The 144,179-nt window shown below is 34.6% G+C and overlaps 2 protein-coding genes and 2 pseudogenes across 2 annotated transcripts; 2 read left to right on the plus strand and 2 right to left on the minus strand.

Annotated features, from left to right (window-relative positions):
* Window positions 1–2,842: 2,842 nt before the first annotated feature.
* On the minus strand, window positions 2,843–54,214 carry LOC129903700 (DNA-directed RNA polymerase III subunit 1-like; annotated as a pseudogene).
* Window positions 54,215–92,115: 37,901 nt separating this feature from the next.
* LOC129904274 (WUSCHEL-related homeobox 3-like) lies at window positions 92,116–94,561 on the plus strand. The gene is made up of 2 exons (XM_055979814.1): window positions 92,116–92,508; window positions 94,218–94,561. Exons 1-2 carry the CDS (start codon window positions 92,146–92,148, stop codon window positions 94,443–94,445), a joined length of 591 nt encoding a protein of 196 aa, XP_055835789.1. The 5' UTR covers window positions 92,116–92,145; the 3' UTR covers window positions 94,446–94,561.
* A 14,142-nt stretch (window positions 94,562–108,703) lies between these two features.
* On the minus strand, window positions 108,704–117,659 carry LOC129903702 (uncharacterized; annotated as a pseudogene).
* A 9,659-nt stretch (window positions 117,660–127,318) lies between these two features.
* On the plus strand, window positions 127,319–129,133 carry LOC129903919 (WUSCHEL-related homeobox 3-like). Its single transcript, XM_055979438.1, has 3 exons — window positions 127,319–127,724; window positions 128,175–128,699; window positions 128,806–129,133. The coding sequence occupies exons 1-2, from the start codon at window positions 127,323–127,325 to the stop codon at window positions 128,436–128,438; spliced, it is 666 nt and encodes a 221-aa protein (XP_055835413.1). The 5' UTR covers window positions 127,319–127,322; the 3' UTR covers window positions 128,439–128,699; window positions 128,806–129,133.
* The last annotated feature ends 15,046 nt before the right edge of the window (window positions 129,134–144,179 follow it).

Below are 144,179 nucleotides of genomic sequence, written 5' to 3' on the forward strand. Positions count from 1 at the left end.
GCTCGAGGTATAATTTTGAGCGACCCTTTTACTGACTTTAGGCTACACTTTGCTTCATTTGATAAGCTCGAGGTGTGGATCCCGAACGGCTCATGATATATATTCCGGGTTATTATTTCGATGTTGATGAGCTCAAGGCATGATTCCGAGCAACCCTTTTATTGATGAGCTCGAGGGTTATTCCGAGCGTTTCATGATACTTTTGGAGTATCTAACCTCTTTTTATGTTTTTATTGAGCTGAGGATCTCTCAAAAACAGTCATCCTACCTTGGTAGGAGTAAGGTCTACGTACGATTTACCCTCTCCAGACCCCACGTTGTGGGATTTCACTGAGTTGTTGTTGTTGTTATTGTTCATGATACTTCTGGAGGATATTGAGCCGTAACTACGAGTTTACATTTGTGCATTCTTTTAGTATTTTATGAGTTGAGACTTTCTATGTGATGACATGATTTGTGGGACTTACTTGATTATTGTATGATCTTCCCGTATACCTTTTTCCTAAGATCATAGTTTTATGCTTATTCACTTTTATTATTAATATTATCGTGCTACTTATTATATATTTATTCTTCTCAGAGCTCGGTCGGCCTATGATGCCTTCTGAGTACCTTGTATTTTGGTACTCATACTGCACTTCTGCATCTTTTTGTTGTAGCTCCTAGTTTGAGCCACTCTTAGCACGCCTCTGATCATCTGTACCTGTGCCAGATCCGGATTGTAGTGAGCTCATGGCATTGAGAGACTTGCTATATTCCCTCTTACTCTGACTTATATTTTGTATTTTGGACAGTCAGTTCTGCGTTGTATATTTGTATATATTATCAGCATTTGTACTTAGTAGCTCCTGTATAGGCGACACCAGGTTCGAGGTTTGGTCTAGTGTCAATTCATCATTTTTGGTCACCATCGGGCCTTTTGTATATTTTGAATCGTATTTACTTACATATCTATACCCTGACCTGACTTTTCTTTGGTTATATTCTCTTTGCTTCCACCTTTTTAGTTTGCTGAAACCAATCTTTCAGGTGTTGGTAAGACTTTTGTCTCCTTCAAAGACTTCTTTTTAAATTCACCTGACGTTGAATGGTCAATGATAGGATCTGCAAACCACGCCACAAGAAGAAATATTGCAAGTTGCCTTACCCGTAAAATCGGTCCCAAAGGCGAAAAAGGTAAGATGGTAAAATCAAGAAAGGTTGCCCTTAATGACTATTCCAATGAAATCTGATAATGCTTCGACTCCGACAATTCATTCCTCCCTCAAGCCCAAGAGGATGGGTGTCCCATTTAAAATAGAAGGAAAACAATAAGCACAAAGAAAAATAGGGAGAAGTGGATAACTATCCATTGAAGCTGAAACTAAAATTTTGATGATCAGTAACGAGATTGGGAACTAAAAGAAGATGTTTTGATGCGTAATATGCAAAGGGAACAGAAAACAAGCAGCAGCATCAAAATGTCATGTCACAGAAATAGAGTGTTTATTCTCCTCGTATTAAATTCGTTACCTTTGCTATCATCCTTCCATCAGAATCCAACAGTGCCTCAAGTATAAATTTGCAGAACCAGAAAATTCATTTAGAATACCTAGGATATCATAGGTTCTGATTGATAATTCAGCTGAACCTGCTCAACACTGGCATAAAAGAAGGAGAAGAGGAAACACCGGGAAATAAGGAATTAGTTATCTTGGAAGGTAAGAAGCACGTCAAACTTTAAAAGACATTCACAAGAATGACAAGAAAAAAGAGCAGGAATGAATGGATATAATATGATTATTTGACGGATCAAAGTAACCAAACTATTCTATGTATTATCCTCCCTGTGCAGAAGTTTGGGTTTCATTAGATTTGAGAGTTTCACCACACCTAGAAAGTACACTTTAATATGCAGCAAGGATTCACAAGCTACCACAATAACTGTAAGTGATTGGAATAGAAGTAGCTAACTTCTTAGATTACAAATCTGACCCTTTCTTAGTTATTGTACTAGATAACCACTTTAACTTAACGTTGACAAGTTTACGAGGACTTCTCCAATATACACAACATATACTCGCTAAAAGAAACTTTAATAAAATATGAGATGTGGACATCACATAAATAACCTATGATTTAGCAAACAATTCACAATATTTTCCATTTAACTGGTGATCCATTTTATGCTCACATACAATGCATAATGACATACATATCCCTTTCTAAGCATCTGAAACCTCCCACTCTACATGACCTACTTCTCTAACATTCTTGTATTGCTGTCTGTGGCTTGGAATGACTTATGGGTCTAAAATTGTCAAATTACCAATGTATTTTACGCCGTTCTTCTCAATCCTATTTATGAAGTAAATTTTTTTAAAAAAGAACATTGATCACAATATATACGGTATATTCCAAAAAGTACAACACCCAGGCGAAATATGATCCACCGCAAAGAACCACCCCAATTGTCTATCGACATCTATTAGGTGCTCCAAAATGTTAAAAGAATATAGAGATTCATGAACTGTTTCGACTCCTTTAAACAACAGGTTCTCTCTCCATATGGTCATAATGAGTGCCAAATGAACCACCTCCTACACTCTATTTCTCCACCTGTTAGTTAAAGATGTTATCTTTTAGCTTGAGATAAGATCTTACCTATTAGGTTGAGGTATTTAATATTTTACAAAGGTATGGAGTTCTAATAGTCTTAAGAGTTTTTACTTGTTTAGAAATTCCTACCAGAATAAGGCTTTATTTATTTATTTATTTTGTTTCATTAACTCGAAAAAAGAATGACTTAACAAATAGGTTTTGGTGATATCTCTGTGTTCCTATTTTATTCTTCTCTCATTCTCCTACTTCTCTAATTTACTCCCATTCCACCTCCCTTCTCATCCTGCATCAGCCGGATGCAAAGATATGCCAATATTTGATTGTTCTAACGAAAAGAAACCATTCTCAGAATACTGATTCCCTGATCTAGCAATAAGACCTTAAAAGTTCCGTAGACTAATCAGTTTTCCTTTCTGTAGCTCCAATGTGTTAGCTTATTCAAATAATTAAGACGCACATAGAGGATATTATTAAGGTTAAAGAATAAAATGTCATGCTAAGAGTCAAACTGCCGAAGGTTAAACATCCCAGTGCCTATCGTCATTGGTATGCCCATGATGATACATTCGGCTACTCCTTCTATCTTATCACCCCTTCCATTTACAGATGCATTAAACAGGTGGTCGGTTGTCTTCTCAAATGAAGCTAGAATCAGTACGCTATCTTTCATTTTCTGGACACCATGTCTAGTTATTCCCAGGACTTCACCCTATGATAGTGACAAAGAATGTCAATTAAGCTCGATATTTGGATATTAAAGGCATCCAACATGTTTTTGGATGAGGAATATTCCAGGAGAAGTACCTTATATGTCATCAGATCTGCAAGAAGCATCATGTGCCGCAAGTCTATTGTCATTCCATGACTTGACATGGTATAATTAATTTCATCAATTATAGAGACCCTTGATGCTTCAATGCCTAGAGTTTGCTGCACCTCCATTATATGATTGCTCTTTGTATTACGTCCATCAACTCCTTCAATGCCCATTACGGCAAGGAGACCGTTCCTACAGAAAGGAAAGAGCAGGTAAGATGTAGAAGTTCTATTTTATAGCAACAACTCATTGGAGCATTAAATTCCAGAGATGAAAACCAAAAGCCCAACTTGCTGACAATTGAAAACCAACACCATAGAGTAGGATTGTAATTCTCTTGTACATTTCTTCACAGCGTCCTAGAAGCTATATGAGACAACATTATTTTGACAATATCATTTTGATTATATGAGTCGCTAGTCTACCAATTAAACTCTCAATGAGACCATAAAATACAGATTTTCTGCACATTTTTAAAATCCTTTTAATTTTTTTGATGATCTAACCGCAACAAACCGGTCTTAAAAGCTCCAACTCATGTTCTTGTGTGTAAAATTGTTCCATTTCTGAAAAAAAATTGTTCCATTAATACCTTGCTTTCCGATTAAAAAGATGATTTCGAAGTTGTTCTTTATTTGATTGTCAAAAAGTTACAGATCTAAATTGATATATAAATATTTTACACTTTTCTCCCTTTCTAACAACTAAAACATCTAGATAGGGTAGGTGACAGCCATATGATGCAAGCATAGACATAAAATACGGCCTGTATTGTAAACAATTCGTTGATTCACCCTGAGATGAGAGGGAAGGTCAACTTGACTCATCTTTTCATATAATTATACATCATAATTGCATTTAATATTTCAATTAGTTTGATGTATTATTATGCTATTGAGCTTACGTCTAAAATCATTAATAAGCACACATAGGATGCAATTGTAGTTCGCAAAGAAAAAAAAATAACAAACAAAACAGCTTTACTAGATTTGATGTGTTTGTAGCCATTGACTAGTTATATAGATTATTTTTGCAAATGAATACCAATTTATTTTGGTACATACAAGATTAGACAAATATTTAATGTTACAGTTATAAATAATTATTCTATTGAGAAATATAGATACAAATAATTGAAGATAATCAAATTTGGGTGGGGGTGGGGTGGGGGATCATTTTCGATCTGAGTCTATCCTTGCCCAAGTAGGACGTGTTTAAACTTGACCTCATGCTCATGGACAGACCTTGACCGTACATGGTCTTGGACCACCAATGAGAATATGAACCCACATCCGAGCATGAATGTCATCGTTCCGTAAACAATTTGTCCGAGAAGGAGGTTACAAGGACTAAGATTTGACCAAGTTCCATTCTACTTCACTTTTAAGAAACTGTTTGAAAAAGGGGTGTTGAATTCTCTAGATCAGTGCAATGCTTTCGATAACTTAATTAGCCCTCTTAAGTTATATTTTGTAACATAAAAAATACAGAATAAGGCATGTGAAAGTGAGATAACTTTTGAATCTCTACCATAAAAGACAAATAAGTTATGAGCTATTAAATTCATATAGGAATAATGTAGAAAATTACATGCTTGCTACACCAAACTGAGCACAACCTAATGATATAGAATGTGGAAGAAGGTGTACATAAAACTTACCTTTCAACAAGCAACTCATATGTTTCCCCTTTGACATCATTTTTACTATCTTTTTGTTGTTCTTTGTTCACCACAGCCCTTTGAACTGTAGTAATACCCTGACATCCCAAGAAGATTTACAAATGTACGTCAACAGAGTAGTTCAGATAAAACAGATTAATCAATTCTGAACTGAAAACCCACAGATTTAATTAAAATTAAATCTTGATGCTGGTCATACCTTCACAACAACAGCAGGCAGCATATTTTTCAGCCGGTGCAGTTCAAAATGCAGTTTATCTTTATCAGCCTGAGGAAAAACTTCCAGCTTCCTGGGATTCAGAACTTTTACTTGCTGCAGAAAATAGAAGTTTCACTCAACAAGATGTCATTGATTGATAAGAAGCAGAAACAGAAACACAACTTATCTCACATGTTCCTTCAATTTTATTTTTGATGTCCGCAAAATTGATTGCTTGACAGTATAAGCATCAATACACAGTTGTGACACCTGAATTGTCTCCATATCAAGTGAAATAGCAAGTGATGCCAATCGAGATGCCAACACAATCTTTATACTCTTAGCCACCTGCATAGGAAATAAATGTTGTATTCACAATGAACTTAGTTCAATGCCATTATGAGAGCTTTGTAAATTTCGTAAATACAAGCAATTTACCTGCCCCAAAAGAGTTTTTTCAATACGGGCTTTAATCATCCTTGCTGCAGTTAAATTAGCAGCAGACAGAAGTTTTGCAGTAATAATAGGAGTAGTGATCTTTTTTGCTGCATTTATGATTTCTTTTATTCGAGGAACTCCAAGTGTAACATCTACCAAAGAGTTAAAGAAACAGGATAATATGATAAAAGGTCAGTTAGACTAGCCAAAAACCATTTTGATGACGTAAACTTAAGCTCCAAATAAACAAGGATACTCATGCTTGCAACTCCAGCAAAGTGAAAGGTTTGCAGTGTCATCTGTGTCCCAGGTTCCCCAATACCCTGAGCTCCAATTGCACCAATTGCAGTTCCAGCTTCTAGTCTTTTCAGGTGATACCGAGAGATGCACGTGTTGAGGAACACCTACAAACAAGCAAGGAATATTAAAAATCCACAGATATGCACAATGCTATTAGTAACTTTATGATTCTGGAGAAAATTAAACATTATCTTTTTCTTTTAATATAAGTAGAAAATGTTATCCCTTATTTTCTTTTTTTCCTACTTTCCCATTGAAATTATTTCCTCAATGAAGTACTACTAGTAATTCTCGTACCATACAGATTTCATGTCTACTTTACATACTATAGCTTTATTTAGTCATACTACTGGGGATAACATAGAATCCCTGTGTTTCCAATTTAAATGACTTTGATTAGCACAACAGTTCATATAGGAAAACCTTCTCGGGTTATTACATGAAGGGAGCTAGGATATTAAAATACTGACGAAACAGGTGCAATGTAAGATAGTTTGAAGCAAATGTGGCACATCAAAATCAATGAAATAATCTCTTTGCTCAAATTTACACGTCACTCTTTCTATTCTTGGACTTCCCTAAATATTTGACACACTTCAACTAAACAGGTTGTGGTATATAACTTTCAAATTTGAAGAATTCATATTCATGTTCCACAAGGTACTTGCTACCTCCCACCAACACAAGTATTAGGTAACTTTGTCCACTAAGGTTTGAACAAATGGGAACAAATCACCTAGTATTTTTGCCTCCGCTAGGATTTGAAACGAAACCTCATGATTCTCAATCCCACTTCATTGGCCACTAGGCCACACCCTTGGGTGCAATTTATATTCATTTTCCTAATAAATTTGAACTTTGATTTTATTTTTTTCAATTGCAGAACTTACTTCTTTTCAAAATTGAAACCAAAATACAAATTCATTAAAAAGAGGAACATTTTCTGAAATAGAAAACAAATAAGATCTAATTGTTTAGGATTACATATCATCAAATAATTACTCCCATGATCCAGCTAATCTTGAATTTCAGCATTCACGATTAAGCAAGATAGCTTGTTACATACTTCTAACCAATAAATTTGCTAAACTTTTGATTGAAAATAAGTTACTTTCTTTGTCTCATTTGGTGCTATGCGCAATTCTTCTCGATAATCAAAATTGTCTCTCCTTTACAATGTCTGTATTTTAATGTGTAGAACTTTCATATTCCATTGCACATACTACATTTTTCATCATTCATGAGCACATAAAACTTCTAAAAAAAAAGATTTTGAACCTATAGTTTAAGGGGTCATTTAGTAGGGTGTATAAGAATAATGTTAAATAGAGTGTATTAATTATGCTTGTATTAGTTATGCTTGTATTAATTATGAAGAGATATTCTTATGCATTGTTTGGCTTGGTGTATTAAAAATAACATGTATTGCATAATTTTTTTAAAATTTATTTACAAAGATACCCTCCACAAACATGGTGGAAAAGATGTAAAAAAAATTGAGGGGCAATTGGGTCTTTAACATGCTAATGCATGCATTAAGTTCCCTTGCATTACTAATACTTAGAAATCCATGGTATTAGTAATACACACCTTAATACACAATAGAGTGCTTGCATTAGTTATACATAGCATGAAAAAGTATAATAAACAAGATATTATTAATACACCAAGTCAATGCATGCATTATTTTTGTCAATACACTCTACCAAACGACCCCTAAGAGAATAAATAAGCCTTTTGAATCTGGTGGTCTTACTAAAGCTATGTAGAATGTCTTAAAATGTCCTTCAATCTTGTGGTCTTAAACATGTCATGTGGAAAGTTGAAATTAAGAGTTGCCAAAAAAGGAAAGAGGCATTCTCTTTGAAACGGACTAAAAAGAAAAGTCAAACAAACAAATTGAAATGGAGGGAGATTTTTATCATTCAAGTGGGATGCAAATAAAAATTCACTGCCACATATAGTGTATAGATCGAACTATATGAAGTTTCCACTAAGGAGCAACAAAGATTTAAATCTTGCTTGTCCTTGCTATTTAATTATATTTTTATTTTGTCAAACGGAAAACATCTATGCAGTAATATAGTACCAATAAGAATTTAGCAGTAATAGAAAACATGTCATATTGAACTCCCATCAAAATAATAAGTCACTTCTGAATAACTAATTTGCATGATCCTCAATGACAACATATTATAACAGAACTTCATATCTTGAAGCATAACCAATAAAAATTGAAGGAAAAGTAAATCAAGTAGCAACTTAATTGTTGTATGCAGTTTTGTCAGTAAACCACTTAATAGTTGGAGCAAGCAATTAACCAGAAAATCCTCTGCACAAGCAAAAAGGAACTTCTGAAGCTATTTACCTGTAGTTGCTTCTTAGTAATACCAGATATGTTTAACGCAATGTTTTCAAGATATCCATGGTCATCCCCTGCATGCTTCTCTTCACCCAATAATAGGGATTCCCGTAAATTTTTCAAGGTTTTAGCTAAATTTTTAATCAAAAAATCAGACAGCGAAGCACGGAATGCCTCTGAGCACCCCCCTTCAGGACTCATATCATGATATGAGAGCCTTTCATTGACTATTTCGCAGATTTCTGAGTAAGACAAACTCTTCGCACCTCCAGGAGGACATGTTGCCTATAAATAGAAAATAATTATCAAAATTTTCTAACCTTCATCACAAGACTGTTGAAAATTGATTTTTTATTAGGTTCTATTAAAATTGAAGTTCATACCTTAACCTTCATAAATAATCTGCTAAAATTTAGAGGATGTCCTTTTTTCTCTTCCATCTGAGAAGGATCCATGCCATCATCGCCATAAATGAACTGAACTATACATGCGCTAGCATTTAGTACAGTGATGTCATAATAAACAGCAAGGGCCTCTAAAGCTTTCATAAGACGACGAGACATGTATCCAGTGTCGGCAGTTTTAACCTGTAGGGATCAAAATGGATGAACATCCAACACCGACAAAACTTTAGCCTTATACTTCAAAGAAAGATATCAACAAGAATCTATAGAATCCTATGTTACATGCACTTTCATATTTGATACGGGTGTGTTAAGTATACGATACGGGACGGGTATAAGCAGTTTGTCTGTCAATTTTTGGTGTATCTCAAAGAACCTACACGAAGTACCCCACACTCATATCCTACCTGTTAGATAGAAGTAGTCAAGCAGACAAATGAAGAATTCAGGTACACATATATTATGTCCGAACGAGAAATAAATAATACCACCAACAAATAAGCCGAAAGAGGAGATCCGTACCGCCGTATCAACAAGGCCTTCTCTTCCTCCCATTGTGTGAAAAAAGAACTCAGTTGCTGACAAACCGTCAAAAAAGGAATGAGCTACAAATCCTTTAGCCTGGATCACAAACAAAACTGTACTCAGCACTCCATAAGGGTAAATACATGCATTTTCTAAAATTGAGCGCATAAGTCACTGCAATAATTACTTTAAGCATCTCTTCTTTAAGAGCCTGTTTGGATTGGCTTTAAGTTGGTCAAAACCAACTTAAAGCCCCTTTTTAGCTTTTGGACGTGTTTGTCTAATGCTGACTTTAAGCCATAAAGTTCTTAAAGTCAGTCAAAAATGAAAAGTTAGGATTCCTAACTTTTTTTTCCAAAGTGCTTAAAGTCATTTTCTTTGACCATGGAAATTACTTTTATATCCCTTATATTTTAACTAAATTCTCAAACTACCTTTTTTTATTCTTTTAACCCTAAAATTTACATCATAAGCACTTTTATCCAAACACTCAACTGCTTATTTATAAAAATAACTTTCAGCACTTCAAAGTTCTAAAAGCACTTCATACATAAAAGTTACTTTTTTTAAGCCCATCCAAACGGGCTCTAAGAAAGGAAATAACTGCAATTGATGAATCTGAATGAACCATTTTAGAAGGTAAAACCAACTTACACAAAACAGAATCAAACTAAGATTTTAGTTTTGGTTGGGGTGTAAGAGGTTGGAAGAGTGGACATAATGTTATTTTAATCCCACAAAATTTGACGGAAATAAAGAAATGGAACTTTTGAGTCTTTTGAAACCTAACAAACAATTTGAAATAATATACTAAAATGTTTTAAGGGCTAGAAATTAAAGTTTAGAAAATTTAAAGTGCTCCAAAAGTATGTACATCAGTAGCCAGATTCCCACAAATTGAAGTTGTATCCCCCATCCCATTCTTGTAGGGCATCTATAAGACATTATTACTGATTCAATATCATTTAACTATCCTCGTTTACAACAAAATGAAAATCCTAACTTATAGCTTTTGGCTTATTTTTGTTATAATTTGGCTTAAAACAAGTGCTTTAAGGGATTCTTATGAAACTGTACAGGTGACAAAAAGTTTTTTCAACAAAAATGATCGCATTATATGCAATGTATATGTAACGTACCGATATTTTGTGTGTGTGTGTGTGTGTGTATATATATATATATATATATGATGTATAACTTTGTATCATAGATGTATATACATCCATATACGTTGTTCATACAATATTTACACACACATCTGTGGGGTGGTGATGTTCGGGCAAAAATGCATATATTTGGTCATTATTTTCCTCACTTTTAATACTTTTAATCGTCTTTTGAGTATTGATTATATTACTTTGTGCTTAATATTATATTTTACTGTGTAGGAATAAAGTGATATGAAGATGAAGATATTTGGAACAAACAACAACAATAACATACCCATTGAAATCCCACAAGTGGGGTATGGGGAACAAAGTTGAATAAAAAATGAGAAGAAAAGAAAGGAAAAAAGAAAGAACCCCATGGGCAGATCTTTCTTCCTCTCGCAATAAAATTCCATCAATATCCTTAGCAAAAATAAAGCCTTTGTTGTAGATCTACCAAGCATAAATCCAAATTGGTTCTTTGTCACTCTTGTAGAGTCCCTAAGTATATACGCTCTATCATTCGCTCCTAGAGTTTCATTGAGTATTTATCAAAGGCTCCATTTAAGGCGCGCTTCACCTAGATTAAGTTGAGCTTTAGTGTAGACAAGGACCTAAGGTGTGTGCCTCATTGCCCATGAGTTTTATCTGAGCCGAGCGGTACTAAATAACAAATATAATTGGCAAATAAGTGTACTAATTGTTGAGGGAAACATTATGAATGAATTTATTATTTTTTCTTGAATTGCATATATATTTTTATTGTTTCCTTCATTGCACTTCCTTTACTAAGGCTCACACTTCAACTCTGCTTTGAGCTTAAAGCACCAATAGACCTCGAGCACATTTTAGAGCTTTCACTTTTGACAAACATTGATTACATTGTATGAATCATAAGTTCACCACCACGACAGTTTGCACAACTTTTAGTGTCTCCTTTGGTTTTATAAATTGAAACAATGGTAACTCTTACTCCACTCACCCATCATCCTACCACTTCTCAACATAGCATTATATTAGCTTGGTAAGTCATCCCACTCCAACCTGACCAAGACGCTTCCAACCCTCTATGGTGATACCATCTGGACCACAAGCTTTTCTTATCCTCATATTTTTCATGGCATCCCTTACCTGTTGCATCTCTTGTAATTATTGCCTGGACCATCTAAAGCTTTGTGATGTGGTCGACACAACCCTAAAAGAACCTTCCTACTCATTGCCTTGCATAACAAAGTATTTTCCCTTCTCTAGTTACCACTATAAAGAAAAAAAAGTATTTTCCCTTCTCTCAGCCCACTCATACCAAGCTTCTGTGTCATTAATGTTCTATGTAATGTCATATAATCTATTCCAACCAATGAAGTAGATTCTTCTCTCCATTATATCTCACTTTTTAACCGATCACTTAATTAAATGATTGAATAAAAATAAGGAAAGATCAAATCTGAAAAGGAATGTCTTACAGGAAAACTACAAAGAAGTTAGAAGTCTTGGTCTGACAACAATAAATAGGTGTCTTACATTCATAAATCAATCAAAACCATCAAAGTATCTGCTGCTTCTCTCTATTTTAACATCATCAATACTTAACCTAAGTAAGCCAACCATTTCTCAAGTTGTCCCCTTCCCCAAAAAAACTGGAACCAAACGTGTGCACCGCAATACCAATCAAACCTACATGCAGTGGCTTATCAAAAGACATAATCTGGAATCTCATTGTAGAAACAGCTGTAACATGGAGATCCCATCTACTCCAACTGCAGAACACTATAAATGTGCCTAGTCCCTAGGATGTCTCCGCCTCCAAGGAAATGATGTTCACCCCACAACAGATGGCAACCATCACAGAAGAGGTTCCTTTGTCAAATTTCAGAATCAACATTATGCGTTCAAAAGCATCACATTTATCCACTTTTACAGGTTACCAGTTCATTACGTTTTTCTTCAGACAATTCAAAGTTACTACAATATACAAGAAGCATGCAGGAATGAATGAATAGATAGACCAATAGTAAATGAGTGGGCAGTTGTGAAATTGCACTGGTGGAATAGACAGACAAATGGTCACTACCACTATCTGCAAAATGCATATCTCACCTAAGGCATTCAGGCAATCATTTAATAGTACAAATACAACCATCAATGAGAATGAGAAACACCTGTAACGTGCGGTCCGCTGGAATAACTATAGATGAAGGTGCATTACTGAAGATTTAGATACGGAACCATCATAACTGTATGGCAACAATTCATTGATGCAGCTAAATTAATTTAATTGAGAAGATTAATACAAAGAAGAAAGTAAAGAAGGTTTACACAGTTAGGGCAGGAAAAGGAGGATGCTCTCGGAGACCCCACCTACTACTAATACAGGTTGGGTAGGTGTATAAGGAAAGACCTTGAGCTCTTGTCAAAGAGCAAATGACTAACAATCCAGTGCATAACAAAAAAAACTAAAATGTAGCATTATGTACTCACAGCTGGAAACTTTGATTTGAAGGGAAAATGCGGAAGACTTCGATCTATGAATCCATCAGGAGCACGACGTCCGCCAACAGACTGCTGACCAACACATGCAATCATCTGGCTTATGTTAATTGGGGATCCTTTTGAACCACACTGTGACATGATTAGAGGACTATTCCTCCAGTCTAGTGCTTTCATACAAATCTGTCAAAAAATTGATATTCAGGCAAATTTGTTCCACCTTCCCGAATCAAAATGTGATTTGAAAATAAATTCTTAAACATCACAAAACCTATACTTCTGGGAGAAAGGTTCAAGAGCAAAGAAAGAGACTTCAAAGAAGCATGTCTTCTAACTCTCAGAATTAGATGCCAAATGACCACTCAGTTTATTTTTTCCAAAGAATGATGGGACCATAAAACAACAACTTGCTTTAGAGAAGATTCTCATTACAAGTTGTCACTGTCACTGGCTGGGCTCTCTTTTCTCCAGGTGAAGGAGAAGAATATAATGTAAGAATACACATAGAATTGGCCAATTTAAAGATATCTTAAAATGGTTTACGCTATTTGGCAAGGATTTGCTCCAATGGCCCCCAACCCCAAATTCAAATAAGCACAAAGCAGATATTTTCTAAAATGAGCTTGAATGCACCAAACTCTCCATCATATTCTATAAATCGAGGTTTCATGGCTTCAATATTCCTCAGATTGAGCAGAAGAAACTTGAACAAAAAAATGACAACTTGGATAGGGAATTTCCTTTTACTTATCGAGAGGGGACTTGGCAATGTCAGGGAGATCAGGATTTAACTAGAAGATTTAGACTGGTTATGAGAACAATTAAAGAGAATTCAGCCAATGCACAATGAAGATGGAAAATGAAAAGAAAGGGCTACTAAGACTATAATCAACAGTTGAAAACAATCTGTAATTGAACTTTAGAAGCTGGAAAAGGGCTATTCTTCCATAACTGGCCATCAAAGATTATAGAGGGAAGCGTCCTACAAGTGCAAATAATACAAAGTTAAGGGAAAATGAGTATCTGAACCTGAATAGCATAAGATGTTAGGGAAAGATGGAAGTCCCTTGGTAGCCAGATGAGGTTAAGAATCTAATGCAGTGAATCGACAACAATATGAAAGAAGACTGTGGCAAAGAGGTGCAAATAAACAAGGGAAACATAAGCTCTTAGGACAGTAGATTTATAAGAGGCTGCTCTTGAGAATTATGTTTAAACTGGGCCCCTGGGTTTTGACGGCTTTGGTGCATACAGGTTCCCTTACACTTTACAACTCTTAGGTAACTGATGAATTGAACTGTAACATCATCAGGTATGGTTTATGCAAATTTGCTTCTTGTGTTCCATTCGAGTTGCTATTACATGATCAGCAATTCCGTCAGCAGCCAAGAGTGTCTCTTTTCCTTCTATGATTACTGTTCTAAGTTCACAAGTTTAGCACTTAACCTTGAAGTGTTAAATTTTTGAAGATTGTGTCTAAGCTCACATTATCCATGTTTTCCTTCCTTATATCTGTCAGGGGAGATAGGAAGAGATCGGAGATAGGAAGGTTCTACTAGCACAAAAGAGTTTACAAGCAATAAACCTGTCTTGGATAGATACAAGCCCTACAGGTGAAGATTTTTAGAGAAACTAGCAGTAAATGAAAAGATACATAGTTCTTACTTTTCCTATGTCGTCACAAACTTTATTCAACGACATAGTCACTTCAGCCTCCAGAGTCTGCGCAGCATCACAGCCGGGTTGCACAGCAAGCTTTCCTTCATTGAATTGTTTAATACAATCTTCACATTTCTTGTAATATCGATGAATCTCTCCTTATTTTTGCTTAACTAAGTTTTCCCCAGGTGTGACATCATCAATCCCTATGGAAAATCCATGATTTCCAATCCACCGAGCACTAGCAAGATATGAAAAGTGAAAAGTCATTGTTTTTGAAAAAATGAAAAGCGCAACAAAACAACAAGGTCCATGGTGCTTGAAGCGAAAAGAGAGAACTGAAAGTGTGTGCTTCTTTGAAGTGTGCACACAATCTGAAAATTCAAAAATACCAATTGGCAATTGCATATGAACTTAGTGCTAGAATAGTCAATTTGCAATCAGAATAACTATGGCATCCAATATCAGAGGAAAAGACTTTAGAAAGCTTAAATAGTCAAAAATCACTTAAGGGGAGGAAATTTTCCTTCGCCTACTGTAACCAAATGGCAACAAGAAAAAAAAATCAACTCCAAGCAGAACCATCTCCAAGTAATAAGGACATAAAGTGTGTGGCATTTGAACCGAGTCCATGAAAAATTGAAAGCCACTAATCATTTATTTCATCCAAATGTCTTAAGGAAGTATACTCCTTTAATGACAGCTTAAAAAAGAACCTTCAGTTGACAACAAATGCAGAAGTAAATGGCTGATCTGAATCTAACTAACGCACCTCAACTTTGCAAGCCGATTCATGCATGTTACAGCAGCATGGGACTTGTAGTCTCTCAACAGAACAGAGTAGAGACCATCCTTATTTCCATTTCCCGTGGTCATCTCTCACAAATAACAAGTACTGTTATCTCATTGTTTCTTACGGTCTTAAAATCCAAAAAGAACAGACCATAAGTCAAAAGGACCAATACACATGAGAACTTCCAATATAATCAATCAAAGAGCCCAAGAAAAGATTAAGGATGTGCTGTGCTACCTCTAACATTAGTACATAAGGTGTCCTTTTACATTCTTCTCATATCAAAACAAAATATGGAGAAGGGCCTAAGATACCCTTGAACTATTGAAATGGTACAAACGTATCCTCCATCCATCTATTAGCTCTCAAATACCCCCGACGTTTACCTTTAGGTCCCATATTACCCTTATATTACCCTTAGTTTTAACGGTCTCCCGTTTAAACACAATTGATAAATTCATTAATGACATGGCAATCATCTATTGGTCATCTTATAATTAACCTAAATTAATTTAGAAACCCACCCATTCCCAAATCAGACGCGCCCCAAATTCATTTAACCCATCCGCCCAAAACAAAACCTTTCCTTCCCGACATTTGACTTCATCTTCAAACCCTTCCATTTCAACATTTCGGCCACAATCTCAGAAAACGCTACCTTACACTCATCCGTTATGCTAATTTAATGGCACCAAAGGCTGATGCTCAGATGGAACTACAACCGCAGTCTCTACCGGAGCAACATCCATGGAGGCATTAGACTGAAAAATAAACAACGACAGACAATAAACACACAAGACACCTATGTTATTTTAACAATGTTTAATAACGAAACAATTTTGGCAACGCAATTTGTTGTCTGTAGCTAAAGAATATGATTTGTTACTAATAAATCTTGGACTAAGGAGCACTTGGTGATTGCTGCACAAAATAGAATTTACTATATGCATGTACTGGGACAATAAAACTGCAATTTACCGTAATTTATACCGTGCATTATACTTATTATCTGTAGCTACAAAACATAACTTCTCACTAGTAGGTTTTGCATCTTAAGGAGCAATTGATTCTGCAACCAAAAATAAAATGTACCATCATGTATTGGGATATCAGAATTGCAAGTTACTATAATTTAATGTTGCTAGAATAGGAATAGGAACAAGAATAATATATACAATCCTACTTAGAATAGGAATAGGAATAGAAACAGTATATAGAATCCTACTCAGAAAAGGATTGTATTGTAGTGTCCTAGTTGGAAAATGAGTCTAATCTAGTGTCTATAAATAGGGTCTCAATGTAATAATGTAAATACACAATTCAATAATATTTTTCTCCTATATTTCGCACAAATGTACTATCCATGTTTGAGTTTTACCCACAAGCACACTAGAACATGTCATTTTATAATGAAGAAATCCCTCACCAGCTAAAGGAATCGGGAAGAAAATGAAATGTGGCCGGAAACGATGGATTAAAGGGTTTGAAGATGAAGTCAAATGTTGGGAAGGAAAGGTTTTGCTTTGGGCAGATGGATTAAATGAGTTTGGGGCGGGTTTGATTTGAGAATGGGTGGGGAGTTAAATTAGTTTAGGTTTAATTATAAGGTGACAAATAGATGATCGTCACGTCATTAATGAATTTATTAATTGGATTTAAATGGGGGACCGTTAAAAATAGAGATAAGTGTCAAAAACACACCTAAACTATCCCTCTTTTTTGAGTTTCATACCTAAACTATTGGGAGTGTGAGTTTCATACATAAACTATCACTTTTTAGTTTAAGAAACACACCTCTTTTATTCCACTCTCACCATGGTGTGTGGTGTACACTCTCTCTTTCATTTTAAAAAAATTGTCACATCACACTCCGCATAGTCAAAATATTCCACCTAGACAAAAATTAATAAATTCTTAGAATTAGTTAAAATTAAATATTAAAGTATTACTATCCCACCCTCAAAGAAAATATAAAATATTTTTATTACCCCACTCCACCACTTTTTCTCACCATACTCCCCCACCCCCACACACACCCAAATTTTTTTGTTTTATTTTTATTTTCTAAATTTCTTTTATAAAAGTCTTTTTAAAAAAAAATTATTTCATCTTCCCCCTCCCCCTTCAAATGATAATTTAGATATTATTTTTATATATTTTAAAAAAAAAAAATTCTACGCCACCACACCTAATCCTCCGTTTTCAATTTTTTTTCTCGTTTTGTGTTAGATACATACACATGAGTGAAAAAAATAACATTTTTAAAAAAATAATTTCATTTTATTAACAAATAATTTTGTTTTTTAAAAAAAAATAATTTCTTTTTTGGGGGATAGAAATACTTTAGTTTTAACTTTTACCTAATATTAATAGTTATTTAATTTTTATCAATATAGAATATTTTAGCCATGTGACAAAAAAATTCAAAAAATAGAGAGTGTATTACACACACCACTGAGGTATGTTTCTCAAACTGAGAAGTGATAGTTTAGGTAAGAAACTCAAAAAAATGGATAGTTTAGGTGTGTTTTTGACACTTTTCTCTTAAAAATAAGGGTAATATGGGACCTAAAGGTAAATGTTGGGGGTATTTGAGAGCTAATAGGTGGACGGAGGGTAGTTTTGTACCATTTCCAACAGTTCAAGGGTATTTTATGCCCTTTTCCAAACAAAATAAAGAAGTCAATTCAGCATAATCAGATATGAGATGTTGAAAGTTGAAACAACATAAGAAAGACATTTCACGTGCTTACCAGTAATATATGAATGATCTCCTTTTTTATAAGGTAAATTATTTTATTAATGTTTGGGAACCCTCGTATACAAGACGTATAACAAAAAATAGAGAAACCTACACCAACATATGATTCTCTACGAAAGTCGCCCACTCATATGTACAAACAAGAGCCTCATGGGTGCACCAAAAAGGAACTATAGACAAGAGGTTATTCCTTGCATGTACAAAATCACTCTTAACCCCTTCAAATGTTCTCCTATACCTCTCCCTCCACACAACCCACATAAGACCTAATGAGGCTACATCCCATGACTTGGGTCTTCTCTTTTCCCTTTGAATGACCTCTTTCACCTGGGATGCAAAAGAGTTTAAGAGAACGACAGGATGCATGAAAAAGGATGGTAGGTTTGGCCAAGATTGAAGACTAGATAAATGCGGGAGTATACAAATTGCTAATTCGCCATTACGAATGGTCGTTGGCTGTGATCAAACAAAAGGTGTTAAATCCAAAATGCCAAATTCACTTTTTTTAAAGATAAAAAGGCCCTAACCTCCAAGTACTATAATCATACATTGAGGAGTACTAAAGAAGATCGGGCAAGCATGTTCTAGGAAAATAATATGGTGAAAGCAATAAGGAGTTTATAACAAAGAGACAGTCCCCGTATATAAAGATCTTATCCAGTCTAGCCATACACAGGGAGTTTGAATATTTCTTCAAGTACTTTTGCAATCCAATGAAAGCTCTATCAATAAATCAAACTAAAATCACATCTTCAAATTATATCGGGATTACATCCCATAAGATTAGGTCCTAAGAAACCATTCTGATGATGAAATGTTAAAGGGAAAAAGGCAACTAATTTTACCATTTATTGCCCCTATCCCTGATATGGTTTCTCATTCTTCACCATCTCCTGTCCACTCCCCCCAAACCCTCCAACACCATGTCCAATCACCTTTGCATCAGCATCATTTTGGTTATCTCCCTTCCACCCCACGTCCATGATGAGAAGACTTGTCCCTCTTGTGCCTTGCTCCCTCATGACAGAAGAAACCCCCTACTCCGGATTATTTTCATATTTTATCCTTCTTTGACTATTTCTTTAATCCTACTAGTGCTATTTTTCCTCCCAAAGCAGTTGTAGTTACTTTTTTCCTACTTGCCTGATCTTTTCTTACCCTTCATAGATTTTATTCAAAATCGGTTCTTCCTTATATTCTTTATTTTTGGATAAGTAAATAATATTTCATTAATATAATATCAAGATGGTCTAAAAGTAAAGTGCGTAAGTAGCTCAACAATCATATAGAACTACCTAAATTCATCTATACATAAGTAACGAAGACTTATTATACTTCTTACATTATTTCAAACAACCTTATTTTATTGTTCCGGAATATACATAGCGGTATGGTTCTTTCAGCCATCATTCTTCGTAGCCAATTTTCTACAAATATTAAGCATTGAAAATTTCTTAGCTGAACAGTGAACCTGCAACACATTAGAAGGCGAACTGTTTCTTGATTCTTTTTATACTCCTTATGTAAACAACTTTCTTATTTTTTTCAAGTTATTCCTTATGCAGAACAAAAGAAAATGCTGCCTAGGTGTTTCACGCTTTCTTCCAATCTCCAAGTAATTTTTTTTAATTTTAAAGTCTTCATCCCTTTCCCCATCATCTTCATGTCTACCTTTCAATCCCTACCCCTACTGGCCATTCATAAAGCTTATTTAGGAACTCCTTCACCTCCTCCTATTCATAATACCAGAGAGCCCTCTAGTAGTAATCTCCCAAAACGATTCCCCCCTAGCCCTCCATGAAAATTTTCCAATATAATTTCCATGCTAACCACCTACACGAGCGCCTCTTTCAGGGATTTTTTTTCCACTACGAGTCCTGTCAAAAAAGTACTCTTTCACCATCATTAATGGTATATCATATTTGCTCCGAGAACCAATTTCTTCCTTACACAATCCCTTTTGACACACCCACTCCATACAATTCCGTTGCCTCTCCAATAAACCATCTACACTTTGCTCCTCTATAGATAATGATTATCACCCTTCTTCGTTCTTCTCCTCCTGGGTGAATATCTACAACTGCTTCCCTAACAATGTAACATTGAATATAGATATTCTTCATATCTCTAAAACCCCTTCCTTGTAGAAAAAGTTAATATTTACAAGATACTAGAGGAAAATTGTTTTCCCTCCTTTTTTTCAGAAAAAGACTCCCATTATCTTTTATTAAAAGAAGTACCAAGAAGGTACAGAAAGGTACATCAAAGACCAACAACATCTATCGGAACATCCTGTTACATATTTCCTGGAGTTCCCAGAAATTCCAACCTTGTTTTGTTATGAAGAAATAAATTTTTGAAACCTTGAGGCCATTCATTACATGTACGATGATGATAAACTTAAAATGTAGAATCCGGAAAGATACAATTGGAGTTTTTGAGGGTAATCCTGGTGGTTTCTTAAGCCATCTTTGGGATCCCTATAAATTTAGGAGCAATCTTTATCCCGTATGGTGAACTTAATGATGACCGACCCATAGGATACATGTGATGGAAAATGAATGGTAAAGAAAACTTACCTAAAATTTGTTTTTAAATGCAAGTAGGAGCTGAAGTTTAGCCCAAGGCATTAGCAATTGAATATGTTGTAAAACAATTCACATGTCCCCAAAAAAAGATTCATAAAAATAGAATTATCTATAATCTAATCACCCATATAATTTTAAATCTTGGGACAGTGTCTAAGGTACTACCATTCTACCAAGCGACCTATGAGCATTTGATTGGATCAAGAAGAAGAAATGATTTGCAGGTGAAGGCACCAAAAGATCCAATTTCACGAGCAAATATACTGAAATATCATAAATTAGAGATAAGTACAGAGTGGGTTAGGGGAGCTTCCCCACCATGGTCACGCCCACTCCATTGTGGTACTACTATACTAAAATTTTCAACCCAGCTTGTTTCACTTTGTCCACATTTTTCTCCCCAAAGGAAGATTTTTTACCATCTTTTGTCATATTACTAATTTTTTTTCATCTCTTTCCTCACTGCACCGCAAAGTTTCTCCAACATACTTCACCCCAGATGCAATGGAACGAAAAAGAACTTGAAATTGTGTTGTGTATTTCCCATGAAGGCATTTGTTTGAACATTTAAATGAATACTAAGTTCAAACCAATAAAGTTTCTTCCCACGCATGAAATTCCACATGTACCATCAACAGAATCAAATTATTTAGTAAATAAGAAAAAAATCTTGTCAATTTCGACCAGGGGGCACTAAGGTAAACTGACCTAGTCTAGCCTTCCCGAGCTGCCCGCTGATCAGTTCGCTATTACGGAAATAAACAAATCCATCACATGGGCACATTGTCTCCCCTTTCCCACTGGAACTCTTTTCTGTGACTGTTAGATTTACATAGACTCTCATCTTTGAATACGGACGCAGTAGCATATGGAAGAGTTGTTTCCCAGTCCAAAGCTCAACCGGCTGTAAAAGGCCACCTCAGTCAATTGAAGATCCAAAGACAAGACAAGCAGTAAATTCTACTGGCTTCAGCATTTCAAAAAAAGATGGAAACAGAACTCAATAAATACCAACAGCAACATACATTTAATCCCATAAATGGGGTTTGGGGAGGGTGGGATGTACGCAGGCCTTACCCCCACCTTGGGTGAGGTAGAGGTTGTTTCCAATAACACCCTCGGCTCAAGAAAAGTGTTTTCAAACAGGCTTGAAAAATACAAGAGTAAAAAGTTAAGATGAAAAAGAACTCAATAAATACCACCAACTAATAAAAAAAGAAGGGAGTGTGCAATGATTTTAGTTAGTGTTAATATCCATATTCCAGTTCAAATCAAGTATCTAGGAAGAAAGATTACAGACCAAAAGGCTTCTAAGATAAAAAATTCAATCAAATGATACTTTTTCAATTTTAGCAGTATTAACACAAAAAAGGGTCAAATGACACACTAATAAGAAGGGAGTGTGCAATGATTTTAGTTAGTGTTAATATCCATATTCCAGTTCAAATCAAATATCTAGGAAGAAAGATGACAGGCCAAAAGGCTTCTAAGATCAAAAATTCAATCAAATGATACTTTTTCAATTTTAGCAATATTAACACAAAAACGGGTCAAATGACACTAATAGTTTCCTTTATTAGGGAAACAACCCTCTTCACTTACTCTATGTTGCCTAAGAATAAAATAAACAAAAGGATATAAAGAAAATAAGGAAAGAAATTGTTGAAGCAACTTAACTGCCCTCATCCTTTCCGTAGGCACCTCCCTCCAGAACAACATCCCCGATAACCCCTGTTCCCTTTTCTTCCTCTCAATTACACACTTATCTGCGACTTGGCCTAACATTATCTATGTGAGAGAGAGAGCATTAGGAGGAAAGAAAGTATGGTCATATGTGGACTATTTCACCAACAAATTCCGCCACCGACATGCCCTCATGAGACACAGGACCAAAAATAACTAATTCCAGAGTATTCCGTTTTTAACAAAGGCCTCATCTTTACTAACAGATGGAAAGAGGTGCCAACACATACTTGCAAAAGATAAAAAGTGGATATCAGCTTATGGTGTGGGTACAAAAGCTCCATAACCAGCAAATCCCTAAAAGGTTGTTGCCATAATGTAAAAATGCAGGTTCACATATGCTTAACATTTGTGAAATGCACTTTCCCAGAAAGTGATTTATTCTTGATAACCACTGTAGTTCAAATGTTGAATCTGTGCAATTGCTACTTTTGGATTTTTCAAAGTCCTGCCTGATGAGCAAATAAGTGAAAAGGAAGCACGATTATAGAATGTGTCCTTCCTCATAATGAGAAAGGAAGACGTCAGAAAATCCTGGGTCGAAGCAACCAAAATTTCTCCACTCTTCGGAGTGCATAAATTGTTTTGAACCTGCATTTTCATCACAAACACATAAAGGAGAAAACTAACATGGAAACAAATAAAGACAAGTTCGATATTTCTTCATAGCCTATTTTGGCCACAGTTAAGAGGACAGACTGACACAATTTCTGCCACATTTTTGCAACAAGATATCAGTAAAAAGATGGGAGTTTGGAAGATCTGCTTTTCAGGTTTCCTGTTGTAACTTTCAGAAACTTCCAAACCAAAATGTAATATTAGTAAAGCATAGATGAGGAAACCTTGACCTCGCTTGGAAAGCCTTAAGCAAAAATCTCAAATAAGGGAACAGAAGAGAAGATGCACTGGAATAATTAAAAAGCAACCCAAATCCCTCCCATCAATCTTGTAACATATGCCTCTATAGATTCTATTAAATAACTACAGCTAATAAGCAGGTAGGGATTCCGTCATGATTTTAAGAAGACGCCATTCTGATGTGCCAATGGAACTTTCAGACAGACAAACACTATTGACAATGGAAGCAGCAATCTATATTTTATTTCTGACAGGAAAGGAGAGTATTAATCACAAAGAGATCAAGTAGAAAGGGGAAAAAGAAAAGTTTCCTCGCTTTGGAAAAGGGAAAAGGCAAAGCAAACTACATCAAGATATGGAGCCCTTGAGACATCACGGTCATCTTTCAAATAGATGACCTTATATGGAACCCTTGAGACATCACGTCCATCTTTCAAATAGATGACCTTAAGCAGTAGACTCTAAGCTGCATAAATGCAACAGAAAACACCCAAACCGGCATACCCCTCGAATATATTAAGTCATCCCATATTGAATCTGTAATTTTGGCTCTTCCCAGAGTCTATACTACTCTAGTCCAATTTATGTGGCTACCTTACCATTTAGGGAGTCAAAGAGGTTGCTAGCTAAACATGCTTCTCTTAAATGTTTTGAATTATTACTATTATGACTTATAGTATTTTTAATGTAGTTTTCAAATATGCAACTTTAATTCCAAAAATTAATGAATCTATGTTCGAATTAACGCCGAAAATCAATTACTTTGACAATTGTACTCCTAACTTTGCCGCATAAAGTGAAATGGAGGGAGAACTTTATAAAGTATATAAAAAATAATACAATTGAAGACTATACCAACCAAATTGTTTCTTTTAAATTTGATAAAAAGTGAAAATATTAGACAAAATAGATTTTGTATCGATTGGATAGTATTGACCATAGTTCTGTATTAGTCCACCCCAAAGGTTGACAGTTTCCCCAACACATCAAATGTTTACCTCACAATGAACTAGGATGCGGACTTTCTCAACTGGACTTCTCTTTCACACATTACTATAATTTCAAACACTTGTATAGGTAACTCAAAACACTACCATTTTACTTGTTATCCACATATGTCAAGTAAAGATGAGCGGAAAGAGTAAACTTACCCCCATTAACATAAGAGCCTCTGTCTCGCCTCCTCTGTTTGTGGCACATGCATATTCATCTCATCACCATCAAAATCAGCATGATAAGGGTTACATACAGATTCATTAAATCTCAATGTGCGCCATGGCATTATCCTCGCCTGCCAGAAAAAATGAAAAATTATAATTTGAAGACCGAATGATCCAAAGGCTCCAGTACCTGGACATGAGTCAGCAAAATATTCATTCACGCATTTTTTATCAAAATAATAGTCACCCGATGAGACATGATTGACATTCTATGCAGACTTGGCTGTCTGTTAAACAGGATTATATCTCCATCTTCTAGATGTAGATCAACAATATAATCAAATTTCAATTCATCAGCTTGTCGCTTTCTAGAAGAGAACATCAACGATCTGCATTATACAATTAAGATAGACTTTAGAAGATTTAGGCATGTGATTTACAGGAAGGGTTGAAAAAGTACAGGTCTTACATCTCAGTTCCATCAGGATGCCTGATAAACTTCGCACCAGGATACTTGTTTGGTCCATTACGAACACATTGCCTCAACTTCTCTATATTGTGCTGAGAAACTCGCTCAGGATATGTTAAAATTTGAGCCATCAGTATTGGAACAGCAACCTGCATATGTATTTGTGATTCTCCCTTCATAGTGAAATTTAATGATTGATATCGATCAAACACTAGTTCCGTGTCAGACCTCTGTAATTTTCAAATTTGGATCAGGAGATATAACAGTTCGGCCAGTATATTCCACACGCTTTCCTGAGAGATTTCCACGGAATCGTCCCTGCTTTCCTTTAAGACGTTGAGTGAAACCACACTCAACGGTTTAGAAGATTGCATATTATGTAGTGGCACTCCACGAACATCACTGTTTATATATTGTGCGACTTCCATTTGCAGACTAGTCCAAAGATTCTATATCAATGTTGTAACATCGAGTAAGATAAAATAGAGGTCTGAAGTAGCATTAATAGACAGAAAATATCTGGTCAACATGCATCAGCAAATTGACAATAATTGATGCACAAGACGTAAATTTCAAATTCCCTGATGTTTGGAGAAACCCTGCCTTTTACACACCTTGAGTGTGGCCTAAATAGACACTTGCTGACATATATCTCTCACAAGAAAAGCTCGCACTAAACATTCAGTAATTATGTCAAACCAATATCAAAAAGTTCAAGATCATTTTCCAGTGTTTCACCAGGGAACACACAGTTTAGTGGGATTGATATCTAGACTCAAGTGATGGTCGTCGTGTTCAATAAGATCGTGAAGAGAAACAAGCACATATTGCAAAAAGAGATAAATGAATGATGTAGTGCTGAGATTTAGCAGAACTAACAGAACTGCTAGACAAATTGAGTCAAATCGCTATCACAGTAGTTAGATTCAAAATCCACCCTACACTATCCTAGCAATTCAATCTTGAAGAGACAGTAATTTGCAATGGTGTGTCTGCAAATACCAAGATTTAACAGTAGCACAAGCTTTTTTTCCATTTCAACAGTTAAAAAACTATTTGATAAATATTTTACCTAACATAGGTTAAAAATTTACTGTAGTAGCTCTCTCCACAGGTATAATATGGATAAATTCTCCAATTCATATTAAGGAGGTAAGGAGATCAATTTGGATGGGAGAATGTAATCCTTTTTTTATACATAAAAATGGAAGTATGTATTCCTAGTATTAGTACAAAAGGACTAGAATTTTATCTGCTAAACCAGAGAGTACAAAAGGACTAACCCAAAGGTGCAGAAGCACACAATATATGAAAGAATTCCCATCAGTTGTAATGTGCATGCTATTGCATCATGTATCTTAAAGAACGTGTCTAAATTGGAAATAAAGTTATCAACTGGTTCGTTTCTACCGTGGGCAAAAGCTGATGTCAGAAAATAAAACACCGCAATTACAACCTGATAATGAGTTGACAGAAATGGCAAGGCAAAAATGAGGTGACCAGAAGCAGAAACAGAAATTTGCAACCCGCAACTAACAACCTCTGCCACTTGGATGTCCAATACACGAATAAACTTCCCAATTTCTACGCTCTCAAGATTGCATCTTTCTCACTACCTTCCTCTACAACCCCATACCTTGAGATGATCTCCCAGTTACTCCACTATGAGTTACTAAGCAGAGGTATTCTACTGTTCTGATTGTGGTACACCCCCCGGGGCAGCTTTATGCAGTTCAAACATAAACAATAATGCATGTTCCATCAACTTTTTGAAGAGCGTGAATTGCTTCATCTAGTTTGCTAAAGGAGGAATAATTAAACTATTTAGGTAGCCCTGTAACACACCACAAAACATGTGGGTCTAATTCTTTTTCTTGGACCTTGACATGATGTGCTGCTAGCATATGTGTAACACCCCTCAAAATTCTTCCCTAGGATTCGGACCCTTCTTTTTTTCGTGCGGGGTCGAACCCAATTATTTAGAAGTGTGTGCTTGAGTTAAGATGAGTCCCCGAGTAATTGAGGAGTGTTGGAGGTGATGTGGGGTCACAGAGGACCCCTAGGACCGAGCTAAGACCAAAAAGATTCGTCGTGGCTAAGCTTGAGGAGGAGTTCGCATGAGGGGTTGACTTCTAACGACCCTATCTTTTGATATATGACGATCTGGGTGGCCTACGACCTATTAAATTAATGGTCGTCGAGTCTTCTTTCCAACGCCACCAAGAATGTACATTTTGGAGTTTGGAGTCAAAAGATATGACGATCCTAAGATGAATTAGCCCAGCAGAGATTTTCAGGCCTGGGTTGCAATTGATGGAAAACTGGGCTTGGCGCCGCAGTGGCGCGACGCGCCACTATCGCGCCAGAAACATGCCTCAGTAGTTTGGTCTCTAGCGCGGCGCGCCACAAAAAGGTGTGTAGGGTTTTTCAAGCCAATTTCCAGAACCCAGAAAATATTGGCCTTGGCGCTGTAAGGGCGCGACACGCCACTATCGCGCCAAGAATGTGCCTCAGTAGTTTGGTCCTTGGCGCGGCGCGCCACTACGAGGTGTGCAGGTTTTAGGCGTAATCAGCCTGGCGCTGCAATGGCGCGATGCGCCACTATCGCGCTAGGTGCATTTTTGCCTATTTTTCAGAACTTTTGAGAAGGGGCAATTTGGGAATTTACCCAAATTATATATGTATCACCCTAGACTATTTTGAGATCATATTTTCAGCCTCCTCTCTCTCTCTAAAAAGCCCTAGGAGTTCCTCTCTCTCTCTTGTTCTTCCTCTCCAAATCCTCCTCCCACAAGAAGAGTTCCAAGAGCTTCAAGGTTTGAGTTCTCCATTGAAGACCCAACCACAAGGTTTTCTTCAAGTCTTCACTAAGGTATGTAAGGCTATCCAAAACATGGGTTGAGTCCACCCATGTGCCTTACTCTTGCTTTGAGGTTAGATGTTCATGAAAAATGGAGCTTTCTCGGTATGGTTATGTTTGTATGAGCTTTGTCCCCTATTTATTTGACTCTATATGTGTTGATGTTGTTGAGCTAAAAAGTTCTTAAAATGGGCCTTTATGTGAGTATGAGTTGATGAAGACGAGTTGTTAAATATATTTTATTGATCTTCTTAATTATGTAGATTATGATAATAGATGCTAGCTTCTTAAGAATGTTGCCTATTATAAAGTGTCGATTTAAAGTCTTGAAGTTGTGATGAGTCTCAAAGATTTCTCAATGGATGGAGGAAATGATTGGTTATGTCTATATGTTGCTATAAACGTGCATTTAAATTTCTTTGAAAGATATAATTGAGATTGATCGGATAGTATGATTGAGAGAGATTTGATCATGATAGAGTTGATGAGTTGACAAGGTTGAAATGAGACTTGTCGATGTGATTTGATTGAGTTGATTGGATGGAGTTTTATGAGCATTGAGTCTTGGGAGGAGTATCGAGCACCGAATTGGGCAAGAGTATAGTCCATACTCGAACCCAATAACTACGTCGCCAAACGTAGGGGGGATTGAACCGTTAAAGTCGAATGTTTCCCCGAGATGTTTGTCCTGACATTATAGGACTTGGTTGGATTGGATCCATGATTGGTTGATTCGTTCATACCCTGGCAAAGTATGAACGGACGCGGCAACAACGTCGGTTTGTTGTACTTTCACTGGCTCATAAGTGATGGTTGTCGGGTAAGAGAAACTCCCAAATAGGTCTTGATAGTACTCTAAGTCAGATTGAGTTGAGTTGTATGTGATTGGTCCCATCTAAATCATATCCTTGTTTAGACTTAGGACATTTGATTGAGTTGTTATCCCTTTTGAGTTGAGATTCCGAGTTGATTGATTCTTCCTTGATGTTCGTTGCATTCGGCCATTTTACATACTCGTACATTTCATGTACTGACGCCATTTGGCCTGCATCGTTTTAATGATGCAGAGGCAGGTACTAAAGATCATCAACCAGCTCTCCGTTGAAGATCCACATACACTCCCAGCTAGTTGGTGAGTCCTCCTAGTTTCCGGAGGATGTTGAGCTTTCTTGTATAGTATGTTGTCGTTTCCTTTAGTTTGATTATTGGTAGCCATGGACTTGTCATTGACACCTCTTAGACTTTGATAGAGGCTTCATAGACTGGAGTGTGGGGAGGTTGAACTGTTATTTTGAGGAGTCTTATTATATTGTTTTGTTGGGTTGAAAATGCTTGGCCTTCGGCCCCCATATATATATGAACAGTATTTCATTATTTGAGTTTTCCGCTAAGAGAATATGATTGAATGAATGTGTGACTGGACCAGGTGGTTCGCTCGGAGGTCAGAAATGGCCTTCAAGTGCCGGCCACGCCTAGGGTACCCTCCCGGGGCGTGATAATATGACCCCAAGTATTAAGGGTGAAAGAACCGGTACATCCAACCTAAAACCTTAAATCAGGTGAAGTCAACCTAAGACCTATAAAGCCATTTTGGATGCACTTATTTATCAGATGTGAGGCTCTACATACCTCACACAACTCGGTTTTTGAGGTTCACAAGTGGACTTGAATGTGGACCTACAAATGAGAGACATGAATAATGTTAGAGCGTCAACACTAGGTGAGAGAATGTGTCATTGTCTTCATATGATTTTGGACAATTCTCACCTTTGGGGTTGAATCATGCCCAAGCTCCATTTTATTCCCTTGGTATAAAGGTCAGTCCCATCCCTGTGGATGGGTTTCCAATGTTGGGCCCCACATTATTTTATAAACGGCTCAAATGTCCAATCCTGGGCATGCCAGGGGGAGAGGGTGTTAGAGTGCTACACATTTGTAAGAAAAATCGTTGTTTGTCTTCATATATGTGGCATGTACAATCTTCGTTGGATGAATTAGTTTTGGGGGGTTGAACTAGATCCAAGATCAATTTTCTTCACGACCAACAAAGACGGGCTCAGATACCACATTGAAGACCTAAGCATTAACTGAAACCTTCATGCAGAGGGTTAAGTGGCTCATAATCTTCCTCCAGATGTTCTTATACCTAACGCGGCATTTTATACAACTCCAAAACATCAATATGAACTGTGACTAATTGAGATTTCTGTTAACACTCTAAACAATACTAGTTGCAAGAAAAACCAAACACACATAGCCACCCACAATTATGGAAAGGGAGTTACAATTCTCAGTCAACAGAGTCTACAAAAGGGGCCTTCTAGAGATGACAGGAAGAGATAGAGTACCTTGGAAAGCTACTTGGAGAAGCATGGCACCTACTAAGGTAAAATGCTTCTTCTGGCTGGTAGTAAGGAAGGCATGTCTCACCCATGAGGCATTACAGAAAAGGAAATTTCATTTAGCTTCCATATGCCCTCTTTGTATGGAAGCCAATGAAACAAACAACCACCTCTTCCTCCATTGCTAGGTAACTTCCCAAGTCTGGTCCCCATTCATTACCTTGGCTGGGGAAAGCTGGACAATGCCAGAGTACACTGCTGATCTATTGAGCTGCTAGATCAGAAGGGGAGGGAGCAAAAGCTAGAAGAGATGGTGGAAAACTATCCCAGCTTGCATATGGTGGGCCATATGGAAGGAAAGGAATGAGAGAATTTTCAAAGGAAGATCAAACTCCATTCAAAAGATCAAAGGGAAATGCATTTCTACTTTATGTTTTTGGTGTAAAGAGCAATGTATAGTAAATGAAATACCGATAGTGGATTTCCTAGGCTTTTTGTAATTAGCAATCTATGTAAGCACACTTTTGGAGGTGGCCAGCATACCCTTAATGCTGAAGAATACATGTTACCAGTTTTTAAAAAAACTTATATTAGGCTCCTCATCATCACTTTTAAGGAAAATAGACTCCAGATATCAAAATATGCTTAATACTTCTCATCAAGTACACAATTCAACTATAACATAAAAGAAATGCAACACATATTGACTATGAAGTCGAGGAGAAATACGGTAAAAATTCCATCTAATTAACAACAAAAAAAGTTACAAAAAGGTGATAACTGAGAACACTGAATATCATTGACTTTCAAAAAGAGCAGAAAGTTAACCAAAAATTACCAGACTCTTAACAGGAGTGCTATCAGACATCTCTTGATGAAGACTGGCATTTGCTTGAATAATGAACTTAAGCCTCTCCGTGATGTCATTCTCGTTGCTGCAACAGGCAACTAAACAACTTCAGGAAGTTATCAGGAGTATTTGAATCTTAATGTGAGAGATAATAGCACTGCAAATGACAAAGCCAGGCTTCAAGTGGTAATTGAGCATCTATCAGAATATCAATGCGTCAATCATGTAAAGCTACAAAAGAAGAAGAGTATTGGCGACAATCTCAGGGATTGAAGTTCCATAGAAAAAAAAATAACACTGAAAATTGTTGAGCTACATCAGAATGCAATAAAACTATGTGAAGTGTCCAATTAGAACTTATCTAGCCTATGTTTGGTCAACAATGTAACAGTTTGTCACAAGTAGAAACCATATCCAGATTCCTGCCAAATATCCTCCATGTTTTTCATGCTCTTATATCATAGGGGAAACATATGATCACCCAACAACCTACACCTCAAAAAGTTCACATCCCAAAACAAGTAGCACAGCTACCTATGAACCCAAAATTGACAGAAAAGGGAACTTATAAATAACTAAAATGCTTTTTAAGTGTGGAAAAACATTTGTGCAGTAAAATATCTTCTATTGCCAACAAACATTCTAGATCAAAGTAAAAGTTATTAGACAAAAAAGCTGCATATGACCTCTGTGTTCCGCCATCCACAAATACTGAAGGGCGAATAGCTATTGGTGGCACCAGAATACTTGTAATAAGGAGTTTTTCTGGTCTATCACTAAGGTAGAGTAACTCACAATCCTGCATGCAAAACCATGAGAGAACAATGGTAGAAAAGATAATTAAAAAGTAGGACTAGACAACCAAGTGAATTACTTTAGAAGAAGAACTAAAGAGCGTATGAATTAACAAAACATTAAACAATACCTCATCGGACATATTCTTGAAAAGGGAGTAAACTACTTTGGGGTCAATTTCTGGAGGCACACTAACAGATGCCCTGAGCTCTCTCTTGTCAGAGATAGCTACATTGAGCTCATCCAAGATACGATTTCCTTGTTCATGTATGATTTTTAACTGAACCCTTTTCACCATACCTACAATTAACAAAAATAAAAGAATAAGATAAACAATGAGATTGTGAGGGTACTGTGACCATGCAAAGACCATAGAGTAACGCAGCCTCCCCTAATAATCAAAGTCTCACATAAATCATTCGAACTTGTTGAAGACATAATTAAGCAAAAGGAGAGACATTTATACCCTTAAATATATATGTACTTTTTTGGTAGCTTTTGGTGCATACAGGGAGGCCTCACGATTTTGGGTGTTGCAGAAGTATTACGGTCGAGGAGGTCAAGGGTGTTGTTCGTAGGATGCGTTGGGGAAGAGCAACCGGACCTGACGAGGTTCCTGTGGAATTTTGGAAGAGTGCGAGCTCGGCAGATTTAGAGTGGATGACTAGGTTATTTAATGTCATCTTTAAGACGGCAACGATGCCCGAAGAATGGAGGTCGAGCGTAATGATCCCTCTATACAAAAATAAGAGGGATATCTAGAGTTGTGACAACTATAGAGGTATCAAGCTTCTAAGTCATACTATGAAAGTGTGGGAAAGAGTGGTGGAGATGAGGGTAAGAAGAGACGTGTCTATTTAAGAGAACCAATTCGGATTTATGCCGGGACGCTCAACTACAGAAGTCATCCATCTCATGAGGAGACTGGTTGAGCAGTATAGGGAGAGGAAGAGGGACTTGCATATGGTATTCATCGACCTAGAAAAGGCCTACGATAAAGTGCCACGAGAGATACTATGGAGATGTTTGGAAGCTAAAGGTGTACCTATGGTATACATTAGGGTGATCAAGGACATGTATGAGGGTGCCAAAACCAGGGTAAGGACAGTCGGAGGCGACTCAGAGCACTTTCCAGTTGTGATGGGGTTGCATCAAGGATCAGCTCTTAGTCCGTTTTTATTTGCCTTGGTGATGGATGGATTGATGCGACAAATTCAGGGTGAGGTGCCATGGTGTATGCTTTTCGCGGACGACATAGTCTTGATAGATGAGACTCGTAGCGGAGTTAACACTACGCTGGAGGATTGGAGACAGATCTTGGAGTCTAAAGGGTTTAAGCTGAGTAGAACCAAGATTGAGTACTTAGAGTGCAAGTTCAGTGAGACACCTCAGGAGGTTGGCACGAAAGTTAGGCTGGGTGACCAGGCCATCCAAAAGAAAAGTAGTTTCAAGTATCTTTAGTCTATTATGCAAGGTAGCGGGGAGATTGACGATGATGTCACACATCTTATTGGGGCAGGGTGGATGAAATGAAGGCTCACTTCCGGTGTGCTATGTGAGAAGAAGGTGCCTCCACAACTTAAGGGCAAGTTCTACAAAGTGGTGGTTAGACCGGCTATGTTATACGGGGCGGAATGTTGGCCAGTTAAGGTATCTCACGTTTAGAAGATATTATTAGATAATAACATAAATCAGAGTACAAAAAATCATAGTGCGTTAATACGCCTACGAATAAGGGGGAATAAAGCCACTATGTACTAGCCTTCTACCCTAATGTGTGTCCTCCATACCCTCCTATCTAAGGTCATGTCCTCGGTAAGTCGTAAATGCGTCATGTCCTGTCTGATCACCTCTCCCCAATATTTCTTCGGCCTACCCCTACCTGTTCTGAAACCATCCATGGCCAACCTCTCACATCTTCGCACTGGTGCATCTGGGACTCTCCTCTTCACATGTCCAAACCATCTCAGTCGCGTTTCCCGCATCTTGTCTTCCACCGAGGTCACTCCTACCTTGTCTCGAATAGCCTCATTTCTAATCATGTCGCTCCTGGTATGCCCACACATCCATCTCAACATTCTCATCTCGACAACTTTCATCTTTTGCACGTGGGAGACCTTAACTGGCCAACACTCCTTAAACGTGATTGGCTGTGTTAAAGACATAACTAATTAAATAAAAGTTTGTTCTCACTAAAAACTTAAGCTTTTAGTGAGATAGTCACACTGTTCAACAAAATTATATAAAGTTTGATATATTTTTTACGGTAAATAATTTTATTAATAATGGAAAAATCACCCATACACATTGTCTTTACTTCTTAGTATCATTTATAGTGTGTTTATACAGATGTTATAGGATAGAATTTAGCTTATCATATGTGTCATTTGACTAATCTTTAAAAGGTTGTGATAAAAGTATATCACAATAATGGGCTAGGAGGCGATCCTTGTTATTTGCTATCAGGTCAGAGAGAGACCTGGCCCACAAGTTGGCCCCCTTAAACACCTATTTACTTAATAAGGATCTATAATGCACAATAATATTTAACTAAATGATTTTTTTTAACATTTACAAGTTCAAAAAATATCCGATTATTTTATATTTCTCATTAGGTTATTGATACAAAATTTTCATAAAATATTTTCAAATTAATGCTCTTTATAATCACGTGAAATACATGTGGAACACAAATGCATAATGACTAGTCAACAAAAATGTAGATGGAATCTAGACCGAACAAAGGACTACTTTCACCCAAAATGATGGAGATGGAGATGGAGATAGAGAATAATATCAAACCATTCATGTATCCGCATTTGGAACATGTGGCAGCCTTTTGGGAACTTGTCATGGTATTACACCTTGTCACAACCTTTTTAAGTAGCTCACTCTTCTTCAAAAACTCAATTCTTGAATTTCCCATCTTCTTCAAAATGTCTCGACGCTCCTTGTCATCCAGAAGTATCGAGGAGCAGCACTGATCAAGAAAGCAGTTGCACAAGAAAAATTATTAAAGATACCAAGCTCTTGAGCAAGGCCAGTGTAAGGGGAAAAAAGCCAAAGGAAAATAAACTCTAACAAGGCATCATAAACTTCACTGATATTAGTTTTCTATCTCCAAAACATCATGACAAGGGAAAAACAACAACAAACACAGTGTAATCCCACAAGTGAGGTATGGGGTAACAAGGTGAAATTATCATAATCAAATAAATTATTGTCCTGACATGGAATCTTACTAATTGGCTTTTGAAAACTGTTAGGATTGTTCAATTTCAACTTACTTAATCACTATTCATATTTATTTTTATTATTGACATATGATATATCGCAACTGACTAACTTTTGCAATGACAATTCTCCACCAGATGATACTAACTTTACCTTCCATGGATGTAATACATTGCAAATTTTTTTATTCAAGATACAGGCAATTTCATGTTTGCACATACAGAATACGTTTTAAACCTTCACCATAATTAATCTACCTTACCCAACACCAGGCATTCTATACCTTCCCCCAAAATTAATTCACCTTAAAATTCTATGTATACACCAACCCCATCAGAATCCTCTTTTTCGTTGTTCTAAATTCGTTGTTCTCATTTACTTCTTCTATCATGTTAATATAAAATTACTAGTTTTTTACATATTAATTTAAAATTATTGTGTAATAGCAGTCTTACTCCCTTTAAAGATATGACACTTGGGCCTAACTCTACCTCAAAAGCTAGTTCATGGGGGGGGAGATTGTTCAAGTCCATTCCCTAACCAATGTGAGACTTCTACCCACTCTAACACCCTCTTTCATGCCCAGGCTCAATTGGAGCGTGGATCGGGAGCCCAAACGAGGATGGTCTGGCTCTGATACCATGTGAAGATATGGCACATAGGTCTAACTCAACCTCAAAAGCTAGCTCATGAGGGGAGGATTTCCCGAGTCCATATAAACAAGCCACCGATACATTCCCCAAGCAATGTGGGACTTTTACCCGCTCTAACACTCCCCAAACATCCCATTAACTTCTTCTGTCATGTTAATATAAAGTTACTAGTTTTTACATGTTAATTTCAAATTACTACCTTTTTCCCCATTACCTCAAAATCATTCTCAGCTACTTCTGCTTCTTTCTTTGATTCTTCTGTTGGGTGAAACAATTTCATCAATCAAACACCAAGTCAGTGTCATGATGTGTACGAACCTCTGCTTCTTTATCCCGAATTTGTTTCAAAAATGTTTTGTGCCCCCAAACCAGCTTCTACTTTTCAGTGAATTCCCATAACTAAAAATTTGATACCAAAATGACACTTACATTTTGATTTGTATGAGCATTTCTACTTCTTTTTGTCAACCAGAAACGGAAGTGTTCATATGGACCAGACATGCTTTTTTAACCCCATAAGGCCATAATAGACTTAATTTTTTGAAGAAAAAAATGTTTATAATAAGCAAGCATGCTTAATACTCAACCTCACTCTTCACTATTTATTTTGGACCACGACAGAAAGAACTTTATAGTATGTAACAAGCAAACTGAAAAACAAAGAATTAAGGCTATAAAAATCAAGGTCTCTCACTAAAAGAATTATATCTAAAGGCTTTTCCTCCAGAGTTCATAATCGTTAATTAGAAAAATCAGGTTATGTATTAATTTTTGGAGGACATCTGCTCATACCCATGTTTTCTTATCTTTTTCCGTATTGAGAGTGAGTCTTTGCGACAACTGCAATTATCTGAAATATTTATGTCAGATCAATCGGAAAGGCAATCTAATTCTAATAAATGACCTACTACTCTTGTAGGTTCTAAACTGACTATTCTCACTGTAATTTGGCAATTTGCACAAGTATTGTACCAAAGTATTACATCAATTATATAGAGTGTCGATATACTATTTTTTTTCTCTTGAGGATAGTAGGAAAGTAGGTGTTTTTTTCTCATTATGCTAGTTAACGTCTCTGAATACTTTTCACACTTCTAAACTATAATTTAGCATAAAACTATCACAAAATTTAATCATTTAACAACTTAAAATTAAAGTTACCAATGACTCTTTTTTCAACCGAAGTAATTTCTAACAATTTGGGTACTACTTTTTCCTCACTACTACCAATATGATGTGGAAGAAAAATTATATTTCAGCCACTGTGCCAGTCAAATTGCTTTCTAGAAGTTGTAAAAAGTTGACATACCAAAAAAGATTAACTGAAAACTACGAATAGCATTTTCAATCGTTCAGATTTGCTTTACAGATTTGTATATTCACTTTTAAATTTGTATATGAGCCCAGATTTGTATAATAACAAATTTCATTAAACTATAGTCAATTTGTATAATTAATTAAAACTATACACGTATCGTATAATTATAATAGTAAAATTTGTCAATCCACATAATTTTCCCAATTATAAAATCAATATACTATAGCTAACGATGGTAGATTCAACACTTTCAATCAATTTTGGTACAACACAATAGAAGGTATTTTTATAGATTCTTTATAAAGGTCATGTAAGGTTTTTATAAAAACTCATGTATGGATTCTATATAACGTTCGTCTTTCGGTTTTTGATTATTTGTTTTGTAAGTTTATGTATAAAATCTGTATATAAATTGTATAAAATCTAGTAAAATATGCATAAATTCTGATAAAGTATGTATAAATTTTGTATTAAAATTATATATATAAAATAGGGGAATTTTCAGATATGGAAAATCTTTTAAGCATAATTACTCCATATGGGTATAGTTTCCCTAATTACTTATAATGACAAACATAAAATTTTCCATTATACAAATGTCGTAGCGAATTATACAAAAGCTGTAGCGAATTATATAAATGCTATATCCACAAATTATTTGTCTGTTGAAATATACAAATACTGATATACATATTTATTTGTATATCTTGCAAGTGAGATTGAGAGAGACGAGAAGAGAGGCGAGCGAGATCGAGAGAGGGAGGAGAGAGGTAAAAGAGAGGCGAATTGTATATGTATATCTGTCGAATTGTATATGTATATTTTGTTAAAAAAATGTATATATATAACTGGTATACATATTTATTTGTATATCTAGCAGACGAGATTGAGAGAGAGGGGGAGAGAGGCGAGCGAGATTGAGAGAGGGAGGATAGAGACGAGTGATATCGAGAAAGGGAGGAGAAAGGCGAGCGAGAGGCAAATTGTATATGTATATCTGTCGAATTGTATATGTATACCTGTCAGAAAAATTGTATAATAGTAATTGATATACATATATATTTGCCATACCGTGTAAATAGATAGCTATGTTTGTTGTCAGCCATAATTATTTTTGAATTATACCCTAAACGCGTAATATAGTAGTAAGGTTTGTCATACCGCGTAATTTTCCCTATAAATTATGTATCATACATGTATGTATTATTTATAAAATACATATTTTAATTTATGTATATATATATATATATATATATATAATTTTAATACATAATTTATACATATTTTATCAAAATTCAGAGGAAAGAGGCGAGCGAATGAATGTGGAGAGATAGAGAGAGAGGAGAAAGAAAATAACTATAAAATCCTAACAATAGCTACGGATTATTATTCTTTCAAACTATAATGGTTTATAGTAAATATATCAAATGTTTGTCTTACTACATAATTTTTTCTTTAAATTATCAAAAATCCAAATAAAATTTTGAACAAATTAAACAAGTTATATTTAAACTTATTTTGACAACCTATCACAACGGAAAAGTTTGAATTTCCATAGCCCCATCGGCCATCTCCACTTCTCTACCCTCGCTTCATCTCTGGTAATATTTATCTAAAGTGTGGATATATATCTTTTTCTTAAATGATTTTATTTATTTATATATTGACCATGAAAAAAGTAAATAAGAAATCCAGTTATACTTTACCTTTTTTAAGCTGACGTTGATAGAATTTTTGTGCTTTGACGTATTAACTGTGGATCCTTAATTCGACCCACTCAAATAGAGACACAATAAATTCATGGACAAGAACAGAAGCAGAAATAATGATATTGCTGAAATATTTGAAGTCCAACCATTAAACTATGACAACGTCATTTTTTTGGGGGCATGTCATAAATAGTCATTTATTATTTGTCCTTCTTGTATTTATTTGGTATAACACCATTTATTATACCTTTTATTATTATATTAATAATTAAAATAAATGTTCAATTTTATTTATTTAATTTTAAAAATTAGCGGGGAGGATAAAACATGAAAAGAAAATCTGTATTTTTTTGATATGTTAAAAGTGATAAGTCAAAATAAAAATCTATTTTTAGAATATTGGATAAATAAAAATTACTGGAGAGTAATTTTATCACAATTCCTAATTTACTATTATTATTAACTATAGTAATTTTTAAATATTAAATTTATTATATTTAAAAGGTAATATAATAAAATTATCTATTTATTTATTGTTATTTAGAAAATTTGTCAAGGCACTATTATATTGAACCAATAAAAATAAGCGAAGAAAGTATTATTTTATCTTACTGAGTCGCCAATAAGGGAGTTCCTTTAATAAGTCATGTTATCGAAATATATTTTTTATATATTTGGAGGAAAATATATCAATGTACCTTAAAATTAACTGGACAAATCGTATACACATTCCAATTAATCGGATGAACTATTACTTCCCCTTCCTAATTCTTATTTAAAGTGATATTAATATCTTTCTGGGTGATTCTAGTGAGTTCAAATTCTTAAATAGCGTGTCGTGATTCAGATCGTTATGAATTAACCCATATTAATTCTGTGGAAAAATCAACTACCAACCCAAGAATTAACCCATTATAAGCCGTTTAAAGAAAAAACAATCTCATTAATTTAAATCGATGTTCATTAAAACTTAAGAGAAACATGCTGAAATACCCCTCCCTCCTCTCCCCCCCCCCTCCTAGAATTTGAAAGTCGAGGTACCAAAATTGTCATGACCCGAATCCGAATGTGACGACATTCGTCTCAACACCGAGACAAGTAAGCCCAAAACCCAACTAAAGGCGGAATTAAAGGGGAAACAATCTAAAAAAATAGATAAGTATAAAAATGCGGAAGTCTTAGTCATCTACAATACCCAAAAAAATTAATTGTCACATGTACACACATCTAATATAGTTGAAATGAAAATAAGTATAAGTCTTAGTGCGTTTGTCTCTCAAACAAAACAAAGCATGTAAAGAAACAAGAGAGATCGTCGGCATCGATAGCTACCCTCAAGTATCTTAAAAAGCCACGGATGAAGAAGAAAGGAATTTGTATCATGATTCGAGCTCGAAATATACACAGGTGTAGATAGCAAGGGGTGAGTACCAAACAACACAGTATTCAGAAAGTAATGCAATAAACGCATGTAAAGCTAAATAGAACGAGTACTCCCGACACACCATCCGAACCTCCATAACTACAACCTATAAGTAGAATAGCCCAATATAACAATCTTTATATATGTAGATATAGCCCATGTAACAAGTAAGTCAGGTATGTCTCCACAACTTATATAGATAGTATCAACGTCACATGTATTTTAGTCTCAACTGGTTACATAGTAAGGGCAAATACTCAGATAGTCAAGTCAATGTAATATAATGCAATGCAATGAATGTCCAATGTGATGCTAAAATAACAACCACGACGCGTGACACGTTCTACGTATGCCAAAATATAACAATGACACGTCCCTCGATGTAATAATATAATAACCACGATGTTTGGCACGTCCCTCGAATCCTCTTTGTTTTTCTCTTTCATTATCATATAGCCGGAACTATTTCACATCAACGTAAACATCAATTTGAACCTCAATGATATGTTTCAACCCAAATGCGTATGAGAATGTTCATGCAATTGAAGGAAATGAAATGAAGCCCAATACCATATGTAATTTGTATCACACATATCACAATGTAATCTTCACATCGAGTCGATAAAGTCAAATAGTTCAAATAGCTCGATTCATTGGATTAATTCCATTTTGACAACTCCAAATAATAAATCTTAAGAACTTCCATGATTCGTGATCAACCCACACCAAATTCAATCAATTCACATAGCATGTAATTAGAATACAGGTTCTACAAAGCTTATGAAGGTTTAGAGTTTCACTTGCCTTGATATCGCACCCGACTACTTCAGAACTTGAATCTTTCCCTTTATTCGACTCTTCGAATCATAAGAATATAATCAAATATGAATTTTCAATCAAATTACAGAGCTAACGACACTAAAATCATAATATTTGAAATTCAAGCCGAAATCGACCAAAAAATCCAATTTCAAAAACGAAAGCCGTTTGAATTTTTTACATGAAAATGTTCCTTGAAGTATTAGAAATCCATTGTCGCAACCCATCTTGAAAATAGGGTTGAAATCAGTTCACAAACTCGATTTTTTGTAAAAATCTTGGTTCAAGTACAACCCCCAAGATTGAAGTCCCCAAACCATGAATTCAAGGTTAAAATCACCAGATAATAGTTGGGTATTAAAGAACTAAATTCAAAAACACTTACCTAATGAATTCCCAAGAAAAACTCCTCCCTAAATCGTCTCTACTGAGCTTCAATGTTCAAAATGGTTTAAAATAGCATTTTCTCATCTTTTTGAAAAAGACCACTATTCAGGGACAAAAATGCTCTCTGCGAACGCGGACTATTAACTCTGCAAATGGGGAGCCTAGCCAAAAAATACCCTCCGCGAACGCAGAGAAGAGACAATGGCGCTTCCGCGAATGCAGTCTTGTCTTCGCGAACACGGAGGAGGGATTCCATTACCCTCTGCGATTATGGCCAAGGCTCCACGAATGCAGAGAAGAACCCTTTAGGCACCTAAAAACCAGCAAACACACGACACCAACGTTCCCGAATTAACCCTCAGAATTCATTTGGAATCCCATGCACACAAACCTTATATGCATTCCTACGAAATTCGATGTTGCAGACCCAATAGAATCATTAGAATTCAAATTTTAGGTTTCTTTGAAGCGAAACTCGATAATTTGAAATCAAACTAACTTTAAACCTCAAAACACCAAAATGAGATCGGGATCTCCAAAAATTCAACCAAGACCACTCCTAGACCTAAAATTATCTCCCAAATCCGACGGAGTCGTTAGAATTCAATTTCAAGCGTTGGATCTCTAAATATTGACCAAAGTCAATCCTATGATCAAAATTTCAATAATTACCAACTTAACACCCCAAATCTTCGTTATAACTCTAAATATGATTCAGTCAACTCTCCTATACCAAATTTTATATTTTGGAGCTATTGGAATCGACGAATTCCATTTCGAGATTTGTAGCTGCGATTGGTCCAAATACCACTTTTGAACACTTTAAGCCTTTAAAATTCAAAAACTTCCAAAACTTCATTTTTCCAAAACCAACCCCTAACACAGATTAGAAATGACTTGGAACAACTATCGAGAGGAGTAAAATGGTCATTTTGTAAAAATTCCTGAAAATGACCTTCAAGGTCATTACAAAAACTCTAAATAGTAATGACTGGGTCATTACAAAAACTCTAAACTCCAAAACAAGAAAATAATAGTCTAAGAGTCTAAAATGTCTAAGTCTGAACATATGGACTAAAAAGTAAGAGGAATCCATGTTAGCCCGAAAGAAGTAGCTCACCTTGGATTTAGATAGCGCAGGTTTAAAAGCCGAGGTCATGACGCACCTGCCTGAATATGTCATGTACTCAATAAAAAAAATTAAGTGTAGTATCAGCACACAAAATCAATAGTGTATTGGTAGGATCACTGGTTAGTTCCAAAGATACGAATGTAAGCAAGTAATCGAAACATAGTAACACAAGTCAATACGTACATCAACAAGTCATCAATATTAATAAGACTCTCAGTCACCAAACCTGATTTAATACACAGATAAAACATGTTCACATGATCATAAACAAATCCGATTCACTCTCGAAATCAATAACAGATTTCAAAATTTAAAACACGTACATGGCATGGTACTTTAGCCAACCAATGATATTCCGTATTAGACATCGTATCCGAGCCAATCAATAATAGTACCAAGTGTGGTATTCGAGCCAACTGAGAGATATTCCATACTAGGTATGGTACCCATGTCAATCAATAATATGTACTATGCATGGTACCCAAGCCAATGAATAATCACAAACAACATACACAATTACAATCACAATGAAACAACCACACTTATAAACCACATGTAAATTAAACAGGTTCATTGCATGAGATTGACAATATGAAATCATTTCACATTCACCCTTATATTTTTTCCAACATGCATTGCACAAGTAATACTATAAAATAATTAACATGCACATATTACACAAATTGGAAAACAAACAACTATTACCTACCTCAAATCAAGCCTTGGAAGCTCTATTGAGACCGAACATTCCCCTTATTATGAGCCCATTTGGATGGGCTTAAAAAAAGTAACTTTTATGTATGAAGTGCTTTTAGAACTTTAAAGTGCTGAAAGTTATTTTTATAAATAAGCAGTTGAGTGTTTGGATAAAAGTGCTTAAATGAGGAAAATTATGTGAATTTTAGGGTTAAAAGAATAAAAAGGGTAGTTTGGAATTTAGTTAAAATATAAGGGATATAAAAGTAATTTCCATGGTCAAAGAAAATGACTTTAAGCACTTAGAAAAAAAAAAGTTAGGAATCCTAACTTTTCATTTTTGACTGACTTTAAGAACTTTCTGGCTTAAAGTTAGCATTAGACAAACACGTCCAAAAGCTGAAAAGGGGCTTTAAGTTGGTTTTGACCAACTTAAAGCCAATCCAAACGGGCTCTATGAATCCTAACTTGTTATTGGTCTAGAAATAACATAAAAATACAAAAATCAATAAAGATGGCCTAATTATTCCTGAATTACAATTTAATCCTAACCCAGACTAAATTCATGACATTCCCACTCAATCCAGGGCTTTCCCACCATTAATTCACCTAGACCTACCAATTTCATGGTTAGAATAATGAATTATGGTAAATAAAGCTACAACAAGAATAATCATTCTTAAGAACAACTCAAGGTCTTATATCCCAAAATTCGCATTAATCAGTTTCTCTATCTTAGGATGAACCCAAACTCTCCCCTTGGCCACAATTACTATCTCTAAGGCCTAGAAATCAAAGTAACAGATTAAGAGTGTGATTTGCTTACCTTTATGAGTGATTACAATAAATAACAGGTGAAATTCGCCCTAGGCCGCCTTTGCTTTTATGCAAAATGCAATTGTTGAATAATGAACAGTTTTGGGGGATTTTATGCGTTAATTGCGACTTACCCCGTTATAGTGGTCCGATCCGCTATAGCGACATCGCCATAGCGGAATTACCCGCTATTGCGGCATGTCACCTGCTATAGTGTCTTGCACAGGAAAGAAACTTAGAAATTTTCCAAAAAATCTCTTTTCACAACACACCTTCGAACCTTGATGTTCCAAACCAACCCTTTTACGTCAAGTTCGATATCAGGAGTTCTACTCTCCTGAATTTACTTATGAAAATACCTACAAACTCCTTAACATTTTACCTAATGGAAAAACCCACCTACCTGGGAAATTAACCATAATCCTTTTTCGAAATTCCCTAGACTTCACCTTGCTCACAATTTGACTGAAATTTTTAACTTGCAATCACAAAAATTTTCTAGTACAATTTTTTTCATCATAGGCTCCCCCATAACGATAAGAAGGATCGTTATATAGCGTGTGAGATATAGAAACAGTTAAAATCTGGTTAAATTATTTTGGCGTCAAGTTTTAATTGGGAATCATACAATTAATTAGATTTAAACATTAAAAATCTATTTTCTTTTTTTTTCCTCTCTTATTGGCCTCCTCCCCCACGTTCTCTCTCTTTTCTTCGTTCTACCAGACTCATTACATTTGTATTATCCATAATCTCTATTTTTAGGTTGAGAAGCCATAGAAGTAGCAAGAATCAATTTTATTTCTGTTTTTTGTTTTATCAGTACCTAACAAGTTCCCACCATGACCTCCAATTTTTTGGCTGAACATCTCACAGTTCAGGAAAGTACTAAATTTGAGGAAAAATAAAAGTATTAAAGAGAAAATAATCCATCATTAATTTTTACTATTTTTATGGACTATTCCAATAGGATACACCTCGTTATAATAGTGATTCATCATAACAATATTTTGTTATAATATTTTGAATTTTTCTAGAATCAATTTTTCAGATTATATTTTACTTCTCTATAATATATAACATTCTAGATATCACAACATTGAAATTCATTATAAATGTACACTCTTTTAAAATTATCTCTCTGTAAAAATTATACTTAAATATTATGTAATATTACTATTTTGTAAGAAATATATTATGTATAAAAATAAAATATTAAAACATTATGATATTCATCATTAGTATCATGAACATATTAAGTTTCAAGTATGAATATCTAAAAGAAAAAAAATATATTCAAATAGTGCTCATCAGTTATGGACGGTGTTTGCCTCTTTTTACATTCAAACTTTTTCTATTCCTTTTAGGTTAAATTGGTTAACAAATATATTATTCTCCTTGTTACACAAAATCATTGAATTAATTTTTTGAGTACTTTTGCTTATAATAACTAAATGAAATCTAAATTTCAAATATCACTATCATATATAACGATACCTCACTATAGCAATCATGCATGTTTGACAAGATTTGCCGTAATGCTAAAAGTATGAAGAAAGCATCTATCTCATTGATGCATAAGTAAATATACCAATTAATAATGATTAAATTCCTTCTATGATCCACATGAGAAATCAGTACGAATGTAACCTACATGGCCAATTGAAAACTATGAGCTAAAAGTCTTTTTACTTTTGTTTGGGCCATGATGGCCAAGACTACTAAGATTGCAGAAGCAATGCTGTAGAAAAAGAAAATTTATTTCAATGTAGCTTCATAAGAATCATAAATAGAAACACGTGAAATAGTAGCAAAAATAGAGATTTTAGGCACAATAAAAAGAAATGTTGCATGGGGTGGGTGAACCCTCACAGATATCATATGCCCACATAAATAGAATCAAAAGATATACGAACCCCGAAAAGGTAGAGGATTTTCTTCGAGGCTTGGTAGATGGAATAAATAGTGTAACGACCTGTTCCCGTTGTTATGGATAAGCTGATGGGAAAGGAAACTGGGCCAAAAAACTTTTGAGTAGTAACTTGGAAAATCTGAGCCTAGACCAGACTTGGACAAGATCTGAGTTAGGTGAGGTTTGGGGTGATTTGGTAATGGATGGGGGATGTAATTATCGATTGGATAGTTTAAGTTGATATCCAAGACAGCAAGGAGCCCGTACGGCTTTACGAAATTGAATTTGGGCGAGTAAAACTCTCATAATTGATCTTGAAGTGAAGGGTTGAATTTAAAACATCATGGATTGAGGGCATGTTGCAAAACTGTAGCTTGGGACACAAATCTCAATGTTCTTTTCCTGTGCAACCCGCCACAGAGGGATTATTCCTGCTATGGTAAGGACGCCATGGCGGGATAAGTGGTGCTATGATGGGACAGTCACAAGTTTAAATTGGGAATGGTTCCAAAATCTTGCCATGGCGGGACAATCGCGAGTTTAAATGGGAAAAAGTCCCAAAACTGACTTTATTCTTCCCATTTCATTTTTAAGAGACTAAAAGCAACCTAGGGCAATATTTATTTAGTTTTTCATCAATTTTCATGCTAAATATAAGTTAATCGCTCCCCTAACTTGTATTTTGATTCTTAGAATCTAGAATCTATGGTATATAGCTTAGGGGCGGGTTCTTCGCTTGAATTTAATGGTGGAAAATAGCCCTAGATGGGTGATAGGATCCTAAAAATGGCCAAGTTTAAGATTTTGATATAATCTGGATTTTGTAATCCATTATTTTTTGATTCCTTATAATTATTATTTTTTAGACCAAGAACAAGCTAAGAGACTTCAGAAAGGGAAAGCTCCAACTCTTTAGAGTTTTCAACGCTTGATTTCGATGTAGGTGATGGTTTTACATTCCGGTCTATGCTAAATGTGCTTGTTAGTATAATTGATAGTATTTTCTGCATGTGTGAGTCTAGGAAAGATGAAATGAACTTGGTAAAAGGATTAATGTGATCATTTACATGCGATGAACCTGTTATTTGATTGTGCAGATATGTGAATTATTTGTTATGGACTATGATTTATATATTGGATCGGGTGTTACATTCTGACACATATACATATTAGATCGTGTGTCACGTTCTGACATATATATACATATTGGATCAGGTTTCACATTCTGACACACATATATATATATTGGATCGAGAGTCACATTCCGACACACACACATATTAGATCGAGTGTCCCATTCTGATACAAACTAACAGTTTGAGTATGGGTTCATGAGAGGACTACTGTTGTCTGTAGTATTGAGATTGACACTGCGAACTGGAAAATGCTTATGGGTTGTTAATTGGTAATATTTTTCGTATATGATTGTCTTTACTATATTATAATTATTTGCGTATGTTTCACTAACTAGGTTTGCTGTGTGATTCTATCAGTATACCGTTATTTAGGTGTACTGATACTGCATGTTCTCTTTTCTTGTTGAGTACAGGATATTTTTATGTGGCTACTGATCGACCTTAGCTAGGAGACCACTGACTATTCATGATTAAAGGGTGAGCCAGCTCTTTTAGGCTGCCATGGATTCTTCAAGGCTCTCAGTCCAACCTTTCAGACTTATTTTTATGCTATTGTTTTTGGGGTTGCATCCTTTTAGACTTGTTACTTAGTAGTTTTGGGACAATGACTTTCATGTTTTAGGGGGTTGATTTCCGTATGTCTTATTGACTATTTTATGTGTGTGTTGAAATTAATTCTTGAGTTTATGGAAACTCAGTTTAGACTTATGTAAAGATTGTTTCCTCATCCCTACAGCTATTTTGTTAGGATGTTTGTTGGGGGGTAGTTTGGTTCTCCCATTGGAGAATTAGTGTTGGTGCCACTCACGACCTGGTTTGGATCATGAAAAATAGGCCCCATAAATTTGAAATTCGCTCCTAAAAATTCACACAAAAGGAAATGAGAAATTATCAACGAAAAAAAGTAGTTTCTAAACTTGAACATGAAAGTAGTTTTTAATCTGACGTTGTTTCTGTAATTACTTGTTCTGATTCTATATTTTAATTATTTTATACTAAAAGCAATCTTTTGGGTGGAATATTCACATTATGTACAATATTTTCACTCTCAATAGTTATATATAAGTCTATAGAACATAGAAAATACAGAATACACATGGTGTGTATATGTTGGATGAATCAAATCCTCATTGAATATTATTTTACATTACATTAGGATCACACATGTTTTGCAGTACCCCCATGAATACTCCTCCCATATGAAAAGTTTTTAGTATTAATTGAGTACTTGATTCTCCAATCGATTGACCTGTAATAGTACCTACAACTTTCCTCAATTTAATCAGCTCACAATGAGTAGGATTATGGCCATACTATAATCGACTAATTCAAGATGTACTCCTATAAATAAAAGGAGTTTGAATAAATATTGATTATGCCGGAAAGATTATGAATCGATTTAAAAATCCAACGCCAGTGTCTTGATTTTTAGTAGCAATACATCGCGAACCCATGCATTTATCATATGTGAATACATGACAAGTAATGTTTGATTAAAAGTCCTTTCGACTTCATAAAATTCCGAAGGCTCACGAAAGACCTCGGATGGTGCAAAAGTTCGTTCGACATACAAAAATGTGTTGAACTATTTCAATAAGTTTGCGAGTAAGATATCTAGCGTTTGATGTTCGTAGAACAGTATCCACAACTCTTTTACAGATTCCTTAGCAAGAAATATTGTATTTTGTTAAAGAGAATCCCGCACAAATTTTTTTGAACATGTAAATCAATCATTTAACTTTGAGGATCTGACATTAATCCTCTCATACCTACTAATTAATGTACCCGAGATGCATTTTTTCTAGCTCCCAGAAAAAGCATTATATTAACCGGGCGGATTCATTTCTTGAAATAGTATTCTTTTTCTTTGAAAATTAGGGCTAACATTTCATTGTGGGTCATTCTTCTCGTATAACCAGTTCACATTCACTGCGATTAGTATTCAAATTCGGTGCATCTGTGAGAGTAGTGGCATAAGATGGAGAATTATAAGAGGGTTTGCTTACTAGAAGTTTTTGTCTTTAGTGGTCTATGTTCAAAGTAATATGACATATTATCACAAGAGAGGTTCAACATTTCAAGCATTTTCATTTGAGCTTATAACTATATTTTTCTTTTCTAGTTAATTTTAAAATATTTAATCAAAGTCTAATTCATCGTCCTAAATATATATTTAATATGAAATACCTTTTAGGCATAACTCAACTTCAAAAGGTAGCTATTAGGGCGAGGATAGTCCAAAACAATATAAGGAGACCAATTATATATCCATTCCATTTTTGATGTGGAACTCTTAACACTCTCCCGTATGTTCAAACCTCAATAACTAAAACATAAGCAATATAATATGGAAGCTCAACATCGCTGAATAAGGAATTTGGATTAGTTTGACTCTTAACCTTAGTCCTTGTTCAACCTTAAAAACTAGCTCTTAACATGAACTAACTTGAAAAATTAATTACCAAATAATAATATGGTGATTGTTATAAAATAAACTAACTTAACAAATTAAGATGGAAAAGAGAGTAAGAGAAAGAAAGAGGAGCAGAAGATGAAACGTATCTGTATATACTTTTCATTGCTAGAAACTGGCAATTTATAGCCGGAGTAAGAGGACAACGTATGGGGGACAAAGGGGAGTGGAAAGAAAAGTGGGAGGAAAAGCCAAATTCAATTTGCATTTGTGGGTTCCACTTTATAAAGTGGAACATCCACTTGCTATTTCCTAACACTCCTCTTAGATGTCCACGTATAATGTGTCTCATTAAAAACTTTACAAGAAACAATATACATAGTAGTTATTCTGAACCCTTATAGATGTTGTGCCTCGTTAAAACCTTATTAGGAAAAACCCAGTGGGAAAAAGCCTAATGAAGGAAATAGAGTACACACATCTTATACTCCCCATGATGAAGACATCATCTAATATCTCGAAGATGACACATTCCAATCTTGTATCTCAATTTCTCAAAGGTTGAAGTTGGCAATGCCTTGGTGAATGTCTGCTAAATTATCACTTGAACGAACTTGTTGAACTTCTATTTCACCTTTCTTTTGAAGATCATGGGTAAAGAAGAATTTTGGTGAAATATGTTTCGTTCTGTCTTCTTTGATGTATCCTCCCTTTAATTGAGCTATACATTCAACATTGTCTTCATACAATATTGTTGGATTGTCTCTTATCAAATAAAGTCCACATGTTTTTTGAATGTGTTGAGTTATTAATCTTAACCAAATGCATTCTCGACTTGCTTCATGAATGGATATTATTTCTACATGATTTAAAGAAGTGGCAACCATAGTTTGCTTTGTTTAATGCCATGATATAGTTGTACCCCCACATATAAATAAGTAGCCCATCTGCAATTGACCTTTATGGGGATCAAACAAATATCCTACATCTACATAACTAATCAATTTTGATGTGGATTCATTTGAGTAAAACAATCGCATATCTGTGGTCCCTCGGATGTATCTGAATATATGCTTAATTACATTCTAGTATCTTTGCGTTGGGAAAGAATTAAATCTTGCTAACAAGTTTACTGAGAAAACTATATTTGGTCTAGAATTGTTGGCAAGATACATTAATGCACCAATTGCACTAAGGTATAATATTTCAGCACCAACAAGCTCTTCGTCATTTTCATGAGGTCGAAATGGATCTTTATTAATATCAAGAGATCTACAACCATTGGAGTACTTAGTGGATGTGCTTTCTCCATTTAAAATCTCCTTAAAATATTTTCTTTATATGTTGAATGATGGACAAATATCCCATTTGCAAAATGTTCAATTTGTAGACCAAGATAAATTTTTGTCTTTCCGAGGTCTTTCATTTCGAATTTCTTTTTAGACATTTTACTATTTTGAAAGTTCTTCAGGAGTTCCGATGATATTTAAATCATCAATATATACGGCTATTATGAAAAATTCAGATCCAGACCTTTTCATAAAGATACAACGGCAAATTGGATTATTTTTATATCCTTCTTTTAGCAAATATTCGCTAAGACGATTGTACCACATTCACCCTGATTGTTTCTGTCATATAAAGATTTTTGATATTTTATTGAACAAGTTTACCGGAAATCTTTATATATTTCAGGCATTTTAAATCTTTTAGGAATTTTCATAAGAATATCATTATCCAAAGAACCATATAAATAGGTTGTAACGACATCCATCAGATGCATGCCGAGTTTTTCATGAATTGACAGATTTATAAGATAGCTAAAAATTATTGTGCTACAAGTCGTGCTTTATATCCTACGACTTCATTTTTCTCATTTTTTTTCACACAAAGACCCATTTGTACTCCACTGGTTTTATACCTTCAGGTGTTCGGACTATCGGTTCAAAAACTTTGTATTTTTCAAGCGAAGCTAATTCAACTTGAATTGCATTTTTCCATTTTGGCCAATCATTTGTTTGTCTACATTAATCGACAGATTTTGGTTCAAGATCCCCATTTTATTGCATTATTTCAATAGAAATATCATAAGCAAAACTATTGTCGATAATTACATTATTTCGGTTCTATATATTTTCTGATGAGACATAATTTATTAATTTTTTTTTTATCATTTTCAGGCGCCTTAACCCCTTTCAATGTCTTATCAATTGTTATGTCTCCTCGTTCTTCTTGAACAGATTCTTTCATATCATGACCATCTTAATTGTTTGCTTCTTTTCTTTTTCAAAGATTTTTATCTTTGGAACCGATAAGTCTACCACGTTTTAAATGTGGTTTAGACTCATTTGTATTAATTAATTATTCTACTGGGACATCAACTCGAATTGGAGCATTAACAACTGGAATATGAGATTTAGTAACACTTGATTGGTTAGTGAATGTATCTGACAGTTGATTTGCAATATTTTACAAATGAATTATCTTTTGAACTTTCAGTTCATATTTATTTGTACGAGAATCTAAATGAGATAGTGATAATGATTTTAATCTATTTCTTTTTTCAGCTGCTTATTTTCTCCCCCTAATGTTGGGTATACTGATTCATCAAAATGACAATCAATAAATCTTACAGTAAATATATCTCCAGTCATAGGTTCGAAATATTTTATGATAGAAGGAGGTTCATACAACATATATTGCCAATCTTCTTTGGGGTCCAATTTTTGTGCGTTGTGGTGGAGCAATTGGAACATATACTGCACATCTAAATATTCTAAAATGGGAAATGTTCGGCTCTTGGCCAAAAGCCAATTGTAATGGGGCAAATTTATGATAACTTGTGGATCTAATCCGCACAAGACTTGCTGCATGCAAAATAGTATAACCCCATAATTAAATGGAAGTTTTATTCTCATAAGCATTGGTCTAACAATTAATTGGAGACATTTAATTAATGATTCCGCTAGACTATTTTGAGTATGAAAATGAGCAAGCAGATGCTCAACTGTTATTTCAGTGGACAAATAATAATCATTAAATGCTTGAGATGCGAATTCACTAGCATTATCAAGACAAATTGTCTTTATTGCATAATCTGAAAATTATGCTCTTAACTTGATTATTTGAGCAAGTAATCTCGAAAATGCCATATTACGAGTTGATAATAAGAACACATATAACCATCTTGTAGATGCATCTATTAAAACCATATAATATTTAAATGGTTCACATGATGGGTGAATGGGCCCATATATATTACCCTGTATACGTTCCAAAAATACTGGGGATTTATTTCCCACTTTGATTACTGATGGTCTAGTAATCAATTTGTTTTTTGAACATGCAGTACAAGAGAATTCTTTAAATTGAAGAATCTTTTGATTTTTTAAAGAGTGTCCATGTGAACTCTTAATTATTACCGCATCATATTAGAATCGGGATGACCCAATCGGTCATACCAAATAATAAAATTATTTGAGTTAGTCATGTGTTTCAACCATGCTTATACTTTTGATGTATAAGCCGGATGAAAGAGCGAGTAACTTTTCATGTATTAACTTTTTATCCGACGTCATTGTAGTAATGTAAAGATATTCATTTTTTTCATCATTTGTAGTCTCAATATGATAACCATTTTGAAGAATGTTTTTGAAACTTACTACAATATAATGCTTCATTAATTGTTAAATTTGTTCCTCCAACAAGTACAACTTTAGCCTTTTCGGATCCTTAAATTAATCTTGTACTACCAGATATTGTATTAACATTAGCTTCTTTTATAATCAAATAAGAGAAATATTTCTTATCTCTTAAAATAGTGTGTGTTGTGGCACTATCAATAAGACATTTATCATCATAATTATTTTTGAATCCAACTGATGACTGGAAAATTTCCATATTCTGGTATAGAAGTTAATTTGTCTGAAGAAAATTAGAGTTTCATGCTGATAACGTATTATAAAATAAATTAACTTAATAAATTAAGAAGGAAAAGAGAGTAAGAGAAAGAAAGAGGAGTAGAAGATGAAACGTATCTGTATATATTTTTCATTGTCAGAAGCTGGCAATTTGTAGCCAGAGTAAGAGGACAACGTATGGGGGACAAAAGGGAGAGGAAAGAAAAGTGGGAAGAAAAGCCTAATTCAATTTGCATTTGTGGGTCCCACTTTATAAAGTGGAACATCCACTTGCTATTTTCTAACAGTAATATTAATATAAAGTGATTTGAGTTTTCATACATTCTGCAAAAGTACACTCTCTAGTTCAGATATTTATATCTCTTCTTTAAATTTCTATAGGCCCTAATTTATATATATAATTTAATTCCTTCATCAGATAGCGCCACCATTAGATTATTGGACGATCTTAAGCAGTTGTTATATCTCGAATTTTGCATTAGATGCCTGGAGACATGGGATTTTTTATTCAAGGTGATAAAAAAGTTTCAAAACTAAGAAAGAGTGACATAAATCTTAATTATTGAGTAAATGTGATAATTTTAAGATTAGAGTTAATGACACCAATTTTAAAATTCTCAAGTTTTATTATTTATACAAAAACCCTCCCACTCTCCTTCCCACCCCATCCACCCCTCCCCATCTCTACCATACCCCTCCCCCTCCTCTAACACCAACGCCATTCTTACCCCTACTGCCGTCGCCACCGTTGCCATCACCACTATCATCTCCTCTGCTGCTACCATCACCTCCTCCTTCATCGCCATCACGTTTTTCTCCCTCCTCCACTCTCACTATCACCACTTTTTTCTACTTCTCCCCCTCCTTTACCATAGCCAACACGATCGTCACCTCTTCTTCTATCGCCACCACCACTACTATTGGACTTCTCTTCTTGCATAACCACTATCTTATTCATCAGCTCCTCCTACACTTCATTTTCTATTAAAAAACTAACAATTGACAAAGTTGCTGCAGCAACTATGCAGAAGTTGCTATAATAATTCAATAAATTATTGAAGCAACTCAAATAATTGGTAAAGTTTCTGCAGAAAATCAAGCAACTGTTGTAGCAATTGCGATTGTTGTTGCAACAACTATTATAGCAACTATTGTAATTGTTGTAGCAATTATGATAGTTGTTGCAACAACTAATCTCATTTGCTGCAACAACTATCATAGTTGCTTAATTTTCTACAGATTGTTTTTACCAACTTAAATATTTTTCTTGAAATTCTCAAAATTAAAGCAAAACAATCTGTAAAAGTAAAAAGAAAAAATGTTATAAGAAAATGAACGACGACAACAATGATGGTGGTTATGACACCGGTGACAGCAATGACGAATATAAAAAAAAAGAAAAATAAAAAGAAGAAGAAGAAGATGATGAGGGAAGGGAGAAAGAAAGAACAATAAGATGGAGTGAGAGAGAAAAAAATCTGAAAAGAGAGGGAGAAAGAAAGAAAAGGAGAGAGATTGATAGATAATAAAAAAGGGGGAAATTTCAAATAAGAGGGGAGACTTTTTAAAAATTTGAAATTCTAATATGTATCCCAAAATTTTTAATCACTCTGATCAAGTCCGTATTTTATTTATTCTCATTTGACCAAGTCAATATCACCTTTTTTTAATTGAAATTTTTGTGTCATCTATTGCTATATTATCTCTGGAGACATTTACAAAAAAGAGTTTAAAGTTTATGTACTACGACTATAAAAGGATTAACATAATTAAGTAATTTATAAAGTATTTTTTTCATTTATTTTTTTTACTTATCTAGTATTGACTTGACACGTACACCTTTTAAAGAGCAATAAATAGAATCAATTTTTGTACATTATATTTTAAATATAATAAATTCAATATTTTGGAAAATGCACTAAGAAATGACTATAGTGAATAACAAGGACAAATTAGAAAGTAAGAGATAAATAATCTCTTGATTTCTAAACTGGACATCTATTTAGTGTAGTGAACAAATAAAAGTGGACATCTCTTTATTTTTATTTGTCCAAATTGAAAAATCAAGATATAATTTATTATTATACTTGTTTTATCCTTATTGTTAAATATTATGTGTTTTTTCAAGTCACTTCCCAACATATAATAATTGGAGTACCTGTCATTGATTTACTCCATCCATCTCAAAATACTTGTCGTATTTTTAGTTTACATGCTTCTTACAGAATAGTATTAATTAGGAGGGGTATTTGACTATTTTACCTTTATTTCTGTCTTAAGATACTCCCTCCGTTTAGATTTACTTGTCAAATTTTGATTTGACACACCTATTAATAAAACAATGATTGACATAGTAACTTTACCATTTTACCCCTATTAATTGATATGGTTCCAAGTATATTTACTCACTATATTTTTCAAAGACATTAATTGAATGTAAATAAATTGACGGTATAATAGAAAAAATGGTACTTTCTTGATTAGTCAAAAATGACAAGTAAATGTGAAAATCAAATTATGAAATATTTGACAAGTAAAAATGAACAGAGAGAGTATAATTTTTCTTCATTGAATATCTAGCTCTATTTATGTGCCATAATTGATGAGGTGTTTGTAGTCTTAAAAAATAATTACTACTAAATATAAATGACAAAAATATAAAAATATTTTTTTCTTATTCTTCTAAAATGACATATATTTTGAGAAAATATTTTTAATAAGTACGACAATTTTTTTTTGAGCTAGAAAAAACATAAATCAAGATGAAATTAAATAATTTTCTCTGATTTTACCCTTACTATTAATTGTTCTTCAAAGTAATCAATATTAATCACACAACCTAAGAATTAGTGTAAAATTGAAAAATTCAAACAAAGTGATCATTATTGGTTGATATTATGATTTCAGCTCCCTCTATCTATTTTTTTTATGTAATGATCTATCCTTTTGTTATTAAAAATATTTACGGTAAAGATATACAAATCTCATTTGTCATAATACTAGGATCGATTCCTTGGTATGCGAGTGCATTAGTTGTGAATTAAGGTCGTACAAAGTCCCTATCTCAAAGTTAAGTTGAAAGTGTCTTTTCTATTTAGTTTCGGACTTGAGTTTAAAGTAGGATCAACTTCAAATGACTATAACTATCACCTTATAATGAATTAGGTATCTCACAACCTATCAAATTAAAGTTCTATGAGTCTTCTTTCCAACGCCACCAAGTTTGTCTTATTTGGAGTTCGGAGTAAAAAGTTATGTTCATTTTATTGTGCACTATCAGTGCTGGGCCACTGTGGCAGAAATTAGGCCGCCAGAGCGGGATCTGACGGGACAGAAGCTAAAAAGGGCATATTTTTATTATCTTCTTCTTCCCTTAAGTGCCAAAATAGATGAGGGTTATCCTCGAAACCTCCAAAAAGCAGTTCTAGGCTTGGAAAGAATGGAAGAAGAGATTCCTAGCGCAATGAAGGCTACAACTCACAAATTTCAGGCCCGTCTCCATAGTTTCTCTCTATGGAAGTCAGGTATCGTGCTATAATCCTTTTACAATTTCTTGGTGGCTAGGTAGGCTAGGTTTTCTCAATTGAGTAATTATTAATTCATTCTTATTGCTTAATATAATGCAGATTGATGGGATATTTCAATCCTAGGCCTTCGGGCATGGAGTTTCATAGTCTCTGACTGAAAATGAACTCAGTCTCATAATCTCTAATGAAAATGACCTCGATCCCACAACCTCATCGAAAATGACCTCAGCTATATAAATCCATCAAAAATGACCTCAGCCATATAAATCCATCGAAAATGACCTCGTCCATATAATCTTGCCGGAAATGACCTTGGCAATATCATATCTCTGACCGAAAGTGACCTTGGTCTCACAATCATATGCCTCTCATCATTGTGTTTTTCAGAACCAATGCAAACATCATGTTCACACAAGTAATGAGGAATAATCAATTCAAACAAACCGCAATCATATTAGACTATCAAGTATTTCATCAAATACATATAAATATCGAGATTATGGCATATAACATTCAATTTTTCAATAATACACACATCGTATTTTACTAACCCCATCGATTCTTTTACGCCCTAACACATATACAATGGGATATTCAAGATTCTAAGAGGTTCACGGAGTTCTAAGAGTCCACTTGCCTTAGTCAATATGCGATCAATCAATCCACGTGAGCCTTTCCCTTTCGAATGCACTCCGATTCACCACAATCTATGCAAATTTGAGTCCTTAATCAAAATATGGAACCAACGATACCCAAATCATATTCTTTTGAAAGCCGGGCCGAAATTAACCCAAAATGCTTGAAAAAAAACCGATTTAGAAAACGAGCATAAAATTTCAGAAATTTTACATGAACAACATCCTCAAAGTAATTTGGATTTACTAATGAAAATGGAAGTGAATTCGGACTTAAAACGAGCTCACAATCATCAAAATATTGAAACTATTCATGTTCTTAATAACTCAATTTCTCCAATTCAAAAACCTCACTTTCATGCTAGAAATCTTAAATAATCAAAGGATAATCAAGATTTGAGGTTAGAATCACTTACTCCCAAAGTTTCACCATAAAATTCCTCTATATAATCGCCTCCCCGAGCTCCAAAATCACCAAAAATGGTGAAAACAGACTAAACCCCGACTTAACACTGTTCAGGGGTCATTTGCTCTCCGCGAACGCGGATCACTAACTCTTCGAACGCGGAGGCTAACCAGAAGTCCCTCCGCGAAGGCTGCATAAGCTCCGTGAAAGTAGAAAAGGGACAACTATCCTTCCGTGAATGTAGACAAGCCTCCACGAATGTGGGCAAGTCACCAAAAAACATCTTTACCACCAAATCTCAAAATCTCAAAATCAACCCTCGGGATTCGTTCGGAACCCCGTATAGACAACCCATTTATGCAACTTACTAAACTCAACAATTCGAACTCAACGGAACCATCGAAATTCGATTTCAAGGTCTCCTTGACCTGAAAACTAAAAAGTCGCAACTAAACCAACTTTATGCCTCAAAAGACCAAAATGCTCTTGAATCTTCCCGAAAAATACACATAACCTCTCCCTAGGCCTAAAATCATCCTCTGAATCTAACAGAGTTGTTGAAATTCAATTCTGAGCATTCGATCTCAAATGTTGACCAAAGTCAAACCTATGGCTAAAAATTCATATATTTCTAAAATTCAATACCTTAAATCCATGATATGACCCAAAATACGATTCCGTTAACTCTCCTAGAACAATTTCAATGTTTCAAAATTGATGGAATTGATGGAATTCTGTTTTGAGACTCTAAACTCTGAATGACCTCAAATACTACTTTGAGTCATTCTAAACCTCTAAAACTCAAAAAATTTCAAATAGCTCAACTTTTCAAGAAAATCATGGAATCGACATCAGATATCTACCAAATATGACTCGAAAAAACTATTAGAGGGGGGTATAATGGTCTTTTTATCAAAATTTTCAAAAATGATCTTCAGGGTCATTACATCATCCACTACTAAAAACTATGTTCTTCCTCGAACATAAAGTAAAAGAAAGTACCTAAAGCCTCAAAAAGTTGTGGATATGAGGCCTGCATGTCGTCCTTCAACTCCCAAGTTGCCTCTCCGATTGAGCGATGCCTCCACTATACCTACACTGAAGCTATCTCCTTGGTCCTAAGCTTATGTACCTGTCTATCAAGAATGACTATGGGTTCTTCCTCAAAAGTCAAATCTAGACCCAACTCTACCATTTCTAGGGATAACACATGAGACTCCTCCGACACATACTTCTGAAGCATGGAAAGATGAAACACAGGATGTACTATTGATAAGCTAGGTGGCAAGACAATCTGTAAGTCACCTCTCCCACTCGCCCCAAAATCTCAAATAGGCCAATAAACTGAGGGCTAAACTTGCTCTTCTTTTCGAACTGCATCACGCCCTTCATGGGCGACACTCGGAGCCAAACATGGTCATCCTCCATGAACTCCAATGGTCGAACTCTCCTATTAGCATAGCTCTTTTGCCTACTCTGGGATTTCAAGAGCCTACCTTGGATCATCTGAACCTGCTTTATGGAATCTCTAAGCAAGTCTGTATCTAAAAAGTCCATCTCCACTGAATTAAACCATCCAATAGGAGATCGACATCACCTATGATACAATATCTCAAATTGGGCTATCTGGATGATGGAATTATAACTGTTGTTGTAGGCAAACTCTGCTAAGGGAAAATATTGATCCTACCTAGCACCACAATCAATAACACAAGCTCGGAGTATATCTTCTAATACCTGAACCATCTGCTTGGACTGACCATCAATCTTTGGGTGAAAATTTGTACTCATATCAAGCCTAGTGCCCAGGACCTCCTGTAAAGGCTGTCAAAAGTGCAAAGTAAACACCGAATCCTGATAAAAAATAATAGATATAGGGACTCCATGAAGCTGAACAATATGATTGATATAAAACTAAGCTAGCCTATCAGTCGTGTACTTCACCTTAACTGGAATGAAATGGGAAGACTTGGTAGTCTGTCAACCACTACCCATATATAATCATAACCACCCACGATAGAAGGCAAACCCACAATGAAGTCCATGGTAATTCGCTCCTATTTCCAAGTAGGAATAGGCATCATCTGACTTACACCTCTAGGCCGCTGGTGCTCACACTTTTCCTGTTGACAAGTCAAATACTTGGACACGAACTCTGCTATGTCCCTCTTCATCCTACACCACCAATAGTGCTCACTAAAGTCATGATACATATTTGTTGCACCTGGATGAATATAATATCGAGAATAGTGAGCCTCCTCTAGTATCAATCTAATCAAGTCTCCCACCTTAGGCACACAAATTCGACCCCTAATCCTCAAGACACCCTCAGAATCAAGTCTAGCCTCCTTAGCTTTACCCCTCAACACTTTGTCTCGGATAAGACATAGCCTTTCATCATCAAATTGTCTCTCCTAAATCTGCTCAACTAAGGAAGAGTGAGCCTCGATAGAAGCAATAAATCCTCCACTCTTCTCAGAAATTGGCAATTAAATAAGAAAGCTGGCTAATCTCTAAACATCTCTAGCCAGGGGCCTCCTGTCAACACTAATTGCGGCGAGACTCCCCATACTAGGAGCCTTTCTACCAAAACATCATCCACTATATTGGCCTTCCTCGGGTGGTACAAGATAGTCATATCATAGTCCTTCAGTAGCTCAAGCTATCTATGTTGTCTCAAATTCAGATCCCTCTGACTGAAGATGTACTGAAGACTCCGGTGATCAGTAAATACCTCATAATCACCATAGTTTCAACACAAATACCACCGCTCTAACTATAAATCATGGGTAGGGTAATTTTTCTCATGAGCCTTTAACTATCTAGATGTATAGGCAACCACCTTTTCTTTCTGCATCAAAACTCCACCCAAACCAACACCAAAAGCATCACAATACACGGTGAAGTCTACACCCTTCTCAGGTAAGGTAAAAAAAGGAGCTGAAGTCAACTAGGTCTTGAGCTTTTGAAAGTTCTCCTCACACTTATTGGACCAATGAAAGTTTACCACCTTCTGAGTCAAACCTAAAAAAACTCTGAATCTCGATGGGGGAAGTAAGCCTGGTCCAGCCTCTAACTACCTTAATCTTGGCCGGATCCACCCTATTATCCACAATGGATAACACGTGCCCTAGAAATGCCACAGAATCAAGCTAAAACTCACATTTGGAGAACTTAGCATATACCTTTTGCTCCCTAAATTTCTGAAGCACCAACCTTAAATGACAAACATGATCCTCCTCTAGCTTGGAGTACACCAAGATATTGTCAATGAAAATAATCGCTAAGGAGTCTAGATACAGCCTAAACACCCCATTCATCAACTCTATGAACACTGTTGGGTGTTAGTCAGCACAAAAGACATAATCAGGAAATAGCCATATTGAGTCTGAAAATCTATCTTGGGAATATTAAATTGCCTAATCCTCAGCTGATGGTACCCAGATCTCAAATCGATCTTGAAGAACAAGGTCTCTCTCTGAAGCTGATCAAACAAATCATCAATATGAGGAAGAGGATATTTTTTCTTGAATGTTACCTTGTTCAATTGCCTATAGTAAATGCACATCCTCATAGACACATCCATTTTCTTCACAAATAAAATTGGTGCACCCCACGGTGACACACTAGGGCAAATAAATCCCTTAGTCAACAGATCCTACAATTGGTCCTTCAATTCTTTCAATTCTGCTTGAGCCATGCGATAAGGTGGAGTGGAAATAGGCTTAGTGCCCAGTTTCAAGTCAATAGCAAATTTAATATTTCTATTCAGAGGAACTCCCAGAAGACCAGTAGGAAACACATCGATGAAATCCTTAACCACGGGAATAGACTCAATTGGAGGTGACTCAGTAGTAGTATCCCGAATAAGCCAAATAGGACATACACCCCCAATCAATTAATCTCTGAGCATGCATATAGGACATGACCTTACTAGGATAAGAACCGCTAGTGCCCTTTCACTTGATCCTCAGAACACTCGGTATCGCTAGAGTCCCAATCTTAGTATAACAATCAAGAACAACATGATAAGGAGAAAGTCAATCCATACCCAATATCACACCAAGTCTACTATCCCAAGTATAATCATGTCTACCTAAGTATCATACTCGACTAAAGAAACAAGACAGGATCGATACACTCGATCCACCACTAACCCATGGGTGTAGAGACCTTAACAGGCACGGGCATGCGATTACAAGTCAAATCAAATTCAGATGCAAAATAGGTAGATACATAGAAGAATTTAGATCCAGGATCAAATAACATAGATGCAGGTCGATGGAAAACTGGGATGATACCTATAATAACTGCATCAGAAGCCTCAGCCTCGGGTCTCCACAAAAAAGCATAGCACTGAGCTCCTCTACCACCACCCACCTGAATCGTACCCCTACCTAGAAGAACCAAAGCACCACCACCAGAGGATCTACTACCTCTACCTGTATGAGCTCTACCCCGACCCCTAGTTGGGGATACTGAATCTCTCTCTAGAGCCGCAGAATAAGTGCGTTGGGCCCTAAATGAGTCTATAGTGGGCTTTGATGCATCAAATGACCCAGATCTCCAAAACTAAAATACGACCTCAGAATAAAAGACTACTGCAACAACATTGATGGAATAACATAACCACCTCGGCCTGAACTCTGAGACCCTCGAATTTATTGCCCACTATCGATTGCTGGCATAGAAGCATGAACAGATCTCTAGCGCTGAAACTAATTGCCACCTTTATGTGAACCTCTACCTCTATACAAGGTACCCGATAACTAACCACTAGCACAGGTCCTCTTGGGGTCCCCAATCTTCTCTTTGACCATCAATTCTGCCTCCTTGGGGGTGCTCATAATAGACTGAAAGGAAGCCCCCTCACGGGATGATCTTAACATATAAGATCGAATAAAAAAGGTCAAGCCTTTACGAACCTGCAGAATCTCTCTGCCTTATCTAGGATCAATGTTGTTGCATGCATCTATAGCTGGCAAAAATAGGCCTCATATTTGACAACCGACATGCCACCCTGAGTCAAACTCTCAAATATCAATCTACTCTCTTCCCGTTCGCTCCATGGGATGAAGCAATCTCTAAAAGTATTAGTAAAAACTCCCTACTCAATTGGAGGGTATCCAACTAGTCTGGACCTCATGAATGTCCTTCCACACTCTTTAGCCGACCTACAGAGCTGGAAGGCAACAAATCAAACACCCCGGGCATCAGCCATGCTCACTGCCTCTAATATCTCATGGCACAATAACAAAAACTCATTGGCATCCTCACTCTTACCACCCTGGAACTAGGTGGTTTTATCTTCTGAAATATCTCATAGAACTACTGATCTGCTATAGTCATAACCATAGCTGAAAAATTTTGGTGGCTAGCCCACCTGATCCTAAACCATTGGGATATAATGATGCTCTGGAGTTTGTACATCGATTCTAGTCTGTGAACCTTGTGGCGTGCCTGCAGCATCCTGAGTGAAACTCTCTAATATACGCAGCATCCTCAATAAGGTCTCCTGAAGCAACGGTGGTGCGGTCTCTAAAGAAACCTAGTCCTCAGCAATCTCAACCTGTGGCTCTAGGGAGGCCTCTCTAGCACGACTTTAAGTAGGTGCCGCTCCTTTGGCAAGGCCTCTACAGAGAACAACTCCACGGCCTCGACCTCTTACTCTACCCCTAGCTGGGTATCACGACTCAACCCCGTAGGTCACAACTGGGGTCTGACCTGGACCCCTGTATATTATATATTAGTAGGGTTGGGCATAAAATACCAAAAACTGAATTACCGAACCGAACTGGCTATTTCAGTTCGGTATTCGGTACCAAAATTCATATTTCGGTTCGGTATTCAGTACCAAAATTCATATTTTGGTATTTTGGTTTCGGTATTCAGTATTTATAATTTTACCATTCGGTATTTGGTAAATACCGAATACCGAAGTTTAATGAGTAAATTAGTCTAATTCTGCACTCTGTAGGCTGCAGTCCATTATATTTTGTTGGACTAAAGGAGTGTAGAAAAGGCCCATTGTCAAGAAATGTTTAGGTCCAGCCCAAATGAAATCCCTAAGTAACCCTAAGTTAACTCTTAGTCTCTTATAGTGTTATTCACAATTCACAAATAGAGAGGCAGGTAGCGTCTTCAGTGCTTCACTCCTTCACACTTCATAGAGGTAGCGTCTTCAGTGCTTCAAGTCTTCACTCCTTGGTCTCCTTCACAGCTTTTAGCGTTTTAGTGGTTTACTAGTTCATTCCTTCATAGCTTTAGTGATTTACTCCTTTACTGCTCTATTTCTCTGGTCGGCACTAGTGGGGCATAATTTCCAGTTTTCAAAATAATAAAAAACAAAAAAATCAAGATCGGCACTTTCACTATCTATGCTAAAGTTGAACAAAACTATTCTTCCTCCTCTTCAGGTTTTGTTTTCTGAACTTTTTATGCCATGAAACTGTTAAAATATCACATTTTTTTGATGGGTATTGTTCTTTTTTGTTAGTTTAGTAAGTGTTTGGCTTCTATTGAAGGTGACAGACTCTTCAGGTTTTGTTTTTCTGAATTTTATGCTGTGGAACTGTTAAAAGATCATATTTGTTAGATGGGTATTGTTCTTTTTGTTAGTTTAATACTTTAATATGTATTTGGCTTATATTGAGGTTGAACAAACTCTTCGGGGGTTGTTTTCGGATATTTATGTTGTGGAGTTGTTTAAAGATCAAATTTTGTTAGATGGGTGTTGTTCTTAATAGTTAGTTTAGTAAGTATTTGGCTTATATTGAAGTTGAACAAACTCTTCAGGTTTTGTTTTCTGATTTTTATGCTATGAAACTGTTTAAAGATCACATTTTGGAAGATGGGTATTGTTCTTTTTGTTAGTTTAGTAAGTATTTGGCTTATATTGAAGGCGAACAAAACTCTTCAAGATTTATTTTTTGTTCTACACTTCCAATTTATGTCTTATAATATTTGTAATATCTTTTATGTTTAGATGGAAGATGAAACAAGTCGAACAACTAAAGTCGCACCTCTGGCTCTTACTGAGTCTCTTGGTTCAACACTGGAAGTTGAACAACATTCAGTGACTGTGAAGAGGAAAGCTATAAAATCAAGATCTGCTGTTTGGCCGCATTATGATAAACTCATAGAAGATGGAATTAATAAAGCAAAGTGCAAGCATTGTGGTAAAGTTCTCTTAGCTGATTCAACTAAAAATGGAACAAGTGGACTGAATAAACATTTGAAAACTTGTCCTAAAAATCCAAATAAGGTTTCTTTAGCTGTACATTGGAAGTGATTTCACTTAGGCCTCAATCAGTTCTCTAATTGGTTTGCTGTTTATGTTAGCTGATGGGATATCAGTGAATTCCGAGAGTATAGCCCTGAAACTGATATTCTTGTATTTTATCATGCAAGCGATATCTCTTTTCTTGAATATACTTTTAATCTTTTTTCTCTGTTACTTCCTTTTCCCATTTGCACCTTGTTACTATTTTGCTTTCATAGTGAGGTGAGAAAAGAATGTTTTCTTTTGGACATACTGCTATTTGTTTGAGTATCTTACACCTCTCTTTGCAGATTCTTTTTCGAGTTCATGAATGAGAGGAAGAGGAGGAGGATTAAATCGATTGGTGGAGCAGGGCCTCGCTAAATGCTAACACAGGATACTTTGTGCACCATGCTGGCTGCTGCCCATGGAATTTGTTAGTCATACTTAACTAAGAAACTCCAACTAGTGGAGGTTGAGAAACCTTGGAACTTACTGACACAAACTCAGTTTGTTATTAAAAATCTTTACATCTTTTATTGTTGCTATTGTGAATATGATGTACTAAAATATTTCGTGTGGACTTCGACTTCAATATGGTATTACCGAATACCGTACCGAACCAAACTTTGATTTACCGATTACTGAATTACCAAACCGAAGTTTGAAAGTTTGGTATTTGGTATATACTTTAAATTATCGATTACTGAATTATCGAACTCAAATTTTGAAAATACCGAACCAAATACCAAACGCCCACTCTTATCTATCAGCTGTGGTCAAGTCAAATTGGAACCCAAGTGGGGTATAACATTTTCATACACATATATCTTCTTTTATCATAATATGGAAGGGCACATAAGCCGATAAGGCTGCCATACATATAAGCCTTTACAATATAAACTCCAAATGACTCGCTCAAAACTACGATACCAAAATAGGGTTTTTAACCTTTATTTCATAAAATCTTTAATTGTACGAAACGGAGGGTCGTGTGGCTGCAACCAGAAGCTCCCATGCCCTAATTAAACCATATTCCAACACCTTCACACACCACCACATGACTAGCAGCCACACACTACTAACACAACGCACTATCCGACTTTAATTTAGCTACGCCGACTTTAATTTAGATTGTTTCGAACGTCGGGCATTTCCATGGATTGTTTTATACTTCCAGCCATATATAAGTGTATAAAACACTTCATAACAGCCCCATAAAGTCCAAATTGAAAGGATAAACCTTACCTTACTCGAAATTGGCTAAAACTTGACAAAATTGTGCCTCAGAACTTCTCTAGCGCAATTTAAACGCCGTGGCTGCTTGCTGTCCGATTTGTGCTGCACCAAGCCATGATTTTATACTACTAATACCTCCATATCATCGTGGTATATGCTATATAATTAATTTATGAAATAAAATTAGGACTTACCTTGTTTTCTCCCTAAGCCATCATATTTTTCTCTCTAGGTGAGGGTTTGTTTTCCTTGGCTTTTGCTGAAGTTTAAGGATATGAACTAAAGTATATGTTACATATACATATATATGGGTGGTCCTAGGAGGTTACACATGTCAGCTCCTATTGGGCCACCATATCCATGCACTCAAGGAGAGGCTACCACGTGGCAGTGGGGCCCACCTCCCCCTAAGCAGGTGGGTCACCTACTTGACCCCAAAAAGGTGGGTCACCTGCTTGCTTGAGGTGTTGCCATGTGTCACTCCTTCATTGGCTGCCATGTGTCATCTTTTTCCCTTCCTCATGGGTTTGTAATCTCATCTTATTTTAAGAGCCTATGTGATCCATGCTACGCAAGCTTGGTATATCCTCAAGTAGCTTAAGTAGGTAAGGCTTCTAAGTTAGTAGTTTACGTAGGTAAATCGATTCCTACGACTCATTACTGGGCTCCAACTTTTTTTGGATTCTTATAATTCTATTTCCAACCTTCTCTACCATGGGGTGTCGCCTTATTCTTTTCTTAGGGTTGTTTGATGTGTGTGGATAGGAGAGGTCTCATGGACACTTTCAAGAAGGTTAGGAACACGTTTCAAGGTTAAAAAGTGTTGGGTGTAACATCCTTCCCCCTTTTAGAACATTCATCCTCGAATGTTAACTCGGCTTATAGGGTTTTACGAGGATTTTGGGGGTTCTGTATAATCTTCATCTCCCAATTCAGTTAGGAGGTTAGATTACCTTTGGTATATGGTGAACAAGGGCGGATATTTTCTTTCTACCTCCTTTTTGACTTCTCAGGTCATGTTCTTCCTAGTTTTTGTTTGCCATAATATTTTAACGAAAGTCATGTCTTAATTCACAGTCGTCTAATCTATTGATCCAGGATAGCGATAGGTTGCTCTTCGCAGGATAAATCCTTTATTATGTTGATTTTATCTATGGAGAATATTCTGGATGGGTTCACTTATATAGTTATGGGACATTGACGGGTGGAAGACTAGGGGTACTATTTTTAAATCAGATAGTAGGGTCACTTCATAGGTAACTTTATCTATTCCACACATGGTCTGGTAAAGACCAATGTATCTCGGGCTTAACTTCTTCCTCCCTGCCGAACCTCATTTCTTCTTTCATGGGCGACACCTACAAAGACACCCAATTACTCACTTAAATTTCCAAAGAGCGATGCTGATTGTCTGTATATAGCTTCTGTCGACTTTGAGCGGTTAATAACTTTCCCTGAGTAGGCTTTACCTTTTGTACCGCTTAGTGAACCATGTCTGGGCTTACTAGTCGTGCTTTACTAATATTAAACCAACCAATTAGCGACCTACACTATCTGCCACACAAAGTCTCGTATTGTGGAATCTTCGACCTCGTGTATTAGTTTCTGCCTTCTTTAAATGGCATCAACCGTTACCCTTACCTTTTGGGTTTTTCTTTTTTTGCCCCTCAGAGGTGGTTGCCAAGTGGTGTCAAAATTCCCTTGCCCATTGGCCCATATAGCCGTTCCATGGTTTGCCTATCATTAACTGGTGCTACATTGAAAAACTGTGGCATACAAGTGCATCATCGGTTAGTAATCAGCTAATCCTGCTTGTGTTGCTCAAGCCCTTTTTGCAATTCCCTTAACATAACTTATAATACTCTAGGTACATAATCTCATGTCGTTCCTCTGCCGCTAGTTCAGATTCTTCCATCTCGCGCGATCATACCAGTACTGACGCACTAAGGTTCATCAGAATTTTGAAGTTAAGCATGCTTGGGCGAGAGTAATACTGGAATGGGTGACCTCCTTAGAAAGTCTTCGTGTCATGTTTCATTGCAATCCTTGCAATAATGTGTGAGGCACTCAACTTAGTCCAAGATTTACCTTAGCGTCGTCTCGCTAGTCTTCATGTTTCACCCTTCCCTTTTCCCTGTTATCTTGCAACAGGTATAGGGGTAGATCTTTAGTTCCACCATGACCATGTCCCTTTTTGTTCATTTGATTTAACTTCTCTTATTGTATTCACTCCTTTTCGTATACACCCATTTATTAGCGTCTCTACTAATGGTTTCCCATACGATCTTAAATATCATGGCTTCTATCCATTATGGCTGGCTTTTAGATCTTTCTAGCTCGTCCCAGTATGGGATTCCTTTGAAGTTTTAAGTGTTCACATTAACACGTTGTAGTATCGGTTGGTTTTACCTCATGCTTGTATGTCTCATATCCACTTCCCCCCTTTAAGGTATAGCCATGCCATTATATGTTTACTTTCATCCTTCCAAGTACATATGAATCTTTTCCAACACATTTAATATACTTCACCATACCTATACCTTAGGTTACCTACATACGAGACTTTAACACAATCAGAAGGTGCTTATCATCGTTTCAAATTTCCCCTTATGGGGCACTTATATTCTGATGACACATGTTTCAAACTTGGTCATATTACTATCTTAATCCCAAAGGGATACCATTTATTCTCCTAATAACTTCGCAGTGCAGCGGTTGTTCTACAACCCTACATTCCTTATCCATGAAGGATCTCACTATTCTCTTAGATGGCGTCACATATACACAATCCTTCTTTATGCCTCAAGAGCTTTCACCCTTGTCATGCACCCGATGCTTGACTTCTCAGCAATATATCAAGTTTACCTAACAGTAGGTCCATCCTATCGCCATGTCGTTACACTTATACCTTTAAATTTACAACTATACATTCTTCTCTCGCTCCGCTCTCATATTCAATTACTTATGTTTATCTTGGGTGACTCCGTTAGAATTTCCTTACCATCTCCCCTTCAAGCCAACCCAGGTATGATAACTATCTATTCTCACCTTGCTTTTCTACAATAAAGTCTCCTATTGGTGTTGTTAGCTTAAACAAGTCCATTAATTCGGGTTTCATTCCGGCCCTACCAGCAACAAAAAGAGATGCATATACGATAAAGTGGAATCTAGGTTTATTAATGCACATATATCCTAGAAGAAGATTTGTAATATACCTGTAGCCATATTTGGTGGCACCTCCTGGTCTTGTCTGCTAGCTAAAGCATGAATACGACTCGAAGGACCGCTAAAACTAGAAGGTCCACCACGGTCTCTACCACGGCCTACTGATATATAAGTACCCCGCCCACAGGGCGCGTAGCCACTAAAGAAGAAGAACCCGCATTTATTCCCATAAGAGGAGCTGTGCTACTAAACATACTTCTAAATTGACAAGTTTTCGTGAAATGGCCTTGACGGCCACATGTAAAACAAGCACCTATCCCAAAATAGCATTTCCCAAGATGAGTCCTATTACAATGAGGATACTCAGGAAAAGGTATCCTTGACTGACACAAACTATTACCCATTTGTGGACCTGGCACCCTGGAATTATGACCGACTCCTGGATATCCCATACTATCGAGTCTCCAACCTAGGAACTGAGGGGGTGCACTCCAGGTTGGTTGGGAGGGGTATCCACTATACCGCTGAGGGTGTCTTCCTTGGAATTCCCCCAAATCACCAGCCAACCTAGCTTTCTTATATTGGCCTCCGTTATAACCTCTATCGAGCTGTTGCCCTCTGTATTGCCCCTTTCTCCTTCTCCCATGCCTTCGAGCCTACCTTCCACTAATCTAGTCAGCAATAAAACTGCATCTCTCATCGCCTTATCCTCTGGCCCTGGCTGTGGTGCTAAAGGTTCAAATACTAGGGCCTCAGGCTCTGCGACTACTGCTTTCCTAGCCCTTCTGGAAGTGGCGGCATAATAGAGCTTGCTGACCGGAACACAATTCCCACCATAGACCATGCACGAGTCCTAGTAACCTTTGGGGCCTGACCCATTTCTTCTACTATTGACTTGCCTTTCTAGGCGGTTGTTGCTTTTCTTGGAAACATCGCTGCAAATATAATGGTTTGTTAGGGAGAAATTATCCTAACTGCTATTACCATTAATTCAACAATTCAATCATTTCTCAGTGTCAGCTACACTCGTAGGTTCATCAACTTTTATCGTTACGATGGGCACTACCTTTCAAGGCCTATTTCAATCCTATACCTCCTTCTTCTTTTTATTTCTAAGAAAAAATTGGGCAGAGTTTTTTCTATATTTCTTACTATCCCAATCTGCACGCAGAAAATGCCAACAATGCCATACAGGGCCAACATATATATACATCCGTATCGCATCCACATGGGGTGCCCAATATTAACGGCAATATGAAATGATGGACTTACCTCATATGTCCAACTCGAACTGCTCCGTCTACTTTTCTATGTCAATCGCACTTCAATGTCTTACCTAACACATATCTTTCATGCCTTTACTTATCTGTGTGCTATGTAACTCTCAATATCGTCAATTACTTTCTTTTATAGATGTTGTTCTTCAGCTGAAATCACTGGTTAGTATGAGGAATTTCATTTCCTATGACTCATCTCTATCGCACGATCTTAGATATGAAAGAAAGGAAACATCCTAAATGCCCTGTAGCTTCCTCTCTATAGATGTGGAGCACAACACATCAATACATAAGACTCTACTAGACACGGTCTGTAGACATACCAATGATGAACTGCTCTGATACCACTTCTATCAAGACCCAACCCCATAGGCCGCGACTGGGGTCCGACCTGGGCCTCGTATACATATCTATCAGCTGTGGTCAAGTCAAATTGGAACCCCAATGGGGTATAACATTTTCATACACATATATCTTCTTTCATCATAACATGGAAGGTAACATAATCCAATAAGGCTTCCATACATATAAACCTTTACAACATAAACTCCAAACGACTCGCTCGAAGCTACGATACCAAAATAGGGGTTTTAACCTTTATTTTGTGAAATCTTTAATTGTACGAAATGGAGGGTCGTGTGGCTGCAACCAGAAGCTACCACTCCCTAATTAAACCATATTCCATCACCTTCACAAACCACCACACGACCAGCATCCACACACCACAAACACAACGCACTATCTGACTTCAATTTAGCTACGACAACTTCAATTTAGATTGTTTTGAACGTCGGGCATTTCCCCGGATTCTTTTATACTTACAGCCATGTATAAGGTGTATAATACACTTCATAACAACCCCATAAAGTCCAAATTGAAATGAAAAACCTTACCTTATCCGAAATTGGCTAAAACTTGCCAAAATTGCACCTCGAAACTTCTCTAGCATGATTTAAACGCCGTGGCTTCTTGCTGTCCGATTTTTGCTGCACCAAGCCATGATTTTATACTACTAATACCTCCATATTATCGTGGTATATGCTAGATAATTAATTTATGAAATGAAATTGGGACTTACCTTGTTTTCTCCCTAAGCCGTCATGTTTTTCTCTCTAGGTAAGGGTTTGTTTTCCTTCGCTTTTGCTGAAGTTTAAGGATATGAACTAAAGTATATGTTATATATACATATATATGGGTGGTCCTAGGAGGTGACACATGTCATCACCTAAGGAAGACACATGTCCAGCCCTTATTGGGCCACTGTATCCATGCACTCAAGGAGAGGCTGCCATGTGGCAGTGGAGCCCACCTCCCCCCAAGCAGGTGGGTCACCTACTTGACCCCAAGTAGGTGGGTTACCTGCTTACTTGAGGTACTGCCATGTGTCACTCCTTCATTGGCTGCCATGTGTTATCTTTTCCCCTTCCTCATGGGTTCGTAATCTCGTTTTATTTTAAGAGCCTATGTAATCCGTGCTACGCAAGCTTGGTATATCCTTAAGTAGCTTAAGTAGGTAAGGCTTCTATGTTAGTAGCTTACGTAGGTAAATCGAGTCTTACAACTCATTACTGGGCCTCCAACTCTTTTCAGATTCTTATAACTCTATTTCCAACCTTCTCTACTGTGGGATGTCGCCTTCTTCTTTCCTTAGGGTTGTTTGATGTGTGTGGATAGTAGAGGTCTCATGGACACTTTCAAGAAGGTTAGGAACACGTTTCAAGGTTCAAAAGTGCGGGGTGTAACACTGGGGTTTCAACAGCTACCTTAGGGACTGCCTTCCCTCTACCAATAGACGTAGATCTAGTCCTCGACATCTACCAAAATAACATCGATACTTAGCACTATGATAATGACTTGGAATGATAAAAAGGAATGAATAAAGGAAGTTTTCTAACAGTCTTTGAAGCCTCTCGAAGATAAGTACAGATGTCTCCGTACCGAACCTAGAGACTCTACTTGGTCTTGGCTTATACACGTGAGACCTATGAACCTGGGTTCTGATACTAATTTTTTATGATCCGAATCTGGGTATGATGACACCTATCCTTCCCTACCGAACAAGTCAGCCTAAAACCCAATATTTTGGTAAATAAAGCACAAACAATCTAAATAAGAAAAGAATAACAAAAGCAAAAGTATGTCAACTTAAATACCCCCAAAGATTGGTTGTCACATGTACAAGCCGTTAAAGAAAATAAATCTAAAATTAAATACAGGTCTCAATATGTCTTTAACTCTCTAATAGAGTTAAGCATAAAAGTACAGGAAAATCTTAGAGTACGTTGGATATCAATAGCTACCTCTCCCAAACTCCTCGAAGCCTTGGATGATCAGAAAGGGGCGATGATCAAAGTCCAGGCTCAAAACCTACACAAGTGTGGAAGTAAGGGTGAGTACCAAACAACACAGTACTCAGCAAGACAACTAGAAAAACTAAGTAAATCTAATAAAATTCATGAATTCCTTTCTAACCCAACCGAACCTCCGTAACTACAACCTATACAGAAACCAGCACAACCAAATAGTTCATACTAAAAAGTTCAATAAGGTTCAGATCTCAGCTCAATATCATAAGATATATCGTACAAATAATCATAAGTCACAAATAGACATCAAAACTTTCACACAGAGATATGCAGAATATATATATGCACACTCAATGATCATACACGTGTGCAATTGCCTACAAAAACCTCGGCATAATAAAATCTGACCAAAAATGATCTCGGTCTCATAATCTCTGACCAAAAATGACCTCGTTCTCATGATCTATGATCGAAAATGACCTTGGTCCCACAACCTCATCAAAAATGACCTTGGTCATATAACCCCACTAAAAATGACCTCGATAATATAATCCCTCTGAAAATGACTCGGCAATATAATCCCACCATAAATAACCTCGGTACTATCATATCTCTGATCGAAAGTGACCTCGGTCTCACAATCATATGCCTCTCATCACCATATTTTTCGGAATCATTGCCAACAACTTGCTCATACAAGTAATGAGGAATAATCAATTCAAACAAACCACAATCATATTAGACTATCAAGCATTTTATCAAATACACATAAATATCTAGATTACGACATGTAATATTCAAATTTTCAACAATAACACACATCACATTTTATTAACCCCATTGATTCTTTTAGATAGTTAATTTCACAACAAAACCTGTAACCATATCCCCATATACCCCAACACATATACAATGGAATATTCAGGATTGTAAGAGGTTCACGGAGTTTTAAGAGTATTTGCCTTAGCCAATATGCGATCGATCAATCCAAGTGAGCCTTTCCCTTCTGAATGCACTCTGATTGACCACAATCTATGCAAATTCTAGTCCTTAATCAAAATACAGAACCAATGAGACCCAAATCATATTGTTTTGAAAATCAGATTGAAACTGATTCTAAATGCTCGAAAAAAACCTAATTTCAAAAACGAGTAGAAAATTTCAGAAATTTTTACGTGAACAACATCCTCAAAGTAATTGAGATTTACTAATGGAAACAGAAATGGATTCAGACTTAAAAAAAGCTCACAATCATCAAAACATTGAAACGATTCAAATTCTTGAAAACCCCAATTTCTCCAATTCAAAACCTCAATTTCATGCTAGAAACCTTAAATAATCAATGGGTAATCAAGATTTGAGGTTAGAATCACTTGCCCCTAAAGTTTCCCAGCAAAATTCCTCTGAAATATCGCCTACCTGAGCTCCAAAATCACCAAAAATGGTGAAAATAGGCTAAACCTCGACTTTATGTTGTTTAGGGGTTATTTGCTCTCTGCGAATGCGGATCACTAATTCTTTGAATGTGGAGGCTAACCAGAAGTCCCTTCGCGAATGCGGCATAAGCTCCGTGAATGCGGAGAAGGGACAATTGTCCTTCCACGAACGCGGCCAAGTCTTTGCAAACGCAGAGAAGTACTTTCAGGCACCAGAAACCAGCAACTCCACCAAATCCCAAAATCTCAAAATCAACTATCGAGATTCGTTTAGAAGTCCGTACAGACAATCAATATATGCAACCCCACTAAACTTGATGTTTTGGACTTAACAAAACTATCAGAATTCAATTTCAAGTTCTCATTGATCCAAAAATAAAAAAATCGCAATTAAATTAACTTTATGCCTCAAAAGACTAAAACGCCCTTGAAACTTCCCAAAAAATACACAAGATCTCTCCTCAGGCCTAAAATTACCCTCTGAATCTAACAGAGTTGTCAGAATTCAATTCTAAACATCCGATCTCCAAATATTGGCCAAAGTCAAACCTTCCAACTCAACACCTCAAATTCATGATATGATCCCAAATACGATTCTGTCAACTCTCCTAGACCAATTTCAACGTTCCAAAACTGATGGAATCAACGAAATTCTATTTTGAGACTCGTAACTCTGAATGACCTCAAATACCACTTTTGAGTCATTCTAAACCTCTAAACCTCAAAGTTTACCAAAAATCTTAATTTTTGAAGAAAATCACAGAATCGACATCAGATATCAACCAAATATGACTTGGTAAAACTACTAAGAGGGGTAAAATGGTCTTTTTATAAAAATTTCTAAAAATGACCTTCAGGGTCATTACAGAATGCATGTAGTGGTTCATGATTATTATGTGACTAGTGATAAAGGTCCAATCCTTGAATGTTAATCTTAGTGAAACTATTTAGAAGGCCAATGATTCTTATGAGATTAAGTGTAGATAATTGCTGGGTTATAATGAAATCTTGAGACTTAGGGATTATAGGCTATTGACGTATATAGAGGGATGTGTTTATACAAATAACTATGTGTGTTTATGTCGATTATTCTCTGTGAATTACTTGACTAATGTGAATTATAAAATAAAGGGTGAATGTGAATGACTTAATGTTGATAGATCTCTTGCCATGAACCTATTTGATTACATGTTGCTGTAAGTTATGGTTTAGTTTATATTATAAAGAGACTCTTAATAATGATTGAATAATGTTTTGATGTTTACCAAGCATTTAAGTATTATGGTTGAGTGATTAATATATTGTTGTGATTGGTCTACAATTTTAAGACCATAAAATTTATAATCTTAAATTTGCTTTATTAAAAGTGATGCATTGAATAAAGAAGGTTTGATGAAATATTGTTAATGAAGAAAAAGATAAAATGAAACCAATGAAATGACTATTTGTGAATAATTGCATGCAATGAACCTGTTACTTGATTGTGCAAGCATGTGAACTATTTATTATGTACTGTGATTATGGTTGTGATTGTGATATTGGATTAGGTGTCATATTCTAATATATATATTTAATTGAGTGTCACATTTCGATACATATATTGAATAGGATGTCATAGTATGACATATATATAGGATCGATTGTCACGTTCTGACACATATATTGGATTGGATGTCATATGCTGACACATATATAGTTTGGGTATGGGTTCCATGAGAGAACCATTGTGTGGATATTATCTGTGAATTGATCTTGACTATATATGTGGTGATAGAGAAACTTACCCGAATATAATTAAGCATGTCCATCTTGTATAATAATTGATATAACAGGACCGAAGGTCCAAGTATTACCATGTTGACTGTTGTATTTGAGATTTACCTTGTGAAACTATATAATGCTGTTGAAATGGTAAATTAATAATGTATTCATGTATATGCATGTTTGGATTATGTTATGGGTGCTAGATGCGTCTGCATCATAGGTATGAGGTCATGGATAAACAAGTGGAAAAACATCGATGCGTTGTTAAGTGAGATTAGTGACTTAAAGTCAGGTATTGCTGATGTCCTGTGGACACATGTGTTAAAGGAGAGAGTTGGAGAGAATTCAGAGATTCTGTCTCCGGGCAAGCCGCCCTGGCGTGAAGAATCCCATTGTGGAGAGGCCGTTAAAGTGGGATAGGTCTTGCCATGGTAGGCCAGTATGATCATAAGAGGAGACTTAGTCTACCTAAATATTTTCCTCTTTCAAGTGAGATGTTAATTATTTTAGGTTCAGCTGTTGGTATAAAAGCTAAAGATAATAGATTGGTTAGACAAAGTTAGTAGTGACCCGTAGTTCGGAAACTCCTCTGTATGATAAAAGGGCTAGGCTTTGATCTGATTTAGAGTTGGCAGTGGACCAACTAGAAGGGATGAGAGTTAGACTTGAACTACTTTAATGAGGTTATGGGAATGATGTCGAGTATATTTCCTTAAGAGCATGCTTTCTTCTTGTTGATTTCTTTATATTATGCAGTGGGTATCAGATTGACCGATGATGCCTATCAGTACGTGTTATTTGTACCGATACTATTCTTGTTATGCCATTTGGCATAGTCTGATTGCACGGGTCAGTGATGTTTTTTAGGTGAAGACGAAGATGATTCTCCAAGAGCTTCTACTCTTTCTTCCTTATAGTTGGAGCTATGTCATTACTCTATTTGTACTCTGTATCATTGAAAGCTCTTATACCTATTTAGACTAGTATCCTTGGGGTGTTAGAATGTTTCTCGTAATAAACCTTAACATTTTGATAATTCAATTATAGTGTATTCTTGACTTTTTCAGGCTGTTATTTTGGTATTTATTAGACTTTCGCATGATATTCTGTAAGGATTCTCCTATCTAGGTGTTAGATTAGGTGCTCGCACAGCCCGGTGGGTTGGATTGTGACGATTTATCCAGTTTGAAAAAATTAAGAAATAATTTATTACTTAATTTCTAATTTACTCTTCTTATTAACTATAGTCATTCTCAATGTATTTTCCAAACTATTGAATTTATTGTACCTAAAGTGTGATATATTAGTTTTTTAATTCTAGTTATTACTCTTTAAAATATTTGTTAAGTCAATACTGGACAAGTTAAAATGAATTGAGGGAGTACCAAGAAGAGAAGAGTTCAAACAAGTCATGATTAGTTAATTTTTTGATTTTTCAAATATCAATAAATAAAGGAGTGTGCAGTCGCAAAACATGATAATTAATAAAGAACGAAAGAATAATTTCTTAAACACAGTGCATATTTATTGAAGAGAGAAAAGAATAAACTAATACCCTCATCGTACATTTTTATTTATTCAATATTGTCACGATCTTGACCCATCGTGAGTAGCACCCACACTAATCCTCCGGTGGGAGAATCATTAATAACCCAACTAATAATTCAAAATCACACATTTAAATAAGTGAAAGCAGTTAAAACAAGTAAAAGCTGAGTTCCTATAAACTCAAATAAGTTTATCAAAATATGCAGAATTATACTCTCTAGAACCTAAAAGTTATTGTACCAAGACTCTATCGAAAGTCTAGAATATGGGGATGCAACCCAAAAACAATAAACATAAACTAAAGAATCTAAGATTGTCTGAGTCCGAAAAGAAAGGACTAAGAACCAAGAGAAATTCATGGCATCTTGAAAGAACTGACTTACCCTTGAGTTTGAACGATTAAGTATCTCTCAACTGAAGTTTCTCAATGGTAGTCTGAAGTACAAGGAAAAGACAAGTGCAGTATCAGTACACAACTACAGTTTACTGGTAAGCTCACACGACTAGTTCCAGTAAATTAACATATGAACAAGAAACCACAACTTAGTAAAGTAGATAATACACAATCACATCACAGTTATAACAACACCGGACTTCCACTCCTTACATTCAAATTATTATGCACAATGAGTATGATCAATTATAATACAACAATTAAATTCGGTCTTCTCATGAAACCCATACCCAAACTGTTAATGTACTGGCGTGGTGCCCGTTCTCATAGTTAGTGGAACGGTGTGGTACTCGTTCCAAGTGTACCAGCATGGTACCCGATCCAAATATACCAGCGTAGTTACCTTTTCAAATATATCTGTGTGGTACTCAATCCAACAGAAAATCACATATCGCAATTACAACCATAATGAATAGCAATCACACTTGTACAGCCAATTAACATATTCATTGCATGCAATTTAATCAAAAATATCATTTCAATTCACGTTCTTTCCTTTTTCCTACTCATATATCATGCATGCAATACTAACAAATTACTTAACATGCACATATAACATAAACGAAAAAAACAAAATCATCACCTACCTAGTAATAAGCGTGAATGCTCTAAAGAACCTAAGTTTTTTCCTTTTTAAGTGCCTTGTCTTGTTTTTGTTTAAAACAAACAAAAAATATAGAAAATCAATGAACAATGACCTAAATTATACTCAAATTCTAACCCTTGGCCAATTTCATGATCATGCCACCCAGCTAGGACTTTTTCCACCATTAATTTCAGGTCAAGGGCCCTCCCTTAAGATAATTCACATGGATTCTAAGGTCTAAAAATTAAAATACAAGTTAGGGGTGTAATTAACTTACCTTTAGCTCAAAAATTGGTGGAAAACTGAAGGAAATAGCCACAAGTTGCCTCTTGCTCTTCCAAGAATGAAATTGCAGAAATAATATCATTTTTGGGAGTTTTTCCTAGTAATTCCACGATTGGTCCTCTATAGCGGCAACAATTCCGCTATAGAAAATTTTCACCCGCTATGGCGACTTGCAACCTCGAAATTCTTTCCCCAAGCCCTCATTTAGCAACATAGCTTCAAAAATTGACGTTCGAAAATAACTCTTTCACGCCAAGTTTGATTTCGAAAGTTCTACTCACCCGAATTTATTTTTGAAAAGCCCTACAAATTCCTTAATGTCTTAGCTATCATAAAATCAAATCCAAACTTATAGCCTGTTTGGATTGACTTATTTTTAAGCAGCTTATAAGTTGAAAACTACTTTTTTTTTTACGGGAACAGACCCTACACGAGGCTCCCACCTCTCATGCACAGCCAGGGGTTGAGCCGCACACCCCTAAGCCTTATTATACATAAAACAGAAAAATACACGGAGGGGGACATAAACCTAACCTCCAATCCTATGGTGGTTCATAAGTCGGCCATCCTACTAAGGTCAGCCAACTCATCCCCGATACAAGCACACGAAAAGGAAACCTAGAAACTATGCATCTAAAGAAGAGGACTCCTCTCGATACAAAGAAACTAGAAAAGCATAAATAAGGGAGACTCGCCCTTTACATAAAATAAAGGAAAAATCTAAATAAAACTGGGGATGAATCCTCATAAAAGCTATATACAACAAAATTTTAGCGTCAATGAGGATCATCAAATAACATGGCTAAAAATATAACATGGAGACAAACACTGCAATTGGGCGCTCAATCCAATGCTGCAACACTAGTAGTAGATCATGCAGGCTTCTTAATCCTTTTGGTCTTCCTCCGTCTAAAGCTAGGTAGGCCGGCTCTATCTAGCATGTAGTATCCTCGTGTACCCCGAGGTAGCTGCTGGAGGGTGGTGTAGTGGCCTGGAGTGGTAAGAGTGTGACTGTGCTTGGAGAGAGCATCTGCAGTGAAGTTTGCCTCCCTGTATACATGCCTGCAAGAAAAGAAAACAAGTTGAAAACTACTTATAAGTTTTAAAAAAAGTAGGTGCTGGCCAACTTTTTTTTTTGACTTATAAGCTATTTTCAACTTATAAACTGCTTAAAATAAGTTCATCCAAATAAATTCAATTATTTATTGAGGCTTATTTTAAACACAAAATGACTTTAAGTTGGCCAGTCATACACTCAAAAAAGCTGAAAACAACTTATAAGCAGCTTATAAGTCAATTCAAACAACCTCTTAGTCATTAACCCCAATCCATTCCCAGATCTCCGTACACCTCACCTCACTCAGATTTTGTCTGAGATTTGCCTAGCTTGAAATTTGTAAACTACTATTCAAAAGTTTTTCTGGTCCAAATCTTTCACTATTGGTTTTCTCATAACGATCGGAACGGATCGTTACAAATATTTCAAAAAATAAATTTTTACTTTTACCTACCATTTTTAACATATAATTTTTTTATCCATAATATTAATTATTTATTTTTCAAGATTTAAAATTATAGATCAATTACTATAAAATATTATAATAAAATATTTATAATTTTTAAAGAGTCTCGCCAAATTCCAAATGAACATAACTTAAATTCTTTATGCATACTGGTGATGAATTAAAAAGGTTACTTACGCATGTTGTTCTGCAATGAATGCAAGGTAGTATTGAAATTAATGAAGAGCTTTATCTGTCGGAAAGAGGAGTTACGCGCCGAGATTAACATATAACAACGCACATTATTTAGCCGCCTTAAATTAATCGGCTCATTCCACCTAAAGATTGCGGAATTCGTTGATAATTAGAATAGATTCGTAGATTAGGTGGACGGGCTCCTCTTCGTTGGAGAGAAGAATAGAGAATTATGAAAGGCACTTTAATCAATCGATATTTTGCATACAAAGCAGAGGTGTGAAGCGAAGGTGCGGTCCAGCTGCAGGAAAGACCAATCGCAGAGACGAAAAAAAGGAGGCTGTATGTTTGATTTTTTGTGCAATAACTTATGTAGAAAATTATAATAGGATCTCATTTAATGCAATTAAACCAACTTATTTAGTTGATGAACTAATTTGGCTAACAATAACGGTTTAAGTTTTTTGATCACGACATGATCACATACTTAAATATGATATTAGAGCTAGCTTGCTGATGTTTTGGATAGAATCTCATCGTCATTTATTATAATTTTTTTTTAAAAAAGCCAGATCCACATGTGAGGAAGGTGTATTAAGAATATCATTAACTAATAAATAAAAATATATTTTTTTCACAATTTAAATATTTAGATCAGACAATCACACATTTCAGCACAAAGTTTATAAGGGATTAATTAGAAAATATTTGACATTTGTTGCATATATATATGTAATCTAATGTAAATTTAGTTACTTATGATTTTATTTATGTGTATTAGAGTAACTAAACATGAGATTTAGAAAAACAAAAAAGAATTTTAAATTTTGTAGTTTATATTAAAAATGTATATTGTATCAAAGTGTTACTTGAATCTTATTACTAATAAAAGAGTTACTAAATTCTTAAAACATATTTCTTCTGTCCTTTTTTACTTGTTCACTATACTAAAAATAGATGTCAAATTCTATTTGTCCAGTTTAAAAAATGAAGCGATAATTTACTATTTAATACCTATTTTATCTTTATTATTAAGTAGGGCTAACCCATCGGTGGCCCCTTAAAGTTGACACCAATTTAGACACCTAATGTAAGGGTCTGATGTGTCATTTTGACACTTTTTACACAGCTGGCACCTCGCATGTTTGTCAATTACCTGAGGCGCGTAGAAGCTGTTTTTTTAATTTTTTTTTGTTCTTCTTCTTCATTTAGCTTTGGCTGCAATTTTATTATAGTTGTAATGGTAAATTCAAGCCAAGGTGTAAACAATATCATCCTTAACTCTGATTTTTCGAAGACTTCTCTGCGATTGCTGCCGCCTGATCGAATCTCCTCGCACATCCGTTTCAACTCTATATTTTTAGTTTCTTATTCTTGTTCTTCTTTTCCGGCGACTTCTTTGCGATTTCGGCGACTTCTCCGGCATATTTGTTTGGAGAAGATAGGTTGTTTCTGACGGTTAATATTCTTATAATTGAAAGATTCTTATATGGGAATTTGAAGATATATTTTTTGATTTTTGATTACCATGGCGATGTATTTACTTTAATACTATGGCATTTAAGAAATGAAGGTTCTTAGGCTACTCCAATTGTTAACACTGAAGGTGTGTATATATTAAAAAAAAAAGTTTGTGGCTCTCTAAATATCGTCAGTAAATCATATATGGCGACTTTAGCTTGATTTATTATTGGTTGCACTTAGGTGGGGTGGGGGAGTGGTTGGGGTGGGTGGGGTTGGAGAAGATGATGGCGGGGTGGGTGAGGGGTTGGGGTTGGGGTGGGTGGGGTTGAAGAAGATGACGGCGGGGGTAGGTGGGGGTTAATAATTGTTAATTTTTATTTTTTAAAAAATTATTATTTGGATTTTAAAAATGTCACGTGTCATCAAATTATTGGTCAATAAAAGTTATTATTTGATAATTATTTTTGATATATATATATATATATATATATGCCACGTGTCTTTATTTAATTTGTTGTTTTTGACACGTCAGGCGAGTGCATTACACACACTTAATATATTTTGGTGATTGTCAAAAAAGTGTCAAAATGACACATTCGACCCTTACTTGAGGTGTCTAAAATGAACATCTCCTGGTTTAGGTATCTAAGTGAAAGTTGGTGCCAACTTTAGGGGGCCACCGATGGATTTGGCCTATTAAGTATAAATTATTTTCAATTTATTTTTCAATGAGTGAGATGACTTATAATAATTAGAGGTGATATAGTAAAATTATCAATTTATTATTATTTCTTAAAAAATGTGTTAAGTTAAATATAAAGAAGTAAAATATGAACGGAGGAAATACTAAAAAGAAAAATAAGATATATAAATTAAAACATTTAGATTATTTCTTTGTTAAGTAGATTCTTGTTTAATTTGGTAGAATTATTAACAGAGCACATAATAAATCCGTAGAATTGATTTGGTAGGCGAATTTACATTTTTTTTCCAATTTTATAACTATCTTACAAAAGATCTTTATTCTTTCACATAAAATATTTAATTTTTTTCTATTCAATTCGTAAATAATAAAATAATTTCATTTTCTCAATTATACACGCGCTGTCCTATCATACAAAGGACAATAAATTATTTAATTAAATATGATTATTCCTAGGTACTCTGGGTAGGTGTAAGTATTACTTTCTGATTAATAATTATGGGGAGGGGGGGGGGGGGTATTCAACAGTGACTATGATGGCAAAAACTCAACGCGTAATTAAAGCCTTTTGTGATCAGCTCCAACTAAGGACTTGTGGTCCAATTGAAATTATGATTTGTTTTAATTGAACATATAAATAAAAATATAGTATTTTTATTAGATAATTTGACTCATATATATATATATATATATATATATATATATATATATATATATATATATATATATATATATATATATATATATATATATGTGTGTGTGTGTGATGTAGTTTGCATGTATCTGAAATATCATATATATATATATATATAAGAGAGTGGCAACCGAAATTGTCTACATATGATCCAAATACATGTGAATTCACTTGGATACAGTGTATCTAAAATAAATTACACCTAATTTTACCTCATGTATCTCGATATACATGTATTTTGACAAACCAAAATCTAATAAGATTCGTAATATTGAAAACTAAAATGTATTTAAATAATTAATTTCTAGACTAGTGAATATTTTGTATTATTTAAGCAGTATCTTGACTCAGGTCTTAGTAGTTTCAAACTGACAAATCATATATATATTAGAGGCTTACTTATAAGTATTCTTTAACTTATCTGATAGTATATTTAAAAAAAATATATTATTTGTGTATATAACTTAAAAACTTTTAAAAAAAAAAATAATAAAACTTACCACAATCTGCAGGTCAAGTCTAACGGTGAGTTTTGACGGTATATATGAGTTAGAGCTTAGATGATCTATTGTGAGTAAAAATTCAGGGAGGAATGCAATTTAACTTTCTACTATAGGAAGGTTTTGTCTTAGTTTGAGTACTTCCTCCATTTTATTTTATTTGATTTTTATATAAAAATAAATATTTTATTTAATTCTTTTTGTTCAGTATATTAAAAATAGAATTTTACTATACTTGTTTAGTTTAAAAAATTAAGAAATAATTTATCACTTAATTCATAATTTAGCATTATTATTAATTATCATTATTTTTTAAAAATGTTAAATTTATTATATTCAAAGAGTGATATAGTAAAATTATTATTCTATTTGTTACTCCATAAGGATTGTGTCAAGTATATATATTGTGTACAAGTAAAAAAGGACGGAGGGAGTGCTTGTCCATTTTAGCAAATCAAGGATTTTTTTCCCTCATTTATTCTTAGTTTTTTATAACTACATAAAGTTGTCAAATTTAGCATACCAAAACATCATTCAATAAAATTAATTTAGTAAAATACACCTCTAATTAACGTTTTCTAAAAAAATGTATTTGGTCAACAACCGAAACAATAATACTTTTTTCATTCCTATTTATATGTCATCATTTTAGATTTTACGTCTATTACAAAACTAGATAATTTTACCATTATACTCTTATTTAGTGTTCTCTTGAAGATAGTTTCAATAAAATGAACATAAATTAATTTTTTTAATTAAAAAATTAACCAATAAACATGAATTAATCATTTAATTTTCACATATTGGTTAAATTTATACTTTCAAGGCTTATAATTCTCAAGGATAAAATAGGAATAAGTGTTATTTATGTATTGGTTTTGTGAAATGATAAATATTAATGAACATATATTTTTAATAAGAGCGACATATAAATAAGAATGGAGGAGCATAAAAACGAGGGAGTACTAAAAATTGAGTTGACTGTCTGAGCTCCAAAACCTATTTAACCCTCAAGCATATGTACCAAACAACCAATAATTACTAATCTAAAAGTTCTAAGACTACCTAATTAATTGTAATTTGTTAAGTGGAATGTCCAATACATAATATATTAAAGTGGGGCCCACTAAAAGTGGGCAGCCCACTAATCATCTTCTAACACTAATTTTTCTATATATATTACCATGAATTGGCAATGAAAGAATGTGAAGAATAGAAATACATATACGCAATTCCTCTCTTTCTCTCTTGTGTTCTCTTTCCCTCAATATCTCCCTTTCAATAATTTTACTTAATTTTGCCAAGCTAGTTATTTTTATAACACGTTATCAGCACGAGCCTCCGGCTAATTTTTCAAGGTAACAAAAGTGGTAAGAGTTTTATTTAATTTTATTTTTATAAAATGGCAAATATTTCCAAAATTGAATTTACTGCTCTTGATATTTCTGGAAAAGACTACTACTCATGGGCACTAGATGCCGAAATTCATCTTGAATCGATGGGTCTGGCAGACACCATCAAAGATGATAACCAGGCATCTAGTCAAGACCGTGCAAAAGCTATGATTTTCCTCCGCCACCATCTTGACGAGAGTCTTAAATTACAATATCTTACATTAAAAGATCCCTTGAAATTGTGGAAAAATTTAAAAGAAAGGTATGACCACCTGAAGTTGGTCATGCTTCCACAAGCACGTCATGACTGGTTAAATCTGAGACTAATGGAATTTAAAAATATAACTGAATATAATTCTGCTTTATTTCGAATTATAGCTCAGTTAACTTTATGCGAAGATGAAATCACGGAACAAGATAAACTTGAAAAAACATACTCCACATTTCCACCCGCGAATATGCTCCTGCAGCAGCAATATTGCGAAAAAGGCTTTACAAAATATTCTGAATTATTATCTCACTTACTTATTGCTGAACGCCATAATGAATTATTAATGAAAAATCATGATAGTCGGCCCGTTGGTTCTTTGCCACTCCCTAAAGTGAATCAGGAAAATTCTAACCAACGAGAAAGAGGCCATGGCCCCAGTCGTGGTCGTGGTCGTGGTCGTAGTCAAAGAAGAAATTTTAATCATGATGCTCGACTGACACTGAGAAATAATCAGCAATATAAAAGGCAGGGTAAAAAGCCAGAAGCTTTACCGAAGAATAATTCAAAAACAATATGTCATAGATGTGGAGGTGTGGGGCACTGGTCGCGAATTTGCCGGTCATCAAAGCGCCTTGTTCAACTATATCAGGCATATCTGAAAAGGGCAGAAAATAATCCAGAGACAAATTTTATCTCTGAAGATAATATTGAGCCCATGCATTTGGATGTAACTGATTTCTTTAATTTTCCAGAAGTAAATATGAATGTTGATAAGCCCGATAATATTTAAACAATTCTCTTTGTTGTTGTATGTATTAAATATTATGTTTGTATTTTTCTAGATCCATGTAATAAAATAAAATTTTGTATAATAAATTATGTATTAATTATAATATTTACTTTCTTTCTTTGTGAAGAAAATATGGAAATGCCTCAAATCTTATTTGGATCAATGATAAATCACGAGGATATTTGTGTAATTGATAGTGGAACAACCCATGCTATATTTAAAGATGAGAAATATTTTTCCAATTTACTTAGAAGAAAAGCTAATGTTACTACAATTTCTGGTAATTCAAAAATGATAGAAGGCTCCGGAAGAGCTACTATAATTCTGCCTAAGGAAACAAAAATTGTTATAGAAGATGCACTATTTTCTTCTAAATCCCCAAGAAACTTGTTAAATTTTAAAGATATCCGCAGAAATGGATATCATGTTGATACATTAAATGAAATGAATATTGAATATCTTGGTATAACCAAGAGTGTCTCAGGCCAAAAATATATTTTGGAAAAATTACCAACTCTGTCATCTGGCCTATATTATGCAAAAATTAATGCAATTGAAGCAAATATGATCGTAAACCAGAAGTTTACTGATCCAAATATATTTGTGCTATGGCATGATCGAATAGGTCATCCTGGATCAATAATGATGAGATGAATTCTTGAAAATTCAACTGGACATTCGTTAAAGAACCAGAAGATTCTTACAAATGATGAATTTTCATGTGCTGCTTGTTATCAAGGCAAATTAATTGCCAGACCATCGACCCTGAAGGTTGGCATCGAATCTCCTGGATTTTTAGAGCGTATACATGGAGATATATGTGGACCTATTCATCCACCTAGTGGATTGTTTAGATATTTTATGGTCCTAATAGATGCATCATCTAGATGGTCTCATGTATGCTTGTTATCATCTCGCAACCTGGCATTTGCGAAGTTGTTAGCACAAATAATAAGATTGAGAGCGCAATTTTCAGATTATCCAATTAAGGCCATTCGCCTTGATAATGCTGGAGAATTTACATCCCAAGCATTTAATGATTATTGCTTATCAATTGGGATAAAAATTGAACATCCTGTTGCTCATGTTCATACTCAAAATGGCCTTGCAGAGTCATTTATAAAGTGCCTACAATTGATAGCAAGACCTTTACTAATGAAAATAAAATTGCCAATTACTATTTGGGGTCATGCTATCTTACATGCAGCAGCACTTGTACGTCTCAAACGGACACATTATAATAAATACTCTCCGTCACAATTAATATTTAGTCATGAACCAAATATAGCCCATTTAAGAATTTTTGGTTGTGCGGTATACGTGCCTGTAGCACCACCACAACGTACAAAAATGGGCCCTCAACGAAGATTGGGCATATATGTCGGGTTTGACTAACCTTCCATAATTAGATACCTTGAACCATTGACTGGAGACTTATTTACTGCTCGATTTGCAGATTGTCGGTTTGATGAAACAATTTTCCCACCATTAGGGGGAGAGAAAAAGGAACCCGAAAAAGAAAAAGAAATTGCATGAAAAGTTTCATCACTATCACATTTTGATCCACGTACCCGCACATGTGAACAAGAGGTCCAGAAGATCATCCACTTGTAGAAAATAGCAAATCGAATGCCAGATGTATTTACTGATTTGAAACGGATAACTAAGTCACATATTCCTACAGTGAATGTACCTATCTGGATTGATGTCCCAAAAGGACCATCTACAGGTATCATAGCTTCTGAATCCCAAACACGCCAGAAGCGTGGTAGACCGTTGGGTTCAAAGGATAAAAATCCTAGAAAAAGAAGCGTGAGAAACAATAAAGATGATACTACAATAGAACCTCCTAAAGAAGGTCAAGATTTGAGTAATCCTGATATTTCTGAAGAAATTAGTGAACCCGAGACTCAAGTGAATGAAGAACTTTCAATAAGTTCTTTCGGTGATGAGATAAAATTAGATCGATCTAAAATCACGGTTGATAATATTTTTGCATATAATGTTGCACTTAACCTCATGCAAGATAGTGAAAGTCTTGAGCCTAAATCCATCGAAGAATGTCGACATAGATGTGATTGGCCAGAATGGCAAAAGGCAATTCAATCAGAATTAGACTCACTTGCTAAACGTGAGGTTTTTGGACCAGTAGTCCAAACCCCTGAAGGTATAAAACCAGTTGGCTATAAATGGTTTTTTGTTAGAAAACGAAATGAGAGAAATGAAATTGTAAGATATAAGGCACGCCTTGTTGCACAAGGATTTTCTCAAAGACCCGGAGTCAACTATGAAGAAACATATTCACCAGTTATGGATGGAATAACATTTCGATATCTCATCAGTTTAGTTGTATATAAAAATCTTGAAATACACCTAATGGATGTGGTTACAGCTTACCTTTATGGTTCACTTGATAATGAAATTTACATGAAAATCCCAAAAGGATTAAAATTGCCTGAAGCATGTAAAAAGTCTCGGGAAGTATACTCAATAAAACTCCAAAGATCATTATATGGTCTGAAACAATCAGGGCGCATGTGGTATAATCGCCTAAGTGAGTACTTAATAAATGAAGGCTATATTAATGATGTTATTTGTCCATGTATTTTTATTAAGAAAACAGAATCAGAGTTTGTTATACTCGCCGTCTATGTTGATGACATAAATCTCATTGGAACCCCTGAAGAGGTCCAAAAGGCAATTGAATATCTAAAGAAAGAATTTGAAATGAAAGACCTTGGAAAGACAAAACTTTGTCTAGGTCTGCAAATTGAACATTCAGCAGACGGAGTTTTTGTCCATCAATCTGCCTACACTGAGAAAATCTTAAAAAGATTTTATATGGACAAAGCACATCCATTAAGTACTCCAATGGTTGTTCGATCACTTGAAGTGGAAAAAGATCAATTTCGACCTCCAGGAGAAGATGAAGAAATTCTTGGTCCTGAAGTACCATATCTTAGTGCTATTGGTGCACTTATGTATCTTGCTAACGCAACTAGGCCTGATATAACATTTCTGTTAATTTGCTAGCAAGGTATAGTTCTTCCCCAACGCGAAGGCATTGGAACGGTATCAAACATATTTTGCGATACCTGAAGGGTACGATTGATATGGGTTTGTTTTATACTAACAAAGGTTGCGCAAACCTTATTGGGTTTTATACTAACAAAGGTTGCGCAGACCTTATTGGTTATGCAGATGTAGGTTATTTATCAGACCCATATAAAACTCGATCTCAGACAGGTTATCTGTTTACACACGGAGGGACTGCTATATCATGGCGATCTACAAAATAGTCCATTGTTGCTACTTCTTCAAATCATGCTGAAATAATAGCAATTCATGAAGCAAGTAGAGAATGTGTGTGGTTGAGATCGATGATATAGTTCATCAAAGAAAGATGTGGTCTGGAAAATAATGTTAAAATACCCACAATTATATTCGAAGACAATGCCGCGTGCATAACTCAATTGAAAGGTGGCTTCATAAAAGGAGACAGAACGAAACACATTTCACCAAAATTATTCTTCACACATGATCTTCAGAAGAATGGTGAAATTGATGTACAACAAGTTCGTTCAAGTGATAATCTTGCAGATTTATTCACAAAGGCATTACCAACATCAACTTTTGAGAAGTTAAGGCATAAGGTTGGAATGCGCCGTCTCCAAAATATTAAATGAAGTTTTTATCTGGGGGAGTAAAATACGCGCTGCACTCTTTTTCCCTTAACCACGGTTTTGTCCCACTGAGTTTTCCTGGCAAGGTTTTTAATGAGGCAGCAATCAAGGCGTATTACCAGATTTGTGTACTCTTTTTCCTTCATTAGGCTTTTCCCACTGGGTTTTTTCCTAGTAAGGTTTTAACGAGGCACAACATCAGAATAACTTAGTATATTATTTCTTGAAAAGTGTTTTTATGTAAACACATTACACGTGGACATCCAAGGGGGAGTGTTAAGTGGAATGTCCACATATTAAGTGGAATGTCCACTACATAATATATTAAAGTGGGTCTCACTAAAAGTGGGCAGCCCACTAATCATCTTCTAACACTAATTTTTCTATATATATTGCCATGAATTGGCAATGAAAGAATGTGAAGAATAGAAATACATATACGCAATTCCTCTCTTTCTCTCTTGTGTTCTGTTTTCCTCAATATCTCTCTTTCAATAATTTTACTTAATTTTGCCAAGCTAGTTATTTTTATAACATAATTAACTTTTGAGGAGAAATTATAGTGCTATAATGAGTACCAAGCTAGACGACATTGACCAAAAGTCTACGCAGTCCAAATGCCTTGATTTTAGAGTTTAACTTCTATCCTTAAAAATACTTTTTCCGTCCCATTTTTATTGTCATAATAAAATTTTACACAATTTTAAAAAAAGATTAATTAGAAGTATTATTTGACTAATATAACTTTTATTAATTCTTTGATTTTTATCTATTTATGTGCATCTTAATTCTAGAACAATTAATGTTAAGAATAAAATTAAAAAAATATAATTAATTCTCTTTTGATTATTTAAATTAATAACTATTTTATGAAAATCATTTTTAGTATACATGACAACGAAGTATGATATCATAACATACAAGAATTCAGTGTTTGAATTCTACCGCCAATCATTATTAAAAGTTCAAAAGAATTTAAACGTGTTTGGTATAAAAGTCATAATTGATTCAAAAGTAAGAGTGTGGTTAACAGGTCAATAAAATAGATTAAAAATCATTAAATTTTAAATTTAAATTTTCACAAAGACAAAAATACTAAATAATTTTATATTTTTCATTCAAGTTTGATATCCACCTGTAGAGTAGACTTCACATTAAACACAGGGTACGTACTATTGATCTTAATAAAAAGTAAGATCTTTTTCCTTACTACCATAATTCTCCATTGCTGTATTTTTCCATAATTCACTGTCAGTCGAGTAAATATAGGGACGATGATGACGAAATCAACAACTAACCTAGTAAATGAGCCTTGTTCTAATATCATACTTCCTCTCCCTCCCGACGAATATTTTTTAATCAATCTCAAAAGAAAATTATATTGAGTAATAATTTAATTTTAAAATGTTCACTTTATTCTTAATAAGATGATTCACAGTTGCACAAACATCTACGATATTATTTTACATCATAAGTTTTAAAAATAATAAATTTTTTAATTAAATTTAGTGTCAAGTCAAATAATATAGATAATTGAGATGAATGGATCAAGAATCATTTAATTCATTAAAGTACTTTATATAGCTACATCAGCATGACAACCTCATTATTAAATTTTTTGTCGTCTATTTATACATACCCTTTATAGAAACAAAAAAACACAAATATTACCTAAAAGAAAACAAAACAAAAATTGAAACTTCATCTTGAATATGCCTAGACCAAGATGGAGTCCAACACCACAACAACTTATGATTCTACAAGATTTGTATAGAAAAGGGTTGAGAAATCCAACATCAAGTCAAGTACAAAAGATCACAACTCATCTTTCTTTTTATGGAAAGATTCAATGCAAGAATGTATTTTATTGGTTTCAAAACCACAAAGCTAGGGACAGACAAAAGCTCAGAAAAGAAGTGATGATGCTTCACAAAATGCAGAAAAACTCTAGTGATGATGCTCCTCAATTTCATACCACTCCCACCAACAATAGCAATATTCTTGACTACATGAATTTCCCTCCTAGTACTTTTCATACACTTTACCCTCACTCTCCTCCCATATTGTTTCATCAGGTACATATATATATATATATATATGTATATATATATATTTATCTATGCATTACTTCTAGATAGATAATCCTAGAATATTTTAATTGACTCTTATATTAAAAATAGACGTTTCATTTTATTTGTCGATTTTAGCAAATTAAGAGAGAGTTTTATTACTTTCTTCTCATACTACTCTTTGTACTCCTTTCGTTCAGTTTTACTTATTCACTTTGGACTTTGTACTCCACTTAAGAAAAAATGATTAATATGATTATTTTATCATAACACCTTTATTAATTGATGTTTAGTATTAGGTCTTGAAAAATGATTTGCTAAGAGTCTGTTTGGATTGACTTTTGACTTATAAGCTAAAAGACATAAGTTAGAAATTCTATCTTATGATTTTTGGCTTATATTTTTTTATTTTAGCTTAAAACAAAGTGCTTTTAAACACTTTTTTAATTACTGAAACACTCCAAAAGTACTTAAAAGCACTTAAATAAGCCAATCCAAATGGAAAACATGGAATATGTTAAAAGTGACAAGTAAAAATTAAAATCTATTTGTGAAATAGCGAACAAGTAAAAGTGAACTGATGGATTATTAAATAATTACATAAGTAGTAGTAGTTTTCTTAAGGGGTATGTCAGGTCAATAGAGGCGAAGTTGTATGAAACGGAGGGAGTACTTTCTTTCCATACTATCCTTAGTATTAAATAACAATATAAAATAGTAGTAATCAATTTAGAGTTTCAAAATATTATTAATAAGGTCAGTTTAGTAAAACTAAATACATCTCAAATAAAACTTGCTTAAGGAGTGGACAAGTCAACACGGATTAAGTAATATGAAACGGAGGGAGTACACTATTACTTATCCACTATATTAAAAATACGTCTCCACTTTTACTTATCAATTTTAGCATATCAAGACAAATACATATTTTATTTTCATATTTTACCCTTAACACTAATTACTTATTCCAAAATTATTTTCAAGATCTAAGACTCTACATCAATTAATATGAATAATGTGGTAAAATATTCATATTAATTATTATTTTTAAGGGACATGCAAAATTCAAAGTGGACAAATAAAAGTAAACAAAGGGAGTACTATCTTATCCCTTGTTTGGTTAATAATGATATACGTTATGCCATGATTAGTAACTAATATTGAGATTAGTTATTCTTGCCACTAGAGGATGGAATAACAGTACCGATATTAGTTATCCCGGGGTAATATAATGAAATGACAAAAATATCCATGAGACCCTTTTACTTGACACTTTTCCTTTTTAGTTAGTCCAAAAAAATGATATCTTTTATATTTAGTAATAGATTAATTTTAAAATACCCATTTTATCCTTAATATATCTATGGCTTATGTTAGATCATAATTTTTTTTAAATCCGTGTCTAATCAAACACAGTCACATAAATTAAAACAGATAGAGTATAAAATATACTCTCTCTATTCCAATTTATGTGACACATTTTTCTTTTTAGTCCGATCAAAAAAGAATGTTACTTTTTTATAATTGAAAATAATTTAACTTTATAATTCCTTATTTACTCATGATGAGATGATTTATATCCACACAAATAGTTAAGAGTGCTTTAGACCATAAATTTTGAAAGTCTTCTTTTCTTTATTAGACTTTACGCCAAGTCAAACAATGCCACATAACTGGTACCCTTCCTCATTTCGCTGTATTGTCTCCTTTTGTAGGCTGAAGGAAAAGACACATCATCATCAGCTCATCAAATGATGAACAACATGGGGAATGTGGATTTTCCAAAGCAATGTGCTATAGAGAATGGCATGATAAGAACAAATGTTCAAGGTTGGATCCTGATGATGACAGACATGTGTCCTAATTCTATTCCCTCTTTCAGCAACAAGCCTCTTGAAACCCTAGAACTTTTCCCTATCAAAGCTACAGGCATTAAGGAGTAGGGATCCCAAAATAATATATATTGTTTCTTGCTGAAATGCATGTATAATACCATTGGATGAGGTCACTTCGTTCCTCAACTTAAGTATATCTAAATAAAATTTTAAATTCAAATCAATATGATTCCAAATCGGTGATTATAAATCTGTCATGTCTAAAGTCCAAACACCGTAAATATGCTAAAATCGTGGAAATTATGGCAAAGCAATGCATCCATGCATGTGTGCTTGTCAGATAGTAATAGGTGACAGTGATTTGTGAAGTCATTGTTGAACAACTCAAGTGTCTCTTTCAACGTGCATATGATTGAAGTTCTTCCAAAATTTTGAAGTAATTAGAATATAAAGCAATTAATTTAAGCAACATACATGGAGTGTAAAGAAAAAGGAGTTGAAGTTTGAAATTGAAAATAAAAATTTATTCTGATATTTCTTCTATACAGCCAATTTAATCAACTTTATGGTACTCACAAGCAGGGGCGGAGCTAATTCAGGGTTCATCCGAACCCCCTTCGATGGAGAATTATACTATTTATACATGGTTAAAATTTTTGCTTCTTATATCCAGTGTTGTGGATGCATGTCATGTGTGTTGACATTAATTTAGTCGTGACATAAGTGTTGTGTAATTTTCCTTTTTACCATTTAGCACACCAACATTGCCAAAGAAAAACAAATTAAATACGAGAAAATTAAAAGATGGAAAGGAGATATAAGTACTCAAAAGTGATACAAGATCTTTTGTTGTTACTATTATAATTTTATCACAATTTAAAAGGTGGTTAGATGTGAGCTGTTAATTAGTACTTGACAAATGATAACCATGCAAATTCCTACTTAAATTCTACATAAGTAATACTATATTTGGTTTCTGATTATGAGGTAAATTATTCATATATATAATTAAAATGGTGTTTGATTTGTAATTTAAAAATTCACATAACTAATATATGTATAAGTTATGAGAAAATTCTACGTGTTATTTTATGTAAGATAAAATATAAAATAACTAATATCTAAATAACTACTCTCTGCATAACTAATACATATATAAAATAATACATATATTCGTTCATAACTAATTTTTACATTATTAATACCCATCTGACTCTAATCATCTATCAAATGATCCCAATAAAAACAAGAGGACGCGGCAGAATAATTTGTTGCTCCCTTTTTTGTATCATTCAAATCTTGAATACATGACGAGACAAGGACGGCTTTTCGTGGTTTAAAAAGGAACACATTTCAACGGATAGGTTATCTAGCAATTGTATGAAATAATATGGCAATATAATGTCAGTAGCTTCAACAAGCCCAGTAAATTCAAGAAGTGATAAACTATTAAGTGATGTTGGACATATTTGAAGAAGAGGACATGAGGAAATATTTCAGGTTACTTCAGTCGAGCAATTTGTCTTTTTTTTTAATATTAATTCATACATTTGTAAAAGAAAGTTTAAAATTGATAACTCAACTTTCTTCTAGACTTTCATATTCTTGCATTATTTAAGCATCTCCACTTGTAATATCATCATAGAGTATATTGATGATCATATGATATGTAGTTCACTTTAACTCTTATTTTTTTATGCTTGTTAATTAGTAGAGGTTTGTTACCATATTAGGATTGGTAAGGTAAGATCTAACCCCTTACTTATACTTATCCTATTAATTTTTTTTTATAATAAAATTCGCTAAATACTTTGTCTAGTGATATAAATATATCAAACATAAGAGATTTTGGTTCCAAAACTCACCTGAATTGAACCCCTCAAGACCTAAAATGAGAGTTATAACTTATAATTAAAAGTCGGGTTATTGCAATTACTTTTGAGTCTAACTTTCGTATATTGTCAGAAGGGGTACATATGCCGAAGTCAGGACTAGTGACTGGAGTGAAGTCGTAAAAGGTAGTCGTGTATAAAGTCTTTACACTATCATGTTATATTTAATTATAGCTAGATAAATTTTCATAAAAATCATATATGATAGTCTAAAAAATAAAAATAAAAACCTGTTATGATCAATTCAATTGACCTAATGATGGAAAACTACTTTAGAATGTCAGTTTATATAACATAAATTAGAAAAATTACTTAATTGAATGTGTTTTAAAAAATATTTACCATTTTAAAACATAATTTTATTTTATTACCATTTTTAATAATTACTAACAATACTTTAATTAAATAAGACATTATATACACCTTTTTATTTGGGAAAAAGGAAAAGAACGTCATTATCTCTCTCTTTCTTTTAGGGCTTTTTCTTCATTTTTCTAGCTCTCTCTCTTTCTCTTCTCTTAGGGTTTCTTCATTCTTTCCTTATTCCTTCATCTTTTTATTTATTTCAGACAAAATTCGTAGGTTTTAGGTGCACAATTGTAATGGAAGGTGAGAAATCTCCTAGAAGAAGCCTACGAATTCGAATTGTTGATTCAATCGGTGGTGGTGAAGTGAATGCCGGTCCTACTTTTAGTTTGCGAATTTCTGCAAATCAATCTCCAGAAGAAGTTGGTGGTGAGGTTAATCAAAATTTTCAAGCAATGCATGTGAAGAAAAAAGGGGGTAGAAGTAAGAAAAAAACCACTAAGTTGAGTTCTAAATCTAAATCGAAAAGAAAATGAGTTGATGTTGCATCAACATCTAAGAAAGTTGTTGACAGTGATGATGATTTTGAGGATTTACCTTCTCAATTTCAGTCAAAGAAAGTTAGACTTACTGTTGCTCAGGAGAAGAATCCAAAAACTCGAAATCGATTCTGTAAAAATACGATTCTGCCGGAGAGTCTATATCCGGTATGTCATTCTACCAACACATTATTTAACTGATAGCATTTTCAATTTGTTTATGTGTATTTTCTTAGTTTGTTGTTGTTTCGAACTTATGCGCTAAATGTTAATTTTTTTTTGTGTATTTGATACTTTTATTATAGTCTAAATTTATTTGCTCAACTTTATTATATCAGTGATTGTTGGGAGTTTTGCCAGGAATTGTTAGATCTTTTGTATTGCAATTTGTTTATTTTTTAAAATAAATAAATATAAATGAATTAAACTTTGAACTAAAATGTATTACACATACATTAAAGTTGAATTAAAAGAGAAAATGAAATCTGTTGTTATTTTAAAAAAGTTTTTTCAGTGATCTGTACACCACAAAAATAAATTAAACTTTGAGCTAAAATATGTATTACACACACATTAAAGTTGAATTAGAAGAGAATTAGAGATGAATGAAACCTATAGCTGATGAAAAAAGTCTTCAGTGATCTGTACACCACAAAAATGAATTAAACTTTGAACTAAAATGTGTATTACACACACATTAAAATTGAATTAGAAGAGAATTAGAGACATTGATCTGTAAAGAACAAAAGTGAAATTTTTTGTGTATTTTATACTTTCATTATAGTGTATTTTGTTTTAATTTGTGTATTATACTTATGTAGTCTTGACTGTATAGGCATTTGTTCTGCATTAAATAAATCCTAACTATCTTGCTGTTTTGAAATTAGGTTGCTGTATCTTCCTACATTTTCCTGTGTACCAATTGCTATCTTTTCTATGTTATGATACAATCACTAAATTCTAACAAATATTAAGATAATTTCTGGATAAGCTCTGTCTTATCCTTGATTGATGAATGCTAATATTATCATTTGGTTGTTTACTTGGTGAGATTTGTATGAAGCTGGATAGTAATTACCTGTTTCTCTGGCTGAATGTGCTTAGTTTCTTGGTTAAAGGCAAATTTGTTCTTTATTATCATTTTTTTCCATAAAATGATTGGGTTGAATATTTTCGTTTTGATAGATATATTGGTAGGTTAGATTAGAACCAGATTAGAGGCATGTCCAGGACAGAACTTTATAACATGTCTATACTTTTATTGAACTAATCAAGAAACAATATTCTAAACTTCAGTTAAGAGTGTAAGGAAGAAACCAAGGAAGAGTAAGAAAGATTTAGGGCCAATAGGCCAGTCTAGAATAGATTTCCAGCGATCTTCAAGTCAACAACAGAGGCAAAAATTTGCTCTTCTTCATAGTCATAGTTGGGTAACCTTCAAAGTGAAGACGAAAGACCACATAAATAAATAAATATAGTTATATTAGTTAAAATATCTATGAAAATTATGTTGTCTAAAAACAGTTTATAACTGATGTATTAGTTAGGTTTTGAAGATTGTTTTCAGTAGTATCTTTTTAAAGATGATTTTTGTTTATGTAAAATACACTTTTAATATAGTTTTTTGTTCATGTAAAATATATCTTTTTTTTTTATAATGCAATACATAGCTACGTTAATGTTAACGTGTTTCAGTAGTGTTATCAAACTGAAACCTGCATTATGAATTAAACTTGAATGAAAAATGAATAAAACTTGAATGAAAAATGACTTACATACATATTAAAGTTTATAATGCAATACATAACTATCTTTTTTAAGATGATTTTTGTTCATGTAAAATACATTTTTAATATAATTTTTTGTTCATGAAAAATGAATTAAACTTGAATGTAAAATACACTTTTGTTCATGTAAAATATATCTTTTTTTATTTTATAATGCAATACATAGCTACGTTAATGTTAAAGTATTTCAGTAGTGTTATCAAACTGAAACCTGCATTATGAATTAAACTTGAATGAAAAATAAATTAAACTTGAATGAAAAATGACTTACATACATATTAAAGTTTATAATGCAATACATAACTATCTTTTTTAAGATGATTTTTGTTCATGTAAAATACAATTTTAATATAGTTTTTTATTCATGTAAAATATATCTTTTTCTTTTTTATAATGCAATACATACCTACGTTAATGTTAAAGTATTTCAGTAGTGTTATCAAACTGAAACCTGCATTATGAATTAAACTTGAATGAAAAATGAATTAAATTTGAATGAAAAATGAATTATATACATATTAAAGTTGAATTAGAAGAGAATTTGACATGAATGAAAAGTGTAGCTAATGAAAAAGCCTTCAGTGATTTATAAAAACACAAAATTGAATTAAACTTGAACTAAAAATGAATTACATATACACTAAAGTTGAATTAGAAGAGAATTAGACACGAATGAAAAATGTAGCTATTGAAAAAGCCTCCAGTAATCCATAGAACACAAAAATGAATTAGACTTGAACTAAAAATGAATTACATACACACTAAAATTGAATTAGAAGAGAATTAGCTATTGAAAAAGCCTCCAGTATTCCAAGTGCTTTCATCTGGAGGGGATTCAAGTGAAACTGGTTTGCAATCTAATTCAAATCTTCAAACCTTCAAACAATTAAACATTCAACCATTCAAACCTTTAAGTAATCACAGATCTCTACTCAAAAATCACAATATTCTTCAATTGATTCAAATCTGCATTCACCTAAATTTTGTCATTCTTCTGCAATAACCACCGAATACACATCACTTAATTCCAAAATTGGAGTATTAATATTGTAGAAAGTCGTTGTTGAGAAGCTATGAAGGTAAGGATTGCCCTAATTTTGGAGAAAATTATGGGTGAGAAGATTGGGGAGAATCTTGGTGTAGCAAATTTGGAGAGAAACAAGGGAAGAGAAAATAGCGGGTGAGAGTTTTAGAAGAATAAGGACCGTACTTAATTTAATTCAAATAATTTGCTATATATGGTTAAAATAATTATGTTGCTCTATGTGATTTTTTGAATATTGTACATTTAGGTGATTTCCCCACATTAATTTATGTTAGAAAATGTGCGGAAGGTCAACAAGTAAAGCAATATTTGGGCCGATATAAAATGTCCGAAAATTCATCAGTCTCTTCCTGGGCTTAAAATAAATATGGCCCAAAATCTATTTTTGATTTACCCGTTTGATATATATATACAAAAAAAATTATCATGTATTTTTTTTCAACAATCTAACATGAAATTTCTACGAAATTCATATAGTTAGATAATTATTATATACAGAAATAAGATGACATTTATACATGAAGTTGTGAGCAAGATTTGAAGCCATAAGCGAGAGCATGATTTTGTATACGTTTTAAAAAAAATACATGCTAATTTGATAAATTAAAAAACCCTTGCTATGTTTGATAATACCATGTCTTATTTTGTATATATAAAAATAATTTTTCTTCCAATTTCAACTTAAAATGTTACTTGCAAGACTTTCAAATATTTTATATACCACCTTAATCAAATATTGTACAAATACCTCGTTGCAAGAAATTAAATAGGAAATAAGATGCTTGGACGCCTATATGATCTGCAAGTGTGGGTTTTTGTGCTAGTATTATACAAATAGTTATTGAATTGCCATAATAACGTAGGTCAGTGTCTTATAGTTATAGTTATAGTTATGTATTTATACGATATCTATTATATAGAATAAAAGCTTTTGTCCATATTACATAAAAAATTTGGTCCATATTATATATAATAAAGTCCTATTTGGACAGAAGATAACATTCCAGTGGTCCTCATCTATGTATTAATTTTGTATTCGAAGACTGAAATTAACTTTTTTGGCATATTAAAAAATGTCGTTCCTTTCGTTTCAATTTGTTTGTCCTGTTTTGACTTGGCATGAATTTTAAGACAGTAAAAATATCTTTTGAAACTTTAAATCATAAATTAAAGATATGTAGAATGTAACAAAATGTCTTTTAATATTGTGGTCTTAAACATGCTCTATGAAAAGTTAAAATAAAAAAGTTGCCCAAAAAAAAACATTCTTTTATAAATCAACTAAAAATAAAAATAAGAAGAATAAATAAAAATAGAAAAGTAAATAGAAATACTAAAATCTCCGATAAGCTACATCATTTAAATTTGTTTAAAACAACTAATTTGCATATTATGTTTATGTATGTGACCTTCTTTTACCAAAAAATTCGCATATTTATTCACTTAACTCCGGATGTTTCAATATTTATCTTAATGACATCAGGTAAATATTTATAATCTTTGATAATAATTTTAAAAAGAATGATATTCCATGTCATCATCATTGATAACATATAATATAACTAATTAGTTACTTAAAATATCAGCAGCTTGAGATATATAATATTTGAAAGTAGAGCTTTTATTGAAAAGATAGTAATAACTCGTGACACATTAATTATTATTAAAAGTGATATATAACCATGAATAATATATCGGAAATTTCATTGATCAAATTATAATAAGTTTTATATGGTCCACACGGGCTTTTGCCGCTTATTTTTTAGGGTTTGCTATTGATACAACTCAAAATATTTCTAAAAAATATATTTAAATTGCTAGATTATTTTTTTTTTCAAATAGAGAAACTTAATTTCTCTAATCTACCTGACAATTGGTCCAAATAATATTTAATTTGAATTAATTAAATTACTCAACCCATAATATTCGAAATTAAGTAGATATATTCTCCGTTAATAGTTAGCTTATTTTATGTATTTATCGCTCAATAATTGATCCAAATATGTCCTTAATTCAATAGAAGCCCCCAAATAGTCTAATTAGCTGATTAATACCGAAAAGGAGTGACATGTGCTCTTAAAGTATGCAAAATTGAGCAAATATGCCCTTCCTTAATAAGATAATCAAATCCATCTTTTCAGATAATCAAGTTTCATCATTATTATTGAACACCCGATTGACGGTCCTCCATATTTCATGAGCTAATTTACATATTATAATATGATCAAATAAATTGTGGAGATAAACCTTTTTGGGATGAACTCCACCTTGACATTAATCCGATTTCACTGATCTTGAGTGTGTTGCTATTTTCAAGATCGTCGTCAGTTAAACTTGTGTTAGTCCCATTAATAATATCTCATAAATCTTCTCCAATAAATTAAGATTTCATAAAGGTCTTCAATATCTTGTGGTTGGGCATGTTCAATAATTTAATTCTCTAGTCCATTGGCACGACCACCTAAGTCCATTTTGAGAAACCAATTAATTGAATCTACTACCAATTCTATTTTGAACAAAATTCAGAAGCCAACGTATATATGACTATGTCTTTGATATTATGTAGAGAATACCAAAAGAAGAATAAAATTGGAGAGATCAATCGTCTTCCGCTGGCTCAAAATTATTAACTAAGGTTGGAAGATTCTACTAAAGAACACTAGTGAAAAATAAAAATTAGTGATGGACAAATTCTATAACTAAACAGCAAAATCCATCGTTAACCCTAAAACGAGACCAAAGTATATAAAAGATATTTCCAAGTTGATTTCTGTAAATAAATCCTTGATAATTAAGTAATACAAACAAGATTTTTATTTGAACAAAGGTGTTCATAACGGAGGAGCAATGACTATAAGGGAATTCAACTAAATTAAAATGAAGTGTTGAGAGTTCACATGATATAAAGGCAAAATTACAAGCAACTAAGTAAAGCAATGCATTTGGGCAACTTAGGCCTGAACCCTATCGACCGGTAATTAGGCTTCTACCATCACTTTGTTTTTGGCCCATTTTCGCTCTGTATATCAGCATGTGTATCAGTGGTATATCATTTGTATATCAACTTCCTTTTCATGTATATTAGCTCCCTTTCCTGATAAATTAGTTTCCAATCCTTCATACCAATGAGATTGACTCAAGAGATGATCGAGCCTAACTTTCAATAGGCATCTGGGATCCCAACCTCGATTTGGGACTCGACTTTTGACTCTGAACCGAAAACCAACCTAATACCTAATTTGAAACCTGACTCCCAACCCAAAACCCTAAATTGTGATCCAATTTTTGACTCTGATCTGAGACTTAACTTCGGAACTGATTCCCACTCTGGTCCCTCCCTCAAACAAGGAACCTAGAGACTCGAGACCCGACTCTTGACCGCGAACCTAGCCCTTAACTATAAACGCCAAATCCGACCCTTGTTCGATACTCGACTCTCGATCCTCATCATTGTTCGAGCCCGACTCCTGACCTTAACCAAATACATGAACCAAGACCTGACCCAAAACTCAAACCCCACCATTGTCTTAGGTATCAACCTTGAATGCTTCAAAAGTATTTCTTTTGACCCGAGGATTTATCCGTCTTTCCCACAAAATAGGAGTAGAAGATTTGCTTACATTTTGCCCTTTCACCACATTTATGAGATTAAGTTAAATATATTGTTGTTATTAATGATTTAAATATAGATTGTTGATGTATTAAATTGTAGTATCGCCTCCAAATTTGCATGTACCTTATTTTTGATTAGTTTGATATAAAGGAAATTAAATCAATTTATATTAAATAGTAATTTAGGTTAAATTACACAGAATATATCTATATGACTCATTTGACTCCCTTACATATACATTCCTCATATTTGTAAATCAAACATGCATACATGCACCCGCATACTATGGAAATTTTGTAGAAATAAATTGAAGCCATCCCAATTTTTATTAAACACATCTAAATCACTTATAAAATAACAATCCTACCTAACGTAACGTTCATCAAATAACTATGTAAATTTAAGATGATTTGAAGCAAAATAATAAATAAAAAACTAAGTTAAATGAGAAATTTATAGAATTTTTAAAAATACAAAATAAATTTCATGTTTAAAACACAACAAAGGTCTTTTGGAATCCTGACCTAACGGCATAACTTAATTTAATCGAACTTTTGAACAAAAAATCTTATAGTTTTTCAAAATAAATTTATACATTCAAAAATTACAAAAAGGTACTATACATTATAATAATTAATAATTTGAATTTTTTAAAGGCATACAAATAATTATGATCAAATAATAATTCATTTAACTCAAAATTCGCACGTCATCACATAGATTGAGATAAAGGTGTAATACTCCATCCATTTCATATTACTTATCTACTTTTCCTTTCACCTTTAAAAAACCATAAATAAGAAGAGTATTTTTATTAATTTACTTAACTCTTTCTAATACACTTTATTTATGTGTCTTATTTCATCAATACCAAGATAAACATTGGGGGAACTTTCTTTAAACTTTACAATATTTTCTCTCCCTCCATTAACTATTACTTGTACACTATTTATAAAAACAAGTTTTTATTTTTACTTGTCATTCAACATAAGATAATAATTTCTTTCCTATTTTACCCTAACTATTGATGACTTTTTCCACAAATCATTTTCTAAGACATGAGACTATATTTTTCAAAGTTGACAAATAAAAACGAATAAAGGGAATACTTTCAAATGAATTATATTTTAGAGAAAATGGAAAATTTTAATTAATTTGATTTTAATTTTATAATTCAATAAAAAATTTAAAATAAATATTTTTAATAACGTGGACAAGTAACACGAGACACAGGAGAATAATTGGAGAGACAATGGATCTTTCTATCAATTAATTCATCTCAATAAAAAGCTAGGATGGATCAAACTGTTTCTTTCATTGATGATCTAAACTTATGGAAAATAGTTAATATACTGACGTCACTAGTGTATCAATTGCGTCACATACAACGTATCAAATGATTGTGAGATAACAATCACTTCTTTTAATTAAATTCCTCAGCCCCACCCTCACCAAAAAATATATATATATTTTGTATCGATTTTGATATATTCGAATGTGATCTTAAATATATGAAACTTATATTATAATAAAATAAGAGGCAATAAGATGTAAAGAGATTTTATTTTTCACGAGCAAACTAAATTGATGCTAATTTTTATTTAGAATCCATGTTAGAATGTCATTTGATAATTGATATAATTATCACGGTAATAATTATATAGCTTAGTAAATATATAATATTGTATTTGTGATGATCTATTTATTTGTCATAATTATAATTACAAGCATATTATTTGATTGCACAATTTAATTACACAGTTAATATTTGATAAATATGTGCATTTTAAAAATGATATTGTAATTCATATTGTAAAAAATAATTGATTGGAGAGTTAATTACCCCTCTAAGTTACACCAAAATCTCTATTAACTAAGTAATTATTTGACCAAATAATTAAACAGGATCAAATTGTGTAATTACATTCAATATACTTAAATTTAATTTTCATAGTGATTTTTATACAACCTCTTATAGAAGAAAGAAAGTTGCCGCGAGACAATAAAGTTCAAGGTCACGATTACTTTTGCACACCTCACAGTTATTTTTCAACAGTATCTTCTTCTACCCTCTTTTTAATAACTCTACACATACAATAAAATTTCTTAGAAATATAAAACAACACCTATTACAATCAATTAGAAGTATAATCAATATACTATCTTGGAACCACATAAAGAAACTAGCAATTATAATTAATTCAAGAACTATATAGATATATCTTGATAAGATCGGATTTCTTGGTTGCAACAGTTGCTTCTTCTTTTAAGCCTCTTTATTAGAACTCTTCTTGCTTTGAATGTGGTTAAGAACCAACAATTTTAACGTAATGTATTTATATGTGACAACCTTCTATTTCTTTGATACTATCCAGAATTGGTTATGTCTTACCATGAATCTAATTATAATTTGACTTACTTTGCTTCTTTTCTTCATGCGTATAACCTCTTCTTTTTTCTAACTCCAAGCTAATTTCATGTGCATGAATTATGAATTTTTTACTGTTATGAATTTCAGTTCTTTGTTGAGTTGAAATAAAATCAATTACAAGTGGAACAACTTCATCAAAAAGTCTCTAATATTGTTAGAGGAATACAGGTTCTCTGATGAGTTCCCTACAGTATTGATAACTTCTCCACTTTCTTTGAAAATTTGTTGAAACTGATTCTTGTACTTTTGTACATAGATTTTCTCTTCATCCCCCCTTTTTGATGATCATGAAAAACTCATATCATCTTAATAATTTTTCATATTTCCTTGATAACTTCATCAATCTTTTATATGTTATTAGATGTGCATCTTCCCCGTTAATCGTAATCTTTAAATTAATAATTTGATTCCTAAAAATCAGCTACATGTTATTCAACACGTACAACATGTTGATACAATTAAGGCTGACAAAGCAAGATGTTAAGCTTGTATTAGTTTACCCTCAATTGTAGCAAAGTTTGTAAGCTTCCTAAATTTGTTAGGATTTAACAACTTCAAATTTATATAGGGACTAACCTTTCATTTATTTCAATCCAGTAAATGAAAATAAATTTTATATGATGCATGCGCTCCACTTAATAAGAATTATCCCTCCGTCATTAGGTTTACTAGTACTAGCTATCAGGATTGCCGCTAGTGAGTATTGATAAAAACAAATATTGTTTTTCTAGGTATAACGTCATATTTCGTCATTACTCGAAAGACACAATCGTTGTGGGTTATAAAAATTATTGAGATTGCACCTTTAAATTTAATTAGGAATGACACCATGAAAATTTAAAATTTGAAATGATTCGGGCTGACATCATCCGCGAAATTTTTTCCATTATGGTGCCGCCACTGTAACGACCTGACAGTCGCTTTAGCAGGGCAGACAAGATCAAAACCTAGAAAACATGAGATTTTATAATTGCTTTCCACTTTTTAATTGAAAAAGGGTTGGAAGTTACTCCAAAAATCCTCCTAGGCTGCTCCAAGCTTGAAAATCATGGAGAGGGACGATTCTTGCGCAAAGAGGGTGAAAACCCATGAATTTTAGGCCTTATTTCGTTAGAATTTATCTTCACGAAGTTAGAAACTCCCGTCTAGACTTCTGCAATAGTTGTTTGAAATCAAGTAGGCTAAGCTTAACTGAGTAGTTTCACTACAAGACAAATGATTTTTAATGATGGAAAATTTGATCGTTAAAAGTCCAAATCCGATCGATATTAATAAATTACGATCGAAAAAATTACGGTCATCACCGATCATTAAAAGCTCCATCGTTAAAAGTTTTACGACCAGATTGCTATTCGGTCGTTAAAATCATTTAACGACAATAAAAAACCAGCCGTTGTGCCTCTTTTAGAGATAAATTTTCCCTTCACTAATACTCTTGTCGATCGTTATAAGTGTTTTTAAAAATTCCTTTCGTAAATTGTATGACACCCAGGTGTATTTTACTAAACTATTATTATTAATAATATTTTGAAACCTTAAATTTGACTATTATCACTACAAGAAATATACTGTATTGTGGCGCCATATGTCGCTACAAAATGCTCCATAGTCGCCGCTAAAGGTATATAGCAGCGGCAATTGCTCTGTTCGTAGTAGTTCCATAATTAAAGGTTATTTGTGACGATTAAATAATGTCTCCACAATAAGAAGTCATCTATGGCGATATAATTCGTCACAATATATTAACAAATATGCCACCAAAAATAATAATGTACAACACAAATATTTGGAAAGTCACTCCTAAAATAAGACCTTTAGTGGAGACATATGGCACCACAATTCGTTTATAAGTTTTTGTGGCAACTTTTATGTCGCCACTAAATATTGTTACTTTAGTGGCAACAAAGTAGCCACAAAAATTTATAAACTAACTGTGACAACTTTAATGTCGCTAATAAATATTGATATTAGTAGCATCTTCTATCGCTGCAAAAAAAGTATAAACTATTAGCATCAACTTTGATGTCGCTGCTACATAATCAATAGTAGCGACTTCTTCTATGTGGTGCTACTATACTTAATTAATTAACAGTGACTCTTCCGCTGCAAAATCCACTAAATATCAGTGGCAACTTTTATGTCATTGCAAAAGGTAATATTCATCTCGTTACTAAAGAACAATATTTAGTGTTTTAAAATCAAATTCTCTAAAATTAGTATATAGATATTAAAAACATCTAATAGTATTTCATAAAATTAGAACAAAAGCATTTCCGAGTCAAATATTATAAATACTTCCAGTACTAGAAATTCAACTTAATATTAGCTAGTACTTCAGTTATCATTGTATCTATATACATATGATAACAAGAAATAATTTCATGTATGTATATAAATATGATCGAAAAGCAAAAACTTCCATTGCACGCCTTCAAACTACTTCTTGATTGGGCCCCATTGCCTAAGAACCCTGTTCTTGAAAATAGAAAAACACACAATCAATTTCTTATTCGCATAATCCAATTAAATTACTTGAATGAAATTGGTACTTTAAAGTTATTTTCAGGGGACGAGACAATTCATATACCAAATTTGACGATGATGTGGTCGAGCAAACTCAATTGGGGACACAAATCAGTACAATAGCCATAGATATTAATGAAGAGGAATCCATCAAAATCAATACCCAAAAAATTGAGCAAACACAAAAAATTTCAACAATCTTCCAACTTTCAATGTAACTATTTTCTACACTAAGGTAACAATTTATTATATTCCAAAGGAGCAAGAGAAAGTACCTGCTGTATTCTAGTCATAATAGCAGCCATTTGTTCTTGGAACATCTTGTCTACTTCGCCTTTCATGTGTTCACGCTCCTCTTCCAATATTTTCTGCAAATCTTTTTTCATATTCTTTTTTAAATCAACATTCATTCGTTCACGTTCTTCTTGTAACTTTCAATCCATATCAGCTTGCATCTCTTGACGAATACTTTCCATCGCCGAAGATACACTTGCCTCTATGTCTTCCTGATGTAATTGAGTCTTTTTAGGAGGCTTCTTTCCATATTCTTTTTTCCGAACATAGCCTGATCTCTCACTAAGAACCGATGATAAAATCTCATCCCTAGTCATGGGATGCTCGATCTCTTTAGATTGTTGTTCAACAACAAGTTGTTGAAGTTGACCCTAAAATAATGTCACACCCCGGGAGGGTACCTAAACGTAACCGGCACTCAGAAACCATTTTTGGCTCCCAAGCGAACCACATAGCCTGATCAGACATCCGTTCATCCATTCAATCAGTGGAAGACTTAAAATAAAAAGAATATTTGGCGGGCAACTCAAATCGTCAATCTAACTCAAAGAATAAAGGCCATGAGCTAATAAATCAACTCCGATATTTGTCAATTAAAAATAGTTTGACAAGAATAATTCAAGGAACGAAATACTCAATCGACCCATCACTATCTAGTCTATGAAGCCTCTATCACTACTATCTAATTGGTGCCAATGACATGTTCATGGCTACCTCAAATCAAAATGAAAAGGGCTAACTCGATGCAAGAATGATATAAGCGGTGTCCTCCGAATGTAGAGAAGGAATCACCAATACGCTGAGTGTGTATAGATCCTCAATGGTGCTTCTATTGATGATCTCTTAAACCTGTATCTGCATCATGAAATGATGCAGGTCCAAATGGACGTCAGTACATGGAATGTACGAGCATGTAATATGACAGAATGAAACATACCTCAAGAAATAATAACATTGGTTCAAATATCTCAAAATCAGAAAGATAAGAGAGACTCAATCAAAGTATCATAAGTCTAAAGTAAGAACATAGTTAGGTAGAGACCAATCATAAATCATCCAATCCAGTCTAATCATGTACGATACAATTCAATTAAATCATTCAATCCAATTCAATCATATATCATCAACTCAACAATCAACTCAAAGGACTCAACTCAATAAATATGCAAATTAAACTATGCAATGTTTTACAATTCAACTCAATCATCTACAATCATAATCAAGCCAATCATATCAAGCACAATCCATTCAATTGAGAGTTTCTCTAACCGATAACTATCGCCATATGAGCAAGCGATAGTACAACAATCCAACGTTGTTTCCACATCCGTCCATACTTTGCCAGGGTATGAACGATCAATCAATCATGGATCCAATCCAACCAAGTCCTATAATGTCAGGACAATAAAAGGGGAAACATCCGACTTTAACAGTTCGATCCTATGAGAAGCATCCGACTTTAACGGTTCCATCCCTCGGGAAACATCCGACTTTAACGGTTCTATCCCCTCGTACATTTGGTGACGTAGTTTATTGGTTCGAGTATGGACTATACTCTTACCCAATTCAGTGCTCGATACTCCTCCCAAGACTCAATATGCTCATATCTATCGAGTGAGTAAGATACTCAAAATACTCATTTAGTCTCATTGGACTCTTTTTAAAACTCAACTCAAATCTGGCCTCATTAGAGCTTCTTTTAAATCGGCTCATCTCAAATCATCAAACCCTTCTCTTTAAAATTTATACAATCTCGACTCAATCTCAAAAATTGACATTTTTAAAATAGAAATGCTCAACTCATTTATACTCAAAATACTCGTGTTCAAAAATAATTAAAAGACTTCTCAAACTCAACTCATGCTTAAACTCTTTTTAAATCATAGATGAAAATAATCATTCTTTAGACTCAAAATAGTATATAAATAGTTTATGCAAAAAGGTTTACACATTCTTTATTTAAAGCTCCTTCTCAAAAGATCATTTATTTTCAAAATATTCATAAGACTCGAATCAACTCAAATTATGCAAATCACATACCACATAATCAGATTAGACTCCAATCCACTTCATCACACAATATCCTCATCAACATAACCTCTTCATTCACATCATCGTCAAATATCATTATTCACATCATTATCAAATATCATCATCACATCATCATCATCATCATAAAAAATTATCATCACATCATTGTCAAATATCATCATAACATCAATCGTCAAACATCTACTCCAAAAATCCTTATTTTAGTCCTATGTTCAATTTATAGAAGCAAAAGGACATTCTTAACTATCCAATTCATTCTTTTTATTCCAATCAATACACATATACACAAAACCATCCCTCTCAACCTCAAGACAATTATGACAAAGAAATCTTATCTTGGGTTCATGTGAATGAAGCATGAATCCATACTCCCAACAAAACTCAACTCAAAAATACCGTTAATACCTATAAATCTATATCCAAAGATCCATTTGTAGTCAATAATATGAAAGATAACTATTTAGTAACTCAAGTCATTAAAATCATCAATCAATCAATAGTATCTATAAACATTCTATAGTTTAGAAAAACTTTCAAGAAAACCATCCTAGAAGGTTCAACTCTTTCACAACTCCTACCCAACACATCTATGGGCATATGGAAGAACTCAATCCATATTTTAGGTTAGCCTTACATACCTTGTGAAGACTTTGAAGAGACATTGATGTTAGGCCTTCAATGGAAGGCTTGAATCCTTGAAACTCTTGAAGGCACCCTTTGTTAGAGAAGGATTTGGAGAAGAAGAAGAAGAAGAAGAGAGGGAAAATATTAAGGCTTTTAGAGAGAGAGAGAGAGGGACTGAAAAATAGTCCCAAAATTATCCAAGGATAGTGTATGTATAATTTGGGGAATTACCCAAATTGCCCTTTCTCAAAAATCTGGAAAATAGGCTAAAACGCTCCTGGCGTGATAGTGGCGCGTTGCGCCACTACGACGCTAAGTCGAATTTAGGCTTTAAAACCTGTACATCTGATAGTGGTGCATCGTGCCAAGGACCAAACTACTAAGGCTGTTTGATAGCGCGATAGTAACGCGTCGCGCCCTTATAGCGCCAAGCCCAAGTTTTCTGAGTTCTGGAAAATAGGCTTGAAAACCCTCCACATCTCGTAGTGGCATGCCACGCCAGGGACCAAACTACTGAGGCTTGTTCCTGGTGCGATAGTGGCGCATCGCGCCACTACGGCGCCAAACCCAGTTTCCTACAGTTACAACCCAGGCCTGAAGTTCCTACAGTACCCGTCCGTCTTAGGATCGTCATATTTTTTGACTTCGAACTCCAAAAATTACACTTTTGGTGGCATTGGAAAGAAGACTCGACGACCTTTAATTTAATAGGTCGTGGACCACCCAGATCGTCATATTTCAAATGATATTATCGTTAGAAGTCGACCCTTATACAAACTCCTTCGACAACTTACCCAAGACGATTTCGTTTGGACTTAGCTTGGTTCTAAGGATCCCTTATGACCCCACATCACCTCTAACACTCTTAAATTACTTAGAAACTCATCCTAACTCATGTGTACGCTTCACAATAATTGAATTCGACCCTACACGACTATAAAAAAGGTCCAAATCTTAGGGAAGTTTTTTGGGAGGTGCTACAAATAATATGTAATTATTTCACCAAAACATAGCGTACATATTGAAAGTAACTTTGGACTTTCTTTGGTCCAACTTTTGGACTTCTTCCATTGCAAACATGTATTCATAGAAGCAAACTTCCCTGCAGATACATTGTCCAAATGCAGTCATATACTTAAACATACACAACATTTTTATAATTTTCAACAACTACCACAAGAAACTAAGGGCTACATCAAGTTGGACAAGCTAGGGATGGCAAGTTTTAGAAGAAGAAAACTAAAGAGGATCAAACAACCTCCTTGAACTCTTCTTACAACTTTAGTGTTCTAACTTCTTCTTCTTCAATTTGGATATCTCTATTTCATAGTTATATCTACTTTGAAGATTTAATAGTTAGGACCTTTGTAAAGGAGAGAGTCTTTCTCATTTATAGCTTTCCTATACTAAATAACTTATCATTAGAGATAAGGACTAGAGTAGGTATTTCTTCATTGTTTCTGCTGTGCAGGTACATTGCAGACCTGCAACACTTGATCCAGCACTTGAAATTCTTCTCTTGTTTGCTTCCATTGTGCAGGTACATTAAAGTGTTGCAGCACTTGATGACTTTGTTGTGGAATTGCAGCATACATCTAGAACCTGCAGGTTGATTTAGCATGGTGAAATAGAGTGGATTACTACATCAACATCTAAGTTTACTGAGCTGCAACATCCAACAACAAATACCTCAACTACACAACCATCTCACATCTACAATACAACCATCCTTGGAACCTTCAGCATCCAACAACCTGCAACTCTTTATAACAGTCATCCTCATCTTCACCTTCAGAACCTACAGAAACATGGGGCAAAACCTGCAGCTGCAGTTAAGTCCTCAATGATATTCTCATTTCCATGTCTTCAAGGGTGTTCATATACATAGACAAAGAAACTTTACAACTTATGTTTTGCCCAAACACAGTCACAAATCCAAAGAAGAAAGATTACATATTGAAGTAGACAAGGTGAAAATGACTATCTTGAGAAGAAGTTGTCTCCAACCTATAGAGTTCTTGATATGCTTGGTCACACACAAGCAAAGATATATTGTGAGTTCTTATATTAAGTGCATAGTCTAAGTTTGCTCCTTTGTTGTAATTGGGGATAAGTCGGTGACCTTAGTAGGCTACTCGACTTATGAACCATCTTAGTTTCGGGGCAAGATCCGTTTCTCATAAAAAAAAGTAACTTGTAGTAGATCAAAAAGATAATAAGGTAATGACTTTAGGGAATTACATGAATCTGTTGGGATTGCGGATCCAACCATACATATTCTCCATTGATATTTTTACGTGTATGCTAAATCTCCCAGACTTTATTTGGTGTGTCTTTTTCTCCTGATTCAGGATTTCTCTACAATATAGTTTAATAAGAAAAAAAATATATAAGCAAATAATTATATAAATAACAAGAAGTATATGTAATTATAGAAGAACAAATGTATTTTCACTGTAGATTCCTCTGCTTCTGCAAATGATCGTGTCCCACAAGAATGCTTAGTTATCTATTTTTTTCTATTTTTTTGTTTCTCTCACTGACAACATGTACTAAGTCAAAAGATCAGAGAATATTTATGCTAGTGTAGATAGCTACTGAAAGATGGCATGTTGTCCATGTAAGCATATGTCTAAGATTATAAAACCTCTAGTCAATTAAAACTTATAATTTTTCTAATAGTATTGAAGTGAAGTGAACCAAAAAGAGAACAAAAGAACACATGATAAGTATAGGCAACTAAAATTGGATTCAGATGACTATAACAGTTCTAGAGGGCAAAAAGTTGAAACACAAAAATAGAGTGGGCAATAATGTTTTGGTTATAAGGAAGTTACCTTGAATTTCTCACTGCCAAAATACTTAACTAGGTATTTCCATTCCTTCAACTCAACATCCTCAGGTCGATGAGACAATCTTTCTTCATCAGTATCATAGGCAGAGTAAGAATTATGCAATCTAGCTTTCCATGCCCTAAAAAGTCTTTGCATAGTGCTTACCACAAAGCCTTGTAACTTATGTTCTCGCAGTCCACTACAAACTTCAAATTTGTCCTGAACACATCATAATATTAAATTTAATAAATTAAGTAATTTAAAGGCAATACAAAATGGAAAGTAATTTATTACCTTAACCTTATACCACATTGCTTCTCCATATTTTAAAACAATCTTCTGTCAATTTCCATCCCGAAATGAGATACAACTCCTCATGATCAAGCCACAGTAATTAACAATATCTCTAGCACCAGAACCCACAGCTTTATCAATGTCATCTGGAATAATTATATTGATTTTTCCTCCATACTTGGGTTTAATATCAACCGTCTTAGATTTATATTTTCCTCTTCCTCTCTTTTTATTGATGCGAGAAACTGTAAAGCAATAATATTGTTTAAAGCACAACATTGTGTTCTGAAAAAAATATTCAGATGGTGATCTTGAGAACTATATGCAATCATGGCATCTTATCATCTCCAATAAAAGCTTACAGATTTAGGATTTTTTTGTCCACATCTTTCACAATGAGCATTGAATCTAGTTACAACTTTCTTTGGTGCTCATTTGTATGTGGGAGACTAGTACCTGAGAGTCATACTTAATCTGTTTTACTACTGTTATCCTCTAACGAGTAGCTACCAGATAGAACAATAGCCAATTATTAACCCTACTAGCTAGGGACGTGGACTAACCTGCATCAGTTTCAACCTCCGGGGAGGGGCGTATACTTTCTTCTAGATTTCTGGATGATTGTGTCTCTGGAGATGTTCTTTGGATAGGGTCACTTGATATTTGTCCTATCTGCTGAGGTCCTTGCCTTGGGTTAGATGATTGTTCTATCTCTAATGATATTTTGGTAACTCTTATTAGTTGTATTTGTTGTTGAGATGCAGTTCTAAGACTTTCTCGTCCTTGAAAATTTCCACTTCCAATTCTTATACCGCCTCTTCCATTTTTACCTCGTCTAGTTCCTTTCATTTTCTGCAATATATGATTAAAAAGGAGAAGCATAAGATTCAGAAATTAAAGATGATAAAACATATGTCTACCAGCTAAAGAAAACATCAATTCATAAAATAACATATTAGATCAATAAATTAAAAAAATGTGCGACATTTTGCTAACAACTATAGTTTCATTGATGCAAATGTAACACATTGATTCAACTTAAAACGCTAATTCTATTTATAAAGTTACAGCTACAAGCGTTCTGAATTAATTTCATGTCAACCTAGTCAAAATAAAATACAGAAAACTTATCAAAACAAGATGTAGACAGATATCCAGTTGTATCTGTTAAGCAATCTTCAAAAGGATGTATCACTGTCCTCTCTATCATTATCATCAATTAACTCTTCTTCTCTTTCTTTATTTTTGGATACATCTATATTATTGTCATTAATAAAATCATTCTCCTGATTTTCTTCATTATTGGTACGCAAAATAGTTTGTGGTTCAATATCATTCCTATGTAAAAACACCTCAATATCAATTTCTTGGTCATTGGTACGAAAGATATTATATTCCACTTCCTTTTGTTGATAAACTTCTTCATTTATTAATTCTTCTTCAACTTCAGGCATATTGAAAAGGTCACAAGGATTTGTCTTTAAAACAACGAGCCAATCTTTATCAATCGTGTCATTCAAGTAAAAAACTTGTTCAGCTTGAGATGCCAGCACAAATGGCTCATTTGTATTCAAAGCACAATGAGTATTCACACTTGTAAACCCATAACTGTCAATCTTATATCCTGTTCCTAAGCAAGCCACACCCCACTAATGACACTTGAATAGATAAACTTTTCTGTTTTCCACATAACGCAACTCATAAACGTCCTCCAATACATCATAATACTCCTTATTAGAGTCTGCATCATCTCCCCTAACAAGTACTCCACTATTTTGTGTTTTTCTCACAAGCTCTTTTATTTAAAACCTAAATCCATTCATCATAAATATTGAATATCGATGCACCAATGGTTCTGGACTGACGGCTAAGCTTATGAGCTCATCTGTTGCGCGTCCTTGTGAAGATAGTACAAATATCTATAAAAATAAATAAGATTTGTTCATATTGACATGCCAACACTAATAGTAAAGTGTTGTTTTAGTGAACACTTACATGTGCACGAAACCAATCAATAAACTCATTATTATGCATCCCATGAGATCTCGTTGAACCTTGTATTTCACTTTCTCTCATGTATTCCCTACATTTTGTGTTAGTTAAGATTACTTAAATTATCTTAATGTGAAATTATATTTGAATTAATAAGAGACTTACTCCATGAATTTTGAAACCTCTTCACAATTTTGAAGAACATACATACATGCTTGGTTGAACTCATAATGAGGTAGTTTTTTTCACACTGAAGCCCCTTTTGTTTGCCCACTTATTTTAAATATAGATATTCCACCATGTAACTCAAATCTATCATCATTTCTTGTTGGTTTATTAAACTTGGGATATTTTTTAAATATCGTGAGTAAAACCTAAGGTTTTCCCTTGACATATGACCTTCAGCAATTGAACCTTCTGGACGACTTGAGTTGCAAACATCTCCCTTAAGTGTTCGCAAATACCTATATATAGATTTCTCATCAATAGAGTTATAGAATATGACAGTTTAAAAATATTGGTTTTGAATATATAGAACAATATGTTACCTCTCAATAGGGTACATTCCCGATATTGAACTGGTCCACCAAGTTTTGCCTCTCTTGCCAAGTGTATTGGCAAATGAATCATGACATCAAAAAATGTCGGAGGAAAAACTATTTGAAGTTTGCATAATATGATAGGAGTTTTAGATTCTAGGATATCAAGATCTTCAATTGTCAGGCACTTAGAGTATAGATTCTTGAAAAATTTACCTAAGGCTATAATTGGTTCAATACTTCCTTAGGTAACAAACCACGTATAGCTACGGATAAAATATCTTGTAATAATACATGATGATGATGACACTTCAATCCATGTATTTTTTAAGTACATTAACACACCTTGAAATATTTGATGAAAAGGCATCTGGAACCTTGAAATTAGCTAAGAAATCGCATAACTTCAACTTCTCTTGAGAGGACAATGCATAGCAAGCTGCCGACAACAAAATATTATCCTCATCATCAATTGGATGCAATCCTTTCCTAATACCAAGGTCCACCAAATCATATCTACTTTTTAATGTATCCTTTGTCTTACCAACCATACTCATCACAGTTGATAAAATATTGTCGGACACATTTCTTTCTATGTGCATCACATCAAGGTTATGTCTTAACTTAAGACTCTTCCAATAAGGCAATTGAAAAAAGATATTTTTCTTCTTCCAATTATAAGCATTGTTAGAAGCATTACGCTTTCGCTTTTTCACTTTACCAAAACTCAAATTGCCCAACTCTTATAATTGCATAAGGGCTTCATCACCTGTTAAAGGGCTAGGTGCGATCCCCATTTTCACTTTTCCATCAAATAACATGCTATTTTTACGTCATGGATAGTTCATGGGAAGGAAGCAACGATGATCCATATAACACAATTTGTTGCGTAAGAAAATTGATTGTGTGTCTTTATAGCAACAGGGGAATGCAAGCTTGCCTTTGATTGACCATCCTGAAAGGTTTTTATATACTGAAAACTCATTAATCGTCCATAGGAGTGCCACACGCATAAGAAAATTAGATTTTGAGTATGCATCATAAGTCTCCACCCCATCCCATAATTCTTTCAATTCATCAATCATTGGTTGTAAATATACATCAATATCATTCTTTGGAGACTTAGGTCCTGAAATAAGAAGTGTCATCATGAAATATGGATCTTTCATGCAATTCCATGGTGGCAAATTATATGTAACTAGAACGATAGGCCATATACTATGATTGGAACTCATATTCTCAAAAGGTTGAAACCCATCACTTGCTAAACCTAATCACACATTTCTTAACTCAGCTAAAAAGGTAGGATGACGCTCATTGAAAGATTTTCATTCTATTGAGTCAGATGGATAACGCATGACACCGTCATCAATATTCTCCTTCTTGTACCACCTCATCTTCTTTGATGTCTCTTTTGCCATGTATAATCTTTGAAGCCTTGGTTTATTGGAAAATATTGCAACACTTTATGAGCTACTTTCTTGCCTTTGGGTTTTACTGACTTCCATCTAGACTTGCCACACTTAGTACATGTGTCACGCCCCGAGAGGGTACCCTAGGCGTGGCCGGCACTCAGAAACCATTTTTGGCTTCCGAGAGAATACAATGAAGCGATGTTGTTGCCACATCCATCCAATACCTTGCCAGGGTAAAGGACATCACCATCTTGGATCCACTCATCAAAGTCCTCTTTTTGGGACTTAAGAGGCATAGCCTCCATCCTACGCTGGCTACGTAGTTCTGGGGTTTGAGTCAATTAAACTCTTACCCAACTCGGTGCTCAATACTACTCCCAAAATATGTGCTCATATTAAACTCATCATCTAGTCTCATTGGACTTTAATTTAAATCATCAAACTCATCTCATTTCATGTTCATCAATCATTATATTTCCAAAAATATCATTTACATCTCATCAAAACATCTTGCTCAAAATATCATTTGCTCAAATTCATTCAAATTCAACTCTTTTGCTCTTTCAAAACTCAATAAAATACATATATAGTATTAATTCATATAACTTTCTTTTTATCAATAAAAATAATAAAAAGCCAACATCTTTACTCAAAACATGTGTAAAAATATTCATGAACATCAAATCAATTAGGATTCATGGGAAAGTAGCCATGAACAATAATTCCAATAATATGAGAGATAACAATAATAATAATATTAATGCATAAATATATCAAACTCAATAGAAGAAGAATTAATTTATTTAGAATTCAAGATTTGGATAAAACTCAACTATAACTCAATTATAATGAATTTAAATATTGGGCGCATGGACGAACTCAATCCAATGCTATGAAAGCCTTACATACCTTAAATCCGAAGGTTTACTCCGAATTGGAACACTCTTGGACCCCTAGCCTTTTCTTCTCGCCGAAGCGTTTTGTGTACTACCCGGATTATAAGAATCACTGGAGTAGTATTTTTATACTACTAAAACTAAAACTATATTTGAGAAGAAGTATATAGAGAGAAGAAATGCTTAAGAAAGCTTGATGAATAAAATGAGGAAACAAGGTGGTATTTATAGGTGGAAAAGAGGGACCTAACAATAAATAAAATAATTATAAAGAAAATCTGAAAATTTAATGGAATATATTGATATCATGGATGATGTTAAATGGAGGACAATTTATGTCATGAATGATGTCAAATGTATCTAGATCTTTCCAAGGTAGGTAAGATGAGTTCTTTTTAACAGAATACTCTTTTTCGGAGCTGCGTTTGAATAAGATAAATTCCTTATTAGGATTTGGTGTCTTTATAAGAATTGTAGATATGGAAGTCTAGTTTCATATCGTTCAAGAATCAACCAATTTGGAGTAACCTACAGTGAGATATGAATTTTCTTCTATAAACACTCAATTCCATCACAACACTATATCTTGCAAAGATTAATTTATTTGATCTACTTATACTCCGAATCTTAAGATATGTGCTTCATGAAAGTTGTAGGTAATGATGTTTTGGTTACTTAAAAATTTGAATCACCTAATTTTGACCAACCTATGAAAAGTTATGCACAAAATACAGAAGCTATATTATTTTCGTCGAGAATTGAAATACCGACATACAATATTTTAGGGGTTGTTACAACATGATTGAGCATTGACATAATCGCTCCAATATAAAATACAATCATTCTAGCATGCATCTATTTTGGTATATCCCAAGCCTAGATCACGAAGAACTTTCTTTGCTTCATAGAAAGAACTAGGTACAAATGATCCCTCAGGAAGAACTTCTTTAAAGAACCTTAATAACTCATCCATCGATTTGTTTCTCCAATGCTTAAGTATATTCAAGTGAAGTAATTTAACAACAAAAGACAGCTTTGAGACTTTTGTGCAATCAGGATAAAGTTCTGGCTTACCATTTTCTAACAATTTGTAGAACTTTGTAGCATGCATATTTGGCTCTTCATTTCCCTCCGAATAAGTAGCATTATTATCCAAATTCATATATCCACAAGCATCGTGGATCATTTAAGTAATGTCATCCTCTTTAGCGCTATCAACTTCTACTTCATCATTAAGTGCGACATTATAATTTTCAACTCTAACTAACACTTCTCCATGCAAGTCTCACACCTTATAAGAATCCCAGAATCCCTTCTTCAATAAGTCTACTCTTATATCAATTCTTAGCTTGAACACAGTGTTCATACATTCTTTACAATGACATCAAATCAGTGTTCACCTTGGGTTGACTGAATGCCCAATTAAGAAAACCTTCTACTCCGTCTCTATATTTTTGCTCAACTCTATTCCTGATATTCAACCGACTTTTATCCATTCCTATTTCAATAAAAAAACAATAAGTTAATTAATTCAATTATTCATAATGATCAATATTGGACAGAGAAGTACTGAGAAATAACTTTACAGGAAAATATCAATAATGAGGTTGTGACTAGAGTTGGAAATTCTCACAATCAAATGCTAATAATAAAAAGGGAGCGTAGAACACATATGACTGTTATTGCTTGAGACAAAGTCATATATGGGCTCGGAATCAAGACGGGTTAATTGATGAGATAATAACTATTACTTAAGTAACCATATAAGAAATCAACTCTCTTAATTATATTCATTTTAGATGTTGGTTAATTAGTTACATATGAAAGTTAGCTTGTAAAGTGTGCAAAGTGTAGGATGAGTAGTTGTGGGCTGCGCAACCAGGTGGAGCCAATTTTCAATATGTTAATTTATGGGGGTTTGATTCACCAAAGAGATGGAGAAAATTTCTCAATATGTGACTAGCACAACTTTATTGTATTTACAGTGATTATCTAGCAAAGTACAAGTAAACATTCAACTGTGGTAATAAAAAGTTCAACTATGATGATCTCATGGCCTTTTCTAAGAAATAGGTAGTGAATTTGTTCATATTAGTAGCACTTTTCTGATGCACTCACAGTTTACGTAGTTATTTTAATCAAAAACGCAGATGGACTGTCTACTAGGAAAAAAGTTTTTTCACAAAATAGACCAATCTATAATTTATAATCTTCTCTTTTTCACATTCTAATAGCACCAAATTCTCAATTTATCAACTATCTACTGCACAATAATGTCAATCTTAAGTTCTGTGGCCTTTTGTATTAGAAATGCAGTAGGTGATCTCCAATATGCAGCGACAAGAAGGATACCAGATGGTTCAAATTTGATAGCAGAAGCAAGAAACTACATGAGGGTCTTGAATACTGTGTTACACATAATATGCTACGAGTGGTATTGTAAACAGATTCATTGACTATGAAAATGATCTTAACTAGGCAGTGGGAGACTCCAAGGAGCATATCAATGATCATAAATGATATCTTAAGGCTGATGAGGGATAAAGAAGTTAGGGTGAAGCATGTTTTGAGAGAAGAAAATGAACTGGATGATTTTTTTAACTAACTATGCTTTTGATTTTGCAGGTGATCATCATTTTCAGAATTTTACTTCACTTCCTGTGAAAGCAAGAAAAATACTAAATATAGAAAAGTCACATTTACCAAACATGAGGATTAGACCAGCTAAAGATCATCACATACCTGGAGATTAATAACAATCTAGAGAGCAGCAGCAACAACAAGTTTGCATCTCAACAAGCCATGAATAGCATATGGAACTTCAATTTGAGACAATGACAAACAATGCTCAACATCAAGGCAAGGAGATAACAGATACATCTGAAGCAACATGGAAGATTTCTACTCCATCCTAGAAGCCTAAATATGTATTCATTTGACTTTGAACTATAGCACCTGGTGAGAGCTTGTAGGTGTCTGAAATGGTATCAAGGCAAGGCTAGAGGATCTACACCAGATTAGGCTCCATACTATTTTGGATGTAGTTCATACTTCAGCATTTTGTTTAGTTTAGGATAGTTTCTATGGCTTTCTTTTCTTTTGTTTCCTTACACTTGTGTATTGAAAACTTAATTTTTTAAAATAAAATACTGCCAAACTTGGTTTGGTGGCTTTCAAGCAAAAAACAAATACTAATGTCAATCTCAGATCTCTCTTCCAAATTATATAATTATATGGTTATTGTTATACCTATAATTTTTAAGTATTATCATATCTTTTTGTAGCTCACGAAAGATAAGGACAGATACTAGATGTCTAATTCTTCATACATTCTTCGGATATTATAGTGAGTCTTATCAACTTTACACATCTCCAGAAAATGAAACATCAAATAAAGAGAAGCAATTGATCAGCTAACTAGACAGAACTGCACAAAGTATAAAAAATAAATCTCTATAAAAAAATTGTGAATACTTCTTTCTCCAACAAAGGTGTCAATTCTTTAACTAGTCAAAACCACAAATATAAGAAGAGATAAAGATGTAAACAACGAAGAGACTCCCGATTTCAAGATAGATTTTCCAATGTGCAATTCAAATGCAGAATTTCCATCAAACAAACATAGAAACACCCACACAGAGGAGATAATGCTCAAATGAAGAAAAACAAGGATCCTAAGAAGAATATTATCAAACACACCACATCTAGCCATTAAAGTAGAATACATGTTAAAAACTTTCAGCTATAATTCAAAATACAACTTTCACCTTACCAAGAGAAAGAGATAAGCCAGAGATGAATTTCAAGATCGAGAATAAAAAATGCAAAAATGCCTTAGAACTTTCAGCTTCTAGTTTACCTCGTAAGATCAAGAATACAAAATACAAAAAATCTTTAGAACTTTCATCTTTTAACTTACCTCGAACTGATTTTCAAAACTTCAAATAGGCAAACTGGTTCAGTCCTTTAGAACTTTGAACTTTTTACGCTCACACTGATTTTCAAACTAGGAACTCTCTTCCTTTCCCTTCGACTTTAGAGAACCCCATTCCTACAAAATTTCAAGTGGGTTATAAAAATTACATGGGAAATCTTAAAATACATAAACCCAGAAAGGGATTTGAGCACATACCTGATGAAACACATACTTTAGATAATCCTATTAGTCAAAAATTAAAGAATATTCAGCAAAAACGAACTCTATTCATATATTTTTCACCAACAGACACTACTTGTTCCTATAAATCGAGCAAAGAGGAACCCATATACAACATAGAAAAGAGAATCCTCTTTTGTCTTTGTTTTTCTTCCTCCCTTTTCCCAGATCTATATAATAACCATTTTGTTTCTTCAGCTTTGTGCAAGAGAACGTACAACTATAGGCAAAGAGAAATGGCGGCCTTTTATTTAGCCGACCTAAGAGAATGGTCTTTTGTTTCTCTAAGCTTTGGTTTTATTTTCCAAATTTTTACTTTATTTTTCTTTTAAATTTAATTTAGTTGGATTAACATTAGCGGTGACTAGGTCGCTACAATATTATATTTTGAGGCGACATTTCATAAGTTCCTACTAAATATTTGGCGCCAAAATTTTATTTTAGCGGGACTTTATAATTTGAGAATCAGTGACAGATATTAGCAGCGACACAAAATAACTCGCCACTGAAACTAAATATTTTGGAACAACCATAAATGTCGCTACTGAATATGAAGCTTTTGTAGCAACAAGTAGGATCGCCACTAAATCTCGCCACAATAAGTCTTATTTCTTGTAGTGCTACTACTTTATGCAGTTATTTAATACTAAAGATAGAAATAAAAAGAGATTAAAATTTTCTTAAATTTTATAAATTGGACAAGTAAATTAAAATAACTATTTTTAAAATGAGAGTCAACTTTTGATTGACATTGATGGAGTATTACATAAATTATAATCTAAAATAATTTAAAAATCTAAATAATACAATGTTTTAAAAAATTCTTTAATTAAATTAATTATTTGTATTTCCTATATTGAAATATATTTTTATAGTTATTATTCTCTGTTATTTTCACTTTTATAAATAAATATTTTGATTATTATTAGTAAAATTAATTTTCTCATTATGCTAATTTAATTCATTATAGAATATCATTAACTTATATACTTAATTAGTATTTTTTACTTTTTTGTCCAAAAAATAATTTATGCTTTTATGAAAATTTTGGTACATTAAATTAAAAAAATGAAAATATCATGATTTTTAAAGAAGTTAAAAAAATTGATAATGAAATGGTATAATAGGCATTTTAAAATTTTAATTAGGATAAAGAGGGAAGTTTGATTATTGTTCAAAGTTGAGGGGGGAGTTTGACTTTAAAAGCAAAGTTGGGGTGAAAATGGTTTTCACCCTTTAAAAATTAATGTCAACAAGTTTTGGTTGACTATCAAAATGTCATTAGTGTCACATAAATTGAGACAGATGGGATAACATATATATAGATATTATTTGAAAATTGTGTAAAATGTATTAGAAATCACAATAATTAACAACTAAAAATATTTAAAGAACATATAAAATTTTTGTAAGTATTCTCAAAATTCTATTAGAGTCACATAAATTGAGACAGAGGAAGTAACATATATTATTTGAAAATTACGTAAAAAGTACTATAAATCACAATAATTAATAACTTAAAATACTTCAAAACATAATAAAAAAAATTGATCGACTCTCCAAATTTTATCTCCATAACATAAAATTAGGACAAAAAAGTAACATCTATTGAACCTATGGAGGCGCGCGTGTATATATATATATATATATGAGATTCATAATTTTTGCAAATAAGATAAGTTACATGTTATCAAGAGTAGACCTAGCCTTAAATATAAGAATGCAGAATTCAATAATTTAGATTAAAATTTTATATTTATATTAAAAATTTCATCTAGCATGCATTAATAATTTATATAAAATCTAACAAGTTAAAAGCTAGTATGACACAAAATTCATACATGTAAATATAATATGGTGATATCAAAATTTCGACACCAAATTTAAAACTCTTTTAATTATAACAACCACCATTAAAATAAAGGTAAAGGAGAAAACAAATGTCATTGAATCCATTTAACGCTATTTAAAATGTATGAATGAGCCTATATAGACACACAAGGACACACAAGTTAATGGGGTTTCCGAGTGAATTAATTTTTCTTTTGAATAGTGTACTTTTTAAAATGTACAAATTAGCTTTCATTTTGTTTTGATTTTTTGAATGCCTATTCACTTTTCCTGTTAGATGAAAGTTTTATAATATAATGTTGTGATTTGTCAACTAGTAGTACAATTGTAGGTATTTTTTTAAAAGAAGTGCAACAGAAATATTTATGAGTCCGTATCTTTTTCACCAAAATATGTACACACCAAAGTTAAAGGGGTTTAGGAGGAAATTCCTTTTAAATTGTTGGCTTGTGTTTGAGGATAGATTAAAAAACTGATTATTTGAATTAGTAAGATGAATAGAATTAAATTGGCTTAAAGTTTTGTGTTATTGGTGAGAATTTTTTTAGAAAAGGAAAAAAAGAAAAAGATCTCTAATTAGTGTTTTGGGAATAGATTCAAAATGATTTTTTTAAATATATTTGTTGAGCAATTTTTTCCTTTTAAATTTTCAAAAGTCAGACTTTTCGTCTTGATTAAATATTTAACAAATATTGTTTTTCATATTTAACAAGAACTGAAAAATTAACCATAACCACTAAGAGTTCCATCAAATTTCAAAAATCACAATAATAAAAAATATTTATTGAGAACTAATTTATAAAGTTGAAGTTAAAGATAACTTGTATTTTATTATACTTTTTGTTTTTGCAAAGAAAAAAAATAAAAGAACACTTAGTTTGAAATTTATGAAGATACAGTATGAAAACATATTTGAATTACTTTTTCAAATTTAAAATCCAACTTCAAATTGAATATGGAAATTTTATAACCAAACACTAATTTTAAAATAAAGTAAAAAATTAATCAAAAAAAAATTGAACTCATCGCCAAACCGCTCCTAAGGATAAAATGAACTCTCACATTTTTTAAAACTATTTAATTTGATCTTTCTTATCAGATAAAAGTTAATAAATTTACTCCTACACCAAAGTCAGGTTGAAAAATTTTAATAGCTCAGTTGGTTGATTATCTGAAATATTTATTTTATTGGTGAGAGTTGTGATTCTCCTCCTTTGTAATTACTTCTTTTACCCCCGTCAATATGGATTGTGATGCAGTGACGGACTGCTGCACCCTTAACCAGAGGTCTCAAGTTCGAACACCGGGTATGAACAAAATTCTGTTGAAAGCGCCACTTCCGAATGGGCCCCTGCAGTGCATGATCCGATTTAGTTGGGGCTCCACGCAGTCCAGACACCGAATGAAAAACAAAAAATACTTCTCTTATCCCCCAGTGTATTTTTTTTTTTTTTTTTAAAATCTTACAAAAAACTTAATCTTTTAGGTCCCTTCGTTAACAATTAGAATATGAACAATTAATGAGTCCACCATATCTTTTCCACTACTAGTGAATAAAACTATATTCTTCATCCTCCCTTAAGCAATCACAATACAAAACTGTCAAAATATGTCAAATGATAACTTTTTTGTTTTTTTCCCCTTTTAGGTAATACGTACCTATAAAGAAATTAATTAATGGTCCTAACTTTTTTTTTTGTGTGTAATTTGGTGCTCATTTTATTCAATTCAGCCCCACAATAAATGTTATTATGATTAATTCCAAACTACCCTCAATATCTTCTCCATCTTAATTCCTCAACTATAACATTTTTTTTCTATATATACCTATTAAAACCTTACTTCTCCATATAGTCCAATAAGTTGAGTTTAATTTAGTCCCCCCAAAAGAAAAAAAACATTATGCAACTTTTGAAAAGAGAAAAAATGGCAAGGCCAACAAGATGGAGTCCAACACCAAAACAACTTATGTTCTTAGAAGAAATGTATAGGAAAGGTTTAAGAAATCCAAATGCTATACAAATACAAAGTATCACTTCCCATTTATCTTCTTTTGGGAAAATTGAAGGGAAAAATGTGTTTTATTGGTTTCAAAACCATAAAGCTAGGGATAGACAAAAGCTTAAGAAAAAACTTCTTGCACAAATGAACCAACAACAAATATTAGCTCAATATCCTATTGATGCTCATAGTACCACTACCACTAGCAACTCCAATAATAACACATACACAAATACCCTCTTTCATTGCCCTACTGATCAATACCAAATTTGCCCTTTAACATCTACTGGACTTCTTCAAGAGGTATACAAATAGACAAAAATAGTGTATATTTTTTTTTTTTGTTTTTTTTTGCATGAGGAAACTATTTCATAAGTTTTTTCTATAGTCTGGTAAATGTCCTTTTCATTTTTAGGAAGTGAACAAAAAGAGAAAAAACAAGATCTTGTCTGCCCCCTCCCCCCCCCCCCCTACATACACACACACAAAAAAATAAGTGTTTGATTTTGTTACAGAATATAGTCGTCCTAATTCTTTGATTGTTTAAGAAATTTAAATAGGGTTTATGATGTCTTGGATGACTATATAAATAAAGTGATAAGATTTTGGATTGAATGAGTAGATTCTTTTATATGATATGATGTTAGCACTATATTTTGGTAAAGTTCATTTTCATTATCATTTTTCTTTCAAGCTCTTGGTTTTAAATCTTACTTTTTCTCACTTCATTTTTTTTCTTTTTGTGTTATATAGGGTGGAATCAAAGAAGCATCATCTCAAGTAATGACTTATTTATATCCAATGGATCTCTCAAGACCAGCTGATGAGAATATGGAAAATTGCATGATAAGACCCTATGGAAAAGATTGGATCTTGATGATGAATGTAACTCCTAATAATTTACCATGTTATGTCAATAGACCCCTCAAAACCCTACCACTTTTTCCCATAACTACAACCGATGGCCTCAAAGACCAAACAACATCCTCCACTAGTTATTATAACTACAAACGATGACGTTTGGACAACTAATTATTATAATACGGAAAAAAGAAGAAAACAGAAAGTCTTTTTTTTCCAAAGGGTCATACACCAACATTTGGTGAATATTTAGATAATGGATGGAAATCATCAGGTGGCACTGTGCTATCTCTTCATATTCTTCTTGGTTTGGCTCAAAATTTCTCCCAAGTTGATGATTTTCTGGAAAATGAACAAGACCTTATATACTATTCCTCCCTTATAATCTGACTTTGCAACGACCTTGGGACTTCAACCGTAAGTCATTATCTTTTAGATGACCTGATATTGTGAAAAGATTACTTACATGATCGATTAGTACTGTATTTATAGATATTGAATTCGATCTCACATTCGTGTACAGGCTGAACTGGAAAGAGGTGATGTGTCTTCATCTATCTTGTGTTAAATGAGAAAATCAAATGTAAAGGAAGATGTAGCAAGGGATCATATCAAAGAGATGGTGATGGAAACATGGAAGAAAATGAACAAACATTGTTTAGAGAATTCATCACCATTAATAAAGTATTTTCAGTTCCTAGGTATTTTTCGCATGTTTTGGGTTGTTGACTAGACTTTTGCTGGGTTTATGGGGACTCAACCCTATTTTTCTTCAATTAAGCTACTTTCACATCTTTACACTTCCGTATCTAGTGAATGTTGATAGTTGGGCTGTATAAATGGTTCTCCCACCGAAGGGTTAGTGTGGGTCCAGTCACATCGGTCGGGTCATGACATGATCGAACTTACCCTTAATGAAATAATACCTATTTAATCATAGTTTTTTGATTATATAAGAACTCACTATCTAAATATACGGAAATTTTAAAGAGAACATTTAATTAGTGGTTGTAAACATTAAAATTATATTGGATTTAAATCCGTAAATTAATTTGGACTATATTAAATTCAAGAAAATAGTCCAAATGATGTGGCAATCCAAGTAAAATAAATGATCCACTAAAAGCACACCATGTGTCAAAGTTATGTGGCAATCCAAGTCAAATTAAATGAGCCACTAAAATCACACCACATGTCAAAGTTATATGGCAATCCAAGTCAAATTAAATGAGCCATTAGAATCATGCCATGAGACAAAATAATGTGGCAATTCAAGTCAAATTAAATAAACCACTAAAATCATGCCATGTGTCAAAGTTATGTGGCAATCTAAGTCAAATTAAATGAGCCACTAGAATAATGCCACGTGTATATATGACATGTTCTGACCAATCAAATTAAAGCTCTTCACCAAAGAAATCTGACTGGTCAGTTCAAACCAACCAATCAAATCACACCCTCATACCACTCCCTACAACTATAAATAGGGGTCCTTATTATTCTCAGAGGGTGGTGGAAAAAAGAACAAGAAGCAAGAAGAGAGCTCGTGGATTAAAGACTACAAATTTTCTACAAAGCTACAAAGTTCAAGTAATCAAATTCAAGTTCAAGTTCAAGATCAAGAACAAAGGCAAATATCAAAAAGTTCGAGATCAAGTTACTTGTTCATATTTGTTATTCGTCATAACCATACAAGTGTTCGTGATGAATAATTCAAATTCAAATTTGAAGACGAAGATTCAAGATCAAGATATTCAAGCCCTTGACTCTAAATCAAATTCAAGTTCAACATATTCCATATTATTTGAAGAATCAGGGGATTATCATAGAGATTGTAACACGCACTATATTTTGAAATCAAATATTACTCTTTGTTACTTCAATTTTCTGGTCTAGATTATTTATTTTTCTCAGCTCAAAAATTTGTTGTTTACAAATTTTGGCACGCCCAATGGGACAATCTCTACCTATCATCTCTTTACATCGATCATCAAACCTCAAGAATATTTAAATGACATCTAAGACGTTTGACTCCAGAACTATTGTTGCTAAGGCTACTGATTCCAAGTTTTCCTCTGAGGTGGAGAACATACTGGATGCTACTATGGGAAGTCTGGACCCATCACAAGGAACAAAACAAACTTGCTAGGATAACAAGCACTTTAAGTGTCATCCGCATCAGTTTCTATTTTTGATCTTCCATCATCAAAGGAGGCAAGATTCTTTCCGAATAAATTGGAAGAAGGAGAAAATATAACTGATATTGTTGAAAAGACGTTGGCTCGACTTAGTCCTTTTAACACAAGGAATTACACTATTCAAGATGAAGATGATGTCTTGATCACTAGATCTACCCCAGTCACTCCACGTAACTTATTTCAAACAAATTTTAATTTAAGGGAAAATTCGTGCTTTACTCCATCATCCATAATGGCTATCCAAGCGACGATGACTAATGTCTCAACTGTTGAAGAACAACTGGTGAGTTTGACAAAGGCAATTGAAGGTCTAACAAAATATGTGTAAGATCAGAATAATTGAATTGTCAAATTAACGGATAGAGTTGAAAATTTTATGGAGGGGGACTCAATTCATGCACCTGGAATACATCCCATGATACAAGAAAAGGGAGATTTAGTTACAAAGCAAATAAATGTAGGTGATGAGCTGCAAGTGTTACACCCCACCCTTTTTAAACTCAGAATGTCTCATAAGTTCCTTGGACATTATCATGTGAGCCGGATACGCTACGACACTATCAAACGGCTCTAAGGAAGGGAGAATGGGATACCCCATAGTAGAGAAGGTTAGAAATAGAGTCATAAGAATTCGAAAGGAATTAGAGGCCAAGTAATGAGTCGTAGGACTCGATTTACCTACGTAAGCTAATAACTTGGAAGTCATACATACTTAAGCTATTGGAGTACGTACCAAGCTTGCATAGTATGGATTACATAGGCTCTTAAAATAAGATGAGATTACAAACCCATGAGGGAGAAGAAAAAATGACACGTGGCAGCCAATGGAGGAGTGCCACGTGGCAGCACCTCAAGCAAGCAGGTGACCCACCTGCTTGGGGTCAAGTAGGTGACCCACCTTCTTGGGGGAGGTGGGCCACACTGCCATGTGGCAGCCCCTAACTAGTTGTATAGATATGGTGGCCCAATTACGGCTAGACACGTGTCACCCTAAGGGGATGACACGTGTCACCCTCATAGACACCCTATATATATGTGTATTGTAACTAATTAGTTTATTCTTAGCCAGAAAATCAGTCCAAAACATGGAGAGAAAACGTGAGAGAGAGGCAGCCATGGCGCTGGAAGCTTAAAGGTGAGTTTTCCAATTTTCCTCCGTGAATTAATTATATACGGTGTTCCTTAAGCACGTGAATATGTATATATGTATATTATGATGTCTACGAAACCAAAACTTCAGCTTTACAATTAGAAATTTGGAAGAAAAAGAAGAGAAAAACGTTAAAGGGGCAAAGAAGGGAGGCTACGAGTTTGGCTATTGGAGGTAAGCCTCCGAGTTTCGTTTGGTGAATTAATTAATTATGGTATCCCGTGGTTATATGATGCTGTCTAATAATGAGAAAATCCAATTTGGGTCAGCGAGGAAGTCGCACAAACAGCCCGCTCAATTTCAGCGCGTTTGAAGAAGTTCCGAGTTGTGATTTGACAATTTTGGCCAATTTCGGGTAAGGTAAGGTTTCTTATTTTAATTTTGAATTTATGGAATTGTTATAAAGTGTGTTACACGCCCTATAGGTGTCTGGAAATATGAAAATGGCATAGAAATACTTGGCGTTCGGAATAAACTAGATTGTAGTCATTATAGTCGAATTGTCGTCGAAGTAAGGCATTGTTCTTTTGAGTTGCTGCTGCAGGGGTGTGGTGTGTTGTTGCAGGGGCTAAATGTGTTCTAATGTGGGTTAGGGTGCTGCTGGTTTAAGTCACATGATTCCCCCGTTGCATATAATTAAAGGCGTTACAAAATAAAGGCTAGACGCCCTATTGTGATATCGTAGTTTTGAATAAGTCGTTTGGAGTTTATGTTGTATATTGTTGGTATGAATTGATACAGGTTGTTGTTGTTGGTTGGCTATAGGTCTTAGGGACCTAATTGGAAATTCAGATAGGGCACATTATAGGGGAGGTGCTGCCCAATTTTCGTTAACACCTTAACAAACTAAAGAACTAGTCGAGGAAACGACTAAGGAAATAGATTCCCTTAATATTAAGGCATAACCTAAGATGCTGGAAAGTTAAGAGTAGTTGATATTCATGTTACTTTCACATTGAATAGGTTCAGAAGAAGACGATACGAGCAGGATAAAGGGTAACTCCCAAGAGGTATGTAAAGCTTTCTCTTGGCATGTTTTGGTATAAGTTCGTACAACTATTTTTCTTTCCTTTTGGCAATGTTTAGCCTTAAGTGAATTGTATATGAAGTGTGGGGATAATTCCATTCCCAGGATTCCAAGTACGCCTCATAACCCCTATCCACTGTTCAGTATTAGAATTCCTGTGAAGATTAAGTATTGCCTAGTAGGGCTTCTATGTGTCAGAATGTAATGTATGGGAAGCTATCTCTCATTTCCATTGAGAGGTATTCGATACAAAAATGAGATTACGATGCCACAGTGGTTCATCGATCCCCATAAAGGGCCGGCTACGAAATATGTATATGAAGATCACCTGAAGAAAAGTACAGACTAGATAGAGCTTATTCTCTTTCTTCTTTTGGGGCATATCCTTGTCTTAGTTGTAAGTTGAATCTGATCTGAACTCCGAGGTAACTCCATTCTTAAACATCTCTTAATTACTTTTGAATATCGAACTCTAATAGTAGTTGAACTATTTCCCTGGAAACTTTTATATGTTAAAGAGGTAACAAATGTACAGGCTCCAAGTCTTACAGACTATATGTTAACAAATATTTCTGGTTCCATAAGCGATTTGGCTTTATCTTAGTACATGTATAGGAGCCCCGAGATTATAATTAATATTGCCCATAATGGCATTTAGAAGTCACTCGAGATGACTACACTACTACTCGAGTCCTCCGACAAAATTTTAATCTTCTTATACGGTCAAGTCTCTAATAATGATTTAAATTGCATATAGTTACTCACTACTCTATTCATGTATATTGTAACACTTATTTCCCTGAGTCCCGGGCCAGGATATGTTCTCGTGCACAGTTCACTGCATTATTCCCTGAGTCTCTCAATAGAGGGCCAGGATACGTGTATAGATATATGATGATGTGTTGTAATAAGGTGGTGATGGCGCCGGGCCTATGATGGTCCTATAGATGTGATTCACCGGACCCCTAAAAGGGCCGGCTATATTGTATAAATTGAGCATGCATGCTTTTGTGATTCACAAAGTACAGGTACATGACTTCGATTTAATAATTTGTTCCCCTGCTTCTCTATTTCGAATATACCTCTAGTGTATTATGTTACATTTTACATACTCAGTACATATGTCGTACTGACCCCCTTTCCTGGGGGGCTGCGTTTATGTCCGCAGGTACAGATACAGATTTTGGGAGTCCGTCATCTTAGGATTCCATGCAGTTCAGCTGGAATAGGCTCCATTGTATTGGGGCCTAGTTTTGATACTGTCTACGGATGTATAGAAATTGTTTTATCCATTCAGGGGTACGACGGGGTCCCTGTCCCGCCATATATTGTCATTTATATGTTTAGAGGTCTGCAGACATGTATATGTGGGTTGTATATGTTAGTTTGGTTCAGCTGGGTCTATATGATATATTGTACATGTTGTTATGTTATAAAAGCCTTGTCGGCTTGCGTTCCCTGTCATGTTGTGATATAACCAAAAAGGGCTATAGGTCTATGTAAATATTATCGCCCAGTGGGGCTCTATTACATGATATTGTTTTATTTACAGTTCAATGTGACCACAGCTGATAGATATGTGTACGGGGGGTCCAGGTCGGACCCCAGTCGTGACCTACGGGGTTGGGTCGTGACAGCAAGTATTCGCTGAAGGAGGAATTCACATTCATCAACTAAAGGACTTCATTATAGTAACTATCAAAGATAAGTATGACGTGTCTTCAAAGTCATAATTTATGTATGTAAAGCCATACACTTTAAGAATCGATGTTTTGAAGATGCCTGCAGGTTATCAACCTCCAAAATTTCAATAATTTAACGGAAAGGGAAAACCAAAGCAACACATTGCCTATTTTATTGAAACTTGCAATAATGCTAGAACATATGGAGATTATCTGGTCAAATAACTTGTGCCCTCCTTACAAGGAAATGCCTTTGACTGGTATACGGATCTCGAGTCTAAGCTCTATTGATAGTTGGGAATAACTTGAACATGAATTTCTCAATCATTTTTATAGAACAAGGCGTATTATGAGCAGGGTTGAACTCACAAATATACGTCAATGAGAAGATGAACATATCACCTAGTTCATCAACCGATGGAAAAATACAAGCCTCAATTGTAAGGATAGGCTTAGTGAAACTTCCAGAATAGAAATGTGTATTCAAGGAATACATTGGGGACATCGCTATATCCTATAGGGTATTAAACCCAAATCATTTGGGGAACTAGCCACATGTGCTCATGATATAGAGTTGAGCATGTCTGTAAGTGGAATTGAAGGACCACGTATTTATGAGTCTCGCAATAGAAAAGTCAAAATAGAGGTAAATAAAGAAGGAAAATCGACACTCAAGTTTGGAAATAAGGAGTCGATGAATGTTAATACCGTACCTTTAAAAGTGGATACGAATCTAAGCAAGAATCAAAGGGTGAAAACCACGACTTTTCAGAATAACATTGGTAGAAAGCTGACTTTGAAGGAAATGCAGGCAAAAGAGTATCCTTTCTTGGACTCAGATGTCCCAGCAATTTTTGAAGAGCTTCTGACATTAAAATTCTTTGAGCTACCTGAAATAAAACATCTAGATGAGGCTGGGAGGATTAATGATTCAAATTACTGCAACTATCACTATTTGATGGGCCATCTTATTGAAAAATGTTTTATCTTTAAGGAAAAGATCATGGACTTAGCCCGTGAAGGAAAGATATTGCTTGAAGACGAGAAGGACAATTCAAATCAAGTCTCTATCACTTTTGGTTCACTCAAACCCATAGTTCTTTGTAAATTTGTTGAAATACATGATGGTGGTGATGTCCTAGCCACATCACCACCAAAAATGATTAAATTTGGTGACTTCAAACCGATAGATGTTAATGCATCATCGCTCGTTCCTCTGATAAATAAAGTAATAGAAGAAGATAAACCTCTAGAGGAAAACCAATCTTGCGATGCTTATATTGATAATGAAGGATGGATTTTAGTGACACGATAAAGACGTTGTAAAATGAGCTTACAAAAAGAGCCAAGTAAGCAAGTGACAAGAGCAAAGATGAAGAAACTACCTAAAACTCAAAGGGTAAAGACGAATGTGAAGAATTCAAGAGTTGGGGGGAATTACTATCAAAAGCAACGTTCTCCGGTGACATTAGAGGAATTCTTGCCAAGTTGGTTCCGTGAAAAGATTTCGCATTGTGACACCAAGGCCTCGTGTTGTAACATTAATAAAGAAGAGACAATGGGAGAAGGCTCATCACCATCATTCCTTCCATCACATAAAGGCCCTATCCAGTCTTACTCTGAAGAAGTGGACACTTGTGATGCAAAGTTTACATTCACTAATGATGATCTTTTATTAGGTGAGGTGTTGCATAATCGTCCTTTATATATGATAGGTTTTGTGCATGGACATAAAGTATATAGGATCATGGTGGATGATGGATATGGGGTCAATATTCTCCCTATTCGTACTATAAAGGAACTTGGAATCTGGATAAATGAACTGTCTGAAAGTCGTTTGATGATTTAATGATTTAACCAAGGGGGCAGAGAGCCATTGGTGCTGTCAAATTATATATAACGATGGAAGATATGCGTTCGAGTCATGGATGCATGTTATTGACTCAAAGACGTCGTATAATATCTTGTTAGAAAGGTCATGGATACATGAGAATAGAGTGGTACCGTCCACCTACCATTAATATTTCAAATACTTTGAAGATGGGTTTAAAAGAAGGTAGTTGATGATGATGAATCTTTCACCGAGATAAAAACATACTTTACTGATGCAAAATTCTACTTAAAGAATCATGTTTCAAAAGAAGTCAAAGTTGATAATGCGATACCCGCTGATGTCAGTAAAAAGGTTGATATAGCACCTGATAATGCGAGGGTCATGATTGAAAAGAATAAAATACTTTCAGATATGAGTAAAGTACCTAAGACAAGTGAGGCATCTTCAAGTAAGAGAATGATTCCTATTTCTCACTATGTCCCAAAGACAAACAAGGTCAAGATCCCCCCTCTGAGTTACAGAGTAGCAAGTTGACATTTCTTATCAAGAAAGTTGATGCAATCAAATCACCTTCAAAAATGATAGAAGGATTTGTCAGACCATCGAATTATAATTCATATGAATCACTTCCTAAAAAGCGTACAAATGAGGGTTTTGACCCAAATGCATATAAGTTGTAGTTGAAAGTAGGATACAATCCCAATGAAGCTTTTAAAGTAGGGAAGCTTCCAAATAAAGTTATTGAAAAGGAAAATCATGGCCTAAATCCAACTCAAAGGATGATGATAGAGAGAGGGTATGTTGTCAAGCAATTGTGCAAAGACTTGGGTTACAAACAATCATCACCAGTTCGAATCTTTATAAAAAGATGAGAATCAACTACATTACCCCTGTGGAAGAACCTATGATGTTCAACAAGAAGCCTTCTGTGTTTGATCGACTTAGTGGCATGACTCCTAATATTTCTGCATTTGATCGGCTAATAGAATCAACTCCAAAAACTTCAGTGTTTGATTGGTTGGGACCAATGAAGAAGAAATAAAAGCGCCAAGGAAATTATAAAACAATGAAAGAACAAGTACATGCTCGAGAACATAATTCACCCAATAATTACCCCAGTTTGATTCCTTCTAGAATGAGGCGAGAAACAAAACTTGTAGTTTCATGTAGAGATGTCCTGAGAGTAAGAACTCATACCATAGTTCACACTAGAGAGCAAGATGAAGATGAAGAAATTGTGGAATCATCAAATCACATCACAATTTGTGATGAGGAAAGTACTTCACTATATGCAAAAATTAAGGATGGGTTTGTTGATATTCATGCATGCCATCACATATCTTTTAATGATGGTGATCTTTAAGAAGATGAGGATGCTGAAGATGTGCCACCTGAACTCGAGGAAGGGATAAAGAATAATGTTGATGTATTGAATGAAGTAAATCTTGGGGTTGATGATGATATAAGGCCTACATATGTAAGTGCTTCACTGGATGACGATGAAGAGAAGAAATATATTAAGCTGCTTATGGAATTTAGGGATGTATTTGCTTGGAGTTATAAAGAGATGCCAGAATTAGACCCTAAAGTTGAAGTTTATCATCTTGCTATGAAATGAGGTACTTGTCTTGCTATAAAATGAGGTAGTCGTCTTGTTAAACAAGCTCAATGTCGTTTTAGACCTGAACTAGTTCCTTTGATCAAAACTGAAGTTAACAAGCTCATTAAAGCAGGTTTCATTCGTGAAAGCACTCTTACTTGGGCTTGAAATGGCCGTTGATATAAAACAATTGCAACTAAAAGTTTTTTGGGAAATATCCTACATGGATTTCAAGCATTGTACCTATAAAAAAGAAGAAAGGCCAAATACAAGTTTGTGTTGACTTTAGAGATCTTAATAATGCATGTCCTAAGGATGAATTTCCTCTTCCAATCCCTGAGCTTATGATTGATGCCACAACTAGATACGAGACAATGTCTTTCATGGATAGTTCATTTGGATATAATCAAATTCGCATGGCACCAAGGGATGAAGAACTTACTGTATTTCACACTCCTAAAGGTATATATTGCTACAAAGTAATACTTTTTGGTTTAAAAAATGCTAGGGCTACTTATCAATGAGCCATGTAGAATATTTTTGATGACATGCTTCATAAAACTATTGAGTGTTATGTTGATGACTTAGTGGTGAAATCAAGGAAGAGTGATGACCACTTGCAAGATTTGAGAATGGTGTTTGAACGACTTCGAAGATACCAACTCAAAATAAACCCTTTAAAGTGTGCCTTTGGAGTTACTTCGGGAAAGTTTCTCGGTTTTATTGTTCGACATCGAGGAATTGATTGACCAAGAAAAGATAGATGCTATTTTGAAGATGCCTGAGCCAAAAAATATTCATGAGTTAAAAATCTTACAGGGTAAATTAGCATATCTTAGGAGGTTTTTCTCAAATCTGCCCGGAAGATGTCAACCATTCAGTCGCCTTATGAAGAAAGATGTTCCTTTTGAATAGGACCAAGCTTGTACCAATTCTTTCGAGAACATAAAGTCTTATGATGAAGCCTCCAGTACTTGTAGCTCTTATACCTGAAAAATCATTGATTTTATATATTGCAGCACAAAAAAGGTCAGTAGGAGCACTTCTCACACAAGAAAATAATGAAGGGAAAGAAAATGCCCTGTATTACTTGATTAGGATGATGACACAAAACGAGATCAAGTATTCACCTATTGAGAAGTTATGTTTGGCACTCGTATTCTCGATTCAGAAGAAGAAGCATTACTTTCAAGCTCATATTGTACAACTTGTCTCTAAAGCAAATCCTATCAAGTTTGTCATGTCTAAGCCTGTCTTAAGTGATCAACTAGCAAGGTGGTACCTCCAATTTCAATAATTTAAAATTGTGTATATATCTCAGACGACAATAAAAGGACAAGTGCTAGAAGATTTTTTGGCAATTCATCCAATTCCGAATGATTGGGAGTTATCTGATGAATTGCCTGACGAAGACACAATGCTAGTAGAAATTCAGCCACCTTGGAAGATGTATTTTGATGGTGCTGCACATCATGAAGGAGCCGGCACTGGAGTGGTATTTGTCACTTCCCATGGAGAAGTTTTGTCATACTCCTTCACTCTAACACAACTCTGCTCCAATAATGTTTTGGGTAATTATGAAGTAAAGAAGCCTGAGTTACTCCCATACTGCAATTATGCTCAAAAGATGATAGGATAGCTTGGAGAGGTGACTATTCAACATGTCCCTAGAAAGGAAAATAAGAAGGCTGATACGTTGGCAGCTTTAGCTTCTACATTAGTATCTCCTGATGAAATGCAAGTTGTGGTTTGCCAAAGATGGATAATTCCGCCTCTAGATGAGTATGAAGAAGAATTTCTTCAAGTTATCGCCACTTCGGAGGCTGAAAATAAAGATTGGCGACAACCAATAATAGATTACTTATGTTATGGAATATTACCAAAAAATCTTCGAAGAAGGACAGAAATCCAATGACGAGCCTCTCGTTTTCTTTACTATAAAAATACACTTTACAGGTGGTCGTTCGATGGAGTTATTTTATGATGTTTGGGGGCAGATGAATCTACTCAAGCTATGCAAGAAACACATTCCGGAGAATGTTGAGCGCATCAATCTAGGCCAAAACTTCATTTTCACCTAAAAAAGATTTATTTAATTAAAATGAGGTTTGACTTTTGCTTAGTTGGGTTTGGCCTGCCTACTTGGGGGTTATAGTAGGTGCCATCATAGCTCAGATTCGGGTCATGACAGAGTGTTATCAGAGCTTAGGTCCGGTCTTACCATTATAAGAGCAAGTGTCTAGTAGAGTTTTGCGGATTGGTATGATGGCGTCCGTATCCAATCTTTGGGAGGCTATAGGACATTGTTAGGAATTAAGCCACTATACTTATTTATGATCATGCGCTAATGATGATGAACACCTCTAAATCCTAATTGTTTAACTCTTTCTCAGATGCCGAGGCAAGATCTACTCAGGGTAGACATGGAAACATGTGCCTACAAAGAGAGCCCCAACTCGGGGTAGAGGTAGAGACCGACATAGTGGCAAAGGTAGATCTTAGCCCATAGCTTCAATGTTAGAGCCAGACATTAAGGATGAGTAGTTCGAGCATAGCCAACGGAGGAGGATCCAACCCATCCCCAACCTAAATTCATGGCTGTACCAATATTACAGGATACTCTGGCCCGAAACCTCAACTTTATAGAGGGTATGTCCTGAGCAGGGACCCTGCCTAACGCATTAGTTGGACCTCAGGGCTGAGAGGAGGCACAGACTTCAAGCCAGAATGAGGCACTGTATGATCAAACCCATTTCTACAGCCTACTACTACAACCTCTAGTCTAGTGGTTCAGCCTATTCTTACGGTTGTTCAGCACATGACAACTAGGCCGGTTATGACTGCGGATGAGTAAAAAATATTAGGCAAGTTTATCAGATTGTCCCCTTACTGGTTCTTAGATGCTTCGGGTGAGGATGTGTATGAGTGTTTGGTTAGTTGCTATGAGAGGTTACATAACCTCACATTGGTGTAGTTCAACAGGGTTGATTACACTATTTTCTAGCTGGATAGACCAGCTAAGCAGTGGTGGAGGTCCTAACTTAGGTGCAGACCTGTGGGATTACCAACGATGACATTGACCCAGTTCTCCGAGGCTTTCTTAGAGAAGTATATGCCTTGCAGTTTGAGAGAGATACTGAGGGATGCGTTTACAATGCTAGTGCAAGGGTCGATAACGGTCATAGAGTATGAGTTTCGATTCCATGAGCTCTCTAGACACGCCACCATGATTATACTAACATAGTAGGAGAGGGTGTACCGGTTTGTTAGAGGGTTATTTATTCTTTTGAGGTTGGATACAGAGTAAATAGTTGCATCGGGATATTTATTCTTGCAAATAATAGATCATGCTCATACTATTAAGGCTATACATCACGAGGCCTATGAAAGTAGCGACATGAGGCCTCACCGCTAGGGTAGTTTAAGTGGATGCGAGTCACATGGCAGGGGTTCTTTTGGTAGGGGCCATCCATAATTGTATCTACCTAATAGACTGATTTAGGTATCCTTACAACTTACCAACGGTAGATCAACAGGTGCCGACGGTCAAAGTGGCCAGAATTTGGGTCAATCTTCTTGGGGTCAGACTTCTGGGTATTCATGACGTGGTATCCATTTAGGTTTTATTGGGATATCTCAAAGAGGTTTATTAATAGAGCCATGCTATGAGTGTGGTGTGATAGGCCGCTTTTACAGGAAGTGTTATACTATCGGCCATCACAGACACTAGAGTCAGTAGGATCCATAGGGTCAGTAGGTTCAGGCCCCCACAGCCCTAGTTTAATCACCCAGAGAGAGTATACAGGGGGGTAGAGGTGAGTCTCAAGGTACCAGGGGTGGTCCCCAAGCAGGCTGGATGGGTGGTAGAGATAGACACAGTCATGTGTATGCTGTTCCGTGTAGGTCAGAGGCAGAGACATCGAATACCATCATCATAGGTACAATCTCTATCTTTCAAAATATTACCTATGTTTTATTTGATCCGGGGTCCACTTACTCATATGTGTCTACTCGTTATGCTACTCGATGAATATTTTATATGAGCCATTGCTTGTGCCTTTGTATATAGCTACCCCCGTAGGTAATTCTTTAGTAGTGGATCGAGTGTATCAATCCTATATGGTAACTATCATGGGGTATGATACTAGAGTGGACCTGATTGTGCTAGATATGGTAGAATTTGACTTGATTCTAGGAATGGATTGGTTTTATACTCATCATGCAGGTTTGGATTGCTTTTCCAAGACCATTACCTTGTGTATGCCTGCTATTCCTCCCATCGTGTAGGCAGGCGTTGTTAGTCATGTACTGTGTGGTGTGATATCCTTCTTCAAGGCTCAACAATTAGTGGGAAAATGGTATCTAGCCTATCTTTCTTATGTCCGTGACACTAGTGCTGACACTCCTTCTATTGATTCTATTCTAGTGGTATGAGAGTTCCTTGATGTATTTCCCATTTATCTACCTGGTCTTTCTCCTGAGCATTATATTGAATTCAGCATTAATATTGACCCGAGTACACAACTGGTCTCTATTCCGCCATATCGGATGGCTCCAGTTGAGTTGAGGGAGCTTAAGGTACAGCTCCAGGATCTCTTGAGTAAGGGGTTTATCAGGCCTAGTGTGTCTCCCTTGGGTGCTCCTATTCTATTTGTGAAAAAGAAGGATGGTACTTTGCGTATGTCTATTAAATACAAACAACTAAATAAGGTGACCATCAAGAATAGTTACCCAATGCCACAGATTGATGACTTATTTGACCTGCTCCAGGGTGAAGCAGTGTTCTCTAAGATAGAATTGAGGTCAGGGCGCATCGGTTGCAGATTAGGGACTCAGATATCCCTAAGAGTGCTTTTAGCACTCGATACGGGCACTATGAGTTCTTAATCATGTATTTTGGGTTGACTAATGCCCCCGAAGCATTTATGGATTTGATGAACCATGTGTTCAATCCCTTCTTGGAATCCTTTGTCATTGTATTCATTAAACAAATTCTAGTCTACTAGTCTAATCCAGGAACAGAGAGTAGCATGAGCAGCGCCTGAGGATAGGTCTTCTTTGATGGAGTAGATTTGGGCATAGTAGTTTAAGGACCCACAACTGAGGGTGATTCATGATAAGGTACTTAGTGGGTATGCTAGGAAGGCAACCTTAGATCCGGAGGCCATCTTGAGGGTTGAGGGTCGTATCTGTGTTCCTAGAGTTGGAGCTAGATAGGCTTATCCTTAAGGAGGCCTTATCATTCTAGATATTCCATTCATCCCGGTGCGAAGAAGATGTATCGCAACCTACGACAGCATTACTGGTGGTGTGGGATGAAGTGGGACATTGCAGCTTTTTTGGCTAGTGCTTGAATTTTTAGCAGGTCAAGTTCGAGCATTAGAGGCCAGGTGGTTTTACCCAATGACTACCCATTCTAGAGTGGAAGTCGAAGTGGATAGCTATGGACTTTGGAGTGGGTTTACCACATACCTCTCGAGGTTTTGATTTTATTTTGGTCATCGTAGATCGATTGACCAAGTCTGCTCACTTGTTACTCATCCAAACTACCTACACTTCACAGAAGTTGGCTTAGATTTACATCCGAGAGGTGGTCCGATTGCATGGGGTGACAAGATATATCATTTCAGATCATGGTACTTAGTTTAGTTTTTATTTCTCAGGGTCTATACAGAGAGAGTTGGGTGATCAAGTCGAGCTCAGCACAACTTTCCACCCTCATACCGATGGTCAGTCAAAGAGAACCATTCAGGTCTTGGAGAATATGCTATAGGCCTGTGTTTTTGATTTTGGGGGTCAGTGGGATTAGTCCTTGCCTTTGGCAGAGTTCACATATAATAATAGCTACCATTCGAGCTTTGAGATGACACCTTTTGAGGCATTGTATGGTAGGAGATGTCGTTCCCCAGTGGTTTGGTTTGATGCCTTTGAGGTTAGGCCTTGGGGCACCGATTTGCTGTGTGAGTTGATGGATAGAGTTCGTCTAATTCAGGAGAGTCTCTGGATTGCCTAGACTAGGCAAAAAAGTTATGCTAATTGGAAGGTGCGACCTTTGGAGTTTATGGTTGGATACCAAGTATTCCTGCGAGTGCCGCTCATAAAGGGCGTGATGAGATTTGGAAGGAGGGGTAGGCTTAGCCCCAGGTTTATTATCCCTTTTGAGATCTTAAGACAGGGAGAGGAGGTAGATTATAAGTTGGCCTTTTCCCCAACACTTTCAGGTGTTTACCTTATGTTTTATGTTTCTATGTTGCGGCGGTACATCCCAGATGATTCTCACATGCTTCAATTGGATTCAGTTCTGTTTGATGAGTCCTTGTCCTTTGAGGAGGAGCTTGTAGTTATTTTGGATAGTCAAGGTAGGAAGTTGAGGTCTAAGGAGATTCCATCGGTGAAAGTCTAGTGG

The sequence above is a fragment of the Solanum dulcamara genome, chromosome 9 (assembly GCF_947179165.1).
Source record: "Solanum dulcamara chromosome 9, daSolDulc1.2, whole genome shotgun sequence".
Classification (NCBI taxonomy): Eukaryota; Viridiplantae; Streptophyta; class Magnoliopsida; order Solanales; family Solanaceae; genus Solanum; species Solanum dulcamara.

Coding starts and splice junctions, on each gene's coding strand:
- LOC129904274 (XM_055979814.1), top strand. CDS start 92,146: ATGCCTAGACCAAGATGGAGTCCAACACCACAACAACTTATGATTCTA. Junction 92,509..94,217: donor CTCCCATATTGTTTCATCAG/GTACATATATAT, acceptor CTCCTTTTGTAG/GCTGAAGGAAAAGACACATC.
- LOC129903919 (XM_055979438.1), top strand. CDS start 127,323: ATGCAACTTTTGAAAAGAGAAAAAATGGCAAGGCCAACAAGATGGAGT. Junction 127,725..128,174: donor CTACTGGACTTCTTCAAGAG/GTATACAAATAG, acceptor TGTGTTATATAG/GGTGGAATCAAAGAAGCATC.